Source organism: Calidris pugnax, unplaced genomic scaffold, assembly GCF_001431845.1.
Source record: "Calidris pugnax isolate Ruff unplaced genomic scaffold, ASM143184v1 scaffold171, whole genome shotgun sequence".
Taxonomy (NCBI): Eukaryota; Metazoa; Chordata; class Aves; order Charadriiformes; family Scolopacidae; genus Calidris; species Calidris pugnax.
Window position 1 is genome coordinate 6,451,948 of NW_015091064.1, and position 144,179 is coordinate 6,596,126.

Genomic DNA, 144,179 nt, shown 5'->3' on the forward strand with positions numbered 1-144,179 from the left:
CAGGCAAGGTGAATGATCCACATGCAGTTCCCAATGTTATCTTAATTTTAAATGGTATTTGTTCTGTCTGATGAAGTAGTACCATTTAAAAAGCATTGTCTTTCTTGATATCACCACAATATGCTTGGATCTTGTGTGTTATAGCTGCAACAAATGAAAATGAAGAAGAAAGATCTCCAGTTTTTGTTATAATTTGCTTAATAATGAGGTGTTGGTTAACCAGTTGTTTAATTCCAGTTACTTAGAGTAATTGAATTTACTAATAGCTACTTTACTCTAGCTGCGGTTAAGAAGAATAAATTTTTAAAAAACAAGTCATTAAAACCTTGGCAGTTTTGCCTCTATTCTATTTATATAGCATTTCTTTGGCCCTGAACATTGGCTTTTTCTCTACTTTTACACTAACAGAGATCAATGTCACTGTAACCAACAACAAATGACCAACATAATTTATTCTCATCTCCAGAGGGGTCCTTCAGCTTCATTCCTTTTGTTCATCTACTGCAATTACTCCACAGCACAGCATGTTAAGATAGACCTTTTTTCTCTGTGCCACTTGAAGAGGACTGAAGGGAGGCACAGATCTGCTGCCTTTATTTTCCATAAATAGTTACAGTTGATTTTTTCTTTTCTTCTCCTCACTAGTGAAGTCACTTAAACACTTATGCTAGTAAACACAATAGTTTTTAAGGGGTTGAAGAAAAATGTAGAATTAGACATAAGCAAGTTTTGTTAATTTATACATGTATTTACTATTCTCCAAATAGTAAATTTCTCCCTTTTCTCAGGGACATATGAAAGTAGGTAGCTTTCCTCTCCCACTAATAATTTTGGTGCATCTGTCCACGTTCCTGATTCCTTAATCAGTGAGTATCATACAATTTTACTAAACTTGCTTTCACAATCTGACTTTTTCATCTCTGTAGGTCTAAGACACTCATTTGTGTTCTGCATACCCTTTTTTTTTCCACTTACCTGCACTTGCAATAGTTTTTCAGACTCACATCTTTCCCTTAAAAATAGCTTATTGAAGATATAAGATCCTTAATGATGATTTATGGTTCCCTTCCAAAAGCTTAACAACCAGTCTTTTGTGACCCCATTTCACAGAGCTGTGTGCAGTCCTCATGACCTTGGCAGTGTTTATTTTCTCCTTTCAAAGAGGCAAATTTTTCTCCTTTTCTTTAACACTAGCCACCCCCTTTGTACGTACTGTTCAATTTGTTATGGAAAATAAATTAGGGAAAGAAATCCTGAACCTCTGTCACAGTCTTGCTAGCCACCTTTCCATCCCCTTCTTCTTGTCCTTCACTTTTCCCTTCTTCCTTTTCCCCTTTCAAATGCAGTTTCAGTATATTGTCTCAAGCCTACAAGAAAGTGAGGCAGCTGCTTGTGCTGATCCATGGTCTGTTAACCATGATGTCAGTGCCAGTGCACGGGTGGCCCTGTGTTCCTTCAGTCATAGCTGAGTTTTAACTCTCTTCTGATGACTGTGTGCAGTGGGAGATTCGCAGGCAATGTGCTGTGTACCAGTTGCGATGCAGAGGACCACTGCTCTACACAATATGTATAAAACATAGAATATGTTGCAATAAATTCCAAAGTAATTATTCTTTCTCTCTGACTAAGGCTCCTGTTGCAATAAGACCATTTTAACCTCTCTCAAAAAATGAAAGAAAAAAAAACAATCAAACAAAAATTAATAGACAAAAAAGTACCCACCGGCAAAGAAACAATTCAGTCTGTGATATTTCAGCTGCCATATGTCTGAAATACAGTCAGTCTATCAACACCAAACTACAAAACTGAAACTGAGGAAATACAGCAAAAAAACTCCATAAATGGGGAAAGTTCCCAGCTCGGCTGCAGAGCTTGGTAGGAAATCAGTGAGGTCAAGCACCAATTTTGCAACAGTGGCACTTCCTTGATGAAAAAAATCCATTTAATGTGTGCGTATGCTTTCAGGTAGTAGAGCTTATTGATATATTTTTTATCTTTTAACTACTGAGCCTCATGTAAACAGTACATAAGAAATAGCAAACAATGATTACATTTGTCTTCTTATTTATGTATTATTCATTTCAGGATTATTTTTTCTCCTGTATTCTGAAGTGTTTGCACTATTAGGGTCAGGCAGTTAGAAATTTAAGTTTTCCTTAAATTTCCCTGGAAGGGTGCAGTGTGGAAGATTCAGGCACTGAAAAAGTTACAAGCTGCAGAGAAATTTATTGAACACGAACTTCCATGAGGTATTTATGGGATTGTAATACATGCCTTAGTTAAAGAACATTGTGCTCTTTTAAAATATTTTTTAATAAATAGATGAATATTTATAGTAATCTTGTTACTTGATGTCCGATATTTAAAACTATCATGGTTTTCTGAACTTTCAGAATTGTATCAAAACTAGAAACTGTTTCTAATGCTGAACTTTTCTTACTTATTATTATATTTCCTAGAGAAAAATTTAAATCTTTTTTGGAACTTCATCAGTACTGAAACTTAAACTAATAATATGCATATATTTTTAATGGTAAATAAAAGGATTTTTATTAATTTTTTAAATCTTTCTTTTAAACACAGAAGGTTATAGAGAATATTGAATGTATTGAACATAATTTTCCTATAGTTTAACACAAATAAAAAGCAGAAATATTATCTATCTGGATATACACTGATTAAAGCTTATGTACATCAGAAAACCCCAGTAAGGACATATGATATATAGCTTAATTATGACACTTAAATGCCCCCAAAGCATGTGAAATATTATGTGCAGCAAATCCTTGCTATGAACTACCTGGTCAAATTTGGCCCTGTTGCAATTTTGGGAGGTTGTATAAGGTTGTACAAGTAGTAAAAGAAAGCTAGGTTAGAAATTATACTAAATTCTGAGTAACCAAATGCTCAGTAAGCCAGTGAATTTTACAGGTATTTTGCATTGATGTTAAATGGAGTGTAGAGAAGCAAAATTCACTGATTCTGTGTTGTTAGGAACTGAACACAATACTGTTTTAATATGAAGCATTTTATTTCAGTGGTTTTGTAGATATTAGGTTCCTCCATAGATACAAATCCTTTTCATGCACAGGCAAGCATTTAATACAATTTACGTAAGAATGGTGTAAAGTAAAAAATAACATTCATTAGTGAGTCCTAGAGCCTTCTTTCTCACACTGTCCTGTTTTTTTTCCCCCATCTCTGCATATCCCATGCAACATAGGACTTTTATGTTTTGTTTCATTGGAAGCAGAATATGTATTTATATAATCAGGAATCCCTTCCATCTCTGAGATACTACATAATTCTAGTGGAGTATATAATTTGCATGTGCATTCTCTTCTGTGTGTTTATACATGCACAAACACATACATAGAAATGAATTTATATATCAGTACAGTACAAAATTATATAACTAGATTATATAAAAATCCATATACTGGTATCACTGCTAATAAACTGTAAAATATGAGATACCAGCCCTTTTGGCATTGGTCTTGGCCCTCTGAACATCTGAATGAATTCCTAGTAGATTCCATTCTTTTAATAGTGGTATATATTCCAAAAATGATGCACACTGGGAGAACAAGAAAAATTTGACCTGTCCTATGTGCCATTGGTATTTTAATATCTTGAGGAATTAAATTTCTTTTTGTAAATTTGATTCTCAGGGCTCTATCAAGAAATATACCAGAATGACATTTAACTAGTGATAAAGGATTGTTTTCAAAGAGTTTACTAAAGTCTCCTAACTTAATGCTACAACTGCTAAATCATCTGCATTTAAAAACTTATGAGCAATTTTAAAAGCTTTCTCTCTAGTATTGCCAGAACACAACTTTCTATACAGTCCTGTGAAAGAACTGTGACATCAAAATAAATTCATCTAGATGATTTTATTATAGCTCCCAAATCCATTTATACTTAAAGCTTATATTCTGTCATTTGTTCTTTGGAATTTTGGAATGTAGTAGTTACAGATATGACTTGTTATGATCTTGTAAACATAAGTGCACAGCAGTTGTATTTACAATCCACAGAATAGGAAAGATCATCAGATCACAATCTGAAGAAAGTTTGGAATTCACCTTCTGGACAGATGGCTTTGACTTACAATCTTGTCTCTATACCACAATATTTATGCAGTTTTCCTAAGATCAAAAAGGACAAGATAGAAGAACTAAAATGTGTTTTCAAGGTATAATGTTAATATTTGACTCTACTTTGGGTGCTTTCCAATATGTAAAGTCAACTGTGCTGGTATTCTGCTAAATTAATTATAAATCTAGAAAAAGTTCCTTCCTAGACATAGCATAAAATTTGCTACTGTTATTCCAATTGACTTAATGGGCAGAAATTGCAAGGTTCAACAGTATATTGCACATACAATTTTTGATGTTGTGCAACAGTAGATAGTAGATAGAGCAGATTTATTCATTCTCAGTGTTTCTCTTTACAATTGCTGGTTAAATTCAGAGATCAATCTCAGGTCCTGGTTTCATGACAACATGCTTGGCTCATGCTGAGGGGAACATTTATGAACAAACATCACAGACAAGACTATACCAGCTCCATCTCTTTCTGTACTTTGTAACACCTTCCTAGTCTGTCCTAACAGGCTCTGCATCTTCAAATGCCCTTCCACACTCTCACAATATAGCTTTGATACTCTCAACTTCGTTTAATAAAAAGTGACTTAAATGGACATTTATTTTTTTGTACACTTTATTTTCGACTGGAGGGATTAGCCTTGAACAGAGTAGATTTTTCTCACTACACCTGTTGGCCTGAGGATCAGATGCATCTTCCTGATGCATATTCTGTGCTGATGTAACGTAAAGGACCGGCAAGAAGGGGAAATGAAGCTCGATTCAGCATCACTGTTTTCAGTACTACAGCTCACTTACTTATGGCCAGTTATCTCTGCACAGCACTGTGCTGCTAATTTACAGCAGTGGGCTGACAAATATCAGATGAAGCCATAATGATGCAAAGCATTTTAGCATTCCTTTTGCTGAGCTAAGGACTCAATATTATAATGCTATGGTGCACTGGCATATCTTGCAAAAAGCTCATGTTTCCTTAGATCAGTCAAGCTATTACTAATTCATGATACTTATTTAAAAAGCTGAACTATGGTTATTCAGAGATAGTAGTTCTGGTTTTTTTCTTATAACTGACCAGAGAAATCCAGACATTTTTTACTTTTCCTCATTGAGCACATTTTTACAACCAATTTTGTGGTATTTGAGATATTCCCCTAGTTCTATTAAACTTATTCATGAGCTAGTTCTACACACACTATTTCTTCCACTATGCTACAGTAGGCTGTGCATATTTTCATTTCATCATATCTGTTTGTGCATCTTTAAATGATAGCCATAAGCTTAAAGCTTATGACTACCTTGTATGCAACTGATTTAAAAACAAACAGTCAAACAAACAAAAAAAAACCAAAAACCATAAGAAGCAGTAGAGAAAAAAAGACAAACAGTGAAACTAAACAATTCAACTCCTACACAGCTGCCTTGAATGTATCTCAGGCAGAAATAATTAGTGTTACCCAGATGAAAGGAAAATCACCTTCCTTTCTAGGATGATTAACATTTTTTTTCCTTTTTATATTGCCAGTAACATGACTAGTTCTATCATTATTTTCTGTATATAAAAGCATAAAACATTCAACATGTCATATTATGGAGGTATTTGAAAAGCAAAGGCTTAGAATTCTTTATTTCATCTAAAAATGCAGTCAGTAATATGAATAGCAATGCCATGGAAAAAGTAATTTGAGGCTTACTAGAAACAAGAATAAAAAAAAAAAAAGCCAACAAAAACCAACTAGAAAAGCCAAAACCCTGTTATGACAAGAAAAGGGAAAAAAAAATAGTGCAATGGTGAATGTTACTAAAGTGAGAGCCACCAACACAGATAATTAGCAGTGCTCAGAATCACTTTCTCTGAACATACCTTTTGTTTTAGTCTTACAAAAGTAGCAGACAGAGCTTTTGATAATACTTCTGTCTCCAAAAGATTGCTCTAGGAAATATTAATAGATGTTCCAGTAATCTTCACAGTTTATACACAAGCTGCCATTTTTCAGAATAGAAACAATGAGCTGCATAATGCAGTCATAGTAACATAGGCTTGAAAGCGTCTTCAGGGGATGATTTGGTGAAGATCACTGCTAGGAGGCATAACCAAACGGGTCTAGACCAGGTCTGACAGAATGCTGTTGTCTGTTATTGTTTGAATATGTCTGTTTTAAATAAGGTCTGATGTTGTGAAATACACAGTCTCCCTAGGTAATGTGCTTAACTATGATATCTTAATCTATATTAAGTATATTTTGAATTAATTCAGGGTCATTATTTTATTAAATATTTTTATTAATATGCATGTCTGCCTTTGATAAAGAACTATTTTCAGTATCTGTTTTGACAGAATCTTTTTCATATTTTTGAGGACTATAATTAAATTCTTAAATCTTTTTCCCAGTCCTTTGTTGGCAATGTTTTCTAAATCCATTTTAGCAGGAAATCAATGACCATTGCACATAATGTTTACCATCCGTTTCAATGACTCGGCAGGAATTTTGCATGTTCATAACTCATTTGCGTGAAAAAATTATCCCTCTCCAAAATGTTGATAACCTAGTTAAGAGATCAGATTTTGTCCTGCTTATTGACACTTAGAAAGAGTCAGATGTTCAAGCTCTGTTGTTGCTACTGCCTTGGAAGAGGGACTCTAAATTTGCAATTGCTATAGGCTGACAAAGCAGCTTCAAAGAGACTGAAAGAAAAGAGGAAATTGGTACCAAAATGATTCATTATCACTCCTTCATGATAAGCGACACGGCTTAAATAGACATGAAATTTTGATCTTTTTGACAGAAACACCAAATTTTGACCTTTCCAATCCATCTTATAGCAATAATTTAGCGAGCTATTCAAATTATTTTCCCATCTTTTTTATTAGTAAGACAAATTGTCAGAGATGGGCTATTACTGTAATGGTTATGAACTACTGATATAACATCTGCTTTTGATGTGCGTAACAGGTGATTATAAAATAGTTATTTCTTTGAGTAAATGCGTTCCAAGTGTACAGTTGCTGGACCTTTTTGTTTATCTTCACATCACTGTCAGATGTTTCTATAGAATTTTATTGTGAATTTTTCACAAAGAACACGCAGAAATATTTGCTGACATTCTATGGCTACAGGTACGTTAACAAACAGAGCAACATCAGGGTCTGTCCTCTTAGGTTAACTACATTTCTTTGCCACTAATAAAATCTGCATCCTTTGAGTTATAACAGTCAAAGACTACTGTTTTTTTATTGCAAGAATTCATTCCATCCACATATATTTTGGAGTCCAAAATTTCTAAATCCACTTTTCCTAAATACATTTTGATATTAGCCCTAACAAATGCTGTTTCAGTGGCTTTATAGCTTTAATATACATAAAGATTGTTATGATTGTTACATTCTCAATCAAAAAACCATCTCCATTAACTGTCTTTCAAGGTGCCGCTAGAATTTCTTTTCCAAACAAGTATATGTGAGTTGATTTATATCTAAATTAAAAATACTGCTGTTTTAAAAAATTAAATACTGTGATATGATAACAGATGCCTAGAGAGAAGCAGCAAGTATTCCAGAAGATTGGATGCAACACTATTAATCAACTTTACATTTATGTTAATTTCTCAGTTGATAAAACATGACAGGGTACCCCTAGAAGAAAGAATTTTTTTACTTGGTAAAATGCCAAATTCTGTATTTAGACAAAATATTATAATTGCAAATATATACACCAACACATTGAATGCTTTCTAGTTATACTGATCTTACTGAATATTTTAAATATATATGCGCGTATATAGATTTCAAGTGTATATTTATCTGTATAGGCACACAAACTGACATTTCTTGTTATACCGCAGTTCAGTAGTATTAAAACATCTCATAAAAAGCTTTTGCATTTAGCTGGATCAAACCTTTTCTGTGTAAATTACATTCAAGTTCATGTGAATTCATTTCCTTTTTACTTCTCCACAGGTTTGTTCAAACACCTGCTGAATTTAGTGGGATATACCATTTGTTAAAATGGAGTCCAAGCCTTCCCTCAATAATTAAACTGTCCTAATACTCACATTGTAAACATTTAAGTTCACATTAAAAGGCTTCCTCAGACTATATTCCAGAGGATGTTCAGGGACTTGGACTGCATCAACGTTAGTAAAGAAAAAAGTCAGACACAGGTCTAAGGTCTAGTATGTGGTTTTCATATTGGTGAATAATCCGATCAAAAATGGCTGGGTTTTGGCTTGGGCAAATGAAATCCCTCCCACCCTACACTTGATCATGATTAGTGTTAGCCAACAGCCTTTCACAACAGGCAGCTTGAACAGAACCACAATCTTTACAGAATAGTGGGAAGATTAACTGCATCAGCACACATCCTGTACTTGGAAACTCTGTGTACAGTTGCTTTCTGATATGGACCTAACAAAGAAATACTTAGACAACATTGATATCTTGTTTCTGGGTTCCAGCTTTCACTTTGCCCACAAAGCCTGGGTTATGTTTAGGCTTCAACCAAAGCTCTGCACAGAGAATGTGAGGAAGGTCCTGGCCCTCAGTCTTCCCAGTCTTCAGATCTTCTCTTCACTTGGTGATGGAAGTATTGCCAATAGTTCCTCTGCTGACTTAAACCAATTTTTTTAATTTTATCCCCAAATGCTCAGAATCAAAACAAGACAGAAAACACTGAAACAAGATCCTAGAAGCCACTGCATTTATTTTGTTCTCAATGTTTAAAAGCTATATTTGTCTTGGAGGAAAAAAACGAAAACCTATGAATTTAATCTACCTCAAGCTGTTAAGCTACTTTACTTGAAATATACGCACTTATCCATAAAGGAGGAGGTATCAGTGACATTAAAAGCAATGAGGGGTTAATTATGATTATTCACATTTGCATAAAAAAAAAAGCATATTTGTAACCAAGAGTTATTTGTTCAATCTTGGCTGTGTAACATTTCCTTTTTTAAATTGCTGTAAGATCTAATCCATTTTAACTCTACAAACTCCTAGTGCCTACCAAAAAGTAAACACTCAGCTCGGTTGGCACCGCTTGATCAGAGGCAGTTAGCACACCACAAAATTGCTAGCCTGAAAATTACCTTTCTGCCTGGGTACATAATATTTCTTTATGGCTACCTACATAGCTGAAGTAAAATGGTCCTCTCTAGTGTGGACTTTAAGTATTCCCATTTTTGTGTGTGTGTGTTTTGTGATAACAACTTTTTCTTCAGAATTATAGATTTTTATAACTTTTCCTGTGCTCATATTTGCTGTAAGGATACAATTAAACTGTATCTTCATTTCAACTCTGACAGACAATCAATTATGAGTGCTTCCATCTGTGGCCTCTAATTTAGAAAAATGTCTTGACAATATATGGATTTTTTACTTTGATTTAGAATCATGATAGATTTTCCATGCCTTACACTCCCTTGCTGCCTTTTGTATCCCATTTCTCACAGGGAAGTACTGCTTAGTGTGAGTACCACTAGGAGAATCAGCAAGGCTAACTTTTATGCTGACTACAATTCTTGCTCATCAACACAATCTGACATCATGATAGATGAGTCACATGTTTTTCATTTGATGATGGGATTCTATGAAATGTCTGATCCATAACTTGTTTGGTCTGGATAACCAAGACTTACTATTTTTCTAAAGATTCACCCATTATTCTATAGATCCATTTGGCATATTAAAATTGCAGGGATTCACATTTAGAAACTGGAATTTGCTTGAAATTAGTTCAGTAATTGATGGAAGTAATGGATTTTTAATTATTATTCAGAGTTCTGTGTTCAGCCAGCTTTATCTGGTTCTGAATAAAGAGAAATGTTCTTCCTCTTTCATTTTGAAAACTTTATCTCCCTCATTCCACTGCTGGAAAAAATAACAAGCAAGAAAATCATTTCATCATACTCTAGAATGATTAAAGTCTAGTCAGTGTCTCTCTAGAAAATAAGAAAAAATCTAGTTCTTTACAAGGATAAGCATCTAGATCTACAAAAGTCTCTCTAGTTTGTTTAGTATCTACTAATTATCTACTTAACATATTTATATTACAGATAATTGTTTTTATGCTTAGTGTCCATATTGCCCATCCAATGATACTGTCAAGTTCCTTTCCTTTCCTACCTAAAAGTTGTTTTTGATTTTTCATGTGATAACATTATACTATTGCCATGATCTTATGGGATAGTGTTTCATTAATCATTCTGTACTAATGTTACTTGTCTTTTTTTATCTTGCCATTTCATCAGTGCTGTATCTTATAAAATTTTGCCTTGCAAATGGTTTTGTATGCATATTATCACATTTATTAAAGTTTCCTTCTAAGTCATCTTACTCATCAAGCATTCCTGATGTGTCAACTTCTTATCTTGTGATGTAAGATTAATGACAGACTGTGTTGTACATGAATTATAAAGACTGTGAGTATATGCAGCAAACAAAAAGACAGACTGAATCACATGAAACTACATATAATCTGTTCTGAACAATATCCTGGATATTTTTCACTGCAAAGCTGAAAGCAAACATGCTGGAAGCAAGTGTTATAAGTAAAAGGACTGGAAGCAGTAACATTTATTTGTGAATTGTTTATTTGAATTGAATTGCTAACCGGCTTGTTGCCTGTTTCTTTTTCTGTGTGCATGAGCTGTGAAGATAGTGTGAAAAACTGGATATCCTATTTTTAAGATATATAAGCATTTTAACTGCTGTTTTGAAGGATGAGTGAGCAGTTTACACTAAACATGAGTAGTGAAAATTGTGAGAAAAAGACTATTTCTATGAACATTCACTCTTCAAAATCTGTAGATGGTATTCACCTGCAATGCATTACTAATGATTATCACATTTTGTATGGCCTAGAAACTCCACATATGAAGCTGAACTGAGCTCTGCCTTAATTGGAATTATTATAGGGATGGGTTTGGTTTATGCAGTTTAGTGTTTGAAGTATTTTCACCTTGAAATAGTATTTCTTTGTATCAGATAGGTATTCAGAATTCAAGCTCATTAGGATTTGTGATTTTTTCCTTTTATAAAAGAAAACAGACTCATGCTAACACCCTCTTCAGCCATAAAAGTCTTTATTACTTTATACCTCAGATAAGTTCATTAAGTTCAGTGGAATTATAAGATTTATGCTTATACACCTTGCTGATGGAACAATTCTACTCTGTGTTCTAAATTAATCTTATTTCTGAATAGAAAGGGGAGAGGAATAGCATCAGAAACAGCATGAGCCCTCTGCCTCTAACCCAGGGCAACATTCTTCTGAACTATGGCTATTTTGCTTTTTCTCTCCCACTAACTTTCATTGCTTTATTCCCATTTTATATGCATTCATATCTGCCTTGCGTTCTTCAGTTTTCTCAGCATGACTCTCCTCTTATTCATACGATATTTCTATCTATCTGACACATTCTCCTCACATGCATGTGCATCATTTATCACATGTGGTATCAAAACCCAATCTCAAAAAGCTAAATTTATTTTCCTTGTAGTGCTTATGGGGTAAATTATGAGGATATATTTCTATATTTGTGCTACTTCACCAGTAATAGAGTAACTTTGCTGACTGAAATGGAGTTTTTCCAGGGTCATACTAATACGCAAAATACTTTTTAGATCCTCTCCACTAATTCCTCACCTGATTTGTATGGACAAAATCATAGTGAATACAGAGAGTTAGAGTTAACAGCAAGATATTACTCTGCAGTTCTATAGCTTTACAAGGTATATTCAATGGCAGTTGATGACAAGACCTTATTCCTGCTCTGTTTGAAATTTCTTTCCTACCCTTTTATCTTATACATATCTTGTATCTTATATATATCTTATATATACTGCAAATATGCAGTATATATATTTTAGGTACTAGAAGGCTGCAATAAGGTCTCCCAGGAGCTTACTCTTCTCCAGGCTGAACAATCCCAACTCTCTCAGTCTTCACAGGAGAAGTGCTCCAGCCCTCTGATCACCTTCATGGCTCTCCTCTGGATTTGCTCCAGCAGATCCATATCCTTCTTATGTTGGAGGACCCAGAACTGGACCCAGTACTCCAAGTGGGGTCTCACTGGACACGCTGAGGAAGGTCAAGGGAAGTTGGACTAGATAATCTTTAAAGGTCATTTCCAACCCAAACTATTCTATGATTCTTTCTGCTAATTCAGTAACTGTCTGCTATTTAATATTTCCAAATACAATTTTTAGACTATTTGGACAACACTTTAAATCACAGTGCTGAAGTATGTGTTTAATTGATAAGGGAAAGATTGTTAATAAACTAAAGATTTCCTAAAGTTTACCCAAAGAAGCTGAAAGCAGCAATCACTAAGGGTAACCTGCTTCCCTAAGGATCACTTTAGTCATTTTGAACTGGTTGTGAATTAGGCCATAAAGAGCACAGGGATTCATTTGTAAGACTTCAAGGTTAAAGACATTTTAGAGGATAGACACATTTTTGGTCACCTCAGGAAATAAAAATGTTAACCATCTTCACTGGTTTTAAATTGCGGTTGACAGGATCTGAAAAAAAAAAAATCTGACCCTTGTCATATTGGATTTAATTCCAATCTGGCAAATGCTTATGCATGGGAAGAGTGACACTCTTCACTAATATTCATGTGTTTAAGGCTAATCAGAATTTTAATATGTGCTGGGCTTTTAAAAGAAGACACTGAGAATACAAAAGCTTGAAAGAGGGCTTGAAACCCTGCAAGCTTGTCTATTTTTTTTTTCAAATTGTCATTTGGCCTAAATAAACAGTCTTAGCTCTCCCTCCAAATAATGCTTCAGTTCAAGAATATAGTTGCTTACAAGTATCAAACAAAAGGTGGACAACAGCTCCCTGCTTGCTTTAGAATCATTTTGAATTTCCTGACCTATGTCAGAAAGTGAGCTTTACTCTATTCCAATGAAGCTTGCAGTATATATTTTTTGAATTCTTGAAAATTTTCAAAGGGAACAATACCTAAGAAGAGAATAAACCTCTCAAATTTTTTTTGTGTTTAACATAAAAAAAAGATTATGTGGAATTTTTCTTTCTCCCTCTTCCCAAATATCACTTTGTGATTGCTATCAAGTTCCCACAAGGAGCATTCCTACCTGAAATCCCTCTTTTTTTCTCTTTTTATTTCTGCTAAGATCTCTATGGGGTTTTTTTTAATTTTATCAAAATGTTTCACATTATAAAAAATACTTATATATAAAATGCTTATAATTTTTAAGCCACAGTTTGGATAGTCTGACTCCCTACTTACCTGTTGTCAAATACTTGAAACAGTTAGAACAGTACCATATTGAATAAATACTAAAATCCACAAAAAACATATACTAACAACCAGGCATAGATGCTGTTCTGTAACCCAAAACCCAAAAAGACTAACCATTATGATACATAATGTAACAGAACCCCAGTTGAATAGAATGAGACTTCTCTACAATTTAGCAGGAAGGGCTTGCTGACAGCAGATTGGGATTGATATCCCAAAAAAGAGCAAAAGAAACTAAGTTCTGGCACCCACTTTTTAGCTGATGCTTTACAGAAAAGAACGGTCCTCTTCAGGACCTGCTTTGCCGGAATGATTGTCACTTTTCACTATTTAATACAAATGGTATAGAGAGAACAAGCTCAGGATTATGATTCCTGAACAGGAAGAGGCATGTCTCTGCATCTCAAAATTGGACATTTAGGTCTGAGGGTGAGGCAGGATTTGAGACACATGAATGTGATTAATTTGATCTAATGTAGCAAAGTAATTAGGCTCTTAACATTAAGTGAAACAACACAGGCCTTAGATATGCTGCAGTCTCAAGAGAGCTGCTCCTAGGAGAAGCTGACCCAGGGTAAGAGCTCACTGTTTCCACACCTTGAATTTGAAATCCTAACTCTCTTTTGCTGAAGACTTCCGTTCCATTCCAACTGAAAAGAAAGCTGCTCACATTTTTCCTCTGGTTTATATTCCACTGGTCATGTAAGCTTTCCTGGCTCACTTGAGGAGTCTAGCAAAATGAATGGGTGCAGCTAAGAGCAGAGGAGAGAAATAGATGGAACAAGAGGGTATGACCTCCTCATTTTGATAACAGCAAGTTGTTGGATTTGTTTGCCATAAATAGGATTTAAGTCTGCACTCACAACAGCTGTATTTCCTCTGCAAGTTTGCAGACGTAGAACTTAACACCTTTATAGCACTCCGGGGGCTAAGTGCTGTTGTTTGAGAGGGAATAATTGCAAGGAAAAAACATCTACTTTCTCTTTTTGTTCTTTGCTCTTCCTTTAAAAAACACACTAAAAATATATACCAAAAAACTAGTAGAAAGAGAGATTGCAGTGTTATTCTCTTTATTGTAGCTGCTTCTAACTTTTGATTAGGCTTCAAGTACCTTTTAGCATCAAGTGAAATACCAATGATATAGAATTTCACCAACCCAGAGATATATTAGCAGGGGTTTTTTTTAAGCATGGTGCAGCTTCACGGTGCCAAACATGCACGACTCCTTTGTTGGAGCTAAAAGGGCTACTCTGTTAGACATGCACAAGAGGATGAAGGTATGAACCTGCCTCTCATCTTGGTCTTGTAGGCTACTGCAGTCTGGAACATAGTGTGAAGATATACATGCAGTGAGTTTCAGTCATTACTGGTACAGGTACATGCTGTTTAACACAGGTAGCAAATGTTTGAAATGAAGATACACAGTAGGATACTAGTAGCAGTATACGTGGTAGCTCCTGAGATGGAATTTGTACTTTTACACAATCACTGTCATGCTTTTTACATGTTGCAGTTTATTTTAAAACTTTGTAGGGTTTCCAGTTGAAAAATAGTCTGGTTGTAATTGCACTGTATACCTAGGCTTAGTTGAAAACAAGCTGTGCTAGTTGAACTTGTCTTTGTCTCTCTATAAAACTAGGGAATAGGAGATTCATCAGAAATGAAGTACACTAATGATTTAGAAATATAAAAAAGAAAATATGATGTAATCTGAAATAAACCAACTAAACAATTCTTCTTCATTTCAAAGGATCTGCTGAACTTAATTTTTGAACAGGTACAGAAAAGAAAGTGAAATGATACTTTTTCTCATTATATAATTGCATGTTAGTAATGTACAATAAAGTGTGGTATTTGAGTTAGCTGTCCCATTAGTGGATGTTATGCATTTATTGTGTAAATGTTCAAACACACACACACATATATACACATATTTTTACTTTTTTTTTTCTACTATATTGCAAATAAAGTAGTGTCTAAAAAATTCAAGTGGAACAGAATCTTGTACTTATAAGTTAAAAGGACAGAAAAGATATGTTCCTAAACAGTTAATATTTAATATTTAATCTTTTGGCTAGATACATAGTTCTGGCGTTATAGACTAGATTTATATCTGGAAATCCAATGAAGTTTAGGCCATAAGATCACAGTTTTATCTTAGGTATCAATGGGATAAAACCTACATGTTTTATTTTTATTTTTAAGACTTCTATCCAAAATCAGTGAATCGCCTAATGGTTGAAGTTGGAAGTAACCTCTGGAGGTCATCTAGTCAAACTACTCTGCTTAAGTAGGGCCACCTACACCTGGTTGCCCAGGACTGTGTCCTGATGGCTTTTGAATATCTTCAATGTTGGAGACTCCACCATCTCTGTAGGCAACCTATGCCAGTTCTCAGGGAGCCTAACAGTGAAAAAGTGTTTCCTGATGGCACCTCCTGTGTTTCAGTCTGTGCCCATCGCCTCTTGTCCTGTCACTGGGCACCAACGAAAAGACCCTGGCTCTGTCTTCTTTGGACTCTCACTTCAGGTATTTATACACATGGATAAGATCCCCATGAGCCTTCTCTTTGTCATCCCTTGTTGGACTCTCTCCAGTATGTCTCTCTTGTACTAGGGATTCCAGAACTGGATACAGTACTCCAGGTGTGACATCACCAGTGCTGAGTAGAAGTGAAGGATCACCTGCCTCAACCTGCTGGCAATGCCTAATTCAGCCCAGGACACCATTAACCTTCTTTGTTCAAGAGCACATTGCTGGCTCGTGTTCAAGAGAAAATCTAACTTAGTAAAATCCCTGGATAATTTCCTATATTCACATGATGGAGAGAAATTAATGAAACCTTTTTAAAGGATGAGATTTATCACAGAAGACTCAATATAAACTTTTTAAAACATGAGTAAGGAGTCCTAGTAAACAGGTGAGAGAACTGACACAGGTTTTATGTTTTAAAAAATGTTTTTCTGCTTCTACCTTCATTTCACTTTCATCTCGCAGTTGTCTCTGAATTCCTTTACTCCCTTTGTTGAATTGCTGGATATTTTGGGCTTTGTTTTCCTTTGTAGTGCTTTGTTTCTGTGACTTTGCTAATACTAAATGTTTTATTTCTGAAAAAGGGTAATTGAATACCCCAAAAAACAAGAAGCAATTATACTTTTCACTGGTATAGTTATTGCCAGTGCTTGACAACTGTTGACAGGCTGGGGGAAGATAATATTTATTTGGAATATATTATGGAAAAGATATTTCTTTCTCACAATTTAACCTCATTAGTCCTATTTATATGTCAGTTATTATGGATGGGGTGCCATTAAGGCTCTAGAAAATGGGATTTAAGTGAAATTCAAAAAACTTAGGTCCAAAAATGTGACTGTTAAAACACACTCAGTTGTCATCTAACTCTCTGTATACATTGCATTTTTAAACCCCAAGTTTTACAGGGATACGAGGTTGTGCCTCTGAGCTCATGAAGAGCTTCAGCCCTTGCCAAGTCAAGCAGCGTTGTGCCTTGCTCTCTCCTAACTAACTCTCTCATGCTTTTCACCTACTTGTAAGCATTTTCAGAAAATAAATTACAACTTATAACCAGAAGAAATTAGTTTGATTTTTTTAAAATGGGTGGTGGCAGTGTAACAACAATACTTGCTCACCTTCAGGTCTACTCTCTGCCTAAAGGTATTCAATCCCATTTCCCCCATGGAAATGCTGTAAGGATATTCATAGCAGCTGGTTGGGAAAAGGAAAGGACTGCAAGCAACCTCTCAAAACTACATTATAATTTAGAAGGGGTTAGAAGGACCTGAACCAGTAGTTCACAGGAAATTAATGGAGGCATTGGAACTGTTGAACTTTTATTTCTCCCTACCTGAATTGGGTTTGGTGCTTTAAAGCTCTTTGAAAAAGTGGGAAAAGTGTTAAAAGCAGGTAAAAAAAAAAATTCTCAGGCCAAGTGATCTTACAAGGAAGACAAAAGCGCCAGCATCTGTACTTCAAGTAGCAGGATATTCTTACGAGCTACAATATCTCAGTGTTCAGGTTACAACCAAAAAGAAAAGAACAAATGCTACATAATGTCTAAGAAGGAACACTATTGAAATATTTCAGAAAAATATTCAGGGCCACTCTCTTGCTTTGAGTTGAAAATATACCATAGTTACCCGCTTAGTGTTATTTCATGTTTCTTCCCTCCCAATCTGTGTTTTTTACCAAGAAAATAATAAACCTGAATTTGTACAGGGAACACATTTGTTAAAAATTATAATGAAAAGCCATTTCAAAATGACTATTCATCAGTAGGTAGCATATAATGACATCAGAGAGACTGATTTTCTATTTTCTTCATCATAAAAGGATTCAGTCCAAAAACATGCTCTCTATTGGTCAGTGCTGACTATTTTTTTTCCCTCTTTCTCTGTTTTTTAGTGCATGAAGCAATAGAGTATCTGAAAGCATTCCCTTTTCTGCAACAAGTGAGAAATAAGACTAAAAGGAATTTTAAAAAGACAAATTCTAAAACATAATTTATGCATATCAGATACTATAGTATCAGACTCCGTAAGTTTTCTTATCCAAAACTCAACTCGTCTCTTAAGATATTTTAACTGTTGTCTTCCATCTGTGTTTTCTTCCATCTATCTCCATTTCAGCTCCTGATACCTCTCCTCATTTCATCCTGACTTTCTCAGGTATTTTCTGACTTTTTCTTTTTATCAAGTCTTTTCCACTCCAAGCTTTCAGACTACAGCAACACATGTTTCTCTGTAATTCTGTCCTGGAAAATGCTTCTTATGTGTTTTCTGTTTATGCAGACTATATAAAAGCCAGTCTGAATGTTGAAAAGTTATTCTTTTTCAAAGTGTGCATGCCTGAAAGAATCATAATGTACTTGATTAAATAGCATATAATATCTGTAATCTTGGCAACTCACAGATTCTCTGAAAGAGTTCATTTTGTGCCAGGTTCAAAGTACATGAAGTTGTAAGGGTTACAATGAAAGGAAGGTGATGACTCTCCAGGTAAAGTCACATTTAAAATATATAAAAGGATTTCAAGGCCATTTATTCAATAGAATTAGTCTCACAATTTCACATATAAGCTCAGTTTGATTACATGGGAGTTACTTCTGTTCCTATTGACTTTAGCTGACTCAGTAAGTAATCCATTTGACTTCAATGGATCCACTTGAATGAGAAGTACATATAGAAGTCAGTGGTAACTGTTGAAAATGTTTTAAAATTAATGCCAGTTTGCTGACTTTTGCTGCTCTATTGAGAGCAATGATTACTGTGACATACAGGCATGCTGACAAAAACTACTCCTTATTTTTGTTCTCAGCTATCTGACAGGAAAGAGGAATGAAAGATTAGCTCTGTCACATGACAGGAGGTGTATTCAGTCGACTGCAGCATTTCCTGCTGTAATTACCTACAGGGATGCTATTTTCATTATATTTTTTAAAGAGTTTCAAGTGGTGTGGTAGGCATGAAATCACTGTGGCAATACAGATTTCAGTCAGTTTTTATTTTTCCTTTGTCCCAAATACACACTGTTAGAAAGGTTAAGAGTTCTGACTGATTTTTGGTTCATTTAATATTTTTTTTTCCATGCAGCCCAGAGCATTCATTTCAACAATATGTTTCAAATTAACCATGAAAAAAATGTTAACTATATTTTATTTAAATACCTTTTCTCTGTCATAAATGGGATCATTATTTTAAATCATTAGCTCTAGAGGAGCATAATTCTGTGAATATTAAATACACAGATTATCCTACTTACATACATTATGTAAGAGAATACCTTTCAATGAAGTATTAAAGAAACAATAAGGCTATAAGAAGCATTTGAGATGATGTTCTGGTGGCTTTATCTCTTCCAATAGCTGTCTTGACTCAGGGAAGCTGAGAAGTTGTGTACTCCCCAGCAAAACCTGACCTGTCAGACTTCTGATTTCTGTGGTATAAAATATATTTATATTTGCATCGAAAAGGAAATGTTCTAGTGGAAATGAGTAGAAGGAAGGACTAGATAACAAACAACTGCTTAGAGTGATGGGATCTAATACAGATATATTTAATTTTTGCAAAGCCTCACATTTCCTTTTCAGATGAAATGTTTTTCACATTGCACCACTGCTACTCAAGGAGGCCATAAAACCATTGCTCCCCACTAATCTGCCCTCCTCATCAACATTGTCTAGAATCTCTGCAAATCACCTATCTGACCATACCAGTTACAATTCCCACATTTTCACAGAATTATAAACCAGCCAATGTTGTAAGGGACCATGAATGATGATCTGGCCCATCCTTTCATGGGAAAGGGAGCTTAGATGAGATTATCTAGCACCTTGTTCCATAGCATCTTTAAAAACCACAGTGATGGGAACTCAACCATGTCCCTGGGGATGTTGTTCCAGTGAATGATTGTTCTTGTAAAAAAATCCTTTCTCATGACAAGATAAAACCTCTCCCAGTGCAAATTGTAGCTATTAACACTTGTCTTCTCTATGTGGCTCATTGTGAAAAGAGAGCCCCCGTCCTCTTTGTAGACGCCCTTTAAGTACTGGAATACTGTGAAGAAGTCCCCCCCAAACCTTCCCTTCTCCAGGAAGAGAAGACCTAACTCCTTCAGTCTTTCTCCACAGGACAAGTTCTCCAGCCCTTTGGTCATCTTTGTGCTGCTCTTGCTGGACCATTCTTCCAGCCTTTCCAGGTTTCTCTGTATAATGGGTCTCCCTTCTGACATGTTCACCTCAACACCCAGTTTGATGACATTAGTAAGCTTGGTGAGGGTGCTTTCAGTCCCATCATTCAGATCATTTATAACAGTATTGAACATCATAGGGCCCAGTATCAGTCCCTGGGGCATCCCACTTGTGACAGGCTGCCAGCTTGGGTAAAAGCAACTGATCACCACTCTCAGCCAATTTCCTACCCACCTTGCTGCTTCTTTTCTTATATTAACTCTATTTTTTTACCTCTGCAGATCAACTGATCAAAGATTCAATCTTATCTTCCAATGGAGATGGCTTTCCAAGACAGGGCTGAAATTAAAACAGTATGAAAGGTTGCTGTGTCCAGGCATCTCTCACCTGCCATGCCAGTCAGTGATTAGTGCTGAGAGTAACAGGCAACAACAGTGTAACCATGTTTTTGAAAAAGTGTTCAACCCAAAAACCTCTTATTTCCTATCTTATACTGTTATAACACTACAGTGGTGATACTAAAAAAAAAAAAAAAAAAAAAGTAAGAGATGGCAAGGATTGTAAACAGGGCACCCAGGAAAGCTCAGAGTTTTGGAGCTGCCTAAGAACCAAGCAAATCCATTTTCCAGAACAGCTATGATAGCAAGTTGTTTGGTTGGTTTTTTTGTTTAGGGTTTTTTTTAATCTAAATTTTAAACAAGCATATTATCCATTAAATGACAATTTACATGAAATCAATTAGCTGTGGTGTCTAACTATTTTACTGTTTGTGGTAGGTTTAATTTATCTACATTTTACTTCTATTAATCTATAGATGTATTTAGAAAAAATCCTTCAGAATTAAAAAAAAATATTATAGAAGCCAATAAGTTTACACCGAACAATACATGTTGTAATTTAGAGTCCTAGAATACATTATGTAATACATTTTATGATGTGTACATGTAACAGTATATATATCATAGTATATAATGTAATATATCAAACCATTACATACCACTGTAAACAGTTTATTACCAGTGAACGCCATGCAGAGTTAGAAGTTATTTGCTACTTTCAGTATTATTCTTCTAATATTGTGCCAATATTATTCTCAGATCTAGTTGAAAACTTTCTTAAAGTTTAAAGTAACAATTGTGTTGATTATAATTAATGGCTTATAAACTAATACTCTTTCCTAATGCTAATAGTTTTAAAGGTTATATTTGGCTTATATTTTTCAGCACATAAGTTACAGGTCAGTTTAACAATAAATCTCTTCTAATTCTATAACGTTTCTCCTGTTTCATGTTATTGTGTTAACACTAGCACAGTAGTGGAAGAAAACATCAGAACTGAAAAACACAAACTTTGGTTTGAGGCTATGTCGTCAAAGAAGTCAAAGCAAAATGAAAATTCTTTGCATGCTGCCCCTGTTCTGATAAACCCTGAAAGAAGAATGAGGGTGTAACTCATAAGGGAGAAATAGAGCCCACCAACACAATAAATTCAAAAAGCTGAGGACTGCACATCTGTGGAGTTACTGCAACCATCTATAAATATTTCTTATCATTGAGGAGACTATGTTGGAAAAATATTGTTGAGCTAAGCCACCCTGCGCAATTTCTGTGAGAAAAGAAGGACAATGTGCATCCCTTGGCTCCTGCTCAAACCTTTCAGTTATTCTCAACTTTTTCCACTAAAGAAATAATTTTGACATATGGAGCTAGTACTTTTTGAGGTAACCATCTTGTTTCACTTCTGAGAACAACCTTCCTTTCTATGTGATATGGTCCTTTGAAAGCTTTATGATGAAAGTGACTGTGAACTACTCTGTAAAATGTGATAGGTTGTATGTGCTATAGAGAGAAGAGTAATTTTCTGTGGGCAACTTCCCCCACAACCAAAAATAAATGTCCTGCTAGCTTAAAGATAAAACTTCTGTGGTGGCTGAACATACGAAAAAGAACACCTGCGAGTTCCAGGTGCAGAAACTCCCCCTGCAAGAGTTTAGGAAAGGAAAAACATCAGTCTGCTCTGCACATTGGTCAGTGTCCTGTCAGTGGTACTACTGTCCCTTCCAGCAAATTTTTGATCTGTGCGCTGTGCAATAGCACTGCAACTCCTTCCAATCTAGGAAGAGCCTCTCCAGGAGATTCAGAAATCCCAATTGTCTATTATTGCTGTTACTGTTACTACTATTACTATTACTACTATGTTTCTATTTATCCGGCTACATATTCTTTTCCCCAAAGATGAAAATAAGCTTGGTTTTATAGCATTACCTTGTCTGGAAATGCGTCCTTTCAGACCTCTGCAAGGAAATTTATCTCCCTCTATGTCTATCCTCATTCAAAGAGGAATTGGGTTGCATTTTTCTCCTGTGGGTAAGAATCATAATGGCTACGTTTACTGAAGATCTGACCTTTTTCTCTCTGTGCATCTATTCTTCATCTGTTTAAATGGATTGGTCATATGTTCCTGCTTCACAAGTATCCTGTAAGAAAAAAAAATATTAAAACATTGGTCTTGCAACAACAGGGCTCTATATCTCTAGACAAAATGAATAAGAGAAAAAATAAATCTGATAATTATAATGAAGTGTACTTTTGGTTTTAGTAATTCATCTGGCTCTTAATAGTACCTGTATTTTTTTTTAGAAAATAGATCTGGAAAAAATAGCAAAGTTTTTTGCAGAGAAACACCATCATCACAGATGTAAATATCTATAGTGTATACTAAAGGCAAAAGCAGCCAAATAAATGATGGTCAATGTTTTAGATCCAGATGGAACGTGGTATTCCTTGACACTAAAATCGCAGTGTAAGTGCCATTCCCACAGCATGGGAAGACTGTGTTTGTTTGTTTCCACTTTGTATTTCCCTAAGGACACTTTGCTCCGCCAGTATAATTAGGATGACATTTGGAGCTGCTGTATGTCAATGCAAGAGTAAGAGACACTGTGCAGCTTGACAAGAGATTATGATGTCAAGTCAATTGCTGCTGCAATATCAATATTTATTCCCTTGCTCCTTGTGTCTTGTTTTATTTTTGTTCCTCTATTATGCACAGAATAATATCTAAACAATATCTTGTTCTTGCAACATACCTTTTTTTGCTCCAGATGACCTTGTTTTTTTCCTGTTAATTTTTATCTTAAATCCTTTCCCTTCTCAGGTAAATTGTATTTAACCCTTTCCCAAGTGAAGTTACTTTCATAGAATGAATTCTCAACTACTGGTGAGTCCTATGGACACATACAATGGATATGTATGATGAATACAATAGATAAATACAATGGGTATGAATCCACCATTAGTGAAGCAATTAACACTCAAAAAATATCATTATAGTTCTGAGATCACTCTTTGGTGAATTTAGATACAGAACTCATCAGAAATGTACTAGATCAATTGAGGTATAGAGTTTGCCTTTAAACAGGCATTACTTGCCAGCACTACATAACATTACCTGAGATTCTTAAAAATTTCTTTTGGTGCAGAGGGAAAGAAATACTTTATTTTTGTAGTGTAGCAGAAAAAAAATTACCCTGGAGTCAGATCATCAAGTGTATTCTGGTGAACGTTTCAGAATTATTTATGTGGAATAATGTAATAACAACAAAGCACAGCAATGCAAATGCTGGAGCTCAGAGCCAGCAGTGAAACAATTGCATTTAATTGATATTATTTTAGTCTGATTAATTTTCTTTTATATTTGCCTGAATTTGCTGTAGAAAACAAAAGTATAATTATGTTCAATAATACATTTTTTTCTAAGAGAATGTTTCACTTTCTTAGAGATATATATTTGTCTCTTTATAAGCAGATCTCTCTCATAATGAAGTGCAGTATCATTGATAGGATTATTTTTTAAATGGATCATAAAATCAGCCTTCCAATTTAAGGGTCTGTTAAGCTTTAGTACACTAGCTCTTCTTTGAGAATTGTGTTTATTTCTCTGTCATACCACTAAGAATTTTTTGATGTATGATCTTGTTAACTTTTTATCACATCACTAGATGGCAGTGTCTCTTCCAGCCTCTATTTGTGGTTCTGCACATCTCTAAGACATTTAATTGTGATTCATAATTGTTCAAATTCTATTAACCACTATGCACAATATTAATATCAAATTCATTTATTTTCACTAATAAACATACCATAAATATAAAAGGAAATAGTGATGTTTTCCTCCATTTACTCTAAGGGCTTTACAGGTATTTATTGTTGCCCAATTTTATGTGTAATGCACTATTATCAGTATGGAGAAGTCAACTTGTGAAATAGTTGAACTTTCCTGAAATAAACTAATAAACTCTGTTTTTTTTTAAAAACAAAAACAAAACAAAAAAACTTTTACTGTCACTTATTAGCTGTTTTCACATGGCTCCAGATAATTATTGAAAACTGTAATTTTTTAATAATTTTTTTTTAATGTATAAGACGGGTGGAGAGGAGAGAGAAGATAGTGGAACCCTTAGGGTTATGACCTTACACTACACTATGGTCTATTCCAAAGTAATTTGTGCCAGTAGGAAGAGTTTCAGACAGAAGCTGAATTTAGAAATTCAACCACAGTGAGCCTGGGCTCCCGTTATGCCCTTATAAAGAGCCACCTTCTTCCAGAAGACAACTGGAATAGTTATGGATGGGTTTGAAAGTAGCTCAATTTGGGCTTTTAAAAGTTGAGCAGTTGGAATATGCTGGCTGTCTCCAACACCTCTGGCAACACAGGCATTTCCACAGAGTCATTGTGTGCTAGAACAGCAGTTCACTCATTCATGATAGCCTTGGGGCAATCCAGCTCACCCATTTTAGATAGCTTGCTTATGATGTATTGTGCAAGCCTGTGAAGACACCTGTCTTTCTCTATTAACACTTAAACTAAATGCACCATCAAATCTTCTAGATCTCTAAAAGTTAGTCAAAAAGAAAATTAAATTAGACTCCTCTCTATTGATTAAAATTAATTACAGAGGAAGCTTAGGCTAGGTTTGAGCTAAGCTTTAACATTACTTCCTCTAAATGACTCCAGGGGTTTTAAATTAGTCTGTAACTATGTGGTAGCAAACATATACCTATTTAATTACCAAAGGAAACATCTGACATTCTTGATTTGTTCAAGTTCCACCAAAGAAGAGACACAAAAAAAGCAATTCTGGGTTAATGCTCTTCTTACGTTGAACATGGATGTTTCTCTTTTTTATGTCAACTAGAATGTCAGTACTGCTGACTGTAAAGTTTTGTGTTCTGTCTTGGTATCATCACAGCTGTGTGGAGCAACTCTGAAACTGCAGACACTTTAGCAACAGTTGAAATAATTACATTATTATTTCAATCTAAGCAATGAGAGCTACCCTAAATCTTTAGCACAACTTCTTGTATTCAGATGAAGTTGAAAATAAAAGTGAGTCTTTCTGGTTGTGAAATAAGGCACTGTTACCTCTGAAAATTGTGGTGAGAACTTCGGTCCTTCATTCTCACAAATGTCTGTCTCATCCACTTCACAAAAAGAATGGTGCAGTATCTATCTGAAAGATATCACTTCTTCCAAAAGTAAGCAATCAAATTGCAATTCAAACCTGTATTAACATAGTCAATGTGCTTAAAGAGATTAAAATACACTATTTCTTAGTTATGTTTAGTTAAATTCATGACTTATGACATGCGTATTTTGTGAATATATACAGTTAGTTTCTCAGTGCTTGTATGTTTGGCTTTATGAATGAGTGTAACTATTTCGATAATCTTCATAAATTGTAATGATTTATATGCAAACAAAACTTTGCATATGCCAGAACTTTCAAATTGGATTGCCTAATGGTAAAATTTCATAGGTTTTATTGAAGTTTCTGTATAAAAAATGGGCTTATTTTCAAAGATTATATGCACTATTGGTTTTTATGCAATAGTAGCTGCTCAACAGTTTTGGCAAATGAAATTTTGTTAAGGTACATCACTATGGAAGAAAGCAACTTAAAAATCCTTAAGGTTTTCATACTTCCAGGCCAAGCTAAAGGATTTTCTGTACTCACTTAAAACTATGATTGCTTTATTTTTAAATATGGTTTTGTTCTTTGGTTCTCTACAGGTGGTTAATATCCTGTTCACATCCATTTTTTGATTTCTTTATTTATTGTCATTTTGAGTCACTTTTTCCTTCATGTTAACGTTTCCCTCTGCAATCTTATAGAGACATTTCATTTATATTTTATTATTTAAGTTACGAAATTAAATACAAATAGGACTTATCACAATAACATTTGTCTTTTTTACCTCCTCTAATTATAATTGAATCTACATATTATTCAAATGCAAATGTTGTATGCAAGTGTTGTTTATTTTTGTGTTTCCTAGAGACTGATTTAGGACAAAAATGATAAAAGAAATAACAAGACTAAAATCAAAGGTCATTATTGCACCTATTAGAGGAACATTGATGCGCTATCAATGATGGAGGAGTGAAATGTTTTTCACACTCATGGTTAGAATTAACTTACTTCTACGGTGCTTTCAACTATTATTTTCATAACTGGCAATACAGACTTAGAAGCATAAAACCTTTGTTCTGGGAGTGGCAAATAATCCATTAAACCAACACACATTTCTGCTCTTAACTTTTTTAATGTAAAAGACTCTTACCTCTTGCCCATTGATGTTGACAATTATTTTACAGGGAGAAACACATATTTTCAGTGGGTTCAGTTCTACCTGCAGGCTTGAATGGCATAGAGGAAAGAATAGATTTTCATAACATTTTTTATAACAAGTGTATTAAACTATACAGAAGTAACATTTTAAATCTTCCTCTAACACCAAAAGATCAGTGATTGTATGAATATTTTATTCTTAGCTCTTTTAACCATCTTTTTTCCTCTCTTTGATTGTCCAGTATTTTAGAATCTTCCCAAACATGTGCTGCTGCATCTTTTATTCCTTTAGGTTTCTTTGTTAGAAACTATTTTCATGAATGTCAGAATGTCATGAAACTACGTTCATGTCTCTAAACTATCAAGCACTTCCCTACTAATGTCTTTCCCCATGGCTGCACCATGGTTACATCCATAGGATTTGTAGGAATTGTGGAGAATTTCACGTCACTAAAAAGCTGGTGATGTGGCTTGGTTTGCATCTCCTAGGAAAAAATAATGAAAGCTTTGGGGCAGATAAAGATTGTGTTGAATGCTGATTTTTTGTTGTTGTTTTTATTTGGGTTTTGGGCGAGTTTTTTTTTGGTTTGGGCTTTTTTTGTTTGTTTACTTCTTGGGGGTTTTTTTGTTGGTTTTTGGGGGTTTTGTTTTGGATTTTTTTGTTTGTTTGTTGTTTGTTTGTTTTTTAATTAGAGTGGTTTTGGGGTTTTATTTGTGTTTAGTTTATGATGTGGAACTATCATGGTCCAAAATCTCGTGATGCTACTCAGCCTCTGGACACAGTAGAGAGACACATCTTTTGTCATGGAAAACTATTAAGCCAAATACAAGATATTAAGAGAAAGATGATTTCAGTTAGAAATATGGAGAGCAAAAGGAAATTACAAGAGGGAATATTAAGGACAATAAATTTATTCCAGTTTAAGTAACATCTATTTTAATAAGTAAGACTTTGTCACAACTTTTTCTAACTAGAATTGTGTATACTTTAAGTTAGCAGTGATTTTCCCATATACAGCTCTCTGTGCTTCTCTTTCTGGCAAAGGGATTATGTTGAGATAAATCTATGTTTAGCACATACAGGAGCCTGTGATGCCTGAGCTACATGTTTATCTTCGACGTATACTTTTACTAATCCTCAGAAAGAACAAAAGGCTCTTCTGACGCTTTTGGCTGTTACTTTTTTTTTTAATTACTTCAATAGAGGCAAGCAGCACAATATGGCAGCACTGAACCACAAAGATGGAGATAAAATTATAAAACATTTGATCATGAATGTTCACAAAACAGACCATATTTTCACATAAAAATATGTAGGCCTTATGTTGCATTTATCCCTTCACTTACAGAAAAGTTTACTATACTTCTGCAAGTTAAATCATCAATGAATTCAGAATATCTAAGTGCCAGACTTATTTGCCATGTCAGGTGATCATTTTTCCTAAGCAGAGTATGATAAATCTGTTGATAAAGTCAGTTTTTCAAGTAATTGAGGAGAACATCACTCATAAGCACATGTTGATCCAATGTCACAACACTTTTACTCTCCAAAATAACTACAAGTTGCTTAGCCTATGGTAATGGAATTAAGCATTATGTAATCAGAAAAGTTCAGGTTTAGAGACATGCTATTTTCTTACAGTTGTTGAATAAGCATTGCAATTGAAAAAAAAAAAAGACCAAAGGCCATATCCCTCTCATTCACTGGCATAAATCAAGAGTAATTGTTATTTCAAATAAATACTTCAGGAAAAGAATAATTTTTTTCTGCTCTTAGTTCTATAAAAGTAATAACCTTAGCTTCAAAGGAGAAGAATGACAAAGTGGATCTTGTGCTGATTTTTGCAGAACCTCTTACTGTTTTGCGTTTCAGTGTGTTTGGGGTAAATCACAGGATACTTGTCATGTGTTCTGGTTTGTCTCCATATTCCAGAACATGTAGTCTATTACTGTAGGAAAGAATTCTAAACGCGTGAAAGAATCATAGAGTACTTAATTAGTTATTTAAGCCCACAATGAAATTGTTTATTTTCCTCTTGTAAATGTATCCAATATAATAATTTTGTTCTGAAATCACAAGTCATCTGATCCAGTATCACAGCATTTTCCATTTTAACTTGGAATTAATATTCCCAGATATATTTTCAAGGTTACTGTCAAACAGTTTAAATACTGGAATTTTCATCATGGCTTAAAAAAACACCAGATTTTTTTTTAAAGCAGTGGGAATGAATTAGGCAGCACCACTGTACTAGCAAATAAAGTGGAACCAGAGGCATGTTGTTATTTGATCAGAATCTGAACTATAATTTTTTGTTCTTTTTCACCCTTTTCAAATAAGTAGAGAATATAATCTCATTTTCCATGTGTTTTTAATCTAATGTTCAAAGCAGAACAGAATAAAATGTGCAGGCATTTTATACAGTCTTTTCTAAACTCTAATAAATTACTAGTTCTAAACACAGGAGCTATCTTGTGAAGACAGTCTTAATTTATTTATTTAAGTTTTCTTATAGCTGTGGTGAAGCATTACTGTAACACAGTAATGTTGAGGTATTAACCGCTACTTTTCTGTAATCTGTTCAGCCACAACTAGATGATTAGATTCTAGTTGTACTTCAAATCCTCAGCCTTGTATTCAGTGATTTACTCAAAATCATGGATTGTGTTTATCATAAAATGGAAGTCTCATCCCAAAAGTGAATTTAGTCCACCAGAATATTTTTGTTTGTTAAAATGTCTACAACGTATCTAGTATTCCACAGATTGAAGCCATGTCTCAAACAAAGAGAAGAAGAATAACAATCTTCAAGGCTGTTGTATAAAACCATCCTTATGTAAATCTAATATTATTTTTGTGGTCATTCATTTTCAGCAAAGCTGGACTGATATCTGAGACACACTAGAAGAGGAGACATCAGAGTGATCAGCAAATTGGATTGCCTGTTTGAAGAGTGGAGACAGAAAGGACACCTGAGAAGGCATAGAAATACCATCACCAAGTGCAGACAAGGGGGTGAGAAAAAAGATTAAACCAATAGCATTGATACTAGAATATAAATGAGCTGTCTATTAATACATTTAGGCTTGAAACTAGAAAAAAGACTATTTACCAGAGAAATGAGATTCTGAAAGAGTATTCCAATATGAGAGCTACTAACAAAAAAAAAAAGAGATTTAATATGGAGCCCATAACACTTTGGAAAGGAGTTACTATGATATGGCCTTCTTCAGTACAGAGTAGGTAACTGAGAGAAGGACAGGTAATTGGCCAAAAAGTAGGACTGATTAACAGAAGGAAAAGAAACAAGTTACAGTTTAAGCAACATGGTGGGTTTTGTTCACAGATTCTTTCCAATGGCTTATTTAACAAAGTAGTATTTTTTTCCATTGGTATTGTGCAAGGATCAGGTAAAGGAATGGTGGAAGATGTATGAGTAGCAATTGAAAATATGTAAGTTTGGAGAAGAGATTTGAAGGGAAAAATGCTTAATATTCTTCATATTTTCTTTATGCTTTCATAAAATTCTTTTTAATTATTGAATATATAGAAATATAAAGAAACTTCCGTGGTGTTGAAATGTAGTCTTGGATTGCATAAGGTGCAAATAGTTTTCTAAGTCTCTTTCAAAAAATATGCATACATTTAAAAATCTGTATATCTGAGTTTCTCAAAGGAAACTGAAAATATGAGTGTGTGTTGAGGGAAATCAACAATTAGAAAAAGATTATTTTAGTCTTAAATCAAAACTAAAATATCTGAAAATGCAATAATTTCTGACATCTCTCTAACATTTAGACAAAAGTATCTTTTTGTTGCTGTTGTCACAGTATCAGATAAGAAAATCAAGCTAGCCTATTGTTTAATTTCCCTCAGCACTTATCTGAAAACTTGTTTATTTCTTACCCTCTTATTTTCAGCCTGAAGTGTTGGTGTTGATGAAAAACTCATTTTGGTGTGGTAGCTGATGCAAGGACATTATTATCAATTACATTTATGACATTATTTGCCTTTGACATGATGGCTGTTATCAGAACTGCCCCTTTTACCCACTGGGGCTAATTAGCATTTGCTATTTCTTTGAAGCTGATAATGGCACCCAATGGCCAGAAGATAACTGGAGGGTCCTTTTTAATAATCTTGTTTGTCATGACACTTCCTTTCATGTGCTGAATAATTTGCTTACTCAGCTAGTTGCCTTGCAAGATTTAATGTGTTTTCTCTATGTTGAGAGAAGTATTCCCATCTTCAGTGTAAAATCAAGAAAATGTTTTAAAAGTAGCAATTAATTATCATATATTAATTTTCAATATTTATATCTAGGTACTCTAAAACAGAGAAAAAGATTCCGTATTATATTGTAAACACGGAATAAATATCATGTTCTATTCCGGGATGCCAGAGGTTTCCAGTATACAATACTCACATACCTACAAATTTGCTTAATGGTGTCCATGTATCATATCTATCATAAATACTTCTCTATCAATACTAGCACCATAAATTACTTGATCTTAATGACATTGATCCTGGTTGCCAAAATCCTAGTTTACTCATAAGTTATTTCCTGCTTTTCTTTTCTATTTTCCTTGATAATAGGAAAATTTATTTTACTCCCCTATATTTCACTCCCCTATATTCAGTCCAGGAATTTAATTCTGTCTGTTTTACTTAAGAATTTAATTTACTTCTAAGTGTGAAGCGTAAAGGAGCTGGTAGGTGCCTCCTTTCCTACCAGTCAGTGAAGTCTCATAGACGTTATTGGAGTCTTCCAGATAAATACTTTTTTCTAAGTCTGGGCACCAAAACTAAATGAATTTAGAGTAATTTACGCAAATTTAAAAGGTTTCTTGCTCATTTAAGGTTTATCATGAGTTTGTATATCTTAATAATAACAGAATAATATATATATTAAGATATGTATCTTAATAATAACAGAAGAAAATATTGTTATGTATAGTCTGTTGTTTTCCTTATCCTCAGTCAATCTATATTTATATCTTTCGGGTTTCTGTTTGCTCATATCTTTCATGAAGCTTGTTTAAAGACTTGTAAATTTATTACTGCTTTTCATTCAAGACTTCTAAACATTCAAATAGTTTTTTAATATCTGTTTCTAGGTGAAGAGGCTTTTTTATTACATGTATGCTAGGTACTTTGTGTTTATCTCCTTGAAATTTTGGGAATAGCATTACTATTTTTCATTTTTTAGTTTTTGGGTACCTAATACTGGGGACTTAGAGACCAAATTTCAGACATATCTGTATACTCACAAATCTTTCAAAATCTCTTTCCAAATTGGTATCAAGCTGTTTAAAGAAGATATTCTGGGAAGCAATAAATAGCACTCAGTGCTTTAAAACTTAAACAAAGATGGGGAGTCCTTCTTTTCCCTCACTTTTGTCTTAAAGTACGTGCTGCTTTGTGAAAACTTATTGCCTGCCACTTTCAAAGGGTCCTTTTTCCCTGACAAGTAAAAATGATGGGAAAGGCAGTGAGGTAGCTGGTCATCAATTAAATGGAAGGCTGCAATGTCAGTACATTCAATGTGCCTCAGAAGGACTTGCATATTAGAGGAAACACAGACAAACAAAATAATATAGCCATATAGCTAGTGATCTTTCAGTACATGCTTACAGCAGCTCTAGAATGATCTCATGCCTAATTACCATCAACAGAGAAAATGGGGACTTCTTCCACATACACCACTCTCCCTGTTTGTAGATTCTTTGTGCTGAGGTAGATACTTGTTTGGTAAGCAAGTTGGGAGCTAAGATAGCAGAAAGACATTAAGTACTTTTTTTCTGCAGGGTTGGTCTTCAGCCATGTAGTCGTACTTTGAAAATACCAATACGAATGGGAAGCTGAGGGACCAAGCAATTAATTAGGAGAGACCGGATCAGAGTTCAGAAGTGATGTGTAGATTAAGTTCTTTTCATGTTAAATATACTTAAAATCTTCACACTGATAAAAATATCACAAAGACAACTTTACATTTCACACCTTTATCGTAGGAAAGACTCTAATCCAAAAGAAGAGACAGAAAAGGAAGGCAGTGTTTCCTGAGCATACATGCATTTATGCATACATGCATATTGTATTTGTCTTGTGAATAACTAAACATTACTGCCTTTTTTTCTTTTGTTTTACCTCTTAGTTTGTAATAGCTAATGGAAAGCTCTTAATATGTCTGAAGGCTGCATGATGTAGAGTCCTTGTTTCTCTTTATTTCAAAAAAGACGATAAAATCGGCATTCAGCACAATGTCTACCCTGGCTTGAAAAAGCATAAATCTCATAAAGAAGGCAGAAGAAGCATACATTCCATTGAGTAACTGTATGGTGAACCTCTGTACCTCCTTCTATATATATGAGCCGAAAAAGGGCACTTTCTTCTTCTTCTTCAAAGAGTTCTGAGGATCTCAGAGCCAGGCCTCGGCTTTTGTGCTTGTAGGAAGCATGGGAGAGCTGGCATATCAGAAAAGAAGGCTGTGAAAGTTCAGAGGTGTAGTATCACTATATGACTGGGTCTGAAGTACCGAACCTTTTAAAACTTATCTGGCTAGAAAACATGAATCTTTACCTTAATTGTTGTGTCCTCTTGAGTGCTCCAATATTTTGTTAAAATCAACAGAGCAGAAGTAAATTTTGAGAGAGAATAATAGCAGTGAGAATGTTAAAACTTTTCTTCTATGTGTTATGATACTTCATTTGTACAATACAATGATATGAGAGACTGAATCAGCCTTTTATTCTCTGTGCATAAGATTTATATGCAGTACTAGAAACCACTGCTTCACTTGTCAAGTTTCCCCATTAATTCCTGAATATTTTTAAACTGTGGGAAGAGAACACTGCAGAGTTTGTCTGCTAAATTGCAAATGTGGGTAAAGTGTGTATGCTATCATTAACATTTCTGTTGCTCTAAAGTTCTAAAGGGCCTAGAAAAAGCTGAAGGTATTTTGCATATCTCTAAATTAGATTTCACAGGGCATGAAAAAGCATTTAGCTCCAGAAGTGTTACACAAAGAAAGGAAGTTATAAAGTTAAGCCCCTGTACATTCAGGTACACTTCCTCATAGCAGAGTATTTAGTCATATAACAATTTTTAACAGACCACCAGTAATAAGTGAGAATCCAAACAATTTCAGTCATATGAGACACATTAGTTTATTTTGAGGATAAATTAAAAAAGTAGTAAAATACTACGTGGAACATCTGGGATGAGTCGCTTCCTGCTCACACCATTGCTTGCCAGGCCTCCTGTCACAAGAGAAAGGTGCATAAATTCTTGGTTGGGTACCAGCAATAAGGAGCACAACCTCTCTTTTCAACAAGACTTTGCTTCCAAATTACAGTATTACTCACATCTAATTGACTATAAAAAAACGTACAAAATGACATTCGTTTCTGTTTACTTTTTAACTCCTTTGTGAAACTCTGCATCACAGTGCATTATTGTCATCCATATCTTTGTTTTCTCTTGCCTTCTTGTCTTGCCAGGGACCTCTGAACTAGTTCTGAATAGGCTGATACACTTCAAGGTAAAGCATCCTGAAGAAACTCAAAATTAAGTTTTTCAAGCAATAAAATAATACTATCACTGGACTGCATTCACTAGACCATTTTTGATGGTCCAATTAGAAGCAATGTGCCAAGCCCTCTTCAAAGGAAATGTGAGTCCTGAAATGCCTTTAATTTGTGTATATATTGATAATGTTTTCTCTGCATCTTTGCAGTTGACACCTTCTGCATACTTTAAACTGCAGTAGTGCAACAGACTGCTCTAACACTTAGAGGACAATTAAAACCATCCACCTGACAGTTTATTAATATGCTTTTGCTTCAAATTAATGTAGTCAAAAACTCCAGAAAACAGCCAACCAATAAAGGACCTGTGCAAAACTGTGTGAGTTGATGCAGGCAGGACACAGGAACAACCACAAAACCATGGATGAAGGGCAAAGAACAAATTTAATCTCAATACCTCATGGATCAGATAATCTCTGAAGCAGCATCCAGGCAGAGGGATGCAAGCAGGGGATGCAGGCACCACGGAGTGAGAAAGAGTCCTTATTAGCAAGAGAGTCCTTGCTAGCAAGGGAGTGAGAGACAGAGAGCTCACACTTGCTGTTCTGGACTGTATTTCAAGGATTCAGGCCGGCAGAGTTTTCCACTGTGCTTTGATCTTCAACAGCAGGGCAGGAATATTGAGCAGGTTCAATAAGGTGCCCCTGAGTCCATCCCAGGCCTATGTTATCTAAGTGCAGACGTCCTGCTTGTTGAGCACATAAGACTAAACAACAATTAGTGTGATATATGTGTTTTCTAGCACCCCATGTGTGAGTCACTTAAGCATGATTACAGTCCTCCTCGTCAATCTTCTGTTGCTTTCCCACAAACACATTTATTTCAAAACTCTGAATCAAATCAGTCTTATTTGGTATAGAATGATACAAATCCAAACTGGCCTACAACTCTAATTTGCCAGGCAGAAGAGTTGATTCTGGTTTAGAACTACATGCGTTTGAGGATTATGCTGCCAAATACTCAACTCACATATATTTCACTTATACATACATTCCTGAATCTGTTTCCATTAACATCTGTGCTTCTTTCTCTTCTCCGTAGTACTGCTATCAAGAATAATACATAATACTGTATCTGCTTTAATAACCAACAGCTAAACTGTAAGCCAATTTACATGTTTTATGTTTGTATTGCCTTTACCAGATAGCTTATTCCTTAGTAAATAAGAACCTGAACTTTTAAGTGCTCATAGAAGTAACTAACCTCATTAAATAGAGACATCTTTAATTTATCATTAAAACTGTGTATATCAGCATCTTTCAGGAGTTCCTCCATCACATGCTTATTTTTATTTTTACTTAGTCTGCAGTGTACATTTGGCACAATAAGGTCACTCTGCTCTACAGTATTAAGCAAATTTTCATATTCTTCATTGTAATAAATTTTCTTAACTGCACTATACATCAGTCCAAGGGAAGATTCAGCAGCAAGTGCTTTTACTTGCATTGAATGCCTCTTATAAATACCTTGGATATTGCCAAAAATCCTTCAGGATTGTTCCCTCATAAATTCTTCAAAGAATGATTCAGCTTATTTGAAAATCAGCAGCAGGTTTTCCATAAAAAACAAGGTTATTGATTATTGATTTTAAAACATATTATACATTAATGGGGAAACGTCCCCGCAGGTCATCAAGGACAAACTGTCTGTACTAGTAACTAAAGAGAGTGTGGGCACAGGCATGTTACCTCAGTTCTGGGCAGAGCCAACAGGCCACTGCCACTCCAGTTGCCTGTTACCAGTTTTGATTTGGGGTCCACTAAGAGTTAACGGACTTTAGCCAACAAGAAGTTTGGATGTCAGCAACCTCTTTTGGGTACCAGGGTGTGTAGCTGTAGACATGTCGTACCAGCTAGTCCAGAAGCAAGAAAAGGTTTGCTGGGCTGTTTTACTTGTCAGTAAAAATGTGTCCTTAGCAAGTGGGAAGGCAACAACCAATCAAACATACTGTCGTTGGTGTATGGCAGTCCTAAAATCCTAAGATACTTTCTTCGTTGTAAGAAAAATGCGTTTTTCTTGTCTATCTTTTAACAAACATAGGGTCAGTGACCTGACCCTTTAACAAAGGGGGTCAGTTACCTGGTTACTGCAGAAGGGTCTTGGTCATATGCCATGGCCAGCTTCCAAAAAGAAAATATTCTTTTAACATTTATGTAAAAAGAAAGCTAAAATATAACAGCTTGTCTCCCAAAAATTGATTTAATTTCTTTTTAATGTTCTTGAAGGGTTGCCAAGATTTAAATTGAACTTCTGAATTCGATTTTGGTTTGCAGAATATGGTATTAGTCAATGCTATCCTATGTGAAGAAAAAAAGAAAAAGTTTAGGACCTGGTCAGGAATAAAAAAGTGTTCCAAGCCATGTTTGCTCAATTTGAAATACGGTTCATGAAAATACTCCGTAGCGTTTTTTCTTTTCATGTATGTTTCCAACAAGCCACATTATTTCAGTATTGCAGGCTTTACACTCAGTGATTCCATTGCACAAGGGGACATTCTTTGCTTAAAAATTCTCAGGATGTACCCCTGCCATTAGGCTCATGATGCTGAGGGATAATAGCCTTTCTCTGCTCTCTTCCCTGCTATGTCCAAACTCGTACAGTCCCATCACCAGAACATAAGGTGAGGAGCACCATGCCACAGCAAAGTTGTAGTTTATCTTACTGCTGGAATAATTAAAAGCTATGCCTAATTGAATGTTCCCCACTATGGTTATTATGGATTTGGAAGAGGTCTTTGTATTTTCCTCTCTATCTGCAAAATCTGTCACTTTATGTCTTGCAAACTTTGGCTATTCTCCTATTTGGGGCTTCGGTGGACTCTGGAGCAATGGTGAGGGGGAAGATAAATGTGAGATTTCTCCCACAGAAAAACTGTGAACAATCGACATTTGGAATGCATCTAGGAACATTGCATTTTCAGAATTGCATAGGAGATTGCTTATATATCCTGAGGGAATGCACCTGGAGAATTTAAAATCATTTTAACTCTACTCTGGAATTCAGTATATCCACACTATGCAGCTCTAGGAAATGATTTAATTACCTAGCATATAAAATCTCATTCATTGTATTGTTTCTTGGCTTTTAAAAATAGCTTCTGTAGAGAAATAAGTAAAGCAGCTGTTTACTTTCCACTGTTGTTTCTATATGTACAGCAAGGGTTTTTCATCATCTGTTCCATAGTTGTAATCACCTCGACTAGGACAGACTCATATTAGCATGGGCTTGAGTTTATGCAAGGACATGAGTGGAGTGCAGGGAGGGATAATGCAGTTGGGTTGCATGCCAGGCCAAATCCACACCGTGGCTGTGGTGTGTACCAAATCCCAGTGTTTGGAAAATCATTCCAGGGCCTGCTGTACAGACTTAACATAATGAATCACTACACTTTTATATAAACCAGTCAAGAGTGAGCAACCACCTTTTACAGTTTTTAGGAAGTATTGGAGAAAAAGTTAGTGACCTTTATTTCCAGAAACTATAGACATAAATCATACTATGTACCATCACAATCTTCAGCTTTATTGGATTTAAAACCAGTTATTATGTCTTAAGAGACAATCTTTTTAGTTAATCAAAGGAAATTTTCTGTCAGAGAAAACAAAAAGGGAATCAACATATCCATATCCAAGAAACTGTACAGGATCCTAGGCAAAAATATCTTCCTGTGTTTCAATTATATCTTCTGTTTTGTAGTTACACCTTCAATGGTCATGTGCAATAAAACCAAGGCAAAAGTATCTAGAAAGTTAAAATGAAGAACTTTTTTCCAGATTAGGAAATGTATTCCTTTGGGAAATACTCATAGGACAAAGTAACAAAAAGTTACAGAGGAAAACAGTGCTGGACCCATTCATTATTTGCCACTACAGATATAGCCAATATGTTTCAATATAGTTGTACTTACAGAACAATAATTTCTTAATTGCATTGGACTGAAACAGGATATCCTAGGTCATATGATTTGGAGCTGTATCCCCCACCCTTTGCCTATCTTACAACCCTCACATCCTGGACAGGCAGTTGTTTTTCTTTGAAAATGTCTTTTTCTAATTCTCTGCTTTCCCTGCCATTTTTAGGAAGGATGGTCACAACCATCTTTTATCTTATTCCAGTATTTTCCCCTCTTTAACCTCATTCATTAACCTCTGAAGGGCCTCCCTTTCCTCCTGAATAACTGTGCAGCTAACAGGCTACAGGTGGCGGTTGAGATGCTCTAGGTCATTCCTAACATTTTGTCATGTAAAGCATACTCTCTTTTCAAATCTAATGAGTCCTTTCTAAGAAATTATAAAAACAGAGGCGTAACAGGAGATGTCATTGTTTTTTCTTATGAATTGTCCTCAGTATACTCAAACCAATGTGATCTATGGGTCAGCATTCCCACTAAGTTACTCCCACTCCCTAAGCACTGGATGCAAATTTCAGATCAATTGCAGCGTATGATACATCATTAAAATCCATCAACAGATTTCATTTTTAAACAAAATTTATCAAAATCAACCTGTTTTCCACTTACCCGCGAAATTAATTTCTTTTCTTTTGTAGCTCAAAACACCCAGACTTAATTTTTTCATAGACATAGGTTTTAATAAGACCCTTAAGCATCTGTTGTAAAATGAAAGCATCCTGTAGTTTGGATACTTTCTCAGGAAAAAAAAAAAAAATCAGAAAATTGTAAACTTTAGAAGTTAATAAATCTTTACACCATTTAGGGAACATGTTGCATTCATATTTAGTGCTTATACCACATTCTAGCAGAGAACATCTAATGTCCATTTGATTTTGTGAGGCTTATGAGTTTAATTATGCACTGACTAAAGGGCAACGGACGTGGTATGCTGCTGGACTCAAGGTTTTATGGAAGTAAAGAGAACCTACATATATATACTTAATGTATTTGGTGTGTGTATAAGAACTAACATATTTTCTATACGTACATATATTCACATAGATATAGTGTAAATATACCTCTTCTCACAAACATATACATAATTCAACATATATGAAGAACATATGTATGTATATGCAAAAAGGCAAGCATAGATGCATAAACTTATAGGCGCACATCTTCATTTTGCTGTTGCTTGCGATGATTCATTTTTATACTTGACTTAGTTCCAGTGTTCACAGACATCAGAGAATAATAACTGGATGTAACTGACACATCTATCAATCCATCTAGCCACCAATCTGCTTCCTCCAGTTCTCTGTAATGACTGTGGTTATTAATTAGTTCACTCCTTATACATAAGTTAATAAGCAGGGAACAAGAAAATGGAACATCCCAGTGCACTGTCATAACCATAAAATAAAACCCCTGCAAACCACTTACATGGTAGATTTTTGGGGGGCGCCTCAGGTGGTAGGGGAATTACTTAAAATCAGAAGGAGTGGGAACACCCACTGCTGACCATGTTCATATCAAATCCAGGCATTCTTCTGGTGAAATCGAGTCTTCATCTTCAGAATAAAAGAGGTTTTGTGACTCACTCTGTGGCAGCCCAGTCTCCTGCCTGCACCTTGACACTGCACCTGTATGTTCCTCTCTCAGCACAGCAAACCACAGAGCAATACGTTTTTCCAAAATCAAGCACTGACTTCTAAATTCCCCATAATCACACATTTTTGAGATGGGCTATAAAATAGGTTTATCTTAACTCAGTGTGAGAAAGGATACCTTTACAAGCTAACTTTCAATTTGTTAATATTTTTAACCTAGAAATAACTGAACAAATGCCTCAAATGCCTTCTTCTTTCCAGAAAAGTGGCTTTTGTTGTTTCATTGCCAATGGGATTTTTTCCAGACTTTCTAGCTTAATAGTGGATTTGTTCCAGACAGTGTTTCAGAAGTCCTTTAAAAGTAGAAAAGACATTTTAAAAATACAAAAAATTAACTGAGAAAATTTTTTATTAATAAGCATGTACAATCTTCACGTCAAAAGTTTAGATATAATTTAATGTCCCTCAGGAGAAATAAGTTTGTCTATTAATAAAAAAAATACAACACAAAACTTTGAATTCACCCCCATCTCTAATGTCTAAAACTGTAGTACTCTGAGCTGTGCCAGAGGTTTTTTTCCCTTGTTATTTTGTTTTGTGTTCTCACTTGGGAAAAAATTTTCCATCTCATAATGCATATTCTCAAGATTGCTATTTCAGCTGCAATTATTTTTTCTTCAAAGAAATTAGAAAAAGAAAATAAAACCACCATTGATTATTCATGTTAAACTGTGCTCTGTTTCTTTTCAAACTCTTGGTTTTTTCTGATGTCTTGGACAGATCTTAGGATTCTCTTCTTACTCTGTGCACTTTTCAATACATAGTATTTCATTTGCTTTTCACTAAGAAAGATCCAGCGTCTCTTGCTGATTTAATTTTACCATTAAATTGAATTTAACATTAAAGTTTCACTCTTTAAAACATCACTCTTATTTATTATAATTAAAACACGAATATTTGGCATGCTCAGGCCATTTACAAAATTTATATGTACATATACAGAACACATCTAATTAGAAAGAAGTTGTACTGAATCTCAAAGAGGTTTGAAAAACATACCCTAATATTCTGTTCATGCAGATTTTCTGTTAACATTGGTCCCTCCTGATATACTAGTATAAACATATAGTTGCAGTTGTATGGTGTATTATTTGCAAAACTGTCTTTTCTCCAATAAATAATATTTTATATACTCAGACACTTCACAAGACACAATAAGCAATATAAGCCTAGAGAAATCTGGGAAAACACTACAGAACACGGGAGACTTCCTGACCTAAAAATTGGTTAAGCGTCTATTTTTACAGTGAAAAGGAAGATGTTTCTTCAGTTTTCTTGCAAATTGATGAAGGAAGTATGATTCTGCTTACACTGACACCCATGGTGATAGTCTCCCCTGTCCATAACAGAGCAGCATAACTTCAAGGATTAGAACTCTGAGGCTGATCTTGCATGAATTCCATACAAAATCCTCTCTCTGCTTTATGGGAGGACTTGGTGTGACAAAGGTGGCCCCTTAGAAATGAGAAAGACAAAATAAAGTCACTTTTCTTGCTCTTAAAATCACATAACATGGGTCTTCATGGCAGCTCCATGAATCTCCAAAATCTTCCTTACATGCAACCAAAGATCGAGACTTAAGCAGTGGTGCCTTGAAATATGATCATTGTAAAGTGGATTTGTAATGTCTCTTTTCTTTAAGCAAAATCTTAGCCAACTAAATTTTCTGATAAAATAACTCTACAAGCCATGATATAATTCCACATTCCCTAGTTCCATTCCAAATTATTTTTTGTCATTATCTATATTATCATATCTTGTGACGTCACTTGGAGGGAAAAGTGAGAATGTCCCATTTTGCTACAGATTAATTGGAAAATTAAGCTAGGATTCATCCAACTTTCCATAAGCATCTAAAAGCTTAATTTATATTTGCTGTTTAATCTTTCTCTGCAATCATAGAAAGACTTGAGCCTAAGAGGTGGGTGCTTAGATAAATGGGGTGACTTCTGAAGAAGCGCCTCATTCTCTTTCTTGACTAACTGAACTCATTTTCAGCTAAGGTCGTGTCTGATCCATTTCATCCGTAGGAAAAGAGAATTTGTAACTGAAAGGATCAGCAACATAAATGACATAAAAGAAAACATCTTGTCCTTAAAGCAATTAACATAGTATCTCCACCAGAATTAAGGATGTTTAAATATTTTTAGGAAGGCATTTATAGAGAAGTGTTAAGTTAGGAAAAAAGTACTTAAATGCACCCTGAGCATTATTATTACAGTTATTGCTACCAATAAAATAAAACTGTAACAAATGCACAGACAATTAGAACTGCCCATTAAAATAACCTGTCAAGGGGGATGTACAAATAAAACAGATGATTCATAAAAATATTGAGATTCTGAGTACAACTGAGGCTGGAAAAGTTACACCTAGGGAGTAAATGCCACACTTGGAAGAGTAAATTGATCCCTACATTTCATCTTACTAGTCTTCTTGTTTAGGTAATACATTTTTTAATTTGTTGCACAGGAACGTAATACAGAAAATCAAGGACATTAATCCTGAATTTTTTAGTATTTGCTATGTAACTTTGAGTTTGACTATTTTATATAAAAGGTATTTCTCAGTCTACATGAAAAGCATTCGATTATGTATCTATATTACTAATGCATTTCAAAACTCCATTGCATAATGCACATCAAACACAGAGATCCTTAGCTGAAAGAATGTATAAACATGTAAAATTTTTTTTTATTATTAATACTTTCTCACTGACAAATTCTTTATCAGGGCTGCAGTCTAGAACATAACATTTAACAGCTGATTAAGCATCAGTTATCTGCTTGGCACCGGGAGCTGCTTTCCTTTTCAGAAGCATTTTGCAAACTTTATGATTCCCTTCTGTCATATCATGAAACAAAACGCTTGCTGACACAGACCACTTTTTCATGTACTTAAGTACACAGTAGATTTTCAGGGTATTTACATCAAGTCTCAAATCTTCAACTTTATGGCCCATTCCCTATGAACTCTATTCTCTCTCCTGATATATGCCATTTCTGGTTTACTTGGTTTATTTCCCATATCATGTTTTCAGAAACTAGAAAGTCTTGTAAAATATGCCTCATGGGTGTCAATTTTAACAGAATAGTAATAGCAGGTTGGGGTTAAAAAAAATGGCCTTGGATTGCAAATGGTGCATACACTATCTGAGAGACCATCCCTGCTGAAGGGTAGCAATGACATGCTGAAGAAGCTTCCGGGAGAATGCTTGGGCACTTTTCTTTATTATGACATCTCAGGGGAGCTGTAAGGTGTCTCTTTAATTAGTCACTAAATGATAGAAACAAATTCATCTGTAAAAATAAATGCTGAATTCAGTGCAACTAAATCTGGAAATTAATTTCGCCCAAAGTGTTGTGGCAGATCTCATTCCTATTAACAAGTTTTTACTCTATTCTTTAGATGTTCATTATGATGGAGTTTGTGTTTGGGTCAGTGATCAGACAAAAATAGTTGTCTAGAGGCTGGGCAAGTCTGTTACATTCAGAGGAAGAGTCTGGGCCCAATATGCTCACACAAGCAGTCCTGTTCAAAGGATTGGTCATTTATCAGTAGAAAATTGCATCTTGAAAATTAACTGTTCAACCACTGGTATCTCACTCTTAGAGAAAGCTACAAAAGTCTTGAGAAGGTGAGCCTGAAAACTATAAACACATCATTCCCGTGGATGCAAAATCATGGGCTTGGTAAAGTTATGGTTTTGTGATCTATTATAGTGTTTTTCTCACAGTTTTTCATACTACCTCTTAAAGCCCATGTGCTCTGCATCTTGTTCCATGCTGTAAGCTAAAAAAAAAGTCCTTCCCCGTTTATCATATAAAATAACCACCACGTCTCCCCTTATTTAAATTCTCATTACCTCAAGTGTGCAACTTACTTTTTTCTCTCAATAATCTAACTGATAAACCTCATAAAATTATCAAAACCTGTCTGAAAACCAGTCTTTAGGTCTGAATTTCTTTGCTTTTTCTCCAGGCCTACTGCGGTAGAACTAGGGCTCCGGCAGTCCTCTATGTTGAGATGTGCTGCCTTAGGCAAGCTCCAAGCAATGATTCTGTCCTCATATAATTATTCAGGTTAAAACGAAAGTTCTAAGCAAGACATGAACAGTCAGAAATATGATTAGCAAAGGAAATAAATCTGTAGGCACCAATTTCCAGGAGTGCAAAAGAGTGCAGCAAAGACAATTTACAAAAGGCGGGGGAGTGGCACGGCAATGAAAGAAATACCATATTCTGTTCCCTTTCAAGTCAGTAATTAAGCAATACTGAGAAAAAGCAGTAATTAAAAGACAGCATTAAGATTCCCCATTTGTCCCAATGCAGATAATTGGTAACCTTTTCAGCAGCAAGTACTAGAATGAAAAAGAAAACTGACTACAGAACACAATAGATGGCCAAGGACTGTGAGATATTAATATAATATTCTCTTACCCTTAGCCAATTTTGAAAATAAATTTTAAACTAATTCTTTACCTTGCATCCAGTTTATAAATGTTTGCCTTTAATGTAGGGCTTGCATTGTCACCTATGTGCTAGTGTATTTTTTATAAACCACCTATTACTATTGTGTTAGTATATAATAAAGAGAACCTGCAGTTTCTGATTCAGAGAATAAGGAAATGGAATTCAGACAATACTTGGGAGACTAGCTACAGTTAGGATATTTGTTCAACATATTTCACATTAGGCAGCCTTGCAGTGAGAGGTTTACTTGTTGAATTCTAACCCACTATTCATGTAACCCTTAAAAAGAGAATGCCTGATGCATTAGTCTAACATTGATCCTGAATAACCTCAATGAAGGTTAGAAAGCCAAGTTATGTGCTACTGGAGAAGTAATTTCTTGAGAATAAACTTTGGTTATTTCCTTATACAGTAATTTAGCTGCACTCTATATGCCCAGATTTCAAAAAAGGCTGCATGAAATTATCCAATATACATGTATGAATAAGTTTTTATCTTCAAATATTCAGATCTAGAATGCTCAAATTTCCATTGCACCATTGTTCTTAAGTTCTGTTCTAAACTGAATTGGTTTATATATTGAGGTTCAGAAAAGAACCACCATGATACAACACTGGAATTTGTAGAAAGAACTAGAAAAGCTTATTTTATGGGTATAGCTCTGCACTTGTTTTAATTGCATGTAATAGAACTGATAAGGAAAAATAATTGTCCAGCTATTGACTTTTAATTAACTTACTTTTTTAAAATCCAATGTAGAGTGATCTTCTACATAAATAAAATTTATTAGGTTTAAATTTTAAATATTATCTCTCAAGGTTTTTCTTAGCACTAATGATTAAAGTCTGCATTTCCAGAAACAGTCAGTACAACATATATTAACAGCTCAGAATTTCATTGCAGTGACTAACCTTGAACAAAACATATGACAACACAAAATACTTTTCCATGAAGTCAGGGACACTATTTGAAGATAGACAAATTAATGAGAAGCATCTTAAATAAAATGCCAATTGGGTTTTGACTCTCTGTTTAATAAGAATATCATGTTTTGCCTCTTCAAGGATGGAGTTTTCAAATTATTTTCTTGTTAGAAAGAATTTTTAATTTTTTTTCAAGTTACAGTGTCTTTTTAATATTGAAATACAAGATTATATATATATATATAATATATTTCTATTTTATATAGGAACACAGATGTGACTGAGCTGTCTGACCAACCACCAGGTATGTCAGCTTTTGGAAGAAGTATCAAATGATCTTTTTCCTAACATACATCTCATCCTCTGGCAACACAGGATGAAAGATCTGTTCCACTCATGAAGAAGCAGCAATGCTAGGTTGGGGAACTGCTGATTCTTCATTGCATTCAGTCCATCAATTTGCTAACTTATTTTTTTTTCCTGAAATGTCGTCAGTGAAGTGGTCAGATGGTGAAAAGGCTTCTGTGGTGCTCATTAGTTATGTTTTATTTCTATATATCTTGTTTTCTTGCTAAAGAAAAAAAAAACAAAACAACTGTCTTCCAAGACTGGCTGAATTCAGAATGTTATTCTTTCATTAATTCAGTGCCCTGGTGAGTTGGTCTTCATAATAATATCTCAACTTATTGATACACAATTTAATAATTGAAATACAACACATGACAGTGTTTTCTAGTGACCAAAAATTGTCAGTGCATACCTAAAAATTGAGGAGTTTCTTTTTCTTTTTCTTTTTTCCTGTCATACACAGTGTTGATGAGACCTCTCTTTTTTTCCACTCAAATTTAAGAAGCATTAAAACTTGGTTACAAATTGGATCTGAAACCATTTATTTCTCCTAAAAAGACTACATTAGCCTTTTAATGTGTTTTCAACCATCTTTTTAAGGAAAGTTTTAAAATCCAAAAAAAGCATTACATAATCTATTATTTCCTCTCACTGCCTATCTCTAAAACTGTTTTAGATTTACTACATTTGATGACATAACTCCTTAAGAAATGCAAATGAACTAAATCCCCAGTGTGTGTTATTTTGCTAGTCATATTCCTTCTTAAATTAGTACTCAGGTTTGACATCTAAATATCTTGATTTTTATATATTGTCATAAGTAAGGCATATAAAAATTACATTAATTAATATAAGGCTTAATTTGAATCTATATTGGAAATGATTATCAGAAAATAATTTATCAGATATTTGTAATAGTGAGAGAAACTGAACAAAAGTAAATTACATCCTCCTGAAAACTTTTTGAGTCCTTAGTATGTTTTTATACCTTCAATTTTTAGGACTTCTGAGCCTTTAAAAAAGATGGGTATTCTCAATAAAAAGAAGAAAAAAACAACACGCCAACACCACTTTTTAGGCTTTTTTAAGTTTTAGAAAAGTGGAATTCTTTTTCCTTGCAAAGGGAAATAAAAGAAAGCAAAATGGTTTTAGAGTCTATATTTATGACTGACAAAACATCTCTGGTTTCCTTCTTATCCTGAGCAGATAATCTTCACCATTTTTAAGACATAACTCCTTATTAAAATAGATATTTTGCAACATGTTGCCTGAGCTGTAGTGCACTCTTTGACAAAAGACATTTTATAGAAATGTAAAGCATTCTCAGTTTTGATAAATGTATTGTGTATTCCTTTTTGAGCCAATGCTCTTCAGATCTAGTGTCTGATATTTATAGTGTCTACATCTTGTTTGAAAATCGCTCTTCCAATATTTTATTCAAAGGCAAGTTTACAATCACTAACACTTAGGCACAACTTTCAAAAGAAAATGTGAAAAGTAGAACTGTTCTCAGTGTGAATATTTTGTGTATTTACAACTCCCACCTAAAAAATGAAAAGAATATATTATAACTTTAACCACAACAAAAAAAATCCCTAATACCATCTGGAGTTCATAAACAAGAGGGGCAGAAACAGAGCAAGCAAGGAGATTTTTCACAAACATATTGATGCAGGTTTGTGCTGTGCTTTTTTCTTGTGCCAAAAATAGTCTTCCATTCAACCCTATTTTAAATGGATATGTCACCTTCTAGCCTGGAGGGGGCATAAAGCTGGGAGGACATGATAGTCTGCAGCCTCATTCTCTTCTGCATCTTTGGCTGTTGGAACTGAGTTTCTCCCACTGTAGCAGTCTAAAGCATAAGATCATGAGGGCTTGTCACCCTCTGTCAAATGAGGAAGGGACTAGTTGCAATAGTGTAACATCGTAAGAATACATATTCTGATAAGTGATTGAACCACTGGTATCTGTGCCTTACCTCATGGTGACTGTGACCTGTCATATGTTTCATTTTCTGTAAGAAGTCAAACTTATTTATTCCATGTGAAGATACATGAGTTGCTCAAGTGATTCACAGACCATAAGGACAAGACATATCCTAATTATAGTCTAAGACTTCAAAGAATTGTTGGGGTAATCAGTACAAACCCCTCAGACACATTGGTTACCAAGGTACAAGAGAGACAAAGCTACATAGGTAGTTAGAAAAGAACACATGTTTTTGTCGGGGTTAGATGAGATGACTGCAAGAGCTGTCATATATTATAAAAACAGTTCTGTGGCAAAAACAGCATTCTGTTCCACAGCTTCCAAGTTGTAGCTCATTAGATGTATGCCTAAGCATGCCCAAGTGTCTTTCGCATGTCCCTGTCTGAGGCAGACTTGATGGGTCTCACAAAGCTTGTTCATTTTACCTAGTACACTTGTGCCAACCACATTCCTCTGTTTTCTCCCCACTAGTTTCCTGACCGCTCAGTTCCTCTTGCTTACTTATCTATTGTTTGCTTGTACTGTTTGTTTACAATATGGTCATGTCTAAACCCGCCAATCAGTGCTAATACCATACCAGCACTACTGTCAGAAGTTAAATGACTTGTTTCTCCATCTCTCCATCCTCTTCCTAGCGCTGACACAAAGATTTGTACAGCCAGAAGTTAAAATCTGTACAAATACCTGCCATTAACATCTAAGACCTGGATTTTTAAAGTCAGTGAACACCTGAATATGCAGTTAGGCATGTAGGCATCTTTTGAAAATGCTGTTAGATCGTTATTTACACCTCTGAGGTGAAACCTGCTTCACAATCCAGTCCTTAGTCTCTTAACATTCAAAAGTTTCATATTTAACTTTTGGATCTCCTGTTCATCCTGTTCAGAGCATAGCAGACCAAACGTATATGATAACAGGAGTGTTTACCAATATCCATCAATGTACTGTATGTAAAATTAATGTTTAGGGAATATTTTATTTTATTTTATTTTATTATTTTATTTTGCTTTATTTTATTCTATTTTCAAAAGATTTTCAACCACCTTTAGTTTATAGCTATAGCAGGTTTGTTGAACATTGTTTAAATCACACATTCCCAGCACATTACACTGTACTGGAGCCTGTCAAATGTTGGAGTCTATCACAATAAATCTTATGTCACATTACACTGAACTGTGTCATCTAGGGACTAGAGTGTAATGTGAATGTCAAATTGTCATCTATGGTTACACTTCCTAAGGGAAGTAGTGGAAGCCCCATTGTTAGAATAATTTAAAATGAGACTGGGCAAACCACTAGAAAATTATACTGTGGGGAACAATCCCACTTTGCCAGGAAGGAAGAAATAATAGGGTTTTTCTTCTGTCTTCAAATTTTGTCAACCTACAAGTCATGACACAGTAGGTATTGTCTTGTTTGTGTTACACACTATTTAATAGACTTGTATTGTTCAGTAGTTTTTGCTTCTTATGCAGTGTCATGTGAAGGCATCACTACTAATTTACACAATTTATGGTTCCAAACAGATCACTTTTTGTTGTTCTAAATTGGATTTTTATCAAATGCTGAAATTGAGTTATTAATGTTTGTCCTATTTCTCCTATTGCTGTCTTGTTTCTTAGCTATTGAGGTTTAAGTGTAAAATCAGGCAAATAAAACTTGAGAAGATGAAGACAGAAAAATACCAGGTATTTTAAAACTTATGTAAAAATCTTTTTTTCTGCAATAATCTTTTATTGAAATTCAAATAAAATGCAGACATGGTAATGTAAATTCTGGAAAAATGAATACATGACCCAAAAAACCCAATTTGTACTATTCTGTCATTATTAAATACAGCTGCTAAACACAAAGAAAAAAAATACAAACATAGAAGTCCAGAAAACAAATAAGACCATTTAAAAAATGTGTGTGTGTATATATTATGCATATATACACATAATGTATAAATATTTATATATACAATATCTATGCATAGCACATAACTTCTCACATGTAATACATACAATATGAATATTGTATTGGATGATTAAAAGTATGTAGTATGAGTATAAAATGCAATAACACTCCAGGCAATGTGAAATTATCTCACTTTACTTCAGGATCATTCTCAGAACATGGTAAGTGCAAATTGTCCCATGGCAGATGACCAACTGCTTCATAGGTATGTTAAAGATTACTGTTTCAAGCATAGGCTTGATGTCAGAGGTTGCAAGCGCTCCCTCAATGGTCTTGGTAATTCAACAGCTGTGAATAGAAAATCCAACACTGGGACGCCAGGAACTGGAGTAGAATGAAGGAAACAATAAGGCTCCATCTATTCTAGTCAAGATCTCAGTACTAGGTAGTACTATATGCATATTATCCCATGCATATAGTATGCATCCAAACAGCTAAGATCTTCTACCCTACAGAAAGTATACCTTCATCCAAACTGTTGAAGAGAATGGTCTGGATATAGTGCATGCTGCCTCCAAAGCTGGGATGCAAACTTTGACATAGTCCCAAATGAGTGTAGTTAAATAATATGAACAATGTCAATCTGTATGGTGGTGTTGAAACCTTGGTTGAAAACAGAACCTGAGAAGATAATGGAATAAAAGACAAATGCAAACACCAGGCTTTTGCAGAAAATGTTTTGGAAACTAGAGAAAACAGAAAAGCCAGGAATCAGACATCGTCCTTTTTGCAGTCCACGTACAGTAACAGCTCAAATAGAACTACTGGGCTATAAAACAGGCTTTACCATGCAAAAACACAGGTAAGTCTTTTGTCGCATTCCAATTCTGAATGAGATGCCAACAGATTTCTTACCACTGTCCCCCAGTAGTAGGAAGTGAGTTGTGTAGTTTTTGGCTGTCATTAGTCATGACCAGCAAAAATTTTTGTATTAACTTAATGTCATATGGCTGCCTTGATAGAGTGCTGGCAGAATTTAAGAATACATAGAGGGATGGCTAAATTTTATTTTAAATGAGTTGTAGGGTTGACTAAGGAAATATTAAGGAGTAATCATTGACATAGGGGCTGCCCAGGGACGTGGTGGAGTCACCATCCCTGGAGGTATTTAAGAAACGTGTAGACATGGTTCTTCAGGGCATGCTCTAGTGCCCAAGATTATTGGTTTGTCGTGGGCTGCTGAGTGGGTGGGTGATGGATTTTTGGTTTGGTTGTTGTTGTGTGTTTAGGTGGTGTGGTGGTTTGTTTGGTTTTTTTTGTTTTTGTTTTTGTTTTTGTTTTTGTTTTTGTTTGTTTTTTGTTTGTTTGTTTGTTTTTGTTTTTTTTTTTTTGTTTGTTTGTTTGTTTTTTGTTTTTTGTTTTTGTGGTTGGACTCGATGATCTCTGAGGTCCCTTCCAACCACCACAATTCTGTGATTCTGTGATTCTGTGATAGGTAGGAGTAAAGACAGGGAGATTGTATAAATAATTCCATAGTTATATACAGATAGATTACGGGCTGAAGCTAGAAATAGGTGCTGCTTTTGCAGTCTCCAAAAGGTCCCTTCCTCTTTGTTTCCATTGCAGTGAGTGCATGAAAAACTCATGAAGAAAATATTCTCTTCTCCTGCTGTGCTGTTGTCACGAAGATGCTAAGTGAACAGAGACAGTTTTGTTAACTTTAAAGAACTGTGAAGTAAGAAATCATGCTGCAGATACAGGAATGGGTGCAGGATAAAGGAAAGTGTTGAAAGTCTATTGACCTTTGCAATCATGAGAAACAATATTCTGGGGCCAGTTGCAATGAGCAAACCCATACCTCATATTGATTCAACTAAGGCTCAAAGACAGAATTCACACTCTAGTCCCAGGGGTACAAAAAGTACAATCTGCTAATACGAATGCAGCTACACTACAGGAAGAAAATAGTAGCTTTTTAACTCTTTCTATTCCTGTACAGTGTGTCAGAGCATAGAACACAAACCCTTCTTTCATCCATTCTATTCACAATGTGATGATTTTTCCATAAATTGTCAAAAGGTTTATTCTGTGTCATTATCTGTGACTAAAGGACGTTATCCTGCTGCTGCTGACTTAATCAAAGGGAAATATTTCTCCTCCTGTCAGTAACTAGTTCAGAACCTAATGAAAAATTAAATATCTCTGATTATATGTTCCTGTTACATGATGTTTTCTTCAGATAAGTGTCTGACTCCTCAGAAGCATGATGCAGTTAGATTAAAACAAGCTTTCATTTGGATGTGTGGAAAAGCTAAGAATGATTTAGCATTATCCAGTTAGCCTCTACTGATGAAGGTTGATTATGGTTGTGATTTAGGTACATACATGGCATGCTTAATTACTGAGTGTGACTATATGAGAATATTTCAGGATTGTAGCCAAGGTTGTCATTCAGAGAAAAATAAGTAAATAAAAAAAACCCCAAAAAACAAACTGAAGTTACAAGAAGACACAGTATCAGTTGAAAAAATGACACATTGCATCCTACAGTTTGAATTTAAGGGAAAGAGCTGATAGGGAGCAAATTCACAAAAGCATGACCTGCCCAGAGATTCTATGGCAATTGATTGAGCTCTGTAGGGAGTGAAATATATTATTGACCCATAAAACAGAATTTCTGTTGGGAGTGAGTAAGAAAGCTCCATACTGAGGAAAAGCAGTCAAGGCCAACTGACTATTTAAGCAGCTAAAAAGTTACAGAGTTGGCCACATCTTTTTTCAGATTTAGCATGTACATATTTCTACAGGTTAAAAAAACCCACCATAAGCAGTGAACTGGCATAACATTAAGCAAAGGTAAGAACCGGCCAGTTCCACGTTAGCTGACAATAGCACTCTGTACACAAAAGGCCATGTTTGTTTTTTGTTGTCAAGTCAAAGAGAAAAAAGAGAAATTCATAAACATTTAATATGCATAATGATTGCTTATTATCAGAAAAGCAAATTCACACGCAATGACTAATTGCTTGACGCTTAAGCCAGTGCTATTGGACTTAATGGAATTTCCCTGCAACTTAATGGACTGTTAGCATTTCTTAACATTCATATCAAACGCCTCTGCTCTCACCAAAAGCCTCCCTTCTCATCAAAGCTTATTTGGCTCATTTCTTTGCTTGATGTCAAGACCCAAATTTGTCAAGTCATTACAAGCAAAGTAATTTATGTAAAGGTATTTGCAACACCTGCTAAATGTATTGTTCCTCGTAACTTGTTAGTTATGAAAGACCTATCAAGAAAAATTTTCACAGAATGCAATAATAAGAACATAACATTTGGCAAAGATCCCATGCAAATTCTATTTTAAAGCAATTAATTTAACCCTCAACTAGTTTTTTTGGTTTTTGGTTTCCCTATAAAAGTAACCAAACACAGTTTCATGTGCCTATTCACACCCTCACAGTATATGAAATATTCTTTATATTGGCTTTTGTAGGAAAATAGAAGTATCTTTCAGTGTGAAATAATACATAACAGCATTTCAGATAGATAGGCAAGAATTTAAACCTATGCTTTACTTTCAGCACAGGACTCATCCTATTAATTTCAACCACTCTGGAAAGACTCCCAGAAAATGCTAGTGTAGTGTTAATTTTAAAGATGTGGTTGGTTTTGTTCCTTATCTTTTGAAACCTCTAAATTATTTCACCTAATATACATCTATCTGCTAACAACTTTAGATATTAGTACTGATTATTATGAGTAGTGAGTTCAACTATTTTTTCCATTCTTTTGACCAGTGAATAGCAAAAGTTTGTCGTTATGTCCATTCTTACACAGGGACTGAGACACTGGGAGTTCAAAAGAGTTGTTAACAGTTACCTACAGACAAATGGGAAAGCAATTGAATACAATCTCTATGTAGAGTCCCAGTTCAATAGCTTGTCCAGTCCCTGAGATCACACTACCCAGCAGACTTTCAAAGTAACATTCCTAGAATCCATCACACCTTTTTTTTCAGCTTGAAAGATGTCAGGTGGTTCCCAGACTTTCCACTTACAGAATGATTAATCCAGGAGACTAAGCTCACTCTCCACAAAGTAAAGGTTAGGCATCGATGCATTGTGGGTGAGCTCCAGCTAGCAGCTCAGCCCCACACAGCCACTCACTCACTCTGCCCGCAGCAGGATGGTGAAGACAATTGGAAGGGTATAACTGCCAAACCCCATGGGCTAAGACAAAGACAGTTTAATAAGTAAAATAAAAGTTGTGCATGCAGGCTAAACAAGGAATTAATTCACTACTTCCCATCAGCAGGCTGCTGTTCAGCCACCTCTGGGAAAGCAGGGCTCCATCACACATAAGGGTTACTTGGGAAGACAAACAGTATAGCTCTGGATGCCCCCTTTTCCTCCATCTTCCTGGTCATCTGGTGTTCCCTCCCAACTCCCTGTGCATCCCCATCCCACGCGCTGGGGTGGTGGTGTGAGGAGTAGAGAAGGCCTTGACTCTGTGTAAGCACTGCTCAGCAATAACTGTCAATGCTCTTTTTATCACAAATCCAAAACATAGCACCATATGAGCTACTACGAAGAAAATTAACTCTATCCCAGCCAAAACCTGCATACTGTCTAACCAAATAGGTGACAGTGTTAAAAGTGACCCTTTTGGCGCAGTCAGAAGAAAATCTTTACTGAAATGCTTTAATCATTTCCATATTGGATAGCCAAGAGTCTTTTCATGGATTCAGTGCATTGTGAGGAATAGTGAGGAATTTTAATACATTTTGAGGAAAAAAAAAGGTGGTAATCATTCAAAACTTTGTTGATGGATCGATATGTATATTTTGCTGTCAAGTCAAACCAACAGTCTGAAATACAGATGCAAACTCTCTCCCCTCAAAGAAACCTGGACTGATCACAAACTAGTTTGGTAGCAACAGGATGTAAAAGATATATTCCTGACACTTAAATAGGTATTGACCGTTGTTTTTTAAAGGAAGTGGGAAGTATGAGAAACTTCTCTACTTTCCTGTCATTCAGCTAAATTTCATGTTCAACTTCCTCAGAGTTTAAAAGATTAAAATTAATTTCATGAATGTACGTGAAACATATACACTTTAAACTCTTAAGTGCTACCATTGTTCCTCTGGTTTCCACTGTACTTCTCATGAGTTGTTAGGCATAGTGCTCTGCTCAAAAGCAGGAAGTATGAAGAAACAGAAGGGAGTAGAATACAATCAACAGAAGGGTCCGTGCATGGTAAGATTGCACTGGATACCTTATGAAATAGTGACATAAATTTAAAAAATCAAAGTAGAAAGGTTATGTTTATGTTCTGCATTAAATTATGTTTTGTTGTCCAACATATTTGAAGGTGGTCAGGTACTATTATATTTTTATTTGCAATGTGCTCTATCTTTTATGCTCTTACAGATACCATTGTGCTATATAGCCATCTAAGGAATCCCCTTAATTTATGTATTATTATCCCTACTGCCAGATATCTAGTTCTTATTGCAGCATGTGTACGAATGTTGAATGTGTATGAATGTCACATAAGTACAAAATAATGAAGGACTATATTCTTATTTGCTATCAAATAAAACAGCTTATATGCTTATTAAAGGAGGGGTGTTTTTTCTGTTTAAAAGATTTTCTTTTTCCTCTGCAATGATAGATCTGTAGAACTGTGTAATTTAGAAGGGTTGCACATCTATCAAATTGGGACTGAGCATTATTTTTATTATGTCTATTAGAGTGTAATGTCGCTGTCATTCTGTATCAATGGAATGATTTTTCATATGTGGAAGAGAGATTAATAGAGTTTCAGTATATGTCTAAAAGTACAGCCAGCCCTCATTTATTTTCTGGAAGGCATTACCTGAATTTTGGAGAGACAGACAAAAAAACTAAGGCAATACAATGACTTCTATATACTATATCTATAATGAACAATTGTGTCCACCAATGCTATATTGATTATAATGATAAAACCTTAATTCTGCAAGTTTATCATGTTGGTACTTGTCATTTTTTCGTTTTGTAGAAATGGTCATCTCACACCTTTTAGTGCAATATAAATTTAACTATCCTTGTGAGGTAAAAATTAATGGCTTTATTTTATATAACAGGCCATTTCAGGGAGTCAACTATTTAAATATGTCTAGATAGCTACAGGTGCAAAAAGAAGCACACCGAAATTTTTCTGAAGCACTTTAGTTCAATATATTTAATCTTACCCATAGAAAGGTAAGTCTGTGGCATTCACCTGACTAATTTAACAGTAAAATGCAGATGTCTAATTCTGAACTACACATTTGTACAGTCAAAAGAGAAAAACAGGCATTTTCAGATGGTAATTCATTTGAGCTACCTTCCATTTGTATTTTTGAGAAATTGCCTTTTGATGATACTTATTCTTTTTCATTAATAATGAAAGTAGCCCACAGAACTAGTTCAGATTTTGAGATGGTGGACACCGAAGTATTGGTCTGGCTGCTCTTCTAAGCAATATTTTCTCTCCCTTTTCAGTCAATGAGATATATAAAATTTTACACATGATAATTAATCCCAGATAACTGTTTTAGAAGTAGCCTCTGTCACTCTTTGGTCTCTATATACTGAGACTGGATAATTAGCTTAAGCTAAATGCTAATTTTTTAAATGCTAAAATTAGGGTATACTAATTCTATCTAAAGCTACTTATCTATAAAGTGTTTGCAGGGTTGCAGCTTAATTATACTGATATGGAAACAGCAGAGGTCACACTTCTGCACTGTCAGAAATTCTATCATAAGATGTGTTCCTTTGAAATTCTTTATTCTAATAAAGGATAAAATCTCACCTGGGTTTCACCCTTTCTACCTGACAACGTTCCACTCTACTGCTTGCTGAATAACTGCTAAAGAAAACCAGGATTTTCCAACTGATGTGGTGGAAATGAGGCTCTTAAGTTGACAATGAAGTCTTTCAATAAATAGTTCAATTAAAAAAAATAGTACAGAAAAAAAGAAGCCATCTCTTAGGGATGTCAATGAGAGTCTCTGGTCTTTCTTTGAAGATAAAGCTACTTGTCTTACTCATAAATAATGTATGACCTCTGCAGTGAAAACTAAAAAAGTTACCACTTGCTTTAGGAACACAGTGCAATAGTCAGTGTGATTTCGTGTATTAGATCATTTTTTTAGCCTTGAAAATGGCAATGTTTCTCTTTATTTGTAAGTAAAAACACTGAGCGAGCATCCTATTTAGCTTTTAGAACAGTGCCTCTAAGAAGTAATATCTCTCCTGAAGTGGCAGAATTTAGAGTTTTACACGTGCGTTGGGGATGTGGCTGTGCTGGAATCCACCTTTGCACGTGTGCAAATCTTAGTAACAGATGTAACTAGACTTTCAGTGGAGCACCTTTTTCTCTTCAGATCTTTTCAAAGGCACCAATTAAAAGACTTGTATTCAGGGACCCTACAGGACAAATTTGAACCAATTGCTGAATTTGTTTCCTGGTTTTCTGAAATAATTTTTACTTCCTGTTTGCAAATGAACTCTTTAAAACAAAGACAACAGTAATTTTTCTATTTATACATTACTTTTCTTCTTCTTCTGTGAATTTGTCTAATATATAATAATAATATATATCGTGATAATAATATATATCATAATAATAATATATATAGTCTAACTACATTTTGTCTAACCTCTTTCTTTCCTTTTAAACCTGTCAGTGTTATTTTCATGTGAAATCTTCTAGTTTTTATATCATGAGAAGTGAATAATCATATCTATTCACCTTTTCTGTGCCACTCATAATTTTAAAGTATTTTATAGAATCTCAGTTGTGTCTTTTCAAGGTTATAGAATCCCAGTCTATTTACTCATTCATCATACCGAAGTTATTCCATTACTTTGATCATTCTTGTTGCCCTTTTCTGTCAGTCTGATCCTACTGTACTTTTTAGGTAGACGGTCCGAGTATGCAAGAGACAGGCAGGCAATAGATTCATAGAAAAATATATTGTTTCTTTGTTGTTCCTAGTCAAGAATGTCATTTAGTTTGCCTTTTTTTTTTACCACTATCAAATACCAAAACAATGTTTTGATACATTTTAAGCAAAAACATTCTTATTGACCATAAATCGAACAAAAACCCCTATAATGTCTTCTATAAATTAGACTGCCAAATGTGTGGAAGTGATTAAACTGGACCACACTTGATATTATTGCCCCAGAGTGCTTTTATAGCTAAATCAAAGAAAAAAAAAATAATAGATTTTGCTGAGGCATGATTGATCTCATCTACTTAGACATAGACTTTATGACAACAAGAATCCTTCCCAGGTTATATCCATTCCTCCCTGTATAGGGAGCACAGTAAGTCTGGACAGTCAGCTCTAAAGTAGACATCTGATGTAGTTAGACACACTGGATGACAAATGTCATTGAAAAGCTCAGCACCAGAAATGTACTTTTGGTTTTTGTTTTGCTGGGTTTTTTTCCCCCTAAAGTTTATTTTGGACCTCAAACTCTCACTTTACTGAATTTCTAGAAAGCTAGACTAAATTGTTGATTTCTGTAACTAACAATCTAGCAACATTTCATATTATTTTTTGTAAGGAAAGTAGCATGGTAGTATATGTATGTTTGCTTTTTAATCTAGAATTTATGAGAAAAAGCACAAGAGTGATAGAATACTGGCAAATATTTTAAATTTCCTATGTCATTTATAACATATTATAGTCACATAAAGTGGGACAAGAAGTATCTAAAAAAAAAAAAAAGAAAGACTCAAAGGCTAAAATAAAAATTAAATATTAAGAAGTCTTTTCAAATGATACAGCTCACTTTCTTCCCATCTTAAGAGTTATATCCTGAAAACACTTTTGATGGAAATCAGTTCTGTCTTTCCCTAAATATGATACAGCTTACAGTTTACAAAGCTTATTAGTAATACACAGGACACAGGAAAGTGTTAACCTTGGACCTATAATCCTTTTCAGGTAAAAGCATACGAAGCAGAAGTAAAGAAGATGGACTATGTGAATTATTTTAATAAAAATGTATTGGAGACCCTATCTCTCTTGAACATAAACACATTCAACAATTTTGATTAAAGATTTTCTGTGTGAAAATGCCAGCTTTCAGTTTCCTTTATTCTTCATGTATGCCGTGTTTGGAGGTCAGACAAGAATTTAACACTCGAGTGAAATCACTGCTGCACTGGCAGCTGGAAGGATGTGACAAAGTGCAGTGACATTTACAAATCTTTTGATTGCCAGGGATGATTAGATGCCCTGTTTAGTCAGATGAGTGTTTATTGTTTCTTTGTACCAACTGTAAAAGAGTCAGTCTTCAGATTACATATACTCAGTAGAAAAGGGTACAATAAAGGTGAAGTACCTAGTCTAGAAATATTACAAATGGAATCTGGGGTACTAACTTGCTTGGCCTGCTTTTTCATTACTTGAAACCATAAGCAGAGCTTGGAATATCAAGGTGATGATGAAACTGTAAAGTAGGTACCAATTTTCTAGCAGTTTGGTTTATCAAATGTCACTCAAAAGAGATCAAACCTCGTGGATTAATGATAAAGCTTTGTTTCAAGTTTAGCTACTTGTATAGGATTTATTTCTTCATAGCTTAGCCACTTAAGGTGAAGTGTCTGCAATGACTGATGCTCCTTCCACAGTGAATGGTTTACTCCCTGAAGAGTCTATGCCCTTCCACTGCATCACACCAGTTGTACAAGACACCCCACTACTTTTCCATGACCTTTCTGAGCCTACTACTATTCAAATTGAATAACTACTCATTGCCCCTATAAACTAAAGTAAAAGTGAATTTAGTCACCAACGATGATTAAAACAAACCAAAATTAATTTACCTAAAGACAAGCCAGAAAAGTCCTGAGACTTAAACTATCAGGTCAACTAAAAATCCGTGGTCTTTCAGGATTTATTGTACGATCATATTTACCAGACTATCAGAGGTGAGGATGCTATTACATTACTGTATAATACATATTTTTACTTTGTTATTTTAGATTCCTTCCCTTGAGCTAATTCCACTACTAAATTGAAGGCTAGGCCATTTTACTGAATTAAGATAAAAATAATTTTAGGTGTTAAAAATGTCTTAGCCAGAAATTAGAGGTAAATCTAATATTTCTGCATTTGGAATTTTTCTTTATTGTTCCTCTTGCTATATGACATGAACAATCTGGGATTTCAGATTAATCAGACTGACTGATTCTCTATACAGAGGAAATAAATTTGCTTTATATTTCTATTAACATGCAATGATTGCATGTGTTACTAAACACACAGAAATAAAAAAGCCATCAATTTACAGCACATCTATGTCAGAATTGTTTACTAAAGGTTTAAAATTATTACATAGTACAGTTATAAAAAAAGATGTAATAGGTGATTATAAAATTTGATCATTACTTATCGATTGACTTGCTTTAAAATCTATGTTTCTTAACAGAAGAAAAAGTTATGAGGAGTAGTACACTGAGTTAGACATTATCAGTAAATGCAAAATTAATGACAGTCATTTTTTTCTTTTAGCCTTTACTTCATATAATTTTAGAAGTTACCTCCAATTTCCTTTAATTTACAGTTGACTAATTTGAGCAATGATAGGATTTTTAATTTGATTCCCCTTATCCATTGTCAAGCAATTTGTGTAGCTCTTTATATGAGTTTGAAAATGTTACATATGAAAACGCTATTATTTCATCCTGATCTGGATGAGTGTAAAAACTAAAGTATGGCACAGAACAACCAAAAATTTATTTACTTTTGACATGGATTGTATGCTTTTCTCTCAGTCCTCCTAGAAATTCTTTACCTTTTTTATAGCACTCAACCTGTTATCAGTATTTTGGAAATAATAATTGTGATTTATTGCCAGTCCTCTAGGATTTATCAATTAGTTTGTCTTTTTGCTCTTTGCTATTACGAAATAATCCATGGTAAGTAAAATAATACTTTCAAAGGCAACATAATTTGTCAAATAACAGCCTACTCTATTAATTAAATAATTTTGTGAAATTATCAGCAACAGTTTTATACATTGCACCTTGGAATAGGGCATTAAATTAATCCACCTTCTGTTACTCTGCTGTATTTATACTCAATTGTTCTGTATTGTATGCAATGGAAACTTAATAAATTTATATCAGGGATTACTAAGCCAACAAAAGAAGTTTGCTTTTAATCATGGAAAAGTGTATACTTCTAAAAGTCAGACAAGAGATTCATTTAGGAGACTGGTCATAATTAACAAAAAAGTGGGACGGTGTAATTTTTACAACAGTAACAGAAAAATGCAATGCAACTCCTATTTTGGAAAAGACAGAAGAAGAAAAGAAAGTCCTACAGCAACTAAATTTAGATTTAATTTAGTTGAAACTCTGAAAACAATGTACATTTCAGTCTTTCTAGCTTTGTTCACTTAGATTTTTTTTTCCTTTTTTTAACATCTGAGAAGTTCATCATTGCAGAGGTTCAAAGCCATTTTGCTACAATTTAAGTACAAAGGGTGAGATAATCTGTTATAATTTTGCCAGTGTCTTCAAAAGAGATATCTCATGAAATATTATCTGCACCAATATAAAAGCAAAAAAATAACAGTGATAAGATAAGTATTTTTTCCTATTTCTTTCTTTTTTTTTTTTTAAGTCAGAAGTACAGGTCTTAATATAGTCACGATATAAATTGCAGGGTTAGGTTTTTTTGTTTGTTTTAATGCATAAATTTCAACAAGTGCACAGTCATTAAGACAGATGACATTCTATTACTTTATTTCTCTGCTTGATAAAATAGTTGGTTCGGTGAAGCATTTTGAACCTCCTTAACTTTTTTGCACTTTCCCACTTAATGACAGCTATTTTCTAATACAGTTGGCCTTACAATAATCCTTCACATCAATCCTTACAGTTGACTTGGATAAGCTAGGTGCTGTTAGTGTCTGAGCCATAAAAGCCCTTGTCATATAAAACCAGAATTGTACATCTTAAGTTTGCATTCAGACAGTTAAAACACCAGCTGCTCACTGCTGGAGGCAATATATAGTTTATTTCTATTTCAATCATGATCCCCAGCACTTCTTAGGAAGGCAGCCTGAGGAATGATGGCCATTAATATAAATTTGAAGTCAGAGAAAAGATTAACACAGAAAATTCCCATGCCTGTGCCAGCAAACATTGACAAACCCCTGTGATTTAAAATACCTCCCTGACAGTTTTGATTATAATTAAATCACAGACATATGTGAGGCAAATAACTGAATGTCATTTGAGCTGTCTATGTAGCAAAGAGAAGTTTTAGACGCAAAGAAACAGGGAACTTGTTTCTTACGAAATGTCACTTCTCATGTTTGCTCCCTGGTCTTTGCTTTAATAACTGGTCCTGTAGCGTATGGAGGCACGGACCCCAGTCGGTGATGCAACCAGAATCATTTATTATAACCAACAGGCAGTTTATATAGTACTAATGTATCTTCTTTGCCAACCGACAGGCCCCTGCAACCTCCAACGGCCAGGCGGGCGGAATTCCCCTCCATCAGTCGGGCTACTGGCTCGTCTGGACTTGCTCACAGGCCTTCCCCGGCCAATGTTCCTGCTTCTTCTATTCCTTCTTCTGGTCTCTGCTTCTTCCTCAATCCCGTTTACCCACACAATCCAATATTTTATTGCTAATATTTTCCTGATGTGAAAAATTAAGAGATTCTCACTGTTTTCAAAAGGATTTGTATATTCTTTGTAGCCCAGAATTATAGTCAATTATATTTTTGGGAAGATACTCGGGACTTCAGAGAAAATAGGACCTGCTTACCAGATTGGAATACCTTCTGGACTGCTTGCTTTATCAGCAGTTTCTTGAAAACAATCTGTTACAGATGTATAAACCAGCAAGGATATGGTCTGATTGCCTTTGTTTATAAAGTTTCATTATTGATTCAGTTCTGAGGAGATTTAAAGTATATGAATAAGACATCTGTGTTGATCACTATAAAGATTAAAATGAAAGAATCAATATTTGTTTGCAAATTATTGAAGCGTCTATATAATCTGCTATTTTTATTTTCTAGATTATCTTTTATCATCTGTACATGAACCAAATGAGAGACTTAGGTGAATTATTTTGCCTCCAGTGAGCTTTTTCCTGTACTTCAAAATGCATGTTAACTCTAAATTAGGTTTACCAACAGCTTAAATAGCTACTTAAGATAGACTGTAGCTTATAAATTATTTGATCTTCATTTTTACAAGCATTTAACAACTAAAACTAAATCCCTGACCTTGCCAATAACATTGAAAATCACTCGCACATGTATACCTTGTATACCTACTTACAAAACGATGCTCTGTACTTCCCTTGAAAATATTTGAGGTGATGAACTCTAATGTCTTACTGATGTGTTTTCTTAAAACATCACACATCTGTAGTTCTACTTGGAAATTTGCATGAAAAATTTAACTCAGTAATATTAAAATAAACAAGAAGAATCAATTGAAATGTAAAATACAGAAATAATGTAATTTTATCTTAAAATTCTTAAAATTAAACAAATTGGCAGAATAACCCCAAAGGAAATTTAAAAAGTTAGAGGAAAAAAAAAAAGGAAATTCTTAACTAGATAACAGTAATGCAAGAAGAGTAGAAGATTCATATAAGCAGTAGTTGTTATAACATGGCTGTCTAGGTGATTTCCTTAGGGTATGCAGATTATTTGCCTCCACAAATTTGGGACAGTAGGTTTCTGAACAGTCTATGATTGTTTAATTTTAGAGTCTTCATTACTTAAAAGCAAATAAAATGGGTCTCTGGCAAATTATTACAAAACATGAGAAACTTGTATTATGGGAGAAGATTAAAAACAGATTAAATAATAACAGTCTATTTAAGAGCGATCTGGAGAGAAAGGGCAACCTGGACCAGATGAAAGTAGTCAGTGCAATGATGTAGAAAAAAATGGAGGTTTGCTGCCCTGAAGGTGAGCTACAAGGTAGTCCTCACCACTGGCCATGGAAAAATTTAATTTGTATCAATAACAAAATAGGTTCCAGGTAAAATAAAGGGGAGGCAAGCAAAAAAAAAAAAAAAAAAAAAAAAGCTAAGGAGTGGGTCAGACCATCCCAGGGGCTGGAAATGCCTCAAGGACAGATGTAGCTCTATATTCACTCAAATGGATCCAGAGCTGCCAAACGGGACATTAAAGCTGCGGCAAGGAAATGAAGTATGAAAGCTTTCCAAGGACGATGATCACAATAAAGTCAGATGAACTGTTTAGGGGAAGAAGTAGACAGAACAGTGCGACTTGATTAGTGGTAATTCAGAGATGGAACACTTAGACTGAATTTTAAGACTGCACATGTGCGAAGGGAAAAAGTTTCATTGAGGATAGGAATGTAACCTTGAAGCTAGATTCTCCCTTTACTACCACTGTAGTCTAAAAGCTGGTATTTTCATAGTTAGATCGCTTTTATTTTAAATATCATACTTAAGGTATGCTTAGAAATGCTCTTCTGATGTCCGTTCATCGATATGAGTGAAGCTGAGAATCAAATATACTCTGCTTTCGTGTGGGAGGTTAAATTGCTGCATTAGGGAGTGTTTAGCTGAGACAAATCAATTACCATAATTTAGCTTTGAAATAGCTGCTCCATGCTTTTACCTCTATGTAGAAAAAAAGGATCAGTAACCTTGAAGTAAGCCTAGGGAAAAAGCAGACACATTGGCAGTTACCACAGAGCACCTGACAAGTTTAAACTCATTCTCTAGCTCAGTATAAAACCCTTGCACATATATCCATACTGCTATAATATTATCACCAGGTCCAATGCTTATCATTCTTTCAAGATGTCCTTCAGCATGTAGCCCAGACTTATAAGACCCAATAGAACCAGAGCTAAACAATTTAACTTGTAGCGTATGAAGGCTCGGACCCCGGTTGGAAATTGCAGGTCACCAGGCGCTGTTTATGGGTCGTTAGGACTTGCTCACGGGCCTTCCCCTGCCAGTGCTCCTGCTTCTTCTCCTGGTCTCTGCTTCTTCCACAATCCTGTTAACATCCTGTTCTCCCACATTAACTTATCTGAAAAAAAAAAGTAACTTCTGCTTCCTAATCTTCTTCACTTTTATTCTTTTTTTAAACCTCATTGTATCAGATTATTCTAATCCTATTTTCATTGTAGAAAAACTAGTTTATACTGTCCCTTGTATTCTGCTGTGCTTAGCTTTTGGTTTCTGTCTACTACCCACTCATTGCTATCATCCTACATGTCCAGACACATCATCCAACAACTTAACTATGACTCTTACTGAGGTAACATACATTGTCGCATGCAATTCACAGATTTTTGCTTATTTAATCTTGCACTTAAAGAGGTCAAAATTTGAATATGATAAATATATTTTAGATCAGACTGTAAGCATAGATAACCATAAACATGAATAAGCAAACTATTGAGCTGTGTTTGGTGCAGCTGTTTTACTGGTAGGAATAAACCACAAACATTTCTGTTGGCTGGCAGTTTTGAAGGCTGGCATTCTGATGATTCTCTCTAATAATGGAGAAGGCTGGACTCAAACCATATTGCACAAATCAGGAAAAAACATGCTTTTTTGACTTAAGTATGCTTAGAGATTAGCATCATGTAAAAATTACCATTGGAACAAAAGCTCTTTACCTGCTGTGAACATATGCTACATAGAACAATTTAGTCTTTTTGGTGTAGAACTTGCTCTTATATATGCTACTGTTATTCTTTCCAGCTGTTGTTCACAATTGACCTATCTAGTCTTTGTCTAGAAATTGCTTAACCTCTGTGCACAAGAGATGGATCAACTTCAGAGAGGGTGAGATTAAGTCCAAAGTATTCTTAAGCATAAATGAAAAAAAAATAGAAGAAAATGAAGAAAAGATATTTCATGATTACTTAACAGTTTGGTAGAAAGGTGTAATTTAACAACTGATCACAGTCTTAGTAGAAGAATAAAGTACCCTCAGGTGATGTAAATGTGTCTCAAAATTAACTTTACTTAACACAGGTTTCAAAAAGGCAACTCTAATGACAGCTTTCTTCTGACAATGATTACTGAATATGGGCAAAGTGTTAAATCTTCCCTGATCTCACCTGTTGATTTCTTGCACTATATATAGAATGAAAGCACAGGGCTGTGGAGGGCACTACTTCAGAATATTATGCTGAATCTTTCCTTCTTCATCTCAGACAATATATTAAAGGTAGCACTGAAGGGAGTGTGGCTTATATGAAGAACTGCTTCCTCCTCTTTGGACCACAAAAGACTGTATAAATAGCATAAATGAAGGCTCTGGACCTCACTTTCCCCAGTGAAACCAGGTTGTTGGTGAGGAACTGGAGACAGGATCCTTCTCTGGTTTCTAGCACAAAACAAGGATGAATGAAAAAAGTAAATTGTGACTTATTTTGTGCTTTTCTCTGTTCCTGAAGATATGAACTTTGATATCAATCTGTTGCAGGTTGGAAGGAGAGTAGAATGTATACCTCAACTGTGGCATCATCTGTATGATTTGTGGAAAGGACTAACCTATGTCAAGTTTTTGTTGGAAATACCCTCTTTTTCAGAATGCTGCAAAAATTTCTGGCAAGTACAGACTGTGCCTATTTTTTAAAATTCTTCTGAGATACAGGATTGGGGCTTTATCTAACTGGGTTTTTTATATATATATATCCGTTGAGGTCAATTAAACACGTTTGTGATTAAATATGAAAAAAATAAAATAATGAACAATGCATGGGACAGAGTACTACTGCCGTAAGTGGTTCTACAAGGCCATTGCATGTATAGCTTTTCCTTTATCTATTAAACAGTCTTTATCTCAACCCGTGAGTTTTATCCTTTTTTTCCCCACCCCATGGTGAAGGAGTGGCTGTGTGGGACTGAGCTGCCCACCAGGTTTAAAACACAACACTTAGTAAAATATGTGGAGACCTGAGAAGAAATGGCATACATAAAAGATGGTTGCTTTGTGCAGGACCTTTTAACCTCACAAAACAATAAATTAAAGTAGTTTCACAGTGTTTCCCACTGGTAACTTCCTGTTTGGATTGGAGATCAAATATATATATAGCAAAGCATGTATAATAAATAATCCTTTAAAAAATCCCTATATTTATACTATTAAAAAAGGGAATCATATTTTTGAACATTGATGTTGTAATTTAATCCCAGGCAGCAACTAGGACCACACAGCCACTCACTCACTCCCCCTGGTGGGGATGGGGGAGCAAATAAGAAGAGTAAAAGTGAGAAAACTCTGAGTTGAGATAAAGAGAGTTTAAGAAGTAAAGCAAAAGCCACACACACAAGCAAAGCAAAACAAGGAATTCATTCACTACTTCCCATTGGCAGGCAGGTGTTCATCCATCTCCAGGAAAGCAGGGCTCCATCACACGTTAAGTTACTTGGGAAGAAAACCACCATCACTCCGAACGTGTTCCCCCCTTCCTTCTTCTTCCCCCAGCTCTATATACTGTGCATGACATCACATGGTATGGAATATTGCTTTAGTCATTTGGGGGCAGTTTTCCAGCCACCCCCAGCCTGCCCACTGGTGGGGCAGTGTCGGGGTGCAGAAAAGGCCTTGAGAGCTTAGTAACAACCGAAAACACCAGCGCGCTATTAGCCCTATTTCCTATCCCAAATCCAAAACACAGCAACATACCAGCCACTAGTAACAAAGTTGACTCTATCCCAACTGAAACCGTGACCATTAAAAAGGCTGTGACTACCATGCCTGCATAACAGCTTCCCACAGCAATGCTTTATAAATCCCCTGTCCTCTGAGCCCTGTAGAAAAACCTATAAATGGAACACACATGCGGTCCAACTCTCATATTCCTTCATTACTACAGCACAAGTAAATCTCCTTTTTTTACCTTCAAATCCTGATCAACATCTCCCTCAAGTATACAGGTAAGTCTAAGTACATTGGGCTTTCTAGCAGACATTTTAAGAACAAAGTTTGGTCAGAAGTGAGAGGATAGGGTCAGATTTATTTGTTTTCTGAAAGCTTTGTGACTTGGTTCTGGCAGATCCCCTCTCTCTAATTTCAATTTATTTTATTTGCTAGGTGATCCCCACATAGTGGCTGTGTATTATACATAACAAACAGGGAAATGATTATATAATGCAGGGCATGATTATATAATGATTTCAGGATGCAGATTAAAACATGTACATTTTTTATATAAATACTGCGTAAACAGTAGCATAAACTCTTGAGTATAAAAGCATAAACATACTGAGTGTATTTTCCTGTCTGGCCTGAAAAATCAGATATCAACTGAATTTTCCAGATTGATGTATTAAATTAAGTACTTTAAGACTACTACTTTCTGGGCTATATTTCCGTACAGCTTCCTGTGCAGATCAGGAGCAATGTCCCAAATTCTTAACCTGTCTTGACATTTTTGATATATTTCTGGAACCATGTTTAGTTAGTAACGCCCAGGACAACCTCAAGACTGAAAGAGAGTCACAATGGTTTTGATCAAGCTGACTGTTGTGAATAATCCCTATACTGATGTGAATGATTCCCAAACTGTATAAAGAATTTTGGGTAGTGCTGGCCATTCTAACAATTTGAGAATATAGATTTCCAGTGCCTGGGCTATTGGCCTAGCACTTTCTGTTTTACTAGCACAATCAAAAGCTTTGAGCATCCCTGACTGGCTTTTTCACTCCTGCTTCATCTCTTAAAAATTATATACCAGCTGTATGCAGTATGCACCAAAAGGCATCAACTTTATAGGGTCTTGTTGAGCTGCTCTAGTGCACAGCAGAATCACCATGGTTTTACTGTCAGTAAAGCATTATAGTAAGGAATACATTTTGGTTCTTGAATGCAATGTAAAGCTCTGCATTCTTTAATGTTCTGAACCAGAAAATCATGGAAATACCTGTACATTTCCTGTTTATGGAGAAGTTTAAGACAAGTTGGTCTGTTTTTCAATGAAAACAAAATGGGATTTGAAATGTGATCTGTGGCAAATGTGTATCCATTTATTTTCATTGTAAAATGGAAAGGGATTTAATTTTTGGGTTAGTTTTTTACCTGCATATTCCATTTTTGTTATCTTTTTCAGGTAATCCTATTTTTCATTTTTCTTAAAAAAAAAAAAAGAAAGGATCTTTTTCAGGGCTATTCTTTTATATGTTTGTGAAAGAATAAGGTGAAAAACCTAACAAAGTGAATCTTCTTCAGTTTGGAAGAATTCTGAACTGAATTTGTGACAATATTATATTTACTATAAGTCTTTCAAAGTATTATCCAAAATATGTTTAGACAACTTTCTTGCTTGAAACTCAGTTTCATTTATATGGGAGAAAGGTATTGAAACATTTTTGTAACCTATTTGTACCTTTTACTAGACTCAGTGATAAAACTGGAAAAATCTATCAAAATTTTGGTGCTACAAGCTTTTCCTCATGGTTTTCCAGAGAGTTTTTAATATCTCCATCTTCTAAACAGTTGTTAAGTTGACTGGACAAGGCTTTGAGCAATGTGTTCTTGACTTCCAAAGATCCCTTCCAGCAAAAAACCATAATGATTCTATAGTAAAGTAAGACTAAAGTTTTTCCTTTTCTACCCAGTGGGGATCCTTACTGTTTACCCTTAAAGTTAGCAGGAAGATTGGGGTTAGAAGCAGTGTGGCTGATATGACTCTAAATATGCTTTGAACTTTGGAACACACTGAAGCAATTGCTGACCTGCAGAGAGTCCAGGCCAAGTCATGCTGCACCTGCTTCAGCCGTAATCCAGATATCTCATGTACGTTTGAAACAATATCCTTTCATTATCTACAGATCCATAAGGTGATCTCTGGGTCATCCTGACAGTGACTTCTTGTGTTTTATATGAGTAAATGGCCTGTGTGAGCCACCTGAGTCCAGACCTTTGTAGAAGATTTACTTACCAGGCTAAATTCAACCTGCCCTCTGTTTACTTTCTTCCATAATTCTCCGCCACTAGCAGAGTTACTTGTCTTCAGAAGAAGGTGCCTTCCTCATAATATTTATAATCTCTATTTGGAATTCCCATATCTGGGGAAGGCAGGTGTCCCAGTCTGTCACTTCTTTAGAAAAATATTCTGACCAGTAGGTTCTTGTACAGAAGGTGGATGATAATATTAATGGCACTGAGGCTTGGAGAAGTCTGTCTGTCTGTTGTCATATGAACTTATTGTAGGTTTCTGGTTAAATGGCATATTGATGCCCCCAGTTCCCACCAGGAAACAGCACTAGGAAATCTAAAATCTGAGTCATTTTCTGAAACTTAGGTGCTCTCTAAGTTGGGAATTTATGGGATACAAGTACCCAGCTTTACTGTATTCACTCTCAGCTCTGGTGTTCTCTCCTGCAGAACTATGGTTGGACTCGATGATCCCAAGGGTCTCTTCCAACCTAGACGATTCTATGATTCTATGAACTGTGGACAGTCAGTTCTCCCGTACGCATTTTGTCTACTTAGAGTAAAGAATCTCTAAGTGGCTGAATTTTGCTACATGTATATGCAGTGCCTAGAACAGTGATACAGCATGGTGATACAAATTATTTATCTGATTATTTATACATAAGGCTACCCCAAAGAATAAGTATTATACATCATACCTAAGATTCTTTTATTTGTTAAAAATGTTAGCCACAAGGATTATATCTTACATAACTATGAAATAAACCTTTCAGTGAAATAAATACTTGTTCTAAATTTTCTTTCCTAGGTCAAGGTAAAATCTGATCTGAACAGCTGTATTTATTGTGGTGTGCATTTATCAATGAACAATTATGTATGATCCTTTTAATATTCTCAAGGGCAAGGGACTTTTAAATTCATATTTCTTATGAAAGCAGTTCTGTCATGAATATTAAAGCAAATAAATGTTCATCAGTGACTTCAGAACTGCTGAGCTTTAAGTTTGTGTACGTTCTTCATTCCTCTAATAGATACACAATACCTTTGTGGAATTGCTGGGAATACCGATGTCTTCATGGGTATAGAAGACAGTTACTCTTTGTATATACTTCTAGAGATTTCAAGACATAGTTAAAAAAAAAGAAAAAAGAAAACCACCACACCTTTAGTGAAGATCAGAACAGAAAAACAGAATAAAACTTTGTCCTAAACTCCTCCAAAAGTGGTTACCATCATCTTGCTTCTAGAAGCAGAAGGTAACAAAAAGCTCCCTTGTGTCTCTTCTGAGAAAAACTGGGACATAGATCTATATTATTAGACATCTGCTCCATTTAGCTGGTTTTTGTTTACTAGATTGACCTCAGAAAATTATTTCATTGACTCTGCCTTAGGGGCTCTGCTACACTGCCATTTCAATCAAATATGTGCTCCAAAGGGAACATATGTAGTGATAAACCAAAAGACAAAGTAATCCATAACATCTGAGAAAAAGCTTTCATGAAACATCATGAAATCATTAAAAGGTGATTATTTTGAATATGTAAATAAATAATGGATTCACAGTGGAAGGTGTTGACACTTAAACTGCAATAAGCCAGTAGGGGTGAAATATTGTCTACTTTTTCTAGACCTAACTGTGCAATTAATATTTCTAGGAAAAAGTAATTTCTGAAGAGCCTTCAACATTTTTCCCTTTACTGCAAACAAGAAATACATATGTGAGTTTCTAATATTTGAATTTGATAAATACATACATTCTGATGTATATTTAACATTTAATACCTAGGTCAAATTTTCATGCAGGTATAATGAAACTGCCCAAGTATCAATATTTATGGGCTATTCATGTATCCAGAGATAAAGATAATTACAGGTCAGAAGTTATCATTTGACCCAATGGTTATCCAGCTTGACATTGTGATTAATGCGATTTACACAAAGGGGTGGTTCATTGCTGCTTCTGATAAATCCTATTATGTTCACTTGTCACTAGCCAAGTATTGAAATAAATGGCTAATGATGTACAATTCAGATAGGGAATGTGTGATCAAAAAAACGTAGCTGAGAAAGGAAAAGAAAATAACTCTTGAGTACATATACCTTGAACTCCCTATTATCACAAGTTATATAGTCTCCATATATGTTATAACTAAATAAGACTATAAAATTCATATGGGATGGCATAGATATATGTATTAAGATAAAAAGATAAAAACCCTTCAATCATTTGGTTTCCATGTTCTAAGGTGAGGGCATGGGCTGCAGAACAGGAAGACAGCAATGTCATTCATACACACACGGCTATTGCTGAGGTCCTTCTATTATTCCTTTCAGGCCATAATTTCTTCTCTGAGTTGATTACTATACAGAGTTCAAAAGATATGACCTACCCTTAAATAGCTATTCCTCTTTGCGGTTCAGTAATCTATAGGATATAGCAGCTTTTAATGAATGAGACAAGTCAGACGAACTAGGATACAGAAAGAAATAACAGGAATCAAAGACAAAGAAAGTTTTAAATTTATGAGAATAGTCAGGTGAGTTAGTAAAACAATTAATAAAAAGTTTGTTCCTAACACATTTATCAATCTGGGGCTACTGCTGTCTGCTTGTAAAGGATAGAAGGTGGAAACAGGTGTTGAAATGAGGTTCACTCTTGTTCCCTCAAAACTGTTTCATCTCTGACCTACAGATTACTATAATTTCCTTTCCTGGGTTGTGACAGACATGGGACATTTTATACAGAAAATATTTAATGTAACAGTAGCCAATTCCCGTGTTCTCCAGAAAAATGTACAAGGCTATCTGTAAGTGTCTCAAAGGCTGATTCAACATGTAGGCTATGGGTATGAACAGGCTGCTTTTCTTAATAGTCTGAGTTTAATATGACTAAATAGTCTCACTCTACTAGTAGGTAACATCTGAAAATATTTTGAATAGAAGACTCTTTACATGCATGATTCAAGAGAAAATTTGAATGAAATGCAATGGGACTTACTAAAGACTGATCACGGTAGATTATCATGTTATCCCTATTTTGTATGTACGGCATAAATAATTAAAAATTGGATTTCTGCAAAGCATTTGCTAATCAGTTATAAGAAGGTAATTAGTCAGACTTAAGGATACTATATGTCTTACATATATTCCTGCTTTGTTGTGTGCTGAGAAGTCATTACTGGAAATTACTGCAGGAAAGAAAAGCCTGTGTAGGCTATCAAATACAGGACACTGTTTCACATCAGTGTTGAGGAGTTGTGAAAAGGCAAGCTAGATGGTACTAGAAATACATTTTCAGTGAAGTTATCATTAGCACCATTGCAGAAGGTCCTGACAGTTTAGAATACTTAATGTAATTCTGAATTTGGGTTTTCACATTATTAGTTACATATTAACACATTAAATTGTGGGCGCAACCTACTGATGGTAGGTCAGTTTGGACGTAATTACAGAAATCACATTTGGGGTGGAAAGTACTGGCATCACAAGTAACAACCACAGTGACAGTGCTGCTCCACGTGTTATATGTTGAGACAATGATAAGTTCTGAGATAAAGGTCTTACACAGAAATCTGAAACAGGGGACGATGCTTCTTGAATTAAAAGGACAGTGTCCCAGCTTGCACAAAAAGAGTCAGAAGTTACACAATGCCAATATTTTGTCTCTCAATGTGGTAATATACTTAATAGCATCTCTTATTAAACATGATGTATCTTAAAGTGTTACCATCTTGTACTGCTACTGTCTTGGAAGAGAATAAAAGCTTTATACTCAATTTCTCCAGCAAAAATACTCCCTGGAAGGATATCACAGATTTCTGACATATGTCCTACTGCCATACCAGTAGGGCATAGAGGGATAAGGGGGGAAAAAACCCCACATGCACCAAATATCAATGGTAATGACAAAACCTGTAGATTCTACCTGGACATGATGAGTTGAGGCTATAAATTAAAAGGTTTCTATCCAACAGTGAGGTTCTGTGACAACATTTTACAAAGTTTTAGAAAGGTATAATCTCAACCATTTTTATAAAAAAATTGTTTCTAAAAGGCCTGTTTGTCACAATAGAGACACAAATCTAGAGGTTGCATTGTATACCTCTTCAGTAAAAGATTGTTCCTGTCACGATTTTAGACTATGTTACATATTTATAGGAAAATGTGCTTTATCTACTTTTTCAGTAATTTTGCTTGTAATACAACTATATGTATACTTGCTTTGCTTCTTTGAAGGTAAAGAAATTCTTCTAGAAGGCTTTCATTTCTATTTCTTATGTAGTCATTACATGAATTATGCAGAAGTAATTCTTTTTGTGTGATATCTTAAGAAAAATGAGTTTGTTCAACAGTAGTAACAACACAGTGCTGGCAGTCAGTAATTTCATGAGAGCCTTTTATTGCTATCAGAGGAAAGAGAATTGGATAATCAGTACCCTAAGGGAAATATATGAGTGCTATAATTCAATTCCTAAGTGACCTGGCAATTAATAACCAATAATGATGAGGGTCAAAGAGCAAAAGGATGAGATAAGTTGTAAATTATTTCAGGAAGGAGACTGTGTGAAAAAGGGGACAATTCTCAGGAATCTTGGAGACCAATGGAAAATTCTTTAATATGCCTACATCTCTAGGTGAACTATTCTGTATGAAAGAAAATAAGAAAGATAGCCTTTACCCTCTTACGACAATTAAGTGATTAAATAAATAATGTTAATTTTTTTTTTTCATAGCCGAAGCATGCAAAGCTCGTCAGTTTGAGCAAAGTAGTGTTCTCTAACATCTACATGTGCGCAAAGCATGGCATGCATTAGTGATACTGCTATGAAATAAAGCATATTATCATACAATTTAATAGCTGGTAAAGGGGAAAGACAATAAAAAGTATCTATGAGAATGTAAGTATAGAATAGTATAATGTAACATCACAATTATAAGAAGGGATAACTTGAGCTAATACTGGGGAAACAGATGTTCCTATTCATCTGTGTTTTACTGTTATTCCTGGATTTTTTTTTCCTATTACTTTTTATGATAAATCTTAAATATGTAATCATAAGATATAATGCTTGTCTCATTACTGCGCTCAGCCTGGCACTCAGATATGCAGATAGACTTAGCTGAAAATGCATGATGGTACATTTGGAAAATGTGTGGAAATGCAATCTCATTAATGCCTTAAAAAATCCGAAAGTACATTTCAAGTAATTGTGTTATTGTGTGCACATACTCACAACAGTTTCTTTACATTGCTGATAAAGTTGGATATGGTGACTTGTAAACAAAATGTGAATACTGTGAATATTGTTGCTCTGTGACTTTTTGTGTATTGACAAATCACAATGACAACAAAGACTTTAGGTTAGCTAGTTCTGGTGGTTTAAATCAGCAAAATGTAGCTGTTGATAGTTGCTTCATCTATAGCTGTTCTTTCTGCCTCGTATGCATTTGTCTATTCAAGTGAAAATTTTCAGAGCTTTTGGAACTATAAAAAATGAGTAGAGAATAACCTCAGTGTCCTCTCCATTCATGCTCTCAATATAAAATCAGGTTGCAATTCTACGTCTGTGTGTGAACAATTGTTGTAGCATAATAGAAGCTCTGTTTGCCTTCAGGGCACAGCACTACCAAAATTTAATTCATTACTTTGTAAAACACCTTATAACACCCAATGTCTGAAAAGCCACATGAACAATTTAATTTTATCTTTGTGAATGTGAAAGAAGAATAGACAATTCCAGGTATGTTAGTTTTCTTCCATATTCTTGTCATTGCAGAGATTTAGAGGTACTGGGTCAAAGTAGCAGGGCAGAAACCAAATGCTAATTGAGAATAGCCACCACTTTTTAAAAAAGTAAAATTAACAATGACAGAACTCAAATCTTGCTCATGCTCAAAACATTGCCCCTGTTGAGAAAGTTCCAAGTACTGCTCTTGAGGTTAAATTCCCTAGTTGTCCATATTGATTTTCCTTAATCTTCCTCCTATGCTGTCTTGAGAACATGCCAAGTAGCACCTCAGACCCATCTAGACCCTTACAGACGTCTTCGGGCATTCTTATACTCCATCTGGGTGATAGTCACATCTGAACCTCCTATCTTAGCAATGTTTCAAAAGCCATCCATGGAGAAATCTCATACTCTTTCCTCCAGCGTATTTATTTTTATCCTCATGACAAGACTGTGATCATCAGGCATCTTAACAAATAGTTCACTGACGGGGTATTCCAGCAAAGGTATAGAACAAATATCAGAGAAATATTTACATAAAAAATAGAAGAAAGATTCTGTGAGGTGTTTCAGAAATTACTCAGCAGAAAGGGCATTTCAGCTTGTGATTACTCCAAATCACACCCAGAAGGAAATCAGATAAACGTTATCCAGTGAACTACTGAGAAAGAAAAAGTATTTTGGACTCTTATGTCAAGGACACTTCTAGAAAGAGGGAAAATATCTGGCACATCCTATGAATGACTCTTAGTACAGACACATAACCAGTTAAGAGGTTCAAGCTGAATTTTCCTTAAAACTGTGTGTGAGAGAGCACATCATGCTAGTTAAATATGTTACTTGAGCAAGCTCAACAAGGAATGGTAACCTTATGCATATGTCTTTTCACAGACTTGCCATTCTAGAGACTCATGAGGAGCTCATCATCTTTTAGAAGAGTGTCAGTCAATAGCAGACTGAATCTACTGGAGCACACATAGCTGATTTTTCATTTCTGTTCTGTATTTTGTGTTTAGAAAGGTATTTTAAAGACTTTAGAAAGACTGTGCCAAATAAATAGTTATTTTTAATGACCATGTGAGCTAACAGTCCAACGTTAAGCCTGAAGACCTAGAATTGTAGGGCGTAGCTGTTGAATGTTTTTGGAATCACATATGGCAGCTACAGCAGCATTCTTGTTTCTCAGCTGTCTTGAAGGACTATGGTCAGAGTATGGCCTGTGTTTATTCTTACTTTTCTTGAGTACTGTCAAGAACCATAGCCTGAGCAGAACTTTTAAGTCCATGTAATCTTTAAGATTTCAAAGGATTCCAAACAGCATCAGTAAACAGGAATTGTTTCTTAGCATTTTGGAACAGACCTAACATACCTACTAAAAGCATACGCCAAAAAGAAGGTATAGATGGTTTGACATATACAATGCATAAGCAGTGTGTGTCAGGCCACACAGATATTGGCATGCTGCTGTCCTTCTGGAGCTTAATGAATTTGCTTTTCCAGTCTCAAACTCTTTGGTTATGGCCTCCTTTTCTCCTCAACCTTTTTCAAATCTGCAAGTTGCATTTTTTTTTTAGCATGCTGCCATGGAGTTGCTTGGGGTCAATGGCTGGGGGTTTTATCTATGGCAGTATGGCACAGTGAGGGCATTACATGGGTCAGGCAATTTGAAGAGCTTCTGGCATAGACATTGCTTCAGAGTGCACTCATAGTACGCAGCATGGCTTGATAATTGCTCCAAAATACAACAGTCTTGTGCACCAATTGTACAAATCAGTGTAAAAGATGGGAAAGGACAGTCAAAGGCTAGAGAATCTGTTAATTATAGAAGTACATCAGTATTTCTGTAGATGTGACCTATCATTTTCATTGGATTATACAAATAATTTGCAATGAATAAACTGAGTACTGAATACATTAAGCCAATAATTGCGTATAATTGCAGTAATTTTGTATTAATAACCTAAATGGTAGATAGTTATCCTGAAAAACATGGAGGAAAATAAACTGTAAAGTCCAGCACTGTTCTCGCCTTATACGGTAATGTGATGTATGTGCTAATAATTTCTCTGCAGCTTTTGATCACTACACTGTATTGTTAGCTAGCCACTTGGATTGCACTAGGACTGAAAAAATTAAAACCCTACGCACTGAATGAATATAATAGACTGCTCTGTGTGTAAATTATGTTTATTTGGCTGCAGCCAGCAAGATAAAATGCTTAATCTAAAATACTAATAATCACAAAACAGAAATTCATCACTACATCTCATTTCTGTGGTACATGTTACAAATTAAAAAATAAACACTAGAGGAAACTATATATAAAGAATCCCAGAGGCTTTTAAACTATTCAAAATGGATCATAATTTAACAGCTGAACAACTATAATATTACTTTATTGATGGATTGTGCTCACAAGTTGTGACTGTGCAGATAAATTATATTTTTTAAAAAATCAGAAGCAAATGATGGAAATATTTATATTTTTTGTAATGGTACTATTGAAATTCAATTCTTAAGCTTTGTAATTTTGTGTTCGTCTATCAGGAAAAAATGTCACACCACAAATAAACAGTAAGTAGTCATCTTCAACTGATGCAGGACTTCATTCTGCTTTAACTGAAATTAGAAGCAAAATTTTATATACTTAACAGAGAAAGTATGTTTCTGTTGGATGGAAACATACTGGATTTAAAATAAGATTTAGATTGTAGAATGCAAAGTTTCTACCTTTTACTATCATAGAATAGAATCACAGTGTCATAGAATTGTTTAAGTTGGAAAGGTCCTTTACTATTATCATTAGATTATAGATCATAAGATTATCAAGTCCAACCATTAAACTTGCACTGCCAAGTCCACCACTAAACCTTATGCCTCAGCACCATAGTTACACGTCTTTTAAATACCTTCAGGGATGGTGAACCCACCACTTCCTAGGCATCCTGTTCAAGCACTTGATAACCTTTCCAGTAAAGAATTTTTTCCGAATATCCAGTCTAAACCTCCCCTAGTGCCACTTGAGACCATTTACTCTTATCCATTCTCTTGTTACTTGGAAGAAGAGATTGACACTCACCTTGCTACAACCTCCTTTCAGGTAGTTGTAGAGAGCGATAAGGTCTCCCCTCAGCCTTCTTTTCTCCAGGCTAAAACACGGAAGCTCCCTCAGCTGCTCCTTATAAGACTTGTTGTCCAGACCCCTCACTACCTTCGCTGTCCTTCTCTGGACACGCTCCAGCACCTCAATGTCTTTCCTGTGGTAAGGCAGCCCAAAACTGGACACAGTATTCAAGGTGCAGCCTCACCAGTGCTGAGTACAAGCAGACGATCACTTCCCTAGTCCTTTTGGCCACAGTATTTCTGATACAAGCCAGGATACTGTTGGCCTCCTTGGCCAATATTCAGCCAGTGTATCATATACTGTGAGAGAAAAAACATGGACGTATAAATACAGGTGTAAGGAAAATGAATATTCAGTTTAAAGTTAATTACTCACTCATGTAGGCACTCATTTTGATGAATAAAACAATCTTTAGTTGCTGAATTAAACTATTGTGGTCTAAGAGTACGTTAAATTTGAAGACTACTTTCCCAGATCCAATTTATTTGCCTTGAGTATCTTGCTGCAGACAATCTGAAAGACAAACCATGAAGAGGGTATACAATTACATTATCATCTAGTTACATTCAATAGAAAATACAGCCTGTCAACTTCCTGATGAAAGCTAAAATGTGTATTGATCTAATAAAATTATTTGGTAAGCTAATTTACAAAATCTTCCACTCTGGCAAATACTGATGCCTGTATAACTTATCCAAGAATAGGAAGTAATATCACTTTACAAATTAGGGTTTTTTTAGGAAATGTGAATTCCTTTTTTATTTACTGAGAACATTGTCAACTTGCTCAATGCGCTCCTTGGCCCCTCCAAATCAGGATATCCAACAAGTAGAATGGTATAAACATAGTCTACGCTACTACAAATTTAACAGTTGTACTTGTTAGTGTCAATTAAGACCAGTCCTACAAACATTGACATCCTTGATGTTACGTATGGGATTAGCCATGTTAGGTTTGATGTTATAAATCATGAATCAGGAATAATAAAGTGCTTAAGTAAATGCAATTAAAAAAATTAAAATTAAGTCTGCAATTCTTTTGTTATGGAGCCTCTAAACCAGAATCTTGTTCATGGAGATAAGCAGAAGAGTAATACAGCAATGACAAAAATATCCAATTTAATGTAATTTACAGGTGACTGGGGAGACTTCCAATTGATGGTCAAGCAGAAATTTAAAAGAATTAAAGCTATGTTGTGCCTAAGCCTCTTACACATGACACATTCTGAACTGGATGCAAAAAGCTGTAAATCTTACTTGTGGATGCATTACTGGCATTGAAATAGACAATTAAAACATCCATAAGTGTTTATCAGTTTTCAGATATATAAGCAGTCAGTGAAAAATAAACCAAGGTCTTTTCACATCATGGAAGACCATATAATATCAAATGATCAGGCACTCAGCTTTTTTTATGCCAGAAATGACTAATAAATCAGACTTCAGAAAATCATTCTCAGTTTCCAGTTGTCATGCTAGCAGCAGCTTAAAAATTATCATATCTATAGAGGACGGGAATGAAGCTTCATTTTTCTCTCAGTTCTACTCATGCTTTTTACATTAGGCAGTTATTGGATTAAAAAAAAAATAAATCCAAACCAGAGTTAATCCAGGAAAGGAACATATCTCACTTCTGATGTTTCTCCTTAAAACTCTTCCTTGTTAAAATATTTTTTTAAAGAATCAAGTTCCTGCTGTTCTTTAAAACAGATGAGAGCGAATCAACTCTTTTCCATTCATCATTATAACTAGCTACAGGTAGAAAATCTGTTTGCTTTTTTAAAACTACATACTTGCTCAGAAATGAGTTCACACTAGCAGAATTAAAAAAGAAGTAAAAATCTGAGCCTTTCAACTTTACTAGGAATATTTTGTGTATCCATTCCTGAAGAACAAAACCATTCATGCCCTTTTCGTTGGACTCCATAGAGATTTAAGCTAACTAAAAAAGTAATACTATGAGAACTATTTCAATAAATGAATGTCTGGATGTGAATCCAAGGAGTAAGGAGTAGCATTGTGGTAGTAAAACTTTTCTATTTACCATATTCAAAATACACTTTACTTGAATTTCATCTTAACAAAATATGTTGTATCTCTTTAAAGTGATGGAGAGAATACTGTAGATCATTACCAAGGATATTACAATCATCGATGCCCAACCATGTATGGATGTGAATGCTATTTAAAGAGTTGGAAATGCCAGAAGATAATTTGGTTAGTTATCATTTACTAAAATGGTGAATTTCTTAACTGAAGAGCCCAATTATAACCACCTGGTTATATTCCCCATCTGCTCCCAAACAAGTTGCCAAGCTAAGGACACTTATGCGTAAAATGCTGCATAAGAATAGAAAACTATTATACAATAGATTACAATAATCCTGATTTAGGATAGAGATAAAAGTCTATATTTTGTTGTCTGAGAAATTACTTGTATTTTCATTGTCATGTATTGTGAATCAAGTAAAAGCAACAATAAGAAAATGGAGTTTCAATTGTTTCTCCAAAATGAATCACAATCCGTATAGCTGTTTTTCTAAACTGTGATTGGAAATTGGTCTATATGGAAATTTGGTGCAAGACGATGCTTTATAAATTTGTCCTTTGGTGTTTTATATATAATTTGAAAAAACAATTAAAATTAACCTTTTTTCCACTACTAGATGTATCTAATTATGAATTACAACTGTGTATTAAACCAGGAAATGAATTTATAGAAAATGTCTTTAGACCTTAAATATGTCAGACAAACAAAATCATCATAATTGCTCCATATGAAACTTACTTGTCTACTGGTGTGTATACTAAGATGCTCTATACGAAACTAACTTTTCTGCTTGTGTGTATGCTTAGATAAGAATACCTTTATACTGAATCTAGGCATTTATTTTTATGAAATACATATAGTATTGTTTACAAGTCTTGATTCAAGAAAGTCAAATGTATAGGTCCTTTTACATCTGTTCAGTACTGCCTGTTATTTATACCTTAACCCAATTATTGATGCTTTGCCTATCTATCTCAGAATGTAAGTACATGAACAAAAGTGCAATGTAGTTTAATTACTCTGCTGGAAATGCTTAGGCCAGGCTGAAAATTCTTGCTGGCCCATATAATTTCACTCATATTAAAAAAAAAAAAAAAATAGGGCAAGTGATGGTTTGGAAAATTGCAGGCTGTGAGTTTTGTTGCAGGTCAGAGCTGTATAGAAAATTAAATGTAAAATGATTGAATAGAGAGCTGGGGAGAGATAACTTTGAATCATAGCTAGTTGTTAGAAGCTTTAAGCCCAAAAATGTCATCAGTGGTTCTTCTGTCCGCAGTTACAGTGATCATTCAAGCCAATTTCCTATATGCCACACATTTTTGCTGTAATACCTTAAACTCTTCCTGTTGAATGAATATTTTTTCTCACAAGAAAATCCACTTTTCAGATTATGTAGTTGTGGTTTTGTAGTTTTATATTAAAAGTTAAGTTAGCTATATTTGTCCACAATCCACCACATCACTAATTATGAGGGGTCTAGAGAACAAGTCATACGAGGAGAGGCTGAGGGAACTGGGCATGTTTAGTTTGGAGAAGAGGAGGCTGAGAGGAGACCTCATTGTCCTCTACAACTACCTGAAAGGAGGTTGTAGAGAGGTGGGGGTTGGTCTCTTCTCCCAAGTGAATAATGACAGGACCAGAGGAAATGGTCTGAAGTTGTGGCAGGGGAGGTTTAGATTAGATATTAGGGAGAATTACTTTACTGAGAGGGTGGTCAGGCACTGAAAGAGCCTGCCCAGGGAGGTGGTGGAGTCACCATCCCTGGAAGTATTTAAGAAATGTGAAGACATGGCTCTTCAGGGCATGCTCTAGTGCCCGAGATTATTGGTTTGTGGGTGGGTGTGATGTGGTGGGGTGTTGCGTTTTGTGTTGGTTTTTTGGTGTTTTTTTTGGTTGGTTTTTAAGGTTGGACTCGATGATCTCAGAGGTCCCTTCCAACCATGGTGATTCTGTAAATGTTCCCTTTGAGCTGCATGTCTCTGGTGCCCTCAAACAATAAATCCAAATAAGCAAAAATAAAATATAACAGTACTTGGTCTCTAAGATTACTAAAAGATCCTTGAATTTCCTGTTTGGCATAAAGCTCAGTTCCCAAAAATCTAGCATTTACATTAAAACATCCTTTCTATTATATGAACATTTAAATGTCTAGACACCATTTTTTCAGGAACAATCCAAATAAAATTCATACTATCTCTAAAAGCATTGAAGTAAAAAAACCCGAAAATGTATTTATTATTTTTAATTACACTTTTAAAACTGATATTATGACTACCATGACTTTTAAATGGACAAGAATAAAAATCTCAGGACTCGACATTTACTTCAGGCACCAGTCATAGTGGACTGTCCTATGAGTTGAGAACAGAGAAATCTATTTCTCATAAAGTGATTTAATTAAGAAGCACAGTTAAGAGTTTAAACTGTTAAGAACAGTCATTGCTTCACTAAAATGGGACTGACTATGCTAAGGAAATTAAGTCATGTTAACATGAGAGTAATTACATAAGAATTGTGATAAACTTTTTGAGAACAAATCAGTGTTCCTGAAATTCTTTTCAGACAGACTGACTGAGTTGAATGATTCTGTAGTTTATATTTTTGTTTTACTAAAGCTATATGGAGAACATTTTAACTTTGGGGGATTCTAATTCCCTTTTTATTTTCTTGTTGTTATGGCTTCATACTGAAATTAGTCAAGTGAAACCATTTGAAACACTTCTTTGCAAAATAAAGTTTGCCCAAAGGATCAGGTTTTTAATCAGGCTCTACTCAAAATAGCTAAAAAATACAACCTGAAATTTCATAGATTTTCAATAGACACTCTTCCACAAACATTTCAGTTTTGACACAATCATTAAAAGCAGAGTAAAAAAAAATGCCATATTCAATCTTTTCATTCTCTCTTGGCAAAATAGTTCCTGATCATTGCCTAGGGTGAAAAATGACAATGAACCAAAGGAGAAATAACTTTTCAAGAAGAAGAAAGATTCTGACCGAGAAATTAGTATGTTTAAGGAATAGTTTGAGATTTTTCCAACAAGAATCATAAAAAAATTTCAATCCAAATCTACAAATAATTTGCATTAACACAAAATTTCATTTTCCAGTAGATAATATTTTCCCCTGCAAAGCATCATCAGGCTTTATCTACTTGAGGATCTAATTGCTGCACCATTAACTTTTGTTGATCCACCATTCACTTTCAGTCATTGCTGTTGCTTCTGTCTCTCCAGTCTCTCAGTGGTAATGCAGTATGTGCTCCTTACAGTTTGGGGCTCCTATTACCAAACAAAAAGTATCACCACAATATGATTGTAAACACTGTTTTATTTTTTCCAAAGACTGATAGTTCAGAATAGCTGAAAAGGGATTCAGGATCCTAAATACATTAACATTGTCAACTAGACACTATCCCAACGTACTTCTACCAAGTAGCCCTCACCTACCCTCCTTCTTCCACATTTTTCCTACTCTTTGTTTCTGCTTCCACCAACAGAACACATAACTTTAGCATCTCCAGAAAAACTGGAGAAGTTTTATAGTGATAAGGAAAGCATAATTCTCCATCTTGATGGGGAGAGAATAGTGACTACTTTTATTTTCTTCTTTATTAAAAAAAAAAAAGAAAAAAATAATATATGAAGCCAGACAGCCAATGATATGACCTTTCAGCTCAGCTGAGAAGATAGCAAGCATATCACAGTCAAAAATAGGGAAAAGAGAGAAAGGGGGTGGCTGCAGAAATAAGAAGGATCTTGGCAGTTCCAATACACTTGGGTTCACATTAGGTAGCAGTCAGTAGGACACATCAGAATAATTTTTTTTTCATAGCCAGGCAACACCTACGCTCTCTGTTGAGATCATAAGGCTGTTGATGACTCAAAGTTTATTCACATTTTTTTGTAAATGAACCCACTAGATAATGTTGATTCAGTTCCATTGCTGCTTCTTCAGCACCTTTGCTACCCCATCCTTTTGCAGCCCACATGTCATTGCTTCTATAAGTGGTCACTGCAGCTCCCAAATTATCTCTCCTCTTAGCAAAATGGAAGCCTGACTGCTCTTGACTGATGTCAGTTTACCAATGGGTCACCTGCTATGATCAAAACCAAAACAGTAACTGGTAGCTAATCAGCATCTCTCCATCTTCCCCATTTTAAACCATAACAGGCTCCAGATGAATTTGATCTGCTTTGATATCCATTTTGCACAGTGCATTTTGTTTTTTAATACAGCCTTATATGGTTCATTTCTCACTGTAGAAGTGTAATCATATTTTTTGGCCCTTCACAGTAAGGTAGTATCAATAACACAAAGACCAGAGCTGGAAAAACAAATTCCAGAGCTGCCAAATGAGTTTTTGGATCCCAAAGGCTGCAGGGCTGGGATTTAAAATAGAGCTGAATATGGATTCACAGCTACAGGCAGAAGCTTCAGGCCAGTGGCTGCCAGAAGCTGAAATGCAAGATTTCAGTGACATCAGGAGAAAGAAGAAAATGGAAAAAAAATGATAGGGACATTATTTAATGACTCACATCTGCTATCTATGAAATTTCCCAGTGCAGGCAAATTGCTGTCAAAAATTTACATAAAATATTAAATCAAGATATCTCTCATGATTTTGCACTTCTGGTTCACCTATGCCTCAGACAGCACAGGTAGTCGCCATGGCTTTACTTGGAGTTCTTCTCACATTCTTTTTTATGTGTCCACTTTGCTTCTGTAAATACCAAGCTAGAATTAGACTCCAAGAAAAGAAGAGTGATTTAAGTCCATTCCTTCATTAACAAACTTATTCCCTGGCCATTTGGCATCTCCTTAGGTGGTAACTAAAGATGTTCTGGTGATAGATGAGGCTGTATTTGTGAACTTTATGAGCCATGGTGATAAGAATACAAGTGCTCCGCCAAGTAACAATGACAATGGCTCCATTAATCTTGTCTGGCCCAGCACCATGAATATACAGATCTGTTTGCCTGTTACCCTCTAGGAAGGAGATGTGAACTGGGCCACCGTGCATTTTGCTAGGCCAGCTGGCAGTGGTGGTAGCTATCCATAGAGACAAGACAATAAAATGGTGGAGTACCTTTTAGTTTCTGAAGCATGCATGTTGAGGAATCTGCATATGTAGATGTATGTGTCATGAGTATAATCAACACAGCTCTGAGATTCACTTGGGCAAAGCCTGCTATGATATCACATACCTCTACTGAAGGGTAACATGGATCAAGAACAGGAAATGTTAGTTTCCAAATAATTTTTCAGTCCTTGAACTATCAATGGAGAAATGGAAATTGAGGTTTGCAAGCTCCCAAATGCAACATTTAAGTCTTCTTCTTGACAGCCACTGTTACTGTTGTACTGGTCATCTTCCATTTCCTCATTCACAGAATGTAATTTTTCTTATCCTGCAGTTTTTCTTCTGCTTACAGTTTCCCCATACTTTGTGCAGTAACCTTGTGCTATGAGGCATCATTATTCTAATAAACCAGATGCTAGAGAAAAAGTGTCACAGTTCAGTTTCATTTACACTTTTTTTTTTTTTTTTTCTTTCTTAACAAGTATAGGCCATCCAGTTTGGGCCACCATAAATTAATCTGCATCTGTGTCCTTGTCTCTGAACATATAAGTTCAGGCATAGTGCAGAGATTCCTCTAACAGCAGTGCTACTGGTAGGTGTTGCTTGTTGCTACTGCTGCTGGCATGGCTGCCTAAGGCAGAAGATAAAACCATTGTACTGCCATTACTGTTCTGCAATGCAGCTGTGGATTAGTTCTGCTTTGGGGTAGAGCACTTATTTTACAGGGGTTGGTCTGAGAATCAGACCAGCCAAAGGACACTCAAAATAGTGATATAAAATGTCTGTCATACCAAATCCCACAGGACAAGCAAGAACAGCAATGCCAGATGCAAGGCAAGGTGCCTATCATGTGCACTCACAAAATTAACTCCTCTACCTTCTTGCCAGTCCATTGGTTCCTATTTGTAACACTGTTGTGTACCCATGCTGTTTACAGTGTCCGTTTTCCACAAATTAATGATCTCTAGTGTGTACACACAATACTAAATATCATCAGACCAAAGCTTTGCTGTCTACAACATCTTTTTGCAGATATTGCAGATACTGAACAAAACTCCTTCTACCCTTCTATTGTTTCTTTTTATGTATCTTCATGGCTTGTTCTTGGTTTCCATTTCAGTTCTTTAATGTCTAAGCTTTTTAATAAATATGCAGTACATTTATGATTTACTTCATTCTTAAGGTAGAACAGAACTTTACAATAAGCTTTCTTTTTTTTGGGTGTGTTTTAGTTCATTTTCTGAGACATGTTTTCATTATCATCAAAATTTAGCGGTATTCAAAATTCTCTTTCAAAAAAGTCAAAAGAATCATAGTATATACACAAATTCCATCCACCGTTGAATCATCTAATGTCAGAACACCTTAGAAATGACAGCAAGACTTATATGCAGGTAAGGCTGAAGGCCTTATATATTTACAAGTTTTGGGTATTTTTTGATCTGCTTTACATTGTAAGAAGAAAAATATCACTCAAAAATACTGTCCAAAGACCTGTACAATTATACAATTACAATACCCAAAACTTGTGTCTAGCTTAAAATATTTGACCCCATGAAGTTTTATATTAGGTCACTAGAAGCTGACATGTCTCGGTCTTTCTCCATTGTCTTGTAGCCTCAGTAGGTGCTTACACCAATTAAAAAGGGACACATAATATTTTGAATATGTTTTAGAGAAAGTAATATTAAAGCATATATTAACCAAGAGCAGGTTTGCTGTGTTATTTTGTTTTTAAAATCCAGAGCACGCATTACTCTGTACGCTTTTAGGTTAGCAGTGTTTCCATTAGAATAGATGTCATTCCTATAATTGTGCTTAATGCTGCCTGGATGGGAGTCAGTTTCTGTCTCTAAAGGATGCAGTTGTATTGGGGCAGTGCCTGACATAAGAGGATACTCATCTGGATAGTTTACTTATATATAACAGCATCTTTCCACAGAACAGCACAAAGATGTAGGAAAACTCCTTCAATCTTCTTGCTAATTCCTAGCGGAACCAGCAGGGTGATTGTATGTACGTTCATTGTCTTCGAGGGTAGTACTGAGCTGATAATTGTTGTATTTATATTTTCCCTAACTGCCAAATTCTGACTTTAGGGCCTATTATTAAGTCTGAGGAAATTTAAATGAGGATATTAAAAGTTTGGAATAAGTGAGCTATGAGACCCTCAGGACTTCCAGTGTGATCTCAGAAAGCTAATCCTATACAGCGTTAAATTGCTCTACCATCCTTGAGGACTTGTATGCTTTTTATTTCAAGTGTGCTAATTCACCATCATTGTCTCAGTACATAGACTTGCCACAGCACTGTGAGTTAGCATATCTGTCTCATTAACAAAAATGAGCACAGTTTTTCCTTCATTCTCCATAAAAACTTTAGTATCTGTGTTAAAATATTAAAATGGATTTTTATTACATTTTCTTAATCTAAAATAAATTTGAGACATATAAATGACTTTTTTTTTTTTTTCTACAATATAGCATCCTTCCAAGCTTTCTTTTCTATACATAATGTTTTCAAGGATTGTTTTGTTTTAAAGAGAAATGCATAGTTCTTGACCTGAGAACAGCCCTTAAAGCATTGGTTGGACTCAATGATCCCAAGGGTCTCTTCCAACCTAGACGATTCTGTGATTCTATGATTAGGTCGTTTGTTATTTTGTTTCCTTCATCAATCAAACTAAAAAAAAAAAAAAATTAAAAAAAGTATTTCTGTATTTATATATGAGTGCTTATATAATGAAAAGTATTATTTTGAGACATTTCTGTGCTCAACATGTAAATTATGCTAATGATAGTTTCTGTAGTACAAAAATGTAAACATGTACGTACACTGTTTCTGCTGTTACAAGGAATTGATCATGTAAGTCTGATACACTGTTTGAATACAGTACTTTTCCCTTTAATTTAAAAGGCACACTGTTTTCTTGCTCTGGAATTTCAAATTTTGCCCTCCCAATAAGCATGTTGAGCATGAACATCAAGGTCATATTCTTAAAAATATTGAGCTATTGTTACACTTATTCCTCTATGTTTTGGTATCTAAAACTCTTTGTCCAGATACAAAACCTGAGATTACTCAAATATTATATGACTACCTAAGGACGGGATCACCAGGTCTCTCACCAGTAGTGAAGCAGTAATAGTGAAGTGTAAAAGTGAAGCAGAGCAAATATTCCTGTATTTGGGACCCTAAGAAAACTCTCTCTCCTTTAAAATTAGGACTCAAAGATCACATTTCTAGCAATAAAATACCATAAGTAAAAGCTCCAGTTAGCATAGTTATTTTATTTGTATGTGTTTTTAAAGTACACCTTTTCTAGTACATTATTATTATTTACATCACACAGAGATTATGTGCATTGAAGAAGCTATTTACCACTATCAGTTGCAAAAGCTGAATTAATCTAAATTAAATTTGAGTTGGTGGGACTTTCTAGCTAATAAAAAGCTTCTGTTTATTTTAATATTTTCCTCTCAAGATTGAATCAACACCTCTTTTCTGCTTGTTTCTTCTCTGACCTTGTCACAAATTCCTGTTTCGTCCTTGTTTAGAGACAGGGTGCGCTGATCTGTGCATCCATTTCCATCCAGTGCATGGATTGTGTCTGATATTGTGAGTGTGTTTCTGGGCAAGTGTGTTTAACAACGTGTGTGCATACACCCAGCTTTACTGACAAGGACTCTAAGAAGAGTCCATTAGTCCACCACACTTCATTACAGCGAGTGTGGTGGAAAGATGTTCAATTTGAAATAACACTTTGACCAAGCAGTTAGTACTCTGAAGAGGGTTGTCAAAATAAGAAGTAGCTCTTCTGGCTGTTTGTAATGAACAGGTTTGGAGTCTAGAAATTCCCCGTATGAGACAAAGAAAGAAAATTAGAGTTGCATGTCAGAACCTCAAAAAATAGGAATGTAAGTAGCAGTGACAGCTTGTGACCTCCCACTTCAATGTCCCTGTCCCATTCCCCAGTTGCCTGTTCCTCTGCTCTATGCACCATTGTTACTTCCCTTGTGTGACTCTTCTCCTCAGCTGCCTGTGATCCAAGGCCTACATTTGATAAAACATCACTGCCTAAATTTGGTTCAGATTTCTGAGAAAATAGCTAAACGGTAAGGTTCACTGAATTTCACTGAATTTCACTGAATTTTTAGAGTTGGAAGGGACCATAGAGATCATCTAGTCCAACTCCTCTGCTAAAGCAGGATTGCCTAGAGCTTGTAAGAGCTTATATCATCTGTTAGATACATAGATTAGGGCCATGCAAGATAAGGAAGATAACACTATGATTAGAGTTAAGAGCTGCAGCCGGAGCAGCTAGCAGTTCAAGTTTTTAAGAGGGAAAACATTAATATGACAAGTTATAAAAGCATAAGGAGAAAAAAGGGGAACTTGGTGACAGCAATGCAAAATTATCCCACTCCAAGGAGCAACAAAGGCCAAGACTTCCCCCCGACAGACAACTGCTGCCCAACCACAGTGCTTTACCAGGGATTTACTGGGGGTGGAAGCCTGTTAATGCTTAACCTATTACCTAATGCTTTTATTTCAAATTACTTTTTAGATAGGATGCAAGGAGGATCCAGGGAATCATAGATCAATAAGTTAATCTTTTATATGTGACAGGTAAATGTAAATAAGCGTAATAAAAATAGAATGACTGAATCAATAGATAAATATTATATAATGGGCAAGTCTCAGCAATTCTTTAGATTACAGACAGCTACAAAGACAGCAGTTTACTTGGATGTCTAACAGATATTCAGCAAAGTCACTCACCAAAAGCTTTTAAAGTAGCAACATGTGCTGTGAGATAAGAAGGAAGCTCCTCTTGTGCACTGGTAACTCATTCGGAAATGAAGTGTGGGAATAAATAAATGATCAGTTTCCTTAGTGGAGAAGGGAGTCCCAGCGGGATCTCTGTTAGATGTTTTGATGACATATGATGATTTTGTTATCTAACATTCATAAATTATATTGAACAAAGGTTAAATGACCAACAGGTCAGAGATAATGCTAAATAATTTGTGACAGTAAACCCACTATCTCTACATCCATATTTTCACAGAATTTAACATTTCACCTATGTAATTGGCTGTATTCTCAAAAGAACTCCAGATTTTGATATCGTCAGCATATTTCATATAAATATGTTTTGACTGAATCGTGATCTTTTCTCTTTAATTAGAAAAATAAATATTGTTTTTTGTTTCCAGTTTTTCTCAAAAATGTTCCACATCTTCTGAAGGTTACCTGTAAATGCATTAAGATTAATGAAATGCTACAGCTGACTAAATAAACAAATAAAAACAATTTCATTTGCCACCACAGCAGATGTTCCATTTAGTTTTAAAGAAAAAAAGCCTTGACAGGATAGCTAATAGAGAAGTTGCTAGGACCTGAGGTATGGAAAACTTGTCTGTAGTCAGGGATATTTGTCCAACTCTCAATATCTTACCTCAATAAATAGCTCAAGCTGTGTTCAGTGATACAAGCAGGGGTACAAAGAAGCTCACTTCAGAGGGATAAATAATCTTTACTTCATTTATATTGACCTAATGAAAGCTTTCACGAAACTAGTACAATTCTGTTTAAAAAAAAAAGTAAGATATCAGCAATTGAAAAGAAAAATAAAAAGATTTATTAAAAGAAATATCAACTATAGTTTTATCTCTAGAAAATCAAATAGAAGCTGGTAAATGAAAATATCTGAAAATTATCTGAAAATTACAAAATAATTTAAAAATAAATTTAAAAATAATTTAAAAATAATTTAAAATAATTTAAAACAGATATAGTAAAAATTATGGTGAAATTTAAACTATAGATTGTTTTTATTTCTACAAAATGTCATCCTTTGTTTTTTGTTATTTATTTGCTGAGCATTTCTGAAATTTTCATAGTATACCTTGCAACTGTTATTGACTTCAGAAAGGGATCTAACCTTGGAACTATTTGGAAAATATTTGCAGTTGGACTTAGTTTTATAAAACTAAGGATTTCTAAAAATAATAAAAAATTCCTAAGTTAGAGATAGCTTGATAGCATTTGATTTAGTATTTACATTTTACAAATAGAGAATAATACATGCACAGGAAAATTCAAGGCTCAAGTCTGTTCTTTTTGGATGAATTGAAACTTCTGTTTAGTCCCATGATGTGAGATCAAGTTTTGGGTTAGTTTTGAGTTTCTGAACTTTGTTAGTGGCAAAGCCTACAGATTTTACCAAAGGGGTGTGGGTGTGGAGGTGGTGTTTGTGCTCACAGTGACTTTCTGTTCTCTGAAAAATAGATTTAACGTATCCCTCAAAAATATTTATGCTTATATCACCTGTCTTTCTTTGAGTGAACATTTTAGTGGACTGGCCTTGAATCACTATAGTTCAACAATGGCAAGGCAGAGTGCTAACAAAGCAACAGCTTAGTTATCCATAATCCATGAAACTGATGCAACACTTTGATTTCAAGGCCTTTATTGATGTTGTATATTTGATGTTTCAATAATAAAATGGTGATCATAATATTGCAGCCTAGTTAGATAATTATTTAAGTATTTTTAATGTAATGGCATTAAATTTTAGACAATAGAGTAACTTTTTGTCCAAACTGGACTTTTTACTGAATAATTCATTGTGTTTGGCAGCTGATTCTTGTGTATGCCTTAGTCGGACAGCTATTTCACATTTTAACATTTTAGGAGTAAATTTTCAGAACAGGAAATTTGATACAAGAATTTCATTAGCATAAAAATAGAATTTATTTTTACAAATGGGCTTTGCATCTAGAAATTAATGCATTGCGGATTTTCACTGTAATGTATTACAGCAAGCTACTTAACACTTGCTTAATCAATTTAGTTTGGGCTTGTAAACAACACAGGGCAAAAACTATTAAGGGAAAAACTGAGCAAGAAGGAAAAAAGCAATTGCATTGTTAACTCAGCCAAAACAGAGAACTAAAATTCTGAGGTCCAGCTGATGTGAATGGGATGGTTTTTAGTTATTACAATTACATTTATGAGCAACAAGAAGAGCAGAAAGAATTGTGATTATTGTTTTGGCTGTGTTTTGCCATGTAGGACAGCTGGGACCTGGAACCAGAAGCTGGGAGCCGTGGAGGCTCCCCAGGGAAGCAGGGCAAGGCCTAGCAGTCAGGGCACATTCCACCACCCCAGCGGGGAGCAGGAAGGATCATTGCCCTGGACCTGCTGGCTATGCTTTTGCTAAAACTTCAGAGGATTTGGTTGATGGTCTTTGCTAGAAGGATGGGTTGCTGCCTCATGTTCAGTCTATAGTCTCTTAGAATTTCCACGTGCTGTTCTGCACAGCTGTTTTCTGTGCAGCTGGCCCCCAACCTTGGGTGGGGTTATCCCGTCCCAGGTGCAGGACTTTCCATTTGCCTTTACTGAACTTCATAAAGCTCCTGTCAACTCATTTCACTAGCCTGTCAAGATACTACACGGTGCTTTCCAGTTTGACATCCTTCACCAAACTCGCATCATCTATGAACATGATAATAGTGCATTTGTTTTCATTATCCAGGCCATTATTAAAAGTGTTAAACCTTGGTTCCATTGTCAAGCCCTGGGGTACATCACTAGTGAGCCGCTTAAAGTTACCAGTTAGACTTCATATCACTAAGCACAACCATCTGAACCCTGCGGTCCAGTTTTCCAGCCAACTGATAGTCTACCTATCCATCTAATTAGTATGCAGAATAGATCTGCAATAGGATAACTGGGCTGTATGTCCATGATAACCATGCTTTGCTTGAAAGCTCTACACATTTTTAACTAGGAAATAGGCTTGGGATTGCAGAAATAAGGACAACATGTTGATAGTGCACCAAGCATACAGTTGTATTTAATCTTTATGTGATTGTGTATAACAGACATGCCACTGCCTTCTGCAATGACTGTAGTATCTGCATTTTCTTTAATCTGATCAGAATATAACTAAAGATAACTGATGAGAACGTTGTGTCTGTGAGCTCAAAAAACCAGCTGGATAAATTAAAAAACTGAAATTTGCTCAGGACTGTTAGTATAAAGCACGGCCTTTGTCTCAGGAAGTCACTGAAACATAAATTGGTGGAAACTGGGAGATGAAAGCAGCATTTCACTCTTACTCTTGTCCTTTTCTATTTGAATATGTTACTAATCACTGTAGAATATTGACATAGATGGACCATCAGCCTGGCTTTGTAAAGCCATTGTGATTTTTTTGTTTGTTTTGTTTTGTTTTTCACGGGGTCTTGTCTTCTCCTCCGTATTCCAACAAAGCTGGATAAAAGATGATGGTCTTTGTCCTTATTTGTATCTTTACTTCACAGTGGTTTACCCATAACCTTTAGAATTCTTAAGACATACTTTTTGCCTTACATTTCTATTTTTACATCAGGGTGTTTAGCTGCATAATAATACAAATGTTTAAATATTTTTAGAAGCATTCCTAAGCTATTTGCTATGATAAGCACAAAAAAAAAAAAAAAAGCCTCATGCTTAGAAAATCACTTTTAACCATTTGGTATTCTACCTGCATACCTGCATTAAAACTAGTCAGTTTTTCCCCCCAATTAACTGAACTGATGAAATATGAAAAAACCCACAGATTTAGCACTTGATTTTAGCCATTTTTCTATTTTATCTCTAATACTGTGTCAGTAATCTTTAATGCTGTTCTTATTTTCACTTCAATTACACTTTCATATTTTTTTCTCATGAATTTTTACATTGTTTAAATGGTGCAAAGAAATTAATATACTTTATAAAGAGAACCCCACCTATTATTAGATTAAATAACTTGATACCCTCTTTGATATATTTCATTTAACTTATTCTAATCATTCCTATTTTGAGACCTGCAGCATCTTTGGCACTACCACATTTCCCAGAAAAGCATCAAGCACTGAGGCAAAGATTTCAAGATTTAATCTACCACATTTTGGAGGTTCAGGTCTTTTATTACTCTTTATTTTCTGAATATGTGCATTTTGTCTAATATTGGCTGCCTTTATATTCCCATTATTCCTTCATATGCTTGATGGTCTAGTAATTAGAATAAATAATAATATACATTTATGCAGGGCAACTTGGTTCCATTGTCAAGCCCTGGGGTACATCACTAGTGAGCGGCTTAAAGTTACCAGTTAAACTTCATATCACTAAGCACAGCCATCTGAACCCCGCGGTCCAGTTTTCCAGCCAACTGATAGTCTACCTATCCATCTAATTAGTATGCAGAATAGATCTGCAATAGGATAACTGGGCTGTATGTCCATGATAACCATGCTTTGCTTGAAAGCTCTACACATTTTTAACTAGGAAATAGGCTTGGGATTGCAGAAATAAGGACAACATGTTGATAGTGCACCAAGCATACAGTTGTATTTAATCTTTATGTGATTGTGTATAACAGACATGCCACTGCCTTCTGCAATGACTGTAGTATCTGCATTTTCTTTAATCTGATCAGAATATAACTAAAGATAACTGATGAGAACGTTGTGTCTGTGAGCTCAAAAAACCAGCTGGATAAATTAAAAAACTGAAATTTGCTCAGGACTGTTAGTATAAAGCACGGCCTTTGTCTCAGGAAGTCACTGAAACATAAATTGGTGGAAACTGGGAGATGAAAGCAGCATTTCACTCTTACTCTTGTCCTTTTCTATTTGAATATGTTACTAATCACTGTAGAATATTGACATAGATGGACCATCAGCCTGGCTTTGTAAAGCCATTGTGATTTTTTTGTTTGTTTTGTTTTGTTTTTCACGGGGTCTTGTCTTCTCCTCCATATTCCAACAAAGCTGGATAAAAGATGATGGTCTTTGTCCTTATTTGTATCTTTACTTCACAGTGTTTTACCCATAACCTTTAGAATTCTTAAGACATACTTTTTGCCTTACATTTCTATTTTTACATCAGGGTGTTTAGCTGCATAATAATACAAATGTTTAAATATTTTTAGAAGCATTCCTAAGCTATTTGCTATGATAAGCACAAAAAAAAAAAAAAGCCTCATGCTTAGAAAATCACTTTTAACCATTTGGTATTCTACCTGCATACCTGCATTAAAACTAGTCAGTTTTTCCCCCCAATTAACTGAACTGATGAAATATGAAAAAACCCACAGATTTAGCACTTGATTTTAGCCATTTTTCTATTTTATCTCTAATACTGTGTCAGTAATCTTTAATGCTGTTCTTATTTTCACTTCAATTACACTTTCATATTTTTTTCTCATGAATTTTTACATTGTTTAAATGGTGCAAAGAAATTAATATACTTTATAAAGAGAACCCCACCTATTATTAGATTAAATAACTTGATACCCTCTTTGATATATTTCATTTAACTTATTCTAATCATTCCTATTTTGAGACCTGCAGCATCTTTGGCACTACCACATTTCCCAGAAAAGCATCAAGCACTGAGGCAAAGATTTCAAGATTTAATCTACCACATTTTGGAGGTTCAGGTCTTTTATTACTCTTTATTTTCTGAATATGTGCATTTTGTCTAATATTGGCTGCCTTTATATTCCCATTATTCCTTCATATGCTTGATGGTCTAGTAATTAGAATAAATAATAATATACATTTATGCAGGGCAATACAGCATTTGTAGAATGACATGCTCTGTATCAAGAAGTGCCTCTTAAATCATTAAAGCCAGAAAAGCAAAGCTAAGAATTCTATTTTATCTTTTTCTGTTGAAAGACAAATCAGGGAGGGAAGCAGATCCAGTATGACTGTGTGTGAAGGAATAACCCCTAAAATCTCACACATATACCGCTTGTGTTGTTTGCAGATCACGTGCTTTCTGCATCCCACACATGGCAAGATCAACAGTACTTGAAACCCAGGACTCATACCATGGGGCCCAGTACTACAGTGTCTGATCTCTGCAATATAGACCGTGTCTCTGTAAAATAAGATTAAAATAGCAAATGCCACCTTAGCTGCCATGGGAAGAAGCTTGCAATGCCTTCCCCTGCTGTCAGCTGTCCTTGTTACAAACACCCCTGATACTGTGCTGACATCATATGCAGTTTGTCAGCAGAGAAAGGCTGCTGTACTGCACTGGGGCTACAAGTAATGCAAATCCTGCATCCACAACTGCGTGGGACAGAGTTTTCATTCCTCAGCTACTTCATTCTAATTCCTTGCTGTAACAGATTGCATGGTTAGAAACTATTTGAGAGCATGTCTGAAATACTCCCATTGCATCTAGAAATCTGAATATCTGACATTGCATTTTTTGGGAAATAAATTCATCATGAAGGGTCACATATAGACACAGATGGTCCAGAGTCCACTAAAGTCTACGTTATGTCAATATTCTACCAAACAGAATTACTCTCATGGTATATTGGTTCCATCCTTCCATGTCTTTTTCAAAAGTATTCAGCATTCTAAAGCAAAAATGCAATTATTTATTTATTTATTTTAGTAATTTATTCTAATTCAACTTAAGCATTCTTTGCCTCTTGATGTGATTTAAAAAAAAAACAAACCACAACCCAACAACACTGCAAACCTGAAGTCAGGTCAGACATAAGCACAAGTTTTTTGTCTTGGGGATATTCATATGTGGAACAGAGGAAAATAATTCCCTGAACTGCAGAAAGTACTTGTTGAAATGTTACAGCCTGAATTCTGTCTGAATTCAGACAGGCTACATTGCTGTAGTGGTTACTTCTTATTATAAAATCCATGACTCTACGGAGACTTTCATTGAAGCCAGTTCAAAGCGCAAAAAAGATAATTTCTGCTGAAATGTCAAACTCTGCTTGAAACAACTGAACTGATTTTTCTCAAATTACTACAATGAGTTCCTGAAGTTCCTTTATATGATCTTGTAATCACTTTTTGTGATAGAATATTTGATTCATAACCCTGCTGAAAGTCACAAATATTTAGAAGTCAAAGCATATGTCACTAAGTTTCAAGCTTCTTAAACAGCATATTTTTAGCTTGATTAATTCCACACAGAAGAAAGGATTTTTCAAATATTATTTGGAGAAGAGTCACAAGATGACTGCCTGGTAAGACACTACAGAGAAGATTACTTCTGTGCAATGAATCTGAAGATATCTAAAATAATCTTAGTTTTGAAATATTTAGTTAAGTCTTATGTTCAGACTTACTCATGAACTGTGATGGATGCATAATAGAATTACCAAAACACATGTATCTTTCAGAATTGTTATTTCATAGGATTAGAAAAATTATTTTTTATAGCTTTTTATTCTTTTTATTGGCTTAGAACATTGGGAAAGCTTAACCATATTTGAAATGACAATTAGAGCAACATTAACAAACTCCTCAAATATGTCATGAAGTCCTAAAAGCAGAAGCAGCACTTATTGTATATTATTAATGGGGTTCTCCAGGTTAAACTAATCATATTCATATACTGTATTACACTATCCAAAGTTCTCAAATTGCCCACAAGTAATTTAATATACTTGAGTCATATGTCTACAAGCACTGACAAAATCCATTTGTTAAATTTGCATTCTCTTCATTGAATATGAGGTTATACAGGGCAATATGATAGAAATATACTTTAAAATAAAATCTTCCTTTGGAATGTCAAGTAGATACAGACCAGAGATAACATATTGCTCTACATGATGGATTCAAGAATATGGTGCTGCAATAGGGCAAAAGTACTTAGATCACTGATGAAACAGTTCATGTCAAAAGGCTTGTTCAAACCTTATAAGCACTGACTCACAGCGACAGCAGTTATCATCAGCTCTTGCTGTATCTTGCTGGATGGAGCAGAAGAGATTCTTCCTCTAAGTAGAACTTTCTCAGCATTTTACAGCATACCAAGGGAACATATTTGTTGCTATCAGTACTCAGGCATGCAGCCGGCGTGTTTGGCAATATTTCATTAAGAAGCAGACATCTAAGTAGGTAGAAAGAGTTAATGATAAAAAATTTCCTTTATTTTAAGAATATTTGAGAACGGTACAGTATATATATATTTAAATATTTATTGCCATTAGACCTACGAGAAAAAATGGAGAAGAGAAACACAGAAACAGGGAATCATTCATGGTGGAAGGGAGCTCTTGAGATCATCTGGTTCAATCCCACAGCTCAAGACATCTAACAGCCACAGTAATCTTGCCATCTTTTCCTTGGTTCTGTACAACTCCAATTCTCTCTCACTGCTTTCTTCATTTTTATTATTATGACTGCCTCGTCCACTAATCTCATTTCATAATCCATTATCACCTAATATCTACCTTTTTACTTTGATATCATCCTTTATGTACTGAATACAATCCTTACGTTGGCCTTTAATCTCTGCTTGTCTCTCTTCATTTAAAACTCTCCAAAGATCTCTGTATTTCTGTAATGCCTACCAAAAAATCATACAGCAAATTTTAGACGGCTGAATAAATGTCTGAAATGATATGGTGTTTCTTCTTACTCTGATTTTAGAAGTCAGATGTAAAAAAAAAATACTTCCAATATGCTGCAAAGAAACCAAGCACTCGTGTTTTGTCTCAGAAAGTGATATTTAATCCTCTGTTTAAAGCATGATTTTCCACGGAAAGAATATTATGTCATTATTAATATTAATAATATTATTATCAGATACAAGTGACACAGGTGAACAGTAACATTTTTTATTATCTGCAGTATAGTTTATCCTTTAGTGGGACTCAAAGTAGGGGAAAATACATAAAATCAGGTCACCTTGAGTGGAACTCATCTGACAAAAAGTACATGCTTACATTTTAGATAGTCATCTGAGGTTCTCGTGACCTCAGAAAGAAATAGGCATTTCCTACAATTGATCTCATACTAATACAGATGTTTAAAATGGACCAGAAAAAATGCACTGTGTGTATGGGTTTTTTTGTATTTTTAATATAGATAAGTAGGTCAGATATAGATGATATGTTATCTAAATTAGGTAAGATTAATTTGCTGTATGAGATTCTTTCCTGGTCAAAACTAGTTGCAAACTAGGATCACTGTTGGTGCTTTGTAAGGTTTCGTAATTAATTTTAAGGGTCACGAAATAGCATAACTTTTGAAACAACATAATCTTTGAATTCAACTCATGAGTTGTCATGCTGGAATATGATATATCTGCTAGTGAAATAAAACAGACACTTAGGTAATGCTTACCCTACTAAAATAAAGCACAGCTTGAGTATTGGCTCACCCTGTCCATACAGCTGAATTCTTAACATGCTTTTTGTTACTGGTTTATCATACACCAACACTTCCCTGAATGGAAATGACACAGATCTAGTTAGGAATTGTTCCCAATAGGTATTTTGGATGTGTCAGAATTAGAGAGGTTAGGCTGTAGGCATGAGCAGAGCTGTATCAGTTAGACACAGAGCCAAGGAACGATTCCTACGCTGCTTCCTTTACCTGTGCAGATGTAGACTTATGTGGGGGTCAGACTAAAAGTTTGTTCCCCTGAATTAATAGTGGCTTTGCTACTGCTTCAAGTCAGGATTTTCCCTTTATCTTCGTGTCATATATTTATTCATATATTTTGCACGCATTTGTGCAAATCTCAGTGTCTGTGAGAATTGCACACTGAAGACCAAAGGAGTTCTCTAATTCTACATATGGGAACTAGGGGAGCTTCTCTTTTTTCTTACACATTCAGTTGATTTAAAATAGTTCATGAATGCCCATAACATGCAAATATAACAACATGCAAATATAACAACTTCAGAGAAGCCTTTCCTTGTGCTTTCTTGTTCAGTAAGTATATAAGTAATTGCCATTTTTGCGTTTCTGAAGATTTGAAAAAAAAAAAAAGGGGGACTGAAAACAGATTTCTTCACAGAAAAGGTTATCAAACACTGGAATGGGCTGCCAAGGAAAGTGTTAGGATTACCATTCCTGGAGGTATTTAAAATATGCGTAGGCGTGGTGCTTGGGGACACATTTTAGTGGTGGCTTTGGCAATGTTTTGTTAATGGTTGTACTCGATGATCTTAAAGATCTTTTCAAACGTAAATAATTCTATGATTCAATGAGTCTGTACTGGGAAGTATTAAGCAAAAGAAGGCAGATCTTATCTTTATTGGAGACTATGTTTTTTATTATATCAACTTTCAAGTCATTTTCACTTCATGAGAAAAAGCCCAAGGGATTACAATACTCTTTCTAAACATTCACTAAAAATATTTATATAAAATTTGTATTTTATTTAATATACCCCGACTAGCAAACATATCAGTTTCAAATCTGTTTATCTGGGTGAAGTTCTAGCATCTGTAGGACTTAATCGGTTATTATGGAAGTTTAAAAATCCCTTGTATTTGAAACTAAAGTGTAAGTGTATAACAGCAACTGCTTAAAATCTCAGCTTTTTAGAAAACAAAAAAAATCTTGAGAAGGGCTAAATTTTATTTTTTAGTCCTGAGCTCAATGAATATTGCGTCTTTTCTCCTCATACTTACCAGATTGAGAAACCAATTCAGGTTCCAGTTCATTTTTTTTCAGTCACATGATCACAATTGGTCAAGAACTGTTTCCATACTGAAGCCTGAATTGAGCTTTCTCGTACCTTTGCTCAGCATTCACACAGTCATAACTGTCCTACAGTAAAGCAGAAATAAAGCTTAGAAAGGACAGCAGGGACCTTAAAAACCATCTGAAAGAGAGGAAACTCCACATGATCTACTTGGAAGTAGCAGATGGATTTTAAAAAATTCATGTGGATGTGGCATTAATATTTAAGTACTAAACACACAATTGTAAGGAATTCTGAGGAGGAGCTATAATGAACTAGAGGCTCTCACAGTTGAAAATAGGTCTGATAATACTACTCATAACCAGAACTGATGAGTTAAAAAACACTAAATACTTTCTGTTGGAATTTGCTGGCGTGTCAAATGCAAATATACCATGGAATTGTAGTACTTTTGGGAAAAAAAGTACATGAAGCCATCTCAGAATAAAATTTCCAACAGAAAGATACGGCAACTCAGCCAACAAACCCTTTGGCAAACAGCTTGGCAGAGCGAAGCAAAGGGTTCTGGTCAACATGTTGATTACAAAGTCCATTACAGGTGGGTTTCTTACTAGCCAGTCAGTTACATCTTGCAGAATGAGTTAGTCTTTAAGCATTCATCTGCAATGTTTAGAAGGAAGAATTAAGATGTTATTGGGAATTTGGTTTGATAGATATACCTTGGAGGTCCTGCTCATATGCTTATGTTTCTAAAGTCTATATAACTTATAAATTTTTTAACACACATGGTATTTAACCCAGTGATTTAGCTAAGTTTGTTTAATATCTTGTACTAAAAAATAAATTTAACTATATGCTGTCCAGCAACCAGTAATCAAAGCTAAGTACAATTATAATAAACAAAAAGAGGACATATTTTAAATACCTTATGGAAATTACTGTGTCAACTAAAGTAGTTGGAGAAAATTTCTTAAAAAAAAAACAAGCAAGAAAATTCAGCTAGTTGGGGAATGATTCATGACATCTTTGCATATAAATATATGTATATATATCTATAAAAATATATATACAGATATTTTTCGTAAAACCATAATATGAATAATAAAAATCTTGTTAATAACTGTACTAGGTTTATTACTAAGAATAGTTACCATAATGTTTAGTAAAGTATTCTGGTCTTTTGGGTTGTGTTTTGCAGAGCAGTATTATGATTCTGCTATCACATGAGAATTCCTGAAGTAGACTGCAGGCCACCGTGAGTAAGTAGTAGACAGCAAGGAAAATGCTATGCCATAGACAGTTGAGATAAACATTTAAAATCGTATGATCTAGACAATATGCATAACAGAATTCAGACAGTTCTTGTTATTCTTTTTTTAATCCTGAAAAAAACCAAAAAATTCAGGCCTTGAAAAAGTAGTATTGTTTTTTCAGTGTTAGAAGTTAGCAGGACAACCAGATAATTCAAGGCCACATAGCCTGGTTTGAGTGCCAGACAAAATAATGAAAAAGGTCCTAGGAGATTTAATTAGTAAAGAATTAAAGGATTAAATTATAGGTAGTGCCAATCAATCATCATAGTTTTGCAGAAAATAGGTACTGTTCCCTTCTTTCAAATTATAAATATATTTGATAATTATGACTGCACTGATGAAACAGCTTCCTGTAAGGTATTTGTGACAGAGTACTATATGTTATTTGAAATAAAGATTAGCAGTATTTGAAATCAGTATTGTAAACATTAAATGGAATATAAACCAGATGACATCTCAGGAAGTTGATGATAGTTGAAATACATTTAATATGAATTTCTAGTGACATCCCATAGGCATAGTAACTTCCAACATTGTTCAATGTTTAATCAATGAACCAGAAGTGAACACAAAATCACTGCCAGTAAAATGTGCAGATGAAAAGACTGACTGAATGATAAATGATGAGGAGATATGAGTCTTGGAGCACTGAGCCAGTTCAAACAAAAAGAATTTAATAAACAGATTCTGGATCCTATATCTGTGAACAAAAAATATAGACCATACTCACAAAGAAATCATAACTTGTAATGAGGGGTCATAATAATATGACAAGCTATAATAAACATATACAATAACATATAATAACTGTGCCAAAGGGGACAATTAGCACAGTTATTACCTATTTGAACAGTAGTAGTACACAAGTAATACACAAGATGCAAGAAATGTCTTTTTTCCCCTGGATATGCTCCCAGAACCCTGAAACACTGTCTGCATTCTTCTCACATTTGTGAAAAGAGGTTAAAATATTAGAAATATTGAAAGGGATAAATAAAATGCTACAGAAGAGCACAAGGTTTGTAGAAAATGCTGCAGAAGAATTCCGGGCATTCTTTTAATTTGGCTTTGTGGAAGCCTTTGTGGAAAGTGACTGGATTACCGTAACTCAGTGTCTTCACAGAGAGAAAATACAAGTACTGCCATGGTCCTGAATTGCTCAGAGAAAAACACATCAAGAACTAGTAGGTGGGTAGTAAATCTGGACTGATTCAAACTGGAAATCAAATGCATCACTTTTAAAACTGAAGGCTATACTTTTGAAAGGATAGTGATGAGTCTTTTACTGTCTTTATGTATATGTCTCACCAGTGGAGAAACATTGGCATAGGTTGCCCAGAGAGGTGGTAGATGCCCCATCCCTGAAAACATTCAAGTTCAGGTTGGATGGGACTCTGAGCAATCTAGTTGAATATGTCTTTGCTCATTTCAGGGGAGGTTGGACTAGATGACCTTTAAAGGTCCCTCCCAATCCAAACTATTCTATGATTCTGTGACTGACGATATATCCATATCAAACGAGGCTGTAGGTCTTGCAAAAATAGTCAATATGAAAGATGAAGCAGCCTGGAATAGGGAAAATATTAGACCACATAATCTAAGAATACCATCCTGTTTCAAAAATCTGTGAATTTCTTGCTAAAATGCACAGTGATAGCTGAGGCTTCTAATAATGGAACTGTATTTTTGCATTTATGGCTTTAGCTGAGGAACATTTATTTTCTACAGTTATTTGATAGCTGCCTTGTACATTTTAAGCATTCCTTCTCACAAAGGGTTGTAAGTACAATGGAAATATTCATGTATTTAAAGCTTACTTCATTTTCTGCCTGATTTTGAGGTCAGATACTGTAGAAGCAGCTTCTACAAATTAAATTCCTCTAATTTGTATGGAAAGGTATGAACAAAAAAACTTGTGGCATTTATCCCAGACCAAAAGATCAGCCAAGTTATGTGGAACAGGAGGAGTAATTGCTTTTTCTTAGTAAGATGTCAAACCTTTTAAAAAGACAAACGCCCACATCTCTTCATTTTTTCATACAGCGCATATTAGCACAGATAGTTTCCATTAGTACCAACAAAATAAACATGTAAACCTTCCACATGCTGTATTTATGAGATTATAAAGTTCTCTTTAAGTTTTGCATTCAATGATAGATTTTTTTCTTTCAGAATTTCTTTTGTTGGTGCACAAGGGGGACTTTGGATGTAGTTATTAAGCATGACAGATCCCTTTATCTCATTGTAAATGGCGTTGGTTGGGGAATTGGCACACACCTCAGACTTGTTGCTAATGTAGTCAAAATACAGACACAACTCTTACATTTAAAGGGAGGACTATATTTCCCATTCTATCCTACTTTTACAATAATGCATTAAATTTTGGGTTGTTTTTTTTTTCATTTTGTTCTGCCTGGAGATTGAAGAGATCTGCCAGTGTTGGCCTATTGCTCCTTTCTAGAACACATTAACCTTCCCCCAGAGGTTTTATGATTTTCATTTATTAAACTAATTAACAGACAAGACAACTCCACTGTCACTAATCACTGATGCAATTTAGGCAACTGCTCTGTATAGTATTACTGTTCCCTGTCAACTAGTAACTACCCATTTACCTTATTTTGAGATATGCTGGTACTGATCTCTCTTCATTTATACCTCGTTGCCATCACTCTGTATTTTGGGAAGTTAAGTTGAGACACTCTTTTCTAGAAATAATGATCTGATATTTTGCCCCTTCAAGGATTTTAGATCTCATTATCTTGTCATGAAAGTTGTGAGGGTTAGCACAATACAGAAGAGATTTCATTTTTTGCTCCCCAGAAGTTGAAACTTGCATGGTGAATCTGGTGCTAAAAGCTAGAAGAATTTTTGTTGTATTTTGTTTTTCTAATTATCTGAACACCTCAAAACAGAGGGTAAGAAAATGTAGGGATCAAAGAACCCTATAATTCATGCGGCAATAGCTTTGACTTCAAAACAAACCTTAACTACCACAGTGCCATGTAAGTTGTTAAGCAGCTGGTGAGATTTAAATGCTGAAAGAGAGTGAATAATACAGGATTTCCCCTGAGGAGTCATATTCAACAATCACATGTAAATTTTTTTTGTGTGTTGTAGAATCTCAGCATCCAGCATTTGCAGATATGAATCCAAAACCTTCCAAACTGACCTACAAAGACTTTCCTGATACCAGGGCATGGACCCGAGGAACAAAATTCTATGTGAATTTGTTACTGATCAGCTTGGCTGATCCCCCCTGTTCTTTCTTCATCGTGAATTGTGAGACTTCTATATAGCAGTCCATAAGAATAGAATAGAATAGAATAGAATAGAATAGAATAGAATAGAATAGAATAGAATAGAATAGAATAGAATATTTGGAAGTGACCTACAATAATCATCTAGTCCAACTGCCTGATCACTTCAGGGCTGACCAAAAGTTAAAGCATATTATAAAGGGCATTGTCCAAATGCCTTTTAAATGCCAACAGGCTTGGGGCATCAACCACATTCTTTCTCATCTTGGTATAAGACAAATGTTTTACAGTGAGAATAATAATTCACTGGAACAACCTCCCCAAGGATATGTTAGGGTCTCCGTCACTGGAGGTTTTCAAGATGTGATTGGACAGGGTACTAGATAATCTCAGCTAGGCTCCCTTTCCCATGAAAGATTGGTCCAGTTGATTTCTTGAGGTGAACCTGGGCTGTTCTAGAATTCTGTGATTCTGTGTGTTTCAGTTGAGTCTGTGGAGATGCATACAACTTCCATCAATGCAAGGAAGAGTGAGAAAGAGAAAAGGGAATGAAGATTTTGCAGGGAACTTCTTCCATGATTCATACAGGTTGTGTGGCAGGAGGTTCCAAAGGGTAATCCTTTATTCCTCATTTGGGTTTGAAACAAATTCAGTTTTCTTTCCTGACTTTATCGGACAGCAATGTCCACTATAAAAAAGACAGATTTTGATCTCACAATTCTTTATTAGAAAAGAACATTTTGGGCAGTCATATGATACCAGTCTCTTCTTTTTTTGTTTCTTTGTGAGTTTGTTTTGGTTCCTTTTCTTTTCTTTAGGGCCTGCAGTGAGATAATGACTTTGGAATAGGAAAGCTAGGCTCATAAGCTCTTCTACAGTCTCTGAAGAAAAATAGGTACACTGTGGTTGACTCAGAACAGGATCTGAACATTAGTGCAATTAATCATCTTGGGTAATGCCTGTTGAGAGATCTGAATGAACACAACATCTCTCAACCAAAGCTAGCTCTGTGAAGTCCTTTCCCTCCTTCTCCCTGGATGAGGTAGATCTCCCAGTTAAGAATCTAGTCATTCTATCCTCTTTATAAAAAAAATGTAGCATAGTTCCAGCTCTTCCTTTGGATGCCTAAAGATACATAGAATCAATTTGGTTTCAAAGCATACCAAAAACAGTAAAAGAAAGGATGGATTTGGACAAAAAAATAATCTGGAGGATTATTTTTGTCCCATATGTTTCAATGCTCCACAGAATTTTAGGAGCACTTGTTCATTAATGGTGAATAAAACATACAGTAGCTATGCAAATATCTAAATATATAGAATAGATGAAGTTTAATAAACATTTGTCTTCTTTTAGAGAATCAACATATACTTTTTGGGCTAAATGTCATCGTCGGTTCTGTTTATATCTCATTTTATATTTGAATGTCTTGTTAAGACAGATGTTGTCCTGGACAAGGCTCTTTTCTCTCAATATGTCAACATTATTCTCATAACGTAACATGTTTGTATACGTGTAATCTCTCATAGTTTAAAGATAAATCCCTACCAAAACAAAGTGGGTATAGGAGGGCTGTGATGCCAATGACAGGGCCAAGAAAATGAACACACACAGTACTTTTTTTCCAAGAGGCCTTGTGGAGTTAATAATGATTTATATACCCTGTTCTTTATTTCATTGAATGGATTAATTGATATCTAGAAGACCAAATAAAAAGAGTACGAAGTCTTGATATATCAAACAGTTTTCTCTTAAAAACATACAAATATTCATAATCTACCTTTTCTATTTTTTCATTAGAACCATGCTCTCTTTCCTAACAGCTTAAACACTTCATTTTACCCATCTCATGCTGCAACCAACATGTGTGCACTCTACTGTATTTTCACTTAAGCTGATCGTGGTCTTGAGACTTATTGAAATGTATTCTTGACTTAAACTGTTTAGTTTTAAGTGTAATTAAATGAGATACAGTTCCAGCATATTGACTGTTAATTAATATTTTATATCAATAATTTTATATTTCAGAAGAATAGAGATATATTAAATATTGACTAAAGTAGTCATTAATAATGCATGTTTTTTCTGCTGAAAGAAATGTTTTATAGTAAAGAATGTAATATAAAAATGACACACTATGCTCTGTAAGAGCTGTGCTAATTAAGAGTCAATTTACGACTCCTCTTGAACAAGTATAGTGTCCAAGAAGTGTCTGTGTGAGAAAAGGAGAAAGAGAGGGAGGCTTAAGGAGATTATAATTTTATTTTTCTCCATTGCAGCTGTATATTTGTCTCTAAGATAGCAAAAGCAAGACTTCAAGGAAATAAAATGTCCTTTTGCACTCTACAGAAAACAACAAGCCTGGCATTCCCACTCTCTGACTTAGAAAAAGGACACTTTTTATTGTCATGGAGGCATATTGCGTCTACTTTCCACTGCTCAGCCATTGTTTGGTTTCCCTTTTTGTCTTCTGTTCCTGCTGCTAATTGTAGCAGACTCTATATAAAGACAGAAAACAGGGCACAGAGAAATAGTATTTCCTTTTATTTTGACTCATTGTTTTGAATCATGTAGTTGCTTTATAATATTGTCATAAAACATTAATTCAGATACTATTTCTAGGCCAACATGGGCATCAGGAAACGGTTTCCCAAGAGAAAAGAAAAGGTAACAGGAAATTTTTCCCAAAGCTGATCCAATATAAACTGGTAAGCATAGGAAAATTGTGCTTGATCAGCAGCCATACTCTATTTCAGTGAATACCAACTTCTAACAGTCTTTTGATCATATAAAACCTTGTTATTTCCTCCCAGCAGAATATTTTTCACCATTGCTGTGTTTCATAATCAAAATAGCTTAGTGATCAAAGGGAGTCATTTTAATTTCTGACATACAGAAGTTTTTACTATTAATGTAGGAAGAAGTAGTTACTGTTGCACATTTTTTTCTTCTGAAAGAGTACTTTGAGCAGAAAAGAAGGGGCTATTTTTTTGTCTAACACATTTTCCAGGGGACACCACCAGCACATCTATCACTTTCTGCTAGAGACAGACTGAAAGCATGCAGTCTGCGTAAACAAAAATATCTGTGTTCCAAGTCCCATATTTCCCATTAAACTCACCTTGCTTGACACCTTCAGTGCCAGATAGAAAAACTGCTAGATATTTTAATCTCACATGTTGCTTCTTCATTACAAACACTGGGCTCTCAACTCTTCTATTATCCATCTTAGTTTTCTGTTTGTGTTTTCTATATAGTGAATACAAGATGACAACCATTCTAAAGAGTGTTTGCTGGCTTGACGTGCACTTTGGCTGCTTAATGGAACCTTGTCATATTCTCACAAAAATCCATCAAAGTTAAAACTTCCGTTGAAACAGATGACTCAGGATGTACGAACTATATAGTTGGCAGTTAGTTTGGATTAAAGCTCAGATGATGCTATAAAGCAAAAGAGATGGTGGACTGCATGTCAGGTAATTTATACTTAGAGTATAAAATGCTAGAATTTAGTCTCAAGTGAAATGTTTCAAGAAATCGTTGTGTGACTAAATTAAAGCAAATTATGCAAAACACAGATTGTAGGGAACAATTTTGCAAATGAATTTTTATTTCTAATTTCCAAGGCCAAGAATATCCATGATACTGGCAAATCCTATGTGGTGAAAGTGGCAATTCCACTATGTTCTTCTAAAGGATCATAATTTCTATCATTCCATGGAGGGCACTTAACAAACAGGGGATTCTGTCCTGAAGTCATCAAGGGATATTTTTACTGCCTAGGATATCTGTTCACAATGGACCTAAAAAAAAAGAGTCAGAAACACTGCAAGGTATAAATGCCATTTTCTTCAGTCTTATTCAATCCAGATCAGTGGACAGAAATTAATTTGCCATTAAATATCATAGAAATAAACATGATCCCTTTATTTTTCATCTTCAGATCGTAAGATTGACAGAAGAGAAGCTCTTTTGCTCTGATAAGTTATGCTACTGTTACCCTATGAGATTTTGCTGTTGCCTGGAGAACATTGCCACTAGAAAGTCATTGTTCGGATATCTCTCATTACCCAAAATATCTCTGAAATTTTGAAATTTCAAAGACTGAATGAGAATGGGATACCTTGAAATCTTTAAATTTTGCTACAGCACAGACTATTCCAAGAAATTCAGTTAGCTACTGGCCCTTGCTTATTCCAACCATCTACTCAAACTCAGACCTACATGAACTCTCATGAATGATATTCTGTAGAATTCCTTGGAAGAATAGACTTCCAAAAAACTCTCAAAAACAAAAGCAACCTTTCACAGACACAAAAAGGATGGATACAAAGTCAAAGGGGAAGTGAATTGATTTGTTAAAAATAATGCTATTTATAATTGTCAAAAATAATAATATGTATAAATGTATTTTAATTTTTTTTTTCTAATAGAGAAAAAACAGATCTTTATTGCTTATTCACTTGCTGTGTCTCTTTATTTTTTGCTGCAACAGCCCATGATAAATGTGTAAAAAAGATCATGTTGATCAAGGTCTAAAAATCAACAATGCCAGTTACCTACATGCACTTGCCTACCTACATGTTGGATGGATCTTATGTTTTTCCTTTGTTCTATACCTACAGAAAGCAAGCATATTTCCTTCTGGCATAGATTTTGCTAAGCTAAATAAACCAGATTTTGTGTTACAATATCTTGGTTCGTGATGGTAAATTTTACTTTTTTTTTTTTCTTTTTTTTTTTTTCCTTCCCTCAGTTGAGTTCCAGAATAGCTCACAGAGTCCTGTACAACAGCCTTAACATTTCTGATCTCTCCTGGCAGCGTCCAAATGTGATAGATCATAAAAACACATTTTCATTTAGTACATCTAAACCTTTCTCCCTCTTTGTCACTTCTAGCTGACAGTCTCCCAGTTTACAACAGGTGTTTTTTCCTAATATTTCCTATATTGGTGATATTTTGATGTGTTCTCTTATATTTCATCCCATTTCTTTTAATTCAGAGCTAACAGTATTCAAAATCTTCCTTTATGGTGTAGACCCAAGTGAGTCCTAGATATGCCCACTTCTAGGTCAGATCTGATTCAGATTTGTCTGATAGATTCACACACTAACTGCAGATAAGGAAACTAATTAAGCTGCTGTGAAGCCATATAAGCTTTGAAGCATCACAGGATCTAATCAAAAACTATCCTTGTTCTCTGAAGTTAGCTTTAAGCTAGCCTGATACTAAGTTCAAGATCAAGTGCAGAAAGCAGGATCATGTGTCTACTCTTAATACAGCAGAACAATCAATTACACAGATGCAAGTGAATGCAGAACTACTCACGTTCTTAAAAGTCAAACTTAATATATTCAAATGTGACTTTTCTGCTTCAACCAGTTGGAGATGTAGCTCCCAAGGGGATGCAGATAAATCTTGCTTAGCATTATTAAAAAGAAATGCTTTATTATCATAAGTCTCCCTTTACTTTTATATGGAGGAAGTAGTGCAAATTCACTGCAGGAAATAGAAATGGATGAATAGGAAACATAGTTATGTGGCCTCCTAAGACATATTTATATTTTAAGTTAATAATAAGGGAGAGATGTAGAAAAATCATAGGTTTTGTCATCAAATTAAGCTCAACATTTTTGTTGTTGTTGTTTTAATTTTTCACTGGGAAAAGTCCTTTTACTGGGAAAAGCAGTTGCCAGACTTGAGCCTTCTTCACTTAAGGCATTTTAGGGAAACAGAAATCATCAACTTTCTTCATGGGCTAAGAATATGTTACCTTGCGAGAAGAGTAACAAAAATAGGAAAAATAAATACTGAGATAATATGAGTAGGCTGAGATAGATTATCACATATGAATTTGGTCTCTTGCTCTTTTTTCTTAATTTTTAAACTTAATGATTGCCCGTGCAGCAAGACTGGACATAGAAGGTCTGGACATTGCATGTAACTCTCCTTGATGATTTAATATGAATATTGAAATTATTCTACAACACTATTTGTTCTGGTTTCACTATGAGAACAGTCTGTATATCATGAGACTGTTAGATAGTCTTATTTTGCTAAGGAATGATAGGTATAGAATGATATAGACATGATAGAAATACATTTTCTGAGGTGAAAGAATACTTAGCATTTATTGAAATACCTGACAATTTATTATGACAAATCACAATCAAACACAGATGCTTACTCAATTTAAAGCCAATTTCACAGTTTTTGGTTCTCTTAATATAAAACAGTCACATTAAATTGTTGTCTGATTATTCTGAAAAATCTGCATATCAGCCCACTGTTTCAGCCAATGTAAGTGCAATTAATGGAATTAAATCTAAATAAATTGCGTAATATTCTTTTATCTGAACTTTAATGTATTATCAAAAATAAATACTGATACTGGTATTTCTCTTTGAAAAGTTTGCTGGCTGTTATTGAACTGTATTCAATCTTGTTTTTTTCTTTTTTTTAATAAAAATGTAGGCCGGAGACAGGAAACAATATGAAATTTGCAAAAGAATGAGGCATGAGAGCAAAATGATTATTTGGCTGGGAGTTTTGCAGCTGGATCTGTAGTCTAATTGGAACAAGTTCTTTTCTTATGAGGTAAAACCAGGAATAAACGGTGTGCACTACGAAATTCTAATGATAGGCACTCAAATATGAAAATGTTGACCTTTGCTCTTTGCATGGAATTAGGAGACTCTCAAATTGCTGTGACTTTCTTTTAGTGGTATCGTAATTGAACATGGTGAAAAATGGTTCTCCTGTGTTTAAAAGATGCATAAAAGGATTTCTTCCACTAAATAATACTGACTCATTATGATAAACTTTTAGAGAGATCAGAAAGTCAAGAGTAAGCTTTAACAGCCTTAAACAAGGGAGAGGGTAGCAATAAAATGGAAAAGTTTCAGGTCTTATCAGAGGACAGCCCTAAACAATCTATGTCTCTACCAGTGCAGCAGAAAGTCAGCATATGCCTATAGTTCATCTCTTTGTGCCTGGCATTTCCAATGGACATTTCATTGTTCCAGTTGAAAATGACATAATGAAATTATGTGATTATGGCCCATAATAACACAGGCACTGCAGCAAATATCATCAATAAAAAGGTTAAATATAAAAAAAAGGAAACATTCTCATAGGCTAACAGGGGCAGACATTCAACGAGCTCTCTAAATAATTACGTCCCATTAAAATGCTCCTTTTCATAGCTAATGACTTCATTTGTAGATCATATGGGGTTACACAGTTCAAGACAGTTTAAAATGGGTGAAGAGAGAACCATACAAAATTCTCAGTTCTAAGTGATTCTGATTGTAAGCCAGGTACAAAGCATATTCACTGACAGAGCAAAAAGATTTAATACTGAGTCCCATTAGTATCATGCAAGATCAATTACTAGCACAAATAATTTCTCTGTTAACACAGAGACTCCAGAGTGGCTAGCTCCAATGTCTATCATAAATATCTATGTTAAGTCAGGTGAATTATTGTTCATGTAACAGTACAGTCAACCAGTTGAAGATGGTAGTTCCTGGTTGAATAAGGCCTATCAACCTCATAGACTTTTTAATGGCAGTGGGGATATGTTAAAAAAAACCAAAACAACGAACTACTGGTTTGGGGTTTGTTTATTGGGGTTTGTTTTAAGTGGACACTGGAGGGAATGTAAATGTTATACCTTTTTATTTTATGAGGATAGAAAATAATTTTCTTTTATACTTAGATTTTCTTTTCTCTCCTTATTCATTCTATTTCTGCTCTCTCTTTTCTTTCTTCTCTCTTTTGTCCTCATCAAAATGATTTGTATTCACTTTCCCCTTTGTGTCTTGCATTTCTTTCTTAAGGCAAAAACAAAAATTAAAAATTGCTAATAATGGCAAGATATCAAGAAAAAAATAACTCTGATCGAAGAAAAATACTGAGAGTGGTCTATCTTCATTGCAGATGTAATGATATGACTAATAAACACACAACTTTAAAAACATTCGAATATTTAAATATATTGTTGTCAAAGTTCCAGTTTTAATGGAAGGTACTATCTGTGAAGTTGATAGAATTATTTGGATTAATGGAGATTTTCTAAGTTTCTCCAGGGTATCACAGTAATGAAATGAAAAAATTTTGTCTGGAGAATACTAGTAATTCTGTGTTTTACTGTTGATAATTGCTGTGCTCTTTTCCAGAAGCCAAATGAGAAGGTGCAAGCTGAATGCACCTTCCAAATCCAAATGTTTTACAAAAAGTAATAATATAAAGTACAGCTTCTCTTATTTGCCATTTGAAAATGCAAGCATAGATAATTCAAAACTTTCTTTTAACATTTATTGCCTTTTCTTCACTCTACATGTCCTAATCTCTGAAAGTGATTTGCTGGGAACAATGATCTGGGAACAGCTGATCCCAGTAAAGCTGCATCTGAAATGATGTAAATGGAGACAATGCCCATGCTGAATTTCCACTATCATTATGCAGAACATTCCTGTTAGATAGATAATTAATTGCCATAGCCCCTCAGTTAATGTAATTTCTTGCCATTATCTTGTATAGCAGATACATGTACGTTTTATTAAAATATATTGTAAAATTTGTTTATCCATTCTGACCGGATTCTCAAATGGCTTTCTTCTTTATGTAACTGATTACAATAGCCTTAGAAAAAATGCCATTCACACACACAAAAAAAAGAAACAGAAAAAGAGAAACACTTAGAAGAGTAAGCTTTCTGATATCCATATAGTTAAATTCTCTCAATTCAACATAATGTACTATAATGAAGTATACCAATTGTGGTGGTAAATAGTGATATTGTATTAAGATCAATTTCTTGTTTCATTTATGTTTTCATTATATTTTATTTAGGTCAACTTTCCCTACAGTTTCTAAGATGTTCCATTTTGACCTTCTCTTTCATTCTTAACCATCTTAAGTCATGACTCTAGCATATATAAATATTTATGACATTCTGCTCTTCAAGAGACTATATGCTTTTGAAGATAAATCAATCGAATTTATTTAAATGGCTGTGACCTTTTATTTATGGAAAAGGAATCACAGAGTCTGCACAACAGACCATGCCTGATACAGGTACTGTGTTTTAAAGATATTCCAGGCAAACTTACATAGGTATGTCTTTGTATATGTGCATGTGTGTGTATACATATGCATATGCACAAATACATGCGTATTTTTAGATGGATGTATGTATATGTAAATAAAATTATTACAAAACCATATAATAACTCACTGTGTTTGTTTTTCAATGTGATATGGATTAACAAAGTTCCTGTGTTAGATGCTTTTGAGAATTTAACCACTGTTATACTCTGGGACGTCAGGGTATATTTGTGAGCTCTGATCTCCTTGTCTGGGGTCTAATTTATGCTGCAGACACCCTAGTAGCTAGTGAGAGTGCTATCCTTCCTGAAATTCTAGGTGCATTCACTTAAATATGCCCTTTCAGAGTTACACTATGGAAAGATTTCTTACCTCTTACCAATACAATCCTTCCAGGAATAAAACTTGGGAAGGGAAGGGAGGGGAAGGGAAGGGAAGGGAAGGCAAGGCAAGGCAAGGCAAGGCAAGGCAAGGCAAGGCAAGGCAAGGAGGCAAGGAAAGGGATTTGGTAAAAGAATATATTAACCACAATGAGTTTAGTAATAAAGCTAAGCAGTTTATCTGGAAAAGTAATTTTTTATAAGAGAAATTTATCAATTACAAGGTACTACCTCTCTCTCTAAGCATCTTCCCTTGGCTATATTTGCAAACCAAGTTGGATAGAACAGCACAAGTAGGATGAGAGGAGTCCTTCACTGCATGATATCTGTGAAAAGAAGTTTAGAATAAAGTAAGATCAGAAACATCCATGTCCCAACATGTACCTGTTCTCTTACTTCCAGCTGCTCCACATGAAGTAAATAGAAATAATTTAGAGTGACAGTTACACACAACAGAGTCTTAAGACCAGGAGATGATTTTTAAATCCTTTTTCCACTCAGCACACTGCTAAAAGCACCTACTCTCATGTGGGAAATGTTGTCAAATACTCCTGTCAAATCCCCTTCCAGGGTCCATGAGGTACCTTTCCCATTGCTGCACAGTCAAGACATGTTTCTCTCTACTTCTGTCTTATCCCAAGAATTATGTCAGATCTGCTTGTTTTTCCAATTTATTTCCAATATTTTTCACTTGTTATTATCTGAAAAGCAGCCACCTTTAGTTCTCATTGTCCATATTTTGTAACTGATGGATTTTATTATGAAATAAAGGAAATGAGAAAAAAATGAGTCAAGACCTTATTTTGGAACATGCTTACACATGTCCTGGAGGTCTGGTTATTTATTAGAAGTTACTCTTTTCCTAGAGAACTACTTCAGAGATCTGCCAAGAAAACTACTTGTTCTTGGTGAGTGTAAAGTTAGGTGAAAATCTGGTTAAGCACCAAAACAGAATCTAGAAATGTTTCAAAGTTAAGATTTTATGCGGGAAAGGTAATACAGTGATTTGTATATATAAGAGAAAGTAATAAATAATTCCTAGTACTTTTCTTTCCCCACATGGTCTTATTAGTGTTACCAAAACTGGTAGCTGTGGAAATTGATTGGAATTTAATTTTGTAGGAAACTCATACACTAAAACTTATTGAGAATTAGAATTTTTAAATGTATCTGAATATCCAATATCTAAATGGTTTGTTTTGGCTGTTCACAGCTATAAATTTTGTTGAAATAATTACACTTATGCTTTTAATCAAAAAGTTGACAAACAGTGTTTTTCAGGTGTATGTTTTAATTACAGAATCACAGAATGGTATGGGTTTGGAAGGGACCTCTGGAGATCACCTAGTCCAACCCCTCTGCCACAGCAGATCTACCTGGAGCAGGTTGCACAGGAACGTGTCCAGGTGGGTTTTGAATGTCTCCAGAGAAGGAGACTCCAACACCACTATGACCAAATGTAATTTTGTCCAGTTCTAGAACATTCCCGTTACCTTAAATTGTTAGATATACTTTCTGGTTCAAATCTGCCTGGCTGTCCTGGATTTCAAGCCAATTTTTTAAGCATATATTTATAACCAGTGTTATATATGTTAGACTGTTCTGCACAGACCAGTTGGCTAGATTTACCTTTTTAAAAAAACCATAATATGCTTTTTGGGTTTTGAGGACTATGAAACATTTATAATCTATTATCTACTTTTTTCTTTTTATGTTTTAATAACTTGCTGACACAAAGGGTTCCTTAAAAGTCTTTCATTGAAAGATTGGCGAAAAGTTAAAGAAAATTAGAAATGTCTCTGTTTCCAAGCTGAATATATCTTGTTCAGCATGGTTTTCCCACCAGTAGCATTAAAGGAGACAAAATTTCAGAAATTTTAATAAATTTTATTTCAGTTCTGGGTTTTATTTCTTTATAAAGCTGATATTAATATTCCACCATAAATTATTGATAATTTTGTCTTTTGAGGTACTAAGGTTTGTAGAAATATAGGCTGATGTAAACAAAACATTTTCTGAGCATGCAGTTTTCCAGTGTGCCAAAAGTTTGCTGGTATCCCAGCTAGTTCAGATCTTTGTTACTGGTGTTCTAGACAGCTGTGTTTTACTTAAAGGCAAATTCCAGTCAGGCTAAATCCTTAGCTTTCAGACAGTTTTAATTTTATTGACCTTAATTTGTCCACGGAGGAAAGAGAGGAAACAAAGATGAAGGTTACCTATCTCAGCCATGAAGTTGTGAATTTTACTGCTTCCAGTTCACAAGTCTTACTGTAATTTATAACCTTGGGGATGCGGGGAACCAGATGCAACACAAAGAAAATTAGGCAAATGGGGCATAGTAACATTAGTTTCTATCATGGTGTGTCTGGAATGAAACTTGTACCACTGGCTTTGAAGGTTAAGAGAATTATTTTAAAACAAGTTTGAAGGTCAGTTAGCTCTCAGTAACTTGTGGTGATACTTGGGGGTTAGTATGAGGGGTGACACAGTTTTACATCTGTGTTAGCAATCAGGATGATAGTATGGAAACTCTACTCTGCAAGTTTGCACACAATTCCAAAGTGAGACAGCTTTTCATGAGCTGAAGTGCACGGCTGCTGTTCAGAAGAATCCTGGCAGGCTGGAGAAATGCACTGACAGAAACAACATGATATTCAAGAAAAGTATATGCGAAGTTAAGTGTCAGAAGTAACATGACCTCATGAAACAGCATGGGCCAGTGGTGATAGAAGAAACCTGTTTTGCAGGGAAGGATATTTAGGTCTTAAGCATGAGTATTGGGATGAGTACTATTTGATTGAGTGCATCCTCAGCAAATTTGCAGATGACACCAGCTGAGTGGTGTGGTGACATGGCTGAGGATGCCATTCAGTGAGATCTGGACAGGCTCAAGGAGCCGGCCTATGTGAACTTCACGAGGCTCAGCAAAGCCAAGTGCAAGGTCCTGAACCTGGGTTGGGGAAATCCACAGTATTAATACAGGCTGGGGGATAAAGGGATATTGAGCAGCCCTGTTGAGAAATATGTGGGGTTACTGGTGGATGAAAAGTTGGACATGAGCTGGCAATGCTGAGTGGTGTGGTGACATGGCTGAGGATGCCATTCAGTGAGATCTGGACAGGCTCAAGGAGCCGGCCTATGTGAACTTCACGAGGCTCAGCAAAGCCAAGTGCAAGGTCCTGAACCTGGGTTGGGGAAATCCACAGTATTAATACAGGCTGGGGGATAAAGGGATATTGAGCAGCCCTGTTGAGAAATATGTGGGGTTACTGGTGGATGAAAAGTTGGACATGAGCTGGCAATGTGTGCTTGCAGCCCAGAAAGCCAGCTGTATCCTGGGCTGCATCAAAAGAAGTGTGGCCAGGGTCAGGGAGGTGATTCTGCCCTCCTAGTACATTCTGGTGAGACCTCACCTGGATACTGTGTCCAGCTCTGGAGGCCTCAGCACAAGAAGGACCTAGACTTGTTGGAACAGGTTCAGAGGAGGGCCACAAAAATGATGGAATACCTCTGCTATGAGGACAGGCTGAAAGAGATTTTTCAGCCTGGAGAATATAAGTCTTTGTGGAGACCTTATTGTGGCCTTTTAGTACTTAAAGGAGGCTAGTAAGAAAGACAGAGACAAACTTTTTAGTAGGGCGTGTTGTGATAGGACAAGGGGTAATGGCTTTAAACAAAAAGAGGGTAGATTCAGAGTAGATAGAAGGAAGACATTTTTTTACCATTAGGTTTGTGAAACACTGGAAGATGTTGCCCAGAGTGGTGGTGGATACCCTATCCCTGGAAACATTCAAGGTTGTGTTGGATGGGGATCTGATCTAGTTGAAGATGTCCTTGCTCATTGCAGGGGTTTGGACTAGATGATCTTGAAAGGTCCATTCCAACTCAGTTATTCTATGATTCTATTTGTCAGTATGAGAAACTGGACAAGAGAACTGACAGAAAACAGGATTTCTCAAAGGTTGCTTGCTGCAAGATATCTACCACCTGAGTACATGATATAACATCAAAGGAGGTATGTCCTTGGTTCTCAAAACAACTATATCTTGTTTGCCCCAAGAAACTCATCTGCAACTGGTTTGCTGTGCAGGCTGCAGCACTGCCCAGGGGGCAGAGGCAAGGGGGGCTCACACAGCAACCGTGTCGGACAATAATTGGATGAGCATAGGTAACTGTCATGTTGACTGGCCAAACTATGAGTCAACAGGGACTATAAATTACTGCTGCCCCCCTCTGCAAATGGGACCCTCACCACCGTCGACCCTTCCCATTGTTATGACTTGAAATACCTGAGAATCACGAATCAACGGGAAACTGTTGACTCCAGGGGACCATCATGTTGTTGCATGGCACTGACCTGAGTGGACTGAAGTGGACCTGTTGTTGGTGACCTTTCGTGCTTTGCTCTGCGATTCTGCTTCTCTTGTCCTTCTTTCCTCTGGCTTTTCTCTATTGCCATTTAGCATTATTTTAAGGTAACAGTAGTAAAGCTACAGCAAACAGCTTCTGACCTCGTTTGTGTCTAAATTGCACCCTTGGAATCATTACGAACCCCTCCTGGACCAATCGGACCTTACAGTCAGCAATGGGTTTTTACAGCAGTGAAGGCCAGTGGTTTATAGGGCTGCAATATGAACAGTAGGCAGCATATCCAGCTTCTCTTCAGAAATGCACAGCAGGAAAGGCCACAGACATAAGTTGCAATGAGGGAAATTATGATTAGATATAAGGAGGAAATTCTTCACAGTGAGAGTCATCACTGGAACAGCTTGTACAGAGAAGTCTTGAATATATCACACCAAGAAAGCTTCTCCAAATCTCATCCTGGTTTGGTAGGAGTAAAATCAGATAACCTCCAAAGTTCTCTTCCGACCTAAGTTGTTTCTATGAGGAAGATTTTTTTTATCATTGTCTATTTATGATTATCGAGTGATGATTCCCAAAGGTACCAGGAAAAGTTTGTCAGTAAAACATAAGCTGCCTGAAGTACTTAAAAGATGAAAGGCCTGTTTATAGGCTAAGGAATTAATCTGAAAGACCTGATTGTGGGTCTGCAAGTATATGCTTTTCAAGGACTAGGCCACTATATTTCACAGACATCTAAAGAATTTGTTACTAAAATCTTTTCCCACTGATCAGACCTTTCTGCTTTGCAATATGGTATTTCACATGCAAATGAAAGTTAAATGATCATGCTGAAGATACCCACAAAGTTTCAAAACTGTGTTGTATAAATCTGACCTACTTTTTTTTTTTTTTTCTCTCTTATGTATAATTAGTGCTCTGACTTCATATTTGCAAATTTTGCTCCAGTGTTAGGGAACTTGTCAAAAGGCAATACTTTCTTGGTAACATTGCCCTTTGGCTATGGCTTCAGTAAATGCATAATCTAAAAAGAAATCCATTCCTGGTTTATAGCAAAGAGGATTGGTTTGATTCTTTTTTCTTTCTTTTTTTTTTTTTTTTTTTTTTTTTAATTTATTATAGGTTCAGCATCACCTATAGACATATTCAGAATGCAAAATTAATTTTCATGAGTCTTTGTGGCCTTTTTGTTCTTACTCTTTCCACAAACATGATTAATAAAGAATATGAACTTGTAAGAATGAATGATATAAAATTTCAGGAAAGGGGAAGAGGAAATAATTTCTTTCAGCGTATTAAGAATATATATAACATATATATGAAAGAGATAGATAGACAGACAGATAGATAGATAATCTAAAACCATTACTTTAAATTAAATTAATGCCAAATCAGACTTAGAATCATGCTTATTATAATATGTACATCACGTTTGCACAGTGACACGCAGACACATAAAGAAAGAATCTTTTCAGTTAATTATACCTTTTCCAATATTAAATTATCTCAGTAAAACGTCTGTACTGATCATGAAACTCAGTCTGAATACCATTGGAAAATTTCAGTAGTTTCCCTACAGCTTTTTCTGTAATGTACAGTAGGGAAAACCTATTTCTCAGTGTTAAAAAAGACTTAGTGGCTTTTCATATGACACAGATCCGGAAATCTGGCTGGAATATTGTGAAGATTTTCTTTTTCCGTGAGGAACTGGGCACCACTGGCTGTATCATAAACCGTGGAGAGATCACAGCTCTCATACCTTCTCCAGGGGGACTGAGCAGTGAAGCTCCTCAAAGATGCTGTTTCTGAAATCATAAAACTTTTCTTCAAAGTGTGGCTCTGGGATATGACACACTGAGCTGGGCAGTGGAATGGAACAGATTGAAAAAAGAATCTAATCCCATTGCATGTCCTAACAAATAGAGAGGGTAAGAAGAAGGATAGACAGCCTGGAGAGAGAGATTCAACTGAGGTCAGAGGAAGGTGGGCGACGAGAAATTTAGAACAGATGTATAGCTAATAAATGGTTAAAAAGATTTAGGACTAGGATTCGGGAAGAGATCACCGCAACCTGACTTGGAGAGTAGGCTAAGTAAACTTATGTGTGGTTATTGATCCTGAGGAGCTAGCTTAAACATGGAAAATATCAGGAATATGGACACAGTGCAAATGGCATAGGAAAAACCCTCATATATAAGAAAAACAGGCTGATGAAGATAAATCCTCTAAGCCACGTATCCTAACATAATCTTGAAATTATTCTGAGAGTTTTATCTAGCGATAGCTCTTGGTGTTGCTTTGAAAGCAACTTCTAATGTATTTTAGCTCCCTTACATGCCAGTTTACACAGATGATAATAATCACATCTTGCAACTAAAGGTAGATGACATTATGACAGAACCCTGATTTTTCAATTTTCATTTTAAAATAATAGCAAAAAAATTAAATAATTATTTCACCGAGTCAGGCAATATTCCCACTAAAAACTTGTAATGAGGCAACTATAGGCTATATCATAATGTATAAATAATCAGATTGAATTAAGATAAACCATACAAAATTGTTTGCAGCATTTTTTATTTTTTCCAAATATTAACTACATATATTTTATTGTGTTTTTCTGATAAACATGGTAGGTCCATGTGGTTTATATAGATAAATGGAAAGAGTAAGAGAACAAAAAGGAATGAATGAGCAACAATATTACCGTTTTGGTTTGTCCAGAAAATGATTGGCTGAGAAGTACCACAATCTTATATAACCCTGTGCAGCAGCTTAAAAGAAAAAAGGTATTTTCTATTATCTGTACAATTCATACCTTTGGCAAAAATACGTACTGCAGCCTAGGCAACTCAGGCATGCTATAATCTAGCTAGCAGCAGAATGAACTCTCAGAACTTATGGCTTCACCACCTGATATGAAAATATCTAAATAAATAAAATCCATTCCCAATTGTACCCTCAGCTCACAAATATATTTTCTTTCCTCATAAGCCTGTCAATATAAGTTATTTGGTGGAACAATTTATCTGAACTGAAAACAGACTTACCTGCCAGTTGAAAACATTTCTTTCCCAATCTATTTATCCAAATTAAACTCTGAATCTGTGACTGTCATGGTAAGCTGATAACTGTACACTGATGTATTTTATGCAGTTTAAAATAAATGTGTCTTTGTTCAGTATCTGCTTCTGGGAAATGTAGCAGCATTTCTGTTTGTTTACTTTTCAGCTGATTAATTTCAGATTTTCTGGGATCTTTCCATTCTTAGTCTTAGTTCCAGTTTCCTAGTTAGGTGCTTTCAACAATATACTTTAATGTCTTAATTGTAATTAATGACACCTAGTCTTTATATGGTTGTATCCAGGCACATTTTGCATCTTGCTTTGTGAGAGTGAGAATCTGGAAACATGGACATGAAAAGGAGGCCAAAAATGAACAAGGTGCAGAAATAAATTTAATCTGTTTTTTTCATCTATGAGGACTTACTGAATTATATGATTATATGTTAAAGAGTATAAAGATCATTTTGTCAACACATTTTTAGAGTTTATTTCCATGAATTGAGTCTTATCTACTTCACTATTAAGTGATCTAGTCCTGTTGGAGGAGTAAGATTGCACCTTACTCCAATAAATTGTATTAAAATAATAATGCATTTGCTTCTTTATATTGTCTTGTAAGCATGAGTCTTTAGGTATGATGTCTTAAAAATTCTCTGTAACAACAAGAACATTTCTTTAAAAAAATGTGTGGAGGCTCTCATCACAACAATATTTTTGGATGATAAGGGTAGAGGCATTTAAAGATGATACAGTCTCAATTTCAACATTTTCAGGAAATTTTATTTCCCTTTAAAAGACCAATCTTCCAATAGTTCTAAAGAGAGGTAAAACTATTGTTTGCTTGGATTTATGCAAAAGTGAAGAATATCTCATGTATTCAGATATGCAGCAGACCAGGTCCTGAATTAGTGGAAGGCATGGACAAATTAAAAATATGTTTAAGATACATTGTTGTATCTCAAACAAACAACAAGTATTTACTTCAAATTAGCTCTTTTTCATATGCTGGGACCACTAAACCACTACTACTAGCTTCGTTATAACTTCCTTGTTGGAAAATTTTATGTTTTTAATAATTTTTTTGGACTTCGTATTTTTGCTTGTAGTAGCATTGAATAATGTACCCATTTTGCTTCTTTTCCATTTATTCTCAAGCTGAATGTTTGAGAGGTACCTACTAAGGAAGAAAAATAGCAAAAAATGTAGTCAGGAAGTGAATCATCTGAAGTGTTAAGACAATACCAGATTATTACTCATTTCTTATTCAAAAGGCCACTAGTGGTGACTTCTTAAATATGTTAATGAGGCCCTACAACATAATTTCAATTTGTTTTTCTTCAGAAGGAATAGCATAAAAGCAGAAATCAAAGAATACTGATTAGCATTTAGTTCCTACCTTTTCTTTTTTTTTTTTCTGTAGACAAGGGAGACCTGAAAATAATGACTGCATTGATTTTTTTTCATAGTAAAAAAGAATAAAGCCCAAAGTACCCATATTAGTAAATGAGTTATATGGTTATAGCTGACAGCAGTGAAAGAACAGCTATAATATATCAAGTATATCAAGTACTCGATAACACTTGACAGGTGTACACTTCTAGTATATATTGCCTAAATTCAAATGTTTGAAAAAAGTCTCTAGCTTCATACAACTGTTTGTGAATGAGCCATTAGCACCCTTGCTGTGTATCCTTCTTCTCAGCAGTCATCTGTCAAACAAGTAGCTATCTGTATGTGAAGAGAGAGAAAAAAAAACAAAACCAAAACCAAACAGCAACCAGAGCAGCAACAAGTTCCAGTTAACCTACAAAGAGAAAACAGACATTTTAACAGTTTTGGGAGAAATTGTTACTTTCAAATACTAATGGCAATTTCTGCATAGAGAAAACTATTAATAACTGACCTTATTAAACTTGTGTTTTCTATTCTAAAATATCATTTGCCTCTTACCTGCTTAGAGTTAGGCTTTGATTCTGGAAAAGCAACTTAGGGGACAGAAATCTTGCAGATCTCTATAGAAATGTTTCTGTGCATATTCTGACAGTACTTTGGACAAATTTCTGGAGCCAGAAGATAAATAATACTGAGAAAATGAACCAGGTGGTATTTTAAAAAATTGGCATAACTTAATTAAGTTAAACTGTAGTAAAAAATGGCTTGATTCAAGTTTTAATCCGCAATATGAACCTCAGAATTCAGAATGGGAGATTACTCCAAATTCAATTTGAAAAAAATAAAATAAATATATTTCTATGCAAAATCGTATTTTAATATCTGGGTTTTCAGCTTTCCACTGAAACCTTGAGATACAGAAATTTGCAGAATTATTTGTACATGAAAGTTAAAATAACTTATGATATGCTTCATTCTGAGTCTTGAGACTTTAGGAATGTTGTTAAACTGAAAAAAAAAAAATCATGAAAGATCACTGCAAGGAGTACAGGCGAAATCTTATTATCACTGAAGAATCCTATTGGTTTTCCAGAAGCTGGCTTTTTATCCTATGACTCCATCTTCTGTAAGCCATGCCTGGGGGAAAAAAACCCCACAACCAACCAACCAAACAAATAGAAAAAACAGCTTATAATTACGTTTGGTTGGGTGCAACAAAGTGGGTTTCTGTGCTGTGCAACATGAGCACACCTGCTGAGCCACCATATGCAGAGTCTCTTTTTCTAACTAGATCTAAACTAGTTTTGCAGCAAAGAGTTCTCTGCAGCCACAGTGTAGTTGATGGATTTGCTTATCCTTACAGAACTGTGGAGAAGCTAGAAAGGCCATGAAACTGTACAATGGAAAATTTCATTTGCCAAGAAAATGAGTTAATTTCAGTAGCTGAGAGAGCGTAAAAGATGCAATGAAATTCCTTGTACATAATGTTCTTCTTAATCACTCTTTGAATTTTCCAAACATGTATGTAGTGACCTTCATCTACACTAGAAGGACAATATCAGACAGCCATTCCTTGCCTGTCTTTTGGTTATTTTTGGAAGTTGATTTCATCATGTTGTATCAGTATGGAGAATCCTCTCTAGATGAAGAAGAATGTCTTTAGCATTCTGGACTTGAATCCTGCCTATATTCCCGGAATTTGGAAGTAATAATATTTACAGTGCTTTATTGTAGAGACCTTCACTTTACCCAAAGGATGCCAAAGTCAATGTCAGTCTTTTCATGCATTTCATTGGACTGAGAGAAGCAGTTGTCAGTATGTGTGCAACTGAGGTCACCCTCGCGTTGACCTCTTCTCTTTCTTGATGTGTCTTCTTGCTTGGATGTCTCACTCCTCACTTATCTCTTTCCACTGATCCTCCACTCTTGGTTACTGTTTCCTCATTTCATTCCCACCTCTCTGTCACAGCCCCTAAAAAGTTTCCCTAGGTCACAATTGGACCCAAGTCCCTTCTCTTCTAATCCCTGCCACTAGCTTCTCAAACCTCAAGGCTACTCCAGGTTTCTACCCACTGTTCACATGCTTCCTGCAAAGCATGTCTCCTCCTTGGACCTCTCCTGCTCTTTACTATGTGAGACTGTACTGTCTATGTTCCCTTAGTTTTTTCTAGTCCAGCTTTACAAAAGAGGCTAAGTTACTATGCAATTATCTTGCTTTGCAGTTGATGCATAAATACATGGAATTGCAACTCTGTTGTTCAGTATTTTAGCTGGTGGCAAAGGATTATCAACTGCCTTTCTCATAGCCCTAGAGTAAAAGGAGTTTTTACAGACATATAACCTTCTTTGGTTTTGGGGTTTTTTTTATTATTATTATTATTATTATTTAATTCATTTGTATAATTGTGGAAATAACTTTCTTAAAAAAAAAAAAAAACAAAACAAAACAAAAAAAACAAACAAAAAACAGCAAAGAAAAAAAAGAGAAACAGATAAAAGCAGTGTCTTGGGACTAAATTCTTGATTCCCGGAATAACCTAGCAGTTATGCAAGCATGAAAGGAGCAGAAACATGCCTGAGGCAAGTAGGACAATATAACAGCATAATGTTATTTGAATTGTGATGTTTTAGTTCCCATGGGTCAGTCAGTGAGATTCAAGAGACTGGTTCAGAAGAGAACAGGCCTGGTCAGTCAGTTGAAACAATATGGAAACTGGCTTTTTCTAAAATGCAAGAAGGCTTGTTTTTCCTAACTATGAGCTGAAATTTTTCCTCATGTTGCTTTTGAATTGGATTTTCCTGTGACATTCATTCACATAAATGCTGCAATAATAACAACAAAATATATCCAAATGTTTCCCACTATCTTCTTGTGTTAGTAGATAACTCGCTTCTCGAAAGAGTGCCCTTTTGTTTCGAAAAAAAACATAGTTTAGACTCTGCAGCTGTATTGTGCTCTGAGCAATGCATCTGAATGTTGTTATATCTGAATTTTAACACTGAACTGTGTCTCTAAATTTTTCTGGTGTATTGTGAAAAAACTGAATACAGTGTACTGCAGAACATTCTAACTTTCATCTCTATAGTAAACACAAAGATATATATTCTTTCAAAATCTTATTTTAAAGGAGTTGTGAGGTATAAGATGGGAAGTCCTGTAAAAGCCTACTGTCATTGTCTTATTATGCTTGAACTTAATTATAAGTGCTGAATTTTCACAATTAGAATGTGATGAAAAGCTGTGGCAGCCATTCCACTGTTAACAATTCAGCTTCTTCAAGGGGTGGCAATGAATCAACCTGCATGGAAAGTTTCTTAACAAGGTCTCATAATATGTTATCTGGAAGGTGAACACAAGCTCTGAGACTGTAAGGAAAAGGAAGCAGACCTATGCCTGAACCCCAGCAGAAAACATTTAAGTGGCTTTTATTTCCATAAGCTGAATTGGAAAATAAACCATGGAAAACCTCAAGTTGGGAACCTGTGCACAATGACTGCTGTGAACTGCAGATTTCACTTGGATTGCTGTATGGCTTGAACAGGTAAGATGCCTCTAAAATAAGCACAGAGGCAGAAGTAGGACTGGAATGCTGTTTTGTTTTTTGAGCTTTCTATCCCCACCTTTTCTTTTTAGGCTTTTCCTCAGAGTAAAACAAAAGCACTCAAACATGGTCCCTAAAAGGTTAAGCTGCATTTCTTCCCTATTATTTCTTCAACTATTCTTCATTCTCAGAAATAGGCTAACAGAGAGAAAATATGAGTTATCCTACTCTCAATTTTCAGAAAGAACTTTGCTGAACATGATGCCACGTATTATTCTTCTTTGTGTGCTTATTGCTAAAATAACTTGCTGCTTGTAAAATTCAGCAGATGTTGGCCAGGATTTCTTGGTCCATTAAAGCCACTTTGCTCTTGGCACAGATTTGGAAGCATCATGAAAGTGATATAAGTGATTCTTCCTAGGCAGGACAGCTCTGTAGAAATCTGGCAGCAGAGTTTTTCTCTGCCTAGACCAGGTGTACTTTGCAGACTGCAGTACAATACAGATGTTACTATATATTTTAAAGCTAAATCTTTTTCTATAAGATGGTGAAGCTAACTTACACTGTCACAAATACGCTTTCTCCTTCTTCCATGATCACTCATGGAATTTCTTGTTCTCATGTCTTGTTCTATATTAAAATTAATTTATTCTGAAAAAGATTATTTTTCCCACTTTATAAATAGACATGTAAATAAATAAGATATGGAAATTTATAATATATAGTAGAAGTTGATACATAATATAGTGTTCATATATAATATATAAATTTATAATGAAACACGTTGTTATTTTTATAGTAATGTATATAAACATAAAATATTACACAAGTCATGTTAGCAATTTTTACCACTTAAGAACAGCAAGATCCAAACATTTAAGCATATTTATTCTAACTGATGCATTTCATAAATTCTAAAAAATAGCATACTCCATCCTTTTCTTACCTAAAGTTGTTTTTATTTTAATTTAAAAAGTAAATCAGATAAGCTACCCCATAAGGGTTTTATAAGGTTTCTGTTGTTGGACCTTTCCATGAAAAAAACATTTTAATGAGGGCATGTATGAGGGCACAATGTGAAGCACTAAAATATTAAAATAATAGAACTATAAAAATGAAATTAATATGAAATGAGTTGGCAGTGGCATTTTCATAATAAATAATAATCTTCAGGTTCTATGTTAGCATCTCAAGACTTATTCAGTGGGAAAGGAACACAAATGTGAATTATGATTGGAGGAATAATGCAGATATTACTTCTGTGCTTACCAAATTCAGTGAGAGCTTTGCTGATATAGGAGCAGACCAGGACCAGTTGCATGCTATTTGGTAAAAAAAGGAGCATGGAAGTCATAAATGATCCTTTATTTGTTTCTTTCCTTTTTTTTCTGGCCAGCTCACTTTCTCTCCAGCTCACTTTGAAGTCACGGGAAACTCAGCACTGTAGAATAAAAATGCCAACAAATTTTCTTGCCTGTTCTAGCAAAATAGTTTACTAGGAAAAAAATAAAAAAAATTAAAAAGAACAATGCTTTGATGGAGACTAGGACAGAGGGCAACTGCAAAAGAGTAAACTGAAATCTTACAGGCATTTTTTTCCCTAAACCAGGAGACATACTAATATTGATGTCTTAATTTACACTGAATATGTAATCTTTGCATGTTCTGCAGTCTCTTTATTATTAAAATCTCTGGGGGAAAAAAAAAAGACAAGACCCTGTTCCATTTCTTCTAATGAAGAGTACATGTTATGACCATTCGGCTGACTGTATTAAAGAAATACCTTAATATTGAAAAAATATTCTCATTTTTTTATATCTTTTAGGTATTGATTCCAATAAAGGTGTGTGTATGGCATTTCATCAACGGTATGTCTTAAAGACAAAAATGTTCTCAGGATTTTCCTTATGTGGAGAAGGACAGTAACTTTGTTTTTACTTGCCTCTCAAAACAGTATTTTAAAAACCTCTGTTGCAGCTCAACACTGAACTGCAGCTCTGCTGCATTTAGCGTTACTGATACCTAAAATGACAGAACAATAATTGAAGCTCCATCAAGAAGTTAGTTTTCACTATACAAATCATTTTGTATCATCATTACAAATCATGCTCATTTCAGTAGTCCTCTGTCATCATTCTGAACTACCCAGCTGGCTCATGGTCACCTCTCATGCACCGGGACCCTGGGATCCTTTACTGCAAAGCTTTCTTAATGTCTTCTATATAGTCAGTATGTTCTCACAATTGAATTTTTATGATTCTTCAGTTTATATTCTTATTTGCTGATTATAAGTCACTAGTTTTCTTTGCAATACTTTTTAATGTGTTATCTAAATGTATAATTCCTATCATTAGGAAAAATACCATTCACATTTTAAAGACAACTAAAGATAGGCTTATATGTATGAATGAGAGAGAAATTTTCAGAGACATTTATCAAAGGGAAGTAGTATCTGTGTTCCCCAAACTGTCTATGATCTTACTGCAATTTCCATAATTAACTAAACAGCTTGAAATATTTTCTCCATTTTTCTGAAGATAATTTTAACTCCCTGTCTGCTCTTAAGTCTATTCGCTGTGACTATCTTCAGTGAGCCCACATTTTTTCCAAGAAATCAGTGAATGTATTGCCTTATATAGTCTAAATGTTCATATATGAACATTTAGAATGTGTGATTAAATCAAGAAATATATGTATGCTTGATAGGAAAAATTGAAAAAAATATAGGGGGAAATATAATTGAACGAGAAATGAACTTTACTACAAGATCATTTGATTTTTTTATTTACGCATTTATCTGACTAGTTGAGGAGGAAATTGGGTCTTATTCTTACTTTTGTATCAGACTCTAGTACAAATTCCCTTGTCTTAATTGTTCTGCAGATTCTGAAATGGTTTTTCAATCCATCTTTCTCTTGTTTAAAGTGACGAATTATTGTTCATATCTGAAAAAAACCCTTCATTTTTCTCACTGTGTTCAGTGTCTCAAGATTACAACTATGGCCAATGATTACTACCATTACTAATAAAATAACAGATTACTGCTAATATAATAAAACAGTTTTAAAGAGAAAAATAGGAAAAAAAAAACATTTTCAAAGATTTTCCTCATTTTTATTATGAACATTTCGAAAAGAAGTTTTATAATTCTTATTATTTTACAACTATACATTTCACAAACTAGAGGTAGCGCTTATGACTTAAAGTGTTGTATTTTTTACAATTTTTCTTGGTCTGTTACAATTTAGAGAGAAGAATTTCTCTTGCTAAGTTTGACATGAAAAGAAAAATATTTTTCAGAAACTGTCACTGTAAATGATAATTTGTTCTGAACGAACCATGTATTTTTGGACATTCTTTCTTTTCCCAAATGGAGTAGAAATCTGAAGAAAAACATGTTGGGCTTTTTTGCCTCTGGTTTAGATCAGATTCATTGAAAAAACATTTGAATCTAGAAGTAGTATGGTAATCTAAAAAGAATAGAACTATTTTATTATTTTTCTAAGAGGATGCTGTCATTGTCATGAAAATTACAGTCTGTATTTCCTGTTTTTCTCCACCATGTAGAACACCTGTTGGAACTCATATTTCCAGAAAGTAAAAACTTTTTTCTTTTTTTTTTTTTTTCAAATGGATTTAAATGCCTCTGGATGTCAAAAGAGTACCTAAGTTAAGAATTAGACTCTGATTTTTGTTTTGTTTTAATGTCCATGATGCAGAACATATACAGCAGTAATGCAAACTGCCAAAACAAACTAAAACAAACTAAGGAAGGGTGGTGGGTCTGTCCTGAAGTGGGCTGGAATTAGCTTTATTGGACATGGAGAGAGTTTTTAGTAGGTTGTCACAGAAGCCACCCTTGCAGCCCTCCTGCTACCAAAACTTTGGCATGCAAACCCAATGCAGAGATTTAAATTGATTAATACTGCAATTCTCTGTCCTCCAATAATCTAGAACTTTTAATTGTGAAGGATGAAGGATGTTAGGGTATGAATTTAAAACAGCCAAAGCCACCTTTCTTTTGAAAGGGAAAACTTGAACCCTTTTGGAGGCAAACTGGATCTTTTAGTTGCTGTTTTGTCTCTAGAAATGCTACTTCCCTGCTGTATGTGGACATTGATTTTGTAATATCGTTTATATGCAATCTTGTTTTATACAATGCTAAACAGCAATGAATTCCACTCAAGTTTATGCTGCAATAAATACACTGACTTAATTAATCATAACAGTTACTGAAAATCATTGTGATTTTACCTAAAGAATTAAGACAATAGTTTATGGCATATTAAAGAAAAAAAAAGATTATATTTTCTAGCAACGATATGGGTTTTATGTTTATGTTCTTAAAAATTTGCTTTAGTTGATACAATCATTAACCTTTCCATAGCAGCTAGTCCTTACTTATAACTATATTTCATTTTAATATATACAATAACAAAGTTTTTTAAAAATCATAAGACTTTGCATGTTTGGTGCCTATTCTTATATTGTGCAAACACTTAACATAAAAGTCAAGTCATGCATATTAGACAGGTCCTGGCAAGGGTTAACGTATGTATAGAATAAAATTGTATATACACATTTAAAAATATTGTTTATTTATAGTTTCATGTGCCCAGTTTATATATCTTCTGAGGAGATGAAGCAACAGGCTGACACTGTGGCTTTCTGTGGCAGTATTGACAGCAACTTTTACTCCAAAAGACAATTTCAAATGTTCATTTTATAAGCTGATCTTCTGAATGAAGAGCTACTGAGTTATCTAAGTTTAATAAAAATGATATGAAACATAAAGGTCAGGGATGACGTTATCTTTGCAGCATTGTATTGATTTGAGCTTACAGTGATAAGATATAATGTTATTTATTAAAGATTTAATAAACCAATAGCTATCAATGGGCCTGTGAATACATAGAAGGGAAAAAAGGGTTCCTGCTAAGAGTCAGAAAACAACTGAATTTTCTTTTCTAAAAAAATAAATACGCAAATACAGAAAGAAGGAGACCCTTTCTAAATTATGCACTGAAATATCCTTTCAGAAATTTTTAAATTTCACCCTGACAATCTCTTTCATGCAATATATTTTATGCTTAGACTGAAATAATAGAAACATTTTAAGTACTCATGGTCGTCCAAATTCTATGGTGCTAAGCGCTAAGGGCCAGATCATTCAAAAAGATTTTCTAATAATTTCCATGCGTTGAAGCAACAGATACTGTTGCTTTTTTTTTATCTACATGTATAATTTATGATGTAAGGCCTTACACTGTATCATTAAATGTATCTTTATGTAAGGTACCAAAAACGTCCAAACATATTAAAGAGAAAACTCTAGCACTAGCCTTGCATCTAAAGTTCCATCATGAAAGAAAAGGTAGCTTTTCTCAACTTATTTTCCCTGTTAGCTTAATAGTTAAGGTCTTTCTCAATTAGATCAACACACCAACAAATAAAACTAGATTTTTAAGCTTATTATGTAAAAGACTTGTGTGGCCATCATGACACCTGGGTTTTTTTGAGTTCTCAATATGGCTGACCATTCACAGCAAGATTATCCAGGAGTGACCTTGAGAATGCATCACAGGAGACGATCACATTTATTCCTGGTTCCGTAATAAGAGTTCTAAATAGTTTCACATTTGAGTAATATATCTTAAAAACTTAAAATCTCATAACTTTTTCCTGCACTTAATTTTATAAGACCACAACTAAAAAAACCTTTGCAAATTCAAACATTTGAGATTCTTTTTAATTTTCCCGGAAAAGGAATTTAATTTATTCAGTTAAATAGCATAGGAACTTACACTGGGTATCGAGCTTTGACCACAATTCAATGTGTATTGTGTGGGACATTATCAAATGCTTTGCACAAGTCCAAGTAGATGATGTCAGTTGCTCATCCCTTATCCACCAACATTGTAATGCAGTCATAGAAGGCAACCAAATTTGCAGACATGACTTGACCTTGAAACTATGTTGGCTGTCACCAATCACCTCCTTATTTTCCATGTGCCTTAGCATAGTTTCCAGAAGGATCTTCTTCATGACCTTGCCAGGCACAGAGGTGAGACTCACTGGCCTGTAGTTCCCAGGGTCTTCCATTTTTTCCCTTTTTAAAAATGAGGGTTATTTTTCCCCTTTTCCAGTCAGTGGGAACTTCACTGGACTGCTATAATTTCTCAAATATGGTGGATGTATTTTTGGGAAACTGTTACTGAATTACCATTAAGAAATCAGTCAGAACTCATATACATGTGTGTGTGTTTGTGGGGGTGACCAGTTTAATTTTCACGTAAAATGTATGGTAATTGCAAGGGTTATAAAGACCCAGTTCATTCCGGAGAAATTTGAGATATGGAGTCTCTGATGTTAGAAGAGTTCTCAGGGCATCTCTTGTACAGCCACCAAATTCAGACCAGTTGCTCAAGGTTTTGTCCAGCTGAAATTTGGGGACTTCCAAGGGCTAAAACTATATAATCTATAAGTGTAACTCATTCCAATGCTTGATTATTCTATTAGTGAATCCTCATGTATTACCATTTATGACCAATTTCTTATTTTCTTACTGTATACCTCAGTGTAGAACACACTTTACTCTGTCTTCTTGGTAACCTTCTCTTCAGTTTTAAAAGGTTGCTGTTAGGTCTCCATCAAGAATTCCCTTTCCCAGGCTAAGCAATCTTAACTTCCTCCATCTCTTATCTGTGCCAGTAGTAAAGAAGTAATACTCTTTCATGAGATCAAGTGCATCTTAGCTTTGCTCGATTTACCCATGACAAGCTCAGAAGAATTTTGTGCAGCTCCAGAATGTTTTATCAACAAGTGTTCTCCAGTTTCCCCCTGAAGACTTGACCTATGGTCCAGAGAGCCAGTGGAACACCACCTATTGATTTCAAGAGTTCTACATGAAGCCAAAACCAAAGGAATGTTTTTGGTTTTTTCTGAGTTCTTGAACTTTGACTAGGAATTAAATGTTGGGATTATTCAAACCCAAAACCAAGGGTATTTCAGAGAATTTAAAGTGACAAAGGTGTATATAAATACATACATTAATAAATAAAAATAAACCAGCTCTCTTTCTTTTCTTTTTTTTTTTTCATGAAAGCAGGGCAGGGAAAGAAAAAATTAAAACAACTGAAATGTTTCATATATTTGTAAAATTAAACAAAATATTTATATGTTTCTGACCAAGTGCTATTATCTCTTGACATGGAAAACATTCTTCTCTAACCTATCAAAGCTATGAAATGTAAAGCTTGATCACAGAAAATCTTATGCTGGTGCATGTGACAGCATGGAAAACAAGATAGTCTATTTTTCTGAATGTAAAGTATTTTAAAAGTCTGTTTTATAGAAAAATTGCAAGTCAGTTTAATACAAAGTCCACTATTAGTGATTGAGGAGCCAATAAGGACTGGTGCTCTGCTGGATCTCACACACACTTACAAGGAAGGGCCCATTAGGGAGCTGAAGGCAGCATTGGCTATAGTGACCATGAGGTGGCAGAGTTTAGGATCCTGAGAGAAGGAAGAAGGGCAAAAAGCAAGGTCGTATCCCTGGCCTTAAGAAGAGCAGATTTTGGCCTCTTCAGGGATCTGCTTGAAAGAGTCCCATGGGATAAAGACCCAGGGGGACAGAGGAGCCCAGGAAAGTTGTTTGATTTTCAATGATCGCTTCTTCCAAGCTCAGAAACAATCCACCTCAACCAGTAGGAAGTTATGCAAAAATACCAAGAGACTTACATGGATGAACATGGACCTTCTAGAAAAACTCAAACACAAAAAGGAAGCATACAGAAAGATTAAACAAGGATAGACAGCCTGGAAGGAATGTAGAGATGCTGTCTGATCATGCAGAGATTTGATTAGGAAAGCCAATACCCAACTGGAATTGAATGTGGTGGGTGATGTCAAAGGCAACAAGAAGGGCTTCTAGAAGTACATAAGTAGAAAAAGGAAGACTAGGGAAAATGCAGGCCCACTGCTGAATGAGGCAGGGAACCTGCCTCCACATTCTTTACTAGCAAGATCAGCCTTGAGGAACCCAAGGCCCCAAGGACCAAAAGGAAAATCTGTAACAAGGAAAATATACTCTTGGTGGAAGAGGATCAGATTAGACAGTACTTAAGCAAATTAAACTTCCACAAGTCTGTTGGCCCTTGTGTGATGTACCCTCTAGTCCTGAGGGAGCTAGCTGATGTCACTGTGAGGCCACACTTGATTATCTTTGAAAGGTGATGGCAACTGGGAGAGGCACCTGCAGACTGGAGGAATGTGAATGAAAGTTTTCTAGAAGGACAAGAAGGAGGATTTGAGAAACTATCGTCTGGTCAGTCTCACCTCGATCCCTAAATAGAACAACTAGTCCTGGAAACTGTTTCCAGACACATGAAGAAGGAAGTAACCAGAAGTAGTCAGGATGGATTCACTAAGACGAAGTCATGCTTTACCAACTTCATAAACTTCTGTCGTGAAGTGACTGGTTTGGCAGATGAAGAAAGAACAGTCAATATTGTCTGCCTGGGCTTCACTAAGGCCTTTGACACAGTCTCCCTTAAGACATACAGACAAGATGTTCATGCATGGGCTGGATAGAAAACTGGCTGAATGGCTAGGAACAGAGGTTGGTGATTAGTGACGTGTAGTCTAGTTGGAGGTCAGCAACTAATGGCATACCCCGGGAGTCTGTACTGCATCCAGTCCTTGTTCTATTATCTTCATTAATGACCTGGATGATTGGGGAGCGTGTACCCTTAGCAAGTTTGGAGAGGACACAAAACTGGGGGAAGTGATTGATTTACCAGAGGGTTGTGCTGCCATCCAGAGGCACCTCGATAGGCTGGAAAAACAGGCTGACACAAACTTCATAAAGTTCAAGGAGAAATACAAAAGCCTGCAACTGGCTCTAGGTGGCCCTGCTTGAGCAGGTGGATTGGATTGGAAGATGTCTAGATGTCCCTTCCTCCAGAGGCTGACCTCAACTATTCTCTGATTCTGTGATTCTGCAATTCTGTATCTACTTGATCATATGCTTAGATATAAATATGGAAGATTAGATATGGAAGTTCTATAGGGAATATGAATTAATTTTCAGTATATCTACCATATAAACTTATTTTATCTTTTGAGACAAAAACTGAGGGCTAAGAATAAAAAGGCCTGCACTAAATTGTGTATATTATCCTACAGTAATATCTGCAATAGCTGTTTCTTTCTTTTAATTGAAATTCTTCTCCAGGGCTAGTATTTTATTCTTCGCAAGTACTTGAAAGAAAAGAATGCATAATATTTTTGAAGAAATTTTTGGAAGCATGACTTCTTTTAGCATTCTCAAACCTCAGTTGGCCTTTCAGGTTTAATGGTGTATTTTACCTCATTTTTCCATTCACTGTCCACTGACTCTTCCATGACAAGAAAATGAATGACCTGGTTTTTATTTAACCTCACGCGTTCCATTTCTTCCTCCAAATACAGTATTTATGATTATGTGATAAAACAGAACTTTAGATAATTCTATTTACTCTCATTATGGATGCCAGATTATTTTTTTCTTTTTTTTTTTTTCTTTTTGGTTACATATCATTAAAATATCTATATTGTATTACAGTTCATAGTGGCAAATCCTTCCCAGATGCTAACATAAAAATACTATAAAAATATTATAGCTTGATTTCCTGTCCTCTGTATCACATTTCCTTTGTTTTACTGAATATAACAAACTTCCAAAAAAATATGCAATTTCAGAACTAACTGAATATAAAATCACTTTTCTAGTTAAACATTATTTAATATTATATTACCTCTGTGCACACTCCTGAAGCCTATCAGTTCTTCTTTCTCCAGGCAGAGAATAGCTAATGATACAACATTTATAAAGCTTGAAAATATTGTGAACTTCTAAATGTTACTTTTGGCCTCAAGCAGAAATGGAAAAGGTCGTGTGACCTCTTTATTATTCAGCATTATGCATTGTTCACATAGTTTCATTAACCTTTACTTTCTTTCTTAATAGATGAAATATATATATTCAGGCCCCATCAAAATGCCTTTTTTGATCAATATTTGGCTATAATAGAACATTTTTCATATTTCTACTGGGAAGTAGATCACAGCTTGCAAAGAACATGATAGTGGTTTATAACGTCAAGATACAGGAGACTGAATAATACATGAGGATGTTTTCCATTTTGTGTGCATTGTGACATTTTAAAATTCAAAACATGAGTTTCCTATAGGCATAATCTGGTTTAAATACACTTCTGGAATTCAGATCTCTAGAATGACCTATCTGTCTGTTTTCCCTTCTTATTGCTTAAAACCAAGGCTCTGCACTGTTGGTATTCGTTATTCCTTTCACTTAGTAAATTAGCTTTGACACAGTTGAAGCCTCTGTTCTTCTAACAATGCTCAAATTTACATCATTTCAGATGTTTCTCAGTTTGTTGCACTACTTAATCCTACTGTAGGCTAAATGGTTCTTTATTACAAAAATATCATTTATGATTATTTATGGCTGATATGCGATGAACAGATTGGTTACCAGGATTTTGAAATACCATTTGCAATTTACATAGATTAGTCCTGGTGTCAAAGTGGGAGACGGACCTGGAGTAACGATGTAACCTCAATATGAGTATGATCGTTCTCCCTTTATTCAAGTTTTTACAAAGTATATATAGACAGGCAAGCAGAGCACGCGCTACCGACAGCTATACGATGGCTTACAATCTCTGTTCACGCGACTAGAGCGCTCACACAATTGGTGTAGACCCCTTGTCCACACGCAGCAACATTCTCTCATCTTCTGGATGCGGTCCCATTTATCTTATCTACCAAGTAGCTACTTCTTCTTACTTCTGCTTTTCCCAGGAGAGTTCATGGTCATCTCCAGGCCTTTATCTACATCAAAGACTGGGTTGCTCATCGCAATTAAATCGTGGCCCTTTTCACACAGCCATTCCTCCACAATTCCCCCTTTTTGTTTTTGAGCAATCCAGGGCTTGGTTTACTACTTTTAACATAGTTCTCTTAATACAACTAAGTACTAAACATAAGCACAGACCTATGATCACAAGGATTATTATAATGCACAAGCCTTCAACAAGCAAGCCTACTAACCATTGCGGCATATTCCCAAACAAGTTAGTCAGCCACCCATCTAAAAACCCATGGTTTTGATGAATTTTGTTGGCATGTTCTTTTAACCACTGCAACTGTTTATGAATTGATTTACTGTGATCGGACAAGTTCATACAACACATGCCTTCAAAATCCTCACAACCATGACCTTGAATTAATAGTTGCTAAATTCTTCTACCTTAAAGCCAGTTACTTTTATCAAACATGTCTGAAAAAGCTCTATAGCAGAGGCAAGCAATAGGCAAAAAGCTTGTTGTCCTGTTTTGTTTGCCTAGGTAACCCACATATTTTCTCTGGGTTCAATCTTCTGGTGGGTCATTACCGCCGGGATCAATATCCCTAGGGTCAGGATCTTGAACATCTTGGTTGTCAGGTGGATCATGTTGAGTCAGAGCAGGTTTTACGGCTCTACTGGGCACCCACGCTGGACCACGATCTTCTATTATAGCGTCTCTAATAACGCCACTCCAGCGTGTAGTCCTCAGAGGTGTTAAGGGATTCACTAGCCATGAAGGCGTGTTATCATCCTTCCTCCCCACACGTAAGTCTAACTCCTCGAGCTGCCTTAAAACTGTCTGTAACATTATTTTTTCTGTGGTGTCTGAGGACAGTTTACGACTCTTGTCTGGAGGCGGAGTTGACGGACCAGATGAATCGCTGAAGGGGGGTAGCGGTGGATACACGGCAGGCGGAGGTGCGGGAGGAGGTGCCGTGGGCGGAGGCTGAGACGCTGCTCCCCCCAAATCGATGAGATCAGTAGATGTTTCAGGCCCCTCCTCTGCTGGAGTTTTCTGAGCAGGCACTTCTGCATGTGCGTTACTTTTCTGGTTTGGCTTAGCACCACTTACTTCTGCTTTTTCCGAGTTTTGCAAGGGGTTTAGCGGTAAATCTTTTCCCTCCTCAGGAGGGTCAGGGGTCTCATTAGCTCGAATTTCAGCAACAGTTTTCCGTGTGGACCCGGTCATTCCCTTTACCGCGGGCAGTCCAAAGAACCGCGCAATAGGTCGAGGCTTGCCTTGAGGTTTGAAGGCGGCTGCTCCCGGACCCAACATTTGAGCAGCTGCACAGGCTACTTCCCGCTCTGCTTTCATTGCTTTTAAAGTCTCTAGCACAGTATTCCACAGCTCGCGGATGGCTTTTATCTCCTTCTCCTCTTTTTCATCCCCCTCGATTGATTTATGCCACATCGTTTCTCCAAAGTCTCGCCATTCCGAGACAGAAAACAGCATATGTGTGTCAGAAAAATGACCCCATCGCTGTCCTAATTTAATTAACTTTATCAGCTGTTTCACCGGCACTTCAGTCCCTCTCTTAGAGAGGATTGCAGCGAGTAGCGTTGCTGCAGCTTCTATTTCCATTGCTGCGCCGAAGTTCCTGGGAGGCAAGAGGCCACCTCGAACCGTTCTCTGCTCCGTCTCTGCGCCAAGCAGCACTCCTCCCAGTTTTTGTTTTGCCAGTGCTTCTATCTCTCTATTAGAGAGGATTCCAGCAAGTGACGTGGCCGCAGCTGGCGTTTGCACCGCTGCGCCTGAGAGGTGAGGAGCGACCTCACACCAGAATCTGCCCTGCCTTTGCCCCAAGCAGCGCTTCTCTCAGCCGTGGTTTCCCAGTCCCCTCCTCTAGCTGCTTACCGCAGTCTCGGAGATTTCAGTCCAGCTGAACCATCCTCTGCTACCAGATGTCGGAGTGGGAGACGGACCCAGAGAACGATCATACTCATATTGAGGTTACATCGTTACTCCGGGTCCGTCTCCCACTCCAACATCCTGGTTGTTTTGATTAATGTGATAGATTTACCTATATTTGATTTACTTCTGCAAATGAATTTTGGATATGAGCTCAATAAAACCACTATTACATGCATTCTGTGATAAGTCTTCAAAAGTTGCCTTCTACTTTCCTTGATGCTTGTAACATTCCCTTGACATGTAAAGATGTAAGTAATGGGACTGACAGTGTCACTTGACAATGAGTAGAGAGTTTGTGACAGCTGTCAGAATTTCCCCAGTAGGACTGGTAGTGCTTCACATCTGCTGTATGCAGTTCTGCAGCTCTAGAACATTTAGGACTATAGTGAAGTCTTGTCAGGTGAATTTATTTTACACAAGGGAAAGGCAATTCCACACCTCAGAGAAAGGAATAATTCTCATTAGATTTTCTCTCACAAGAGAGTTGTCTTTTTTTAGAAGATTTCATCTCGTGATTAAATTATGGGGGTCCCTTTCTGAAACCTTCACCCCGCAAGATGTTCTTCACATCAAAGTGAAACTTAATCCCTACCCTGCCTACCACCCACATTTGTGCTTCATGCTGAGCTGATCTTATAACCAATGTTCAACAGATGAGGGGAAAAAATATTAAAGCATTAAAGTTATAAGGAACTAGATATTGTTGTCACTCTAGTTCTCAAAAGCTAAGACAACATGACAGGCCAGGTGTAGGTAAATAGATAGATAGCAGAGAAACTGAGGCCTTTTGGCTTACCTGTGAAGCAATATTACAGTATGTAGTACATACCACACTTACGGTAATATGTCAGATGAGCCTTCAAAGATGAAGGTTGGGAAGGAAATGTGAATCTTAATGTTCTTTTCCCCAAAGTAGCAAATCAAGTGTGAAATGATATTTTCCACACTGGTGACCTAAAGTATAATTTACAAGAAAAGTAGACTGTAAGTGCCTGAGCCTCACATGCCCTCCCAACTGTATATCAAATTCTCTCATAATATCTCTGATAATTAAGTAATTAGAAAGAGAGGTATCTGTGTTTATTGATTTTGATAAGATTCAAGATGACAGTTTGATACATGTTTTGGAATATGCTGGTGACTCAAAATATACCCACCACATTTAGGAAAGTCTGTAATAGACATAGAAAGAGGAATATGGATAAACCGCATAACACCACATAACATGAAGAAAGAAATACATTGTATTGCATTTCAACAGAGAAATCTATCAGGTATAAAATCAGAAAGTTTAGGAGATTCTGAGCAGACTGTCAAAATTAGTGGAATAGCGTAAGTTCTGTGGAACAATGAGCAAGAGTTATGGAAAAGTAAGAAATGTAAGAAAACTAAAGGCAAGTCAAGTCTAAACTGTCAAGATCTGTGCCAAACTGACCAAGTTGCAAATGACGTGATATATTCCTATGATGCAGGAATCTGATAATAAAGAGGAAAGAAATGAAAGAATTATTAGTAGTAAATGGAAAGATGATTATCTAAAAAATATTTCTGAAATATTCTGAAAGGGGTTTTGTGATAGATACATTTACTTATTCATCCATTGTGATTAATGAAAACATGAAAAAAAACCTCTAAGGGAAATGTTAATGGCAACAGTGCTGCCATAAAAGCAGTGCTGCTTGAAGTACTAGGTGAATATTAAGAGGTTTATGTGCATGACTGCATCTCAATATTTAAATTCTCAAAACAAGGAAAAAACAAAACAAGGAAATGGTGATAGATATATTAGAAATTTTGCGGAACAGAGTATTATGCAAGAGACAACAGATTAATTAACACTTTTCAGGATATAAAAATAAGTCACTGGCCCCTTGTGGTGGGATGACCCTGGCTGGCAGCTGAACTCCCACCCAGTTGCTCACTCACTCTCCCCTTCCTGGTTAGGAGAGTTGTTTAGCCTGGAGAAGAGAAGGTTTGGGAAGACTTTATAGCAGCCTTTCAGTACTTAAAGGAAAGATGGAGAAGGACTCTTTATCAAGGAGTATAGCGCTAGAATGAGGGATAACAGTTTTAAACTGAAAGAGGACCGAAGAAATTATTTACTGTGAGAGTGGTGAGACACTGGAAGAGGTTGCCCAGAGAAATTGTGGATGCCTTCTCCCTGAAAGTATTCAAGGTTGGATGGGGTTTTGAGTAACCTGGTCTAGTGGAATCCACAGCAGGCAGATTGGAAGTAGAGGATCTTCAAGGTCCCTTCCAACCCAAACCATTCTATGATTCTATGGTTCTATGATTCTATGATTCTATGGTTTTATTGCTGAGCATGAACTCACATAGCATGGAATATCCCTTTGATCACTTGGGGCCAACTGTCCCAGCTCTGTCCCCTCTCAGCTTCTTGCCCAACATCAATTGTTCAACAATAGCCAAAACTCTAATGTGCTATCAAGACTGTTTTAGTCACAAATCCAAAACGCACCACCTTCTAGGCTGCTATGAAGAAAATTAACTCCATCCCTGACAAAGCCAGAAAAATCTCCACTCCTTATTCTGTATGATTAACAACATGCTCAGCAATAAAAGATGAATTGGGTTTTGGGGAAACTAGTCATTGCTCAGAGACCAGCTGGCCATCGGTCTTCATGTTGAAGGTAAGGATTACCTTTACATCACTTATTTTACTGTTTGGGGTTCTTTTCTTCCTCTTCCTTTCATTTATTGAACTATGTTTATCTCAGCTCAGGAGTTTTCTCACTTTTTCTCTTCTTATTCTCTCCCCCATCCATTGCAGGAGCTGGAGTGAGCAAGAGGCTGTGTAGTGTTCTGCTGCTGTCTGGCATCAGCCCACCACACCTACTCGTTCACAGGCATCATTTCAGAAAGAGATGACAATAAGCCATCTCTTTGACATGATTCAGATTTCCTTGATGATATTAATAAATTATTCCATTCTTTCGAGCATTACCACTGTGAGCACAATCTATTTATTTATTTATTTATTTAGCTCATTCTAGTTACTAGTCATTCTGCCCCTCTTGTTTCCTACAATACTATGTGTTATGTGACTCCTTATAATCACAGAAAAAGTCTTTGTGAAATTTGAGTTTGATTGGATCTCAACAACGTAAAAAGGCTATAAAGAGAGCATCGGATGCTTAATCCATTGAGGTTCTCAAGGCTCTTGACAGGTTGAAAAGGATCTCCCAGATGGAACTGGAAAGGTCTCTGAACGTGAAAAGAAATGCTCAGGACCCCACAAGATGAAGTTCCAGGGATTATATGCTGATTCCTGGTATGTTTTATATATGTCTTTCTTCTTTTCTTCCCTGTTTAAGACACTACATTAAAGACAATTTCCATTGCTTTTATTCTAGGTGATGAAATTACATATTAACAACTGAAGGGCTGTATTACTAAAGGACAAAAAGCAGTATTCTACTGAAGCAAACTGTTGAGGTTTCCTATGTTATAAACTTGCTGTATCTGGAAGTAGAGGAATTCTATCAGAGAGTTTCAAGACAAAGTTGTTCAGTTAAGATCACTTTCACCAGTGACACAAACTAAGAGTTTGACTTTAACTTAACAGATTCGTCCAGGAGGCATCATCTTTCCTCTGCTGTGTTGTGAGAATGTCTCTGGTCCATTTCAGAAAAATATCCAACAGGGTCAGCATGTGTGGACCATGATGCATGGTTTCTGTCAGCTTTCATTGTGGTGTCTGAACAGGTTGCCAATTTCATCTGTGCAAACAGTGACCTCTTCCACCACTGACGTTAATTCTGACAATAACTGTGCATCAGAGGCCTGAAATGACATACATCACAGTCCAATATACTAATACAAAATTAAACAGATGGTGATTTAGAGTAATATACCACACAATGAACTGCAAAAGCAGAGTGAATAGATCATGCATTTATACACTGATCTGCACAAAGCTTTATTTGTATGAGATGCAAGTTTACATTGTTTTTTAAATGAACTAAGAACATAAACGTCCTTTGCCTGAAA